Here is a 121,896-nt window from a genome sequence, read left to right as displayed (position 1 = left end):
ACAGCTGAAGAGAGAGTTGGGGACGACATGCAGCAAAGGGCAGAGGTCGTATTGGAATCCAGGGCCACTACGACGAGGACTGCCTCCATACATGAAGTCGCAACAAAACCACGAGGCTATCTGGTGCCCAAAATTCAGGATTTCTTAAGTCAACACCAAAGAGAAAAACAAGTCAAGTAGATGGAATTAAGTGTACAAAACAAATAAAAATAACTACAGATGCTTGTCTTGGCTGAAACAATGCCCTTGTGATTCTTGATAAAAAAAATTATCTTTAAATTTTTATTTTTATTTTTCAGAACTTTTGTTTTGACCAATTTTATAAGTTAAATAGGAAATGGTTTTCCCTATTAAGTGTCTAGTTGTTAAAACACCAATTGTACTTTCTTAAATCCAAAATTTTGCTTTTTCAAATGACTTCTGTTGTCAAATCAAAAGTCAACAGAAGACTTTTCCTTTACTATGAAAAGAAAAACATAACGCACAATATCCTCGGGTGTAAAAAAAAAAAAAAAAAGGAACCAGCAGATGCTTGACTGAAACAAATAATTAGCGAGCGTGGTGACATTTCTTTCTTCCAGTTGTGTAACAGGAAGAGGACATGTGCTTATCATTTCTCTTTTGGAAAGTCAGACCTCATCACCTCATTTTGCTTAAACTCTATTTAAAAACATCTAGAAGTTCTGGGTTGAATTAATAACCCTTCGATGCCCGTCTTATGTTTTGTTGTTTTCTTTAAGGTAAATCAAACTGCAGCAGTCGGGTTAGAAAATGAAACCATTTATTTAACACGACTGTATCAGCCGACCCGCCCACACACAAAGCATCGAGTCACAATCACTCACTTTCAGTATATACAGATAGGCACAATCACATTCGGCTTTAAAGCCAGCCACAGCAACTACTGGAGGTCCAGATCCCGGGGTTAGAGGTTTGGTCACCGCCACCGAGCCCAGCAGGAGAAAATTCAGCCGGGCTTAAGAGAGTCCTCTGATCTGCGGTCAGTTTTTTTTTTTTTTTTAACTTCCTCAGTCAAGTTTAAAGGACTGGGTTTTGGGCTGGTGACTGATCTGGTATCAGAAAACCAGACCCTTTAGTCTCCCTCTGAATCCACCGACTCTGTTCCTGAAGTGTCTCACTGCAAATCGAGACCGGTGACTGCAGCAGAGTCAAGTGCACAAAATAACTGGAACGTAGCTCTTAGGATAAAAGAAAACTGATGAGGATCCTGCAAAGACGACATGTTTGAACATTTTGAGACAAGTCTCACGTTCACAGATTTTTGTAACTTAACATCTGGCGAGTATTCCTTAAAATATAAGCCGAAGACACACTGCTTAGTGTTCAAATGTAGCTTTACAGCGTGGTATAAACGTGGTCAAGAAAAGGCCGTAAAAAAAATCAAATAAAAAAAAAAATATGAACACCTTTTTTTACTTGATGACACATCTTAATTTTTATTGAAACAATCCTGAAGAAACTTCAAATAAAAGTAAAAAAATAAAAAAGGAAATAAACGATGAACACTGGAAGAAAAAAAAAAAAAGGATTTGAGTTTGTGAAAATAAAAGTATTCAGACTTCAACCAACTAACTTTTGCAGTGCATGGACTCAAAAAGAGCTTGGAGGAAGAATAAAGCGCTTAATAACCAAACGCTCATGTTCAAACTAAATCTGTCTTGACTTGGAGGAAAAAAACACAGGGTCAAAAAAGCAGAAGGGGAAAAACAGTCTGAATGATCTGTGTCCCTCACGTTTCACAGGTTCTCAAACGATACCTTCTCAAAGACAAGGCGAGGGGTGCAGGGCTGCAGCGGCTTTTGCAATGAATGATGGGTGAGAAGGAAGTGGGAGCCATGATAATCCCATTGTGACATAAGGGGGGGGGGACACAGTCAAAGTAATAAAAAAAATTAAATAAATAACCAGTCTTTAAAAAAAAAAAAAAAAAAAAAAAAAGAAGGCTTGTCAGGAGGCAGGTTTTCAAGATGAAAGTTTCACTGAGAGTTTTTCTGTCAACCAAACTATGCAGTGTCGTCTGTGTTGATTCATCACCATGTTCCAGAGATATTTACACGTCCAAGCAACCCAATCTGGGCTTAGTATGCTCTTAATGCTACATTGCATGGATGAGGGTTCCCCGTGTCTTACAAAGAAACGCAGCATGTCAGCATGAGGTTGCCTTTTAACCCCTGCACCACGGCGAGGGAGGCCCGTCAGAGTCCGTTCCTCTTTTGCAGTCCTGAATCCTGCTGAGCTGAAAGGTCCTCTGTGGTGCAAAGGTTTCGCCTGAGAGCAGTACTGATGGAGGAAGAGCGAAATGAGTGCAGTGCGGGTAAATGTGTGAAACAGAAGGCTACCCAGACGTGAGAGGAGGAGGAGGAGGCTGATGGAGTTAAGGTTGCACGGTTGCAAAGTCAGAAACTCCACCTTCGTGAGGGGGGAAAGTGCAACAAAAAGACACCAGGGGGCAACATTTCTCAAACTGAAGGGTGACTTTGAACATTAGGGACTTTTAAACCATCAACACAAATTAATGTAACTTTAGAGTACTCAATAAAACATAACTTCCAGGGTCAGACACACATCGTTCAGTAACCTCATCTCATTCCTGTCCATGTAAAGATCTATTCTGTCACATGGTTAAAGCAGGTAAATGTCTTCTTCTGCCCTCACAAATTAAACCATGTGTAAAAGCAACAGTGCAGTGCGTAGCCTGGTAATACAAGTGCTAAAAACTGTGATGCAAAAGGCAAAAAAATATATATATTTTGTCTGGTCAAAGGATAACGAGTATGACCTGTGATTCAACCAGAGCCGGCTGGAGATCAAACCCAAAAGGAAAATCATATTTGCTTCACGTGGCCGTTTAAAACTGACAGGAAAACCAACAATTTATGACATATAGGCATTTAGAACAGACTTTATTTCCCGTTCTTTTCTATGATAAATGGAGTGAACCCCCCGTGTCTGCAGCAGTTCTTAATTCAGCAAAGAGAAACAACACCAGGCACAGATAACGATACATGAGCAGAACAGAGTTATTGTTCTGGCTGCGGAAATTTAATGATTTTAACCTTCCCCGTGTTACATCCTGGTAGTCCTGCCTTTAAGCAACCGCACAGTACATTTGGCCAAAATTCTAGCTGAGGGGGGGTAGGAAAAAAAAAAGAACAGGTGTGTGGGTGTGCATGACTTTAAAATCTGAAATTTATCAAAATTATTTCGTACAAATCCAAACTTTGCGACCATCTGAGGAGGAGGAATGGTTGTCAGTCAAGTATCATTGGACATAACCATATCATTGGCATTTTTAAAGATCATACAAGTTGAAAAATAGAAATCAAACTAGCACTTCTAGTTGCTAAATTTAGCACAGCTGTGGATGATGGCTCGACTTCAACCAGCTCTGTTTCTATTTTTAGGAAGCTGAACTTCTGCCTGCATCAAAGATGACATTCTAACCTCCTGAGTGTCATTTCCTGCTCACAACTTTGTAAAACCATCATCCTCCTCCTCCTCCTCCTCCTCCTCCTCGTAGCCTCCAGGTGGATGCAGAAATGTTTGTTAAAGCATGATTTCATAATTTCAAACTCCTCGTCGGAGCACGATGAAAGAACGATGCCCTCAGAACTGTTGGTGCACAACTGTACGTCTAACGTTCTCCATGTATCTCGATGATGAGCGTCAATGTAGTCTGCCATCTACCTGATTTTACTTTGAACACATCACACCTCCTTTATCCCCAACTCCTCATCCTCTGTTTAAACTTAGGTCACATCTTTCTCCTCCTCTACTTGAGCAGTTTGAGCTGCTCTTCAGCGCCATTTTCTTCATCCTCTACTCGTTTAAGTTCCCTGTGTTGGACGCTCCTCACCAGGAGGACACAGCCAGTCAGCGAGGAGGGGAGATGGGAGCAGATGTTACGTCAGGGGACGGGGCAGCACATACTCTATTAGCTATCCTCCTCTTTAGTTTCTGTTTAGTTTCTAAAAATAAAAAAAAAGTCAAAGCTTCTGCTACTCTCCCCCGACTGCATCACCCCGGTCCTCTTCCTCCTCGTCTTCCTCCAGGTGTTGCTTGTCTGTGTAAACGTCCCTGACCAGGAGGACTCTGGTGAGGAGGCTCTCCAGGATCCGTCGCTCCAGCGGCGTGGAGCTGAACCACTGTGGATCTTCAGGACTGTAGGCTGGATCGGGCTGAACGTAGAAGACATCCAAACGCTCCTGCAGCAACGCAGGGCTGGAGCGAGGAGAGAGAATGACGGAGGTAAGGGAGCAGAGATTAAAGGAAAGACGAGGAGTAAAAGAAGGGGAAGGGGGATAGAGAGAGAAGAGTCAATCCATCGTTCATAACTTCAACACAACTGAGACTGCTTTACGTTAAGTCCTCATATTTAAATAATCAACACTGTGGTTCAGGATGTGAACAGCAATAAGTTATAATCACAGGACTTGACAAAGGATTAAAGAGACAACAAGCAGCCTTTGAATAGGGGACGCAAAATGGAGCAACTGACTAAAAAAAAATGCACTCCAATGATGAAATATTCAAAAAAAATAGCTGACTGCGATATCAATAAATCTGCCTTATGACCAGTGAAGACATCAAACCCACCACTTGGATCTGTAGAGCTCATACAGGTGACACTCGTGTTTCTTAACCGGGCAGCGCATGGTGGAGCCTCCCGAGTCGTCATCTCGCTCAGAGTCCTGATCCCCGTCCTCCGACTTCCGCTTCCTCTTCCTCGACTCTGTTTGCACTTGAAAAGCAGACGACGAAATCATCATTAACATTTTTAAAAACTAGTTAGGGTAGTTATGTTTCAAGGTGTGTAATTTTAAAATCAATTAAACACAGTTATATTCAGACTAGTCTTAAATTAAGAAAACCGTCATACTTTAACTATTTAAACCGGCTTAACATGGGGAAAAAAATGCAAGTCAAACTTTTAAGACTTGCATTTTTTTTAAATCAAGAGATGATATATCCTTACTAGCTCTTCACTCGTTATTTAAAATATTCACAAGTGCAACAACGAAAAACACATTTTTGAAATAAATAAATACAATTATAGTATCACAAATGTATTTTAACAACAGCTTAAATTTTAGTCTACCTTCCCTCAGCTCTAGAAAACATCTGGCCTGTTAGTGTCCTCATATTACAAAAAGTGCAATCACAAAAAAATCAGGATGTGAACAGCAGAAGAGTTCTAATCATCGGACACCGCTGCTCATAAAGAGCAACACAACAGATCAACCTCTCTAAGACTCAAATCAACATTTTCTCTGTCATAAGTACTCCCTGTCATGACGGGTAAATAAAGGGAGACACCAAAAGTACACTTAGTTATGCCAATTTCATTAAGTTTTTTTGTATTGTGCATGCTGAGTGTTGCTAACGTTAGCAGTGGTATTAGCACCAGCCTTTTGGTCCTCTCCACAGGTTTATGTCTCCCTTCCTGTGTTCCACATTGCTCCGGTTGATACACCTGTTTGACCTCACACAGCCTACATAGAAACTAAATCTCCATTTCCTGCATCTATATAACTGCAAACTGCTCAGCGCTCAAGTTGCATCCGTCCACTGTGCTGGTTTACATCCGGGCTGTAGGTCAGGGGAGAGCAGGCTCATTAAGTGGAGCTACAGCCCCATCTTGTGGCAGGAGACTGCATTACAGCTTAGGCACAACTTTTAACTTGCATTGTGTGCCTTAATATAAATATTATTAATAAGTCTAACAGCCTCGTAATTCTTGCGTTGACTGGCAATGGTGACAATGTTTAGTTTTTTTGATGGACCAATTGCACACATCCTCACTTAGAGGGACAACAGTGTCCCGTTCCGTGCATTTTACCGGTCTTACCATTGTGATCCTGAGAGATGGAAGGCACGCGGATGCAGACGGTGGTCTCCTTGGTGACAGGATGGACGGTGTCGGGGCCGTAGACATTGGCAAAGGAGAGGCGGAGGTGCTGCTCCACGGTGCGCAGGCCGAAATATTTGGTGTTCAGGTAAACCAGAGAGCGCAGCAGAGCGGAAGGACTCTGCTCCCCGAGCTGCCGGCTGCTCCACAGACTCTGCTCCTCCACGCGTCCCCACAACGAGCCTGGAGGAGAACAGAATGCATTTAAAATACAAGATCTCAAAACTCACTTTACAGCATCCTGTAAGGTTATATGTAGAGTTCAGTAATATTCATTTCCTTTGCCTCCCATTTCGGGTCATCTTTCTGCAAACTTTTAAGACTTCTTAAATTGCAGTGTCTACCTGCTCATTGTGTTTGAGCTCTAGAAAACATCTGACGCATTAGTGTCCTCATATTACAAAAAGTGCAATCACAAAAAAATCAGGATGTGAACAGCAGAAGAGTTCTAATCATCGGACACCGCTGCTCATAATAAAGAGCAACACAACAGATTTACTTCTCTAGAGCCTCAAACCAACAGCTGTATCTGCTGTTCTCTGTCAAAAGTATTCCTTGTCATGATTATGACAAGGAATATTTACAAAAATATGATTACATTGCAGAAAGCGATGATGTTTGTGTGTACTGTGCATGTGTTGGATGGAAAAAGAAGATTCAGTAACAAAACAAGTCGCGTGCCGATAGTCTCTGGGCAGATTAAAGTGGCAGCTTTTACAGTGACTTGGAGCATTGTGCCCAGGTGCTCTCAGTCAGGCTGCAACCACACCTACTAATTACATGTACCTGCACCAACACAAGAGAAGAGAAGGCACCACCTAACAGGCCACAGGGCCATCACATAATAAAGAGCAACACAACAGATGAACTGTTCTAAACCAACAACTGGATTTTCCTCATTTTCTTGGGCGTCGTGATCTTTCTTGAAGGATTATTTGAGTTTCAACTCAACATGTCTGTTCACCTTGCAGTTCTGAAAGCTGCACTGTACTAAGAACAAATGTGACCTCTACATTTCTTTTCTCTTCATGCTATGACTTGCATTTTTGTTCTTTTCATTTTTTTATACAGCTACCTATTTTTTCTACTCATTGAATACATTTGAAGTAACTTTATTTAAAACCATAAAACATTATTTCATATAGAATAGTGCGGAGGGTCTTTTCACTCACCATCAGGGAGCACACTGGGCTGCCAGTCCTTCAGGACTTTGTTGAGCTCGTCTCCAAACGTCTGGTAACACGGGTCACTGAACAGGTCATCCTCCCGGCCTTTGGCATGAAGATGCTATGAACCAAGAAAAACGCAGATTTAAAAAAATAAAAATAAAAAAAATAAAAGGGTCAAAGGAATAAAATCAAAACTGCAGTCTGTGTTTGCTTAAAACTTGAGTGTCCTCATATTAAAATGATCATCACTGTTTTTCAGGATGTGAACAGCAAATGATTATAATCACTGGACACAAATCTCTGCGTTCACATTTCATAAAACATCTGAACACTAATAGTCTACTCATTTAAAAGAAGGAAAAAGATTTTTAAAAGCTTGTTAAACGACATTTTTAGAGAAGCAGGTAGAAGAAAAGAAAAGCAGGCCCTGAAAAGCCACAAGACATTACCGAGAGTTTTAAGTCAAAACACTTAATTTAACTTTAAATTAAAAAATGAAATCTTAAACTTGAGTTAATTCTCACAATCACAAAATCAATCTTACATTTTTCAGCCAGAAGAATCCAAATCCTGAAAATTTGAGACAATGCAGGACTCTTTTCTGCAGCCATGCTGCTGCTGCTACTGCTCACATGTGAGAGCAGGAGGGAAAGAGCGTGCACTAGTCATTTATGTCCTACTGGAAACAACACCCCTACATTTAGTTCCTACCTCCAAAGTGACTACAGAGGAAGCGGGACAGAAAGGTCAATTGGCAGTGATTGTTTTAATCTTCACTTAAATGTGAATCTAATGTCATATTCTGATAGTAAATCAGATTTTTGATTGTGAGAATAACCAAACATGCATTGTTTTTGATTTTAACTTTAGGTTTCACATTTGTGTTTTTAAAGTATTTTATTTATTGTAAGCGTTTTTTTAAACAGATGGAGGAGGCGGGATGGTGGGACAAATCGGCTTAGATTAAAGGATCGTTATTAGAGGGTTTGTGTGTTGAGCCCTTTCTCCATTCTGGGTTTTGAAAATATATACTAAAAAAGGGGGTTCCGTCTTTCAGGGCATAAATATATGACATAAAACATTTATTAAAACTGTTCTTTTTATGGTTAAATATCTTTTTGGGCATTTCTGCTTGTGAAAGAGAGAGCTCCAGAGGGACAGGAAGCGTGGGGAAAAGTGACTCTTGATGACGAGCAGCTGAGTTAAGTGTCCATCACAGTTTTCAAAGAAGCACTCCTGAAAGTTTCCACCCTGACCCTGAAAACGTCCTCAGTTGCTGATGCTGCTTTCAACCACGCACATAATTCTTAAAGACTTCCTGGCATTCCCAGTTAGAGCTGCATGTCTGAATGCAAACACCATATAAACCTGGAAGTTACCATCCAAGCCCCCTTATACATTTTCCGAGTCTTTTTTATGACCCCCTTTCTGTCTAAGTTGGCAGATTAAGCGACAGAGTCAGAGTCAGTTTTTTGCTAAATAAATCATTGCTACCTGTTATTGGACGTATTCACAGTATGAAAGAAAGAGTGGAGAAGAACATACTGGTGAGAGGAAAAGAGCATGCAGCAGTTTCATGAGGTGCACAAAGATTGCGCCATTAGCGCACCGGCTGCAGGACATTATCGTCATCACCCTGCCCATTCGCTCGCTTGAATTTACCTGAATACTAACGCTATGAGAACAATTTGTCTGTCAGCATTCACACATGCAGCTCACCCTGAAGACTTTGGGAACTTTCGAGGGTTTTAGTGCACATGTGGAAACAGCCCAGTTTGAAGTGTTATGTTTTGCTATCGGCTTATTGGAACTTGCCTTATTGAATTCCCCCCCCCCCCAGGAGAAGTAAAGTATTTTTTTTTAATTGAACTGGTGTTGTGGGGTTCGATTCCCTGGCTTGGTACCAACCTGCTGGATCCCCAGACAGAGGTAGAGGATGCTGTCTGGAGAGTAGCGCTCCCCACTGGGCCTGCAGACCTCCCTAACAAACCGGGACAGAGCCACATTCAGCTCCTCTGAACTCAGCGACAAAAGATTACTTTTAGACCGAGCTGCGGGACACGGAAACAGACACAGACTGCTGTTAAAATCAAGTTCTAAATTATTCTAAAAGCAACATTTTATTTACAGAAGTGGGTGTATGTAACATGACTACTCAGACAGGGCAGTAACTTCACGATGAATTGTAGCGTACCTGTTTTGGAGTGATCCTTTGCTTTGGCGTTGTGTGATTTGTCAGGAGCAGACATCGCCCAGCGTTTCCAGGCGTAGATGCCGTAGCGAGCTTTAAGAGGCAGCGACCGTCCTTCTGAGGGTTTTCCTGATGGATTCGACGAAGAGGACGAAGCCGGATTTGAGCTCTCCTCCTCTACTGCCTGCCTCTTGTTCCCCTGCAACACAAACACAAGGATTACTACAGAGTCAATACATTTACACCAAAACAAGTGGTTACAAGAGTGTCACTCTTCCAGAGTAGAGAATGTAACGGGTTACACTTCAGTCTGATGAGAAAACAAAATATATAAATCAGTAAAAAGGCTAATTTATAAAGTTAAACAAATCTACTTGACAGAAACATATCACAATTTTGAAAAACAAAAAAAAAAAACATTATTAATCCCGAGGGGAAGTTCTGCTTTTACACTGTTATTGAGAGAAATGCTTCAGACACACATTGATTAAAATGATTGGGTCAGATGTGACCGGAGTATTTAATTTAAAAAGTTAAATTGTTCTGCATGTGGTTGACAGATTGGAGGGAGACAATGGGAGAGAGAGGGAGTGAGTGTTATCAAATAGTCAATGTCGTCACCTTTTTGTTTTAGTTTAATGGTTTAATAATGTCCATGCACTTTAATGTGCCTCTGCCAGATATGTGACCAAGTGTTTATTGAATGGTAGACTCTGTGTCTACCATTCAATAAACACTTGGTCACATATCTGACAGAGGAGGAAGAAGGCAGAAGAAGGACAAACAGGCAGAGAGAAATATTTTGTTACTGGGGGTTATTGCCACTTTCTATGGTTCTGTGCAGTGATGGCATTGGGTTAATTCTGTTCATAACCTTTGATGTGCCTTTGTGAAAATGTGCAAATGTGAAACAAAAATAAATGTTTGTATTTTACTACATTAATTCATTTTTTTTTTCTTCAAATCTTTTTAAAAATCCGGCCCTCTTCAATTTCCTGGTTTTAAAATCTGGCCCTTTTGAATTTGTAATTGAATAGCCCTGTTCTACCCCATCACACTTAGTTGACCAGGACATATTTAGTAATTGTAACATGTGTCGATGTGTTGTATCTGTGCGTGCATTACTAGTCTTCGTGGCTGCGGTCGAGGTACAGACTCCTCCGGCTCCTCCTTCTCCTCTGCCAGAACAGGAGGTAGAGAGAAACCCATGTCCTCGTCCATTCCCTCCAGGACTGGAGCAGGATCTGAGGCTGAGAGGGGAACGGAAAATGTTGAATTCATTTAATTTTTCTTTGTAAAATGATATTTAATTAAAACCTTTGTGCCACCTACAGCGGTGACAACGACGAGGCTTAGAGAAATAGATATTCACATCTTGGATCCAACAGAGGCCATGATCTCAAGCTCAAGGGTGAGCAGACTCAGCACAGCTAAAGTCTGTGATATATATTGAGAAGACAATAAATTGATTCCTATTCCTGGCCTGCTTACTGGCTATACACTCCTCCTCTGGACAGTACACCGGACCTTTAAACCTCTGCTCCGACAGTAGTGATGACAACAGGGCCAGAAATAACCAGAGGGAAGAATTTTCATCTCAATTACTGAACTGATCCTTTGAAAACAAACCGCTGCAGTCAGTCAGATGTTATATAAGAGCTGCATGAAATGTATTCACACAGAAGGGAAGAAAGGGACTTGGGGACCAACTCGCATGTTCAAATTCAGCAGCATTTCTTCATTATTCAACAGGTCTATTTCTCCAGGTAGTAGATGTTTACCTTGAGGGAAGTCGGCCTCCAGGTCTAAGTCCGGCTCATACTTGTTGTCGTCGTCGTCATCCTCCTCCTCCTCCTCCTCCTCCTCCTCTTCTTCTTCTTCTTCTTCTTCTTCTTCTTTTTTCTCCTCCTTTTTCACCTTCTCCTTTTTCTCTTTTTCTTCCTCCGAGCTGCTGCTGCTGCTGCTGCTGCTGGAAGACTCGCCTTCTCCTCTCTCTCTCTTCACCTTCACCAGCTTCACATCTGAAACACAGCCCGGTCAGTGTCATCATTTGCTGCAAGTTTTCTTCAAACTAAAGTGAGGTGAGCTTTGTGTTAAGATTGGTGAATTTGTAAATACAACATGGTTTTTTGTAAAGAAACAACAGAGGTCTGCTCCACTGCACCAGGATGAAAGCACACATCGAAGAAACTGATATCTCAAAAAAAGTAACCGTCACATACTGTAAACTGAATTTCCCCTTGCAGGATTGATAAAGTGTATATTCTATCTTCTTCCTCTTTATACAGGAAGTGTACCTGGTTTTTGGTCCTCCATGATCATCTCAGCCATAGAGATCAGGCCGGCCTCCACAGAGTCAGACGCCACCTTGTTTTTCAGGTCGTTGATGGTCTGGACGATCTGCTCTGCCCCCTGCAGGGTGGTAGGCAGAAACACAGGCACAGGAACCTGGACGGGAAAGATTGGGAAAATGGTAAATGACCTCGAGCTTGATCCGCGCTTTTCTCGTCTTCTGACTACTGAAAGCACACTGAAATTAATTCTTGCTTTATACCTTATATGAGCTAAGAATCATCTCTTACCGGTACAGGCAGAGCGACTGGAGTGGGGGTGACCTGGGAATACATATTCATGGGCATGGGGATGAAGACAGGCACAGGTATGGGTACAGGGACGTACTCCCTCTTCACACCATCATCTACATCTGTGAAAATAAAATACACAGAGGTCATCTGCCAGAGCCTGTTTTGGGAATTTATTATGAAACACCTTTGATTGCCTTAAATCCCGAGCATTTGAACAACCTGAGTGTTATGCAGGTGTTAAGATCTTCTCCAGCAATTATGGAGGTAGTTTTAGATCATTCTTAAGGGCTCAATGTAAAGAACAATCTTCTGCAGCTACACTGTTTCTTTTTATCGGGCTAACTGAACCACCAAAACAAATTTAATGCATCCGTCTGCAGTCCTCCTCTTAGTAAGATTATCCACTATACCTGTCTGTAAAAGTTTGCTCTGCATGTGTGGTTTGCAGTAAGTAGCTTTGGTCCTCGTGAGTGGCTTGCAGAGCACCGCCTTATTCTTGACGTCTCTCATCAGACCTCCGCCTGCGTACGGCGAAGTAGCCTGAGTCGCCGTCTGCAACGCGGCACAGAGAACACATCTGTTATTATACGGAAACACATAATGGGACTGTAGCAGTCCATTACCCCACAACATAAACATTACACAGACTCTCACCTTTCCCACTCAACATGTACCATACACTCTTCTCAATTCTCTCTTCTCCCTCTCATTACCACCTTACAAAAGCACCATCTCTCCTTCCCCTTCTCTCTCTCTCTTCGTTTTCTTCTTGTATCCTCGTTCATGTTTGTCATATTGTTTTCTAATTTCTTTGCTGCTTGTAGTCTGTCACTTAATGTCTCAGTATTTTTTTTTATTGTCTTTGCTGTCCTCCTACTCTATGTTTTTTTTGCATTGTTCTGTTTGTATCGTCTAGCACTTGCACTGATTTTTTCCGAATTGCACCATAAAAAATAAAATAAAATAATAATGATGATTCTGCAAAGAAAATGTCTACACATTTCAGGTTAGAAGGTGCTTAAACTGATGGCTTATGTGCAAGAGTAACAAAAAAAGGAACTAAGAATCAACACGTTCCATAATTTCAAATCAAACAAAAAAACTTTTCCATTTTCTTACTCACCCCGAGTTTTGCCTCTTGCATTTGATACCCTGTGAAGATGGAAAAGAAATACATCAAACCTTTAATTTGCATGAAGTATTGTTATGTGACACATAAAAAGTCATGCACAAATTGAATTGCTTCAATTTATCTTTTAAATGTTTTAAATACCACTTTTTATTACTTCACTGTTTTGTATCGTTACATCTAAAATTGTGTTTTGAGGCAGGTTTATAGATGGGCAGAGGAATGCAATGACCGAGCAGTAAAACACTCGAGCATTGCTCTAAAAGACACACTAATGGAGGAAAATAAAGAAATGTAAAAAAAAAAAGAAAAACAGATAAATATACAAAAGTGTGAATTAAGTGCAAAGTGCAGCCTGTGTGTAGGTGTGTGCGTCATGTATAGAACTCATTTTAACTGCACCAAATGAAAAACACAAAAAACACACAGTTTGTACCTATGGTTGTGTTCTCGGGGCCTTTTTGTGTGACCATGATGGGCTCGTTCTGCTGGCAGTAGAACTTCAGCAGACACTCCTGGTCACAGAATTGCTTCATCTCCGCTCTCCACATCACAGACTCTGTCAGGTTCCCCTGCACCTTACAGCAGTCGCATCTCGCCGCCTAGTGGCCACAAGAGGAATCGTTTCAGAACATTCATTTAACAGATCCTTAGCTGTTTTATTCAAATATAAAAAGTATGACAACAGACCTTGTGGTACCAGTCGTGGAACTTCTTGGCACACGTCTCGCTGCAAAAGTCCCGCGTCATGCCGCCGAGCTGCTTAGTCACACCTCTCTTACAGAGCTGGTTACAGTGGTTACAGCTGACACACTTCAGACCCAGCCGCCTGATGAAATCCTGCTTAAATAACAGCTTACAACCTGAGAAATAATCCAACCAAGAAACAGGTGAGTAGAATCATAAAGAAGGAGGAAAGATGAAAAAGTAAAAATGATATACTGTATAAAAAAGGATTGAAGGGATTTCATCTTGAAGCAACAAATAAAATCATAACAAACAAGAAATATTCTTCTAATATCAAGGCGCAACGAAAACCTCAAGACAACACCCATCGTGGGATGTAATCATTCTTTAAAAGACTACTTCAAAGCTTTCAAGGAATTGGCTGAGATTTATCAAGAGTCCTTCAGACGAGATGAGAGGGTGAGAGATGAGTACCTTCGCTGCAGAAGGGTTTCTTGACCCCGGAGAACTTAACCGTCTCATGAAGCGTCTTCTCCTCTTGGCAGTACTCGCAGAACGTCACGATGCAGTGGAGCTTCTTGTAGTCCTCACAGCACGCCTTACTACAGAACTGGTAGGCTTTATCCTGACACAGACAGATACATATAGATGCATGTAAAACCACAATTCTGGTTTTGAAAGTCTTAAATAATGCATGGAGAAGTAAGAAAACTGCAGGTTGATGCTACAGCGGTAGACTGCTACATTTTCAGCATGAGTATTTCTGACATTGATTTTGTCAATTAAATTAAATTAAATTAAATTAAATTAAATTAATTGGCCCTAATTCGTGTAAAATCTCTGCTTCAAAATAATCAAACCGTTTGGAAATGATCTATGGTTTGTGTTTGCGCTCTGATTTAGGCCCTGGCAGCAACCATAAACCCATTTACAGAGCGCTTCTCCCCAGCACTCTTTGTTGCTAGGTAACTAAATTTAACTTCTGCTTCCCTCAGTAGTGACAGTTTGGTCGGTTTAATTTGCTTTAAATGTTGAACATTTTCCTTTATTTAAGTAAATATCAACATGAAATCAATGTAAATGAATCTGACAGTGGCAGCTGCTCAAGAAGTCAGATTACTTTCTCCGCTTCCATTGTTGATGACAAAGCTAACATCAGAAGTCCGGCCCCTTCTTGAATTTGATTGGTCAGAGCGGGAGAAGTGACATTGACGAGCGCAGTGCTATTCTAATGAGTCAAGCTGCTGTCAACTGGGAGGGCTGTAAGTGAAGTGTCAAACACAGCTGATGCCAAGAGCATCTTTGCACTTAGATGCTGAGAGGTGAAAATGCTGAGTTGCATTGGTGTTGTATCCCCCCAAAAAAGAGCAAAACAAATGTAAAGAAAATTAAATGGTCTTAATATGAGGGAAGAACTCCAGCCTTAAACATTCTTATGAACTCTAAAAGATGAAAGAAAAGAAAACCTTGTCAGGATGTTCTCACCTCCCACTCCAGGATTTCAGGCTTCAGGCTGAACGCTCCTCTGCAGTAGTTACATTTCAGCTGGACGGTGTTGTTTGTGGTGGAGTTGGGCGACTGTCCATTTGTGGCTGTTTGAAATGTAGCATTCTGTGAGAAGAAAACGTCACAAAAATATTTAGATTTTTTTTTATGATGTGCAGTTGAGTGCAAAAAATTACACTCAATGACTTCAATAAAAAGGGACATTTTGAGGCCCTACAATGGTGGTGGCCATGTTGAAAAAAGCACCTCAACCTAAATTTCCGACAACCTAGTAATCTGCATGAGATTAGTATGCATGTTTGCTTATTTACAGCAGTATGCAGCCTCACCTACACAGCCGCTGAGATACGGCAGATACAGAAACTAATCTTCCTTCAATTAGCTGAATTTAAGAAATAAAAATGAACCGATTCTTTTTGGAAGTTTTTTTCACTGGTGGACATGCATGTCTTTCGGTTATGTTCTGGTTTCCTGATTCATGTCTTCTGGTTTTGAACAGCAGGAGACTCCTCACCTGGAACTTGGTGACACATTGCGAGCTGCAGAAGTTGAGGATGTTTCCCTCTGGCAGCGTGGCCTGGTACTGCGGTAATGAGTTCCTCTTGCAGAAGTGACATGTGGGCTCTGTGTCTGCACACACAACGACAATCGAACATTAACACTCACCGACAATACATTTGATACACTTTTCTTTCTTTCGCCTTCCTTTTTATTGGCACATGTTGTTACAGTCTATTTGGTGTTTAGTATCAATGGAATAAATACTCATGATCTTCAGTGGAACATTATAGAAACAGGAGCGCCATAACCATAATGTTTCTTTTCATAGCTTTTACAGATACTAAGACGCTAAGACTTTTAAGAACATTAAGTATTTGAGTTCAAATAGTTTTCTTCAGAAAATGAAGCAAATACAAAATGAAGTGACTGGTCTCGGTTAGTCTGGTCTTGACTACAACACTAGAGTGCAAAACCGAGACATTTAGGGATCAAGATCGAGGTGAATTATAAAAAGGTAACTTTTTTTAATCGTTGATTTTACAAACGTATGGTGGTTTATGAAGTATTTTTCACCCTTCTGCTGCTTAGTTGACACGTTCATTGAAGAGTGTACATACCAATGAATTAAAAAAAAAAAAAACCTTAACACATCCAGAGAGAGAAATAATTTCATCCTGAGAACAAACCAAAGGTTACCCAGACATCGCAATCATAAATTCTAATTATTTTTCTGCTCCTGCCCACACATAGACCTTAGAAAATAACCTTACTCTGCGGATATGTCGAGGTCTTACTAAAAACATTCAGTAACGTTTCTGATGGACAAAGGAGAACAAAAGTGTACATCTCTGGAAAGTCTCTAGCTCTGTTTGGTGTTCTGAAGTCTGGTTACTCACTAATGATGGTGGTTGGTGCCAGCTTGGCCTTGTTCATGCAGTTGACGGAGCAGTATGAGCACATGACGCCACCCGCTCCGATGCTGTGGAGCACCTCGCCTGTCTTTATTAGCGTTTTACAAGTGTTGCAGCTCGCTAGTTTACTGTTGACCTGGGAGGGACAGAGAGCAAAACATCACAATAAGACAACAAGCAACTCAATGTGACAAAGAGACGTGGCTATAGCTTCATGGTTAAAAATTTAAATGCTTTGAAGTTGGATAATTTTAATCGGCTCACATATTGATGTTTTAAAGAGATTGCTCATTACTGGACACAGACAGTGTGAATATAAAACACAAGCTTCACCTAACAGTCTGCCTTCTGTTTGAGTTTCCAGGTTTTTTTCTCTCCAATTATTACCGAAATGTTCTATAAGCTGCTGTTGCCAAGCAACAAATACAATTCACCCCTCTAATAACTGGCCAATATTGAATTACAACTCAATTTAGTTGTAAGTTATTCAGTAAAAACAGAATTACTTGAATTTGAGATCGAGAAGAGTGCAAACACTGAGCTGAACGACATGAACGCTCTAAAGTCAACATAGAAAAAATGACTGAAGTTCTTGCTGTCAAAGCAGAGCTGTGATTTCTAACAGATATGGTTGAATGAAATTAAACGAGGCTCCATTCAGGTTCATTTCCCAACCCTGTGTCCTGTGTTTGGGTCTAAAGTACCTGCTTGAACTCCCTGATGCAGTTGTGGCAGCAGAAGCGTTTTTGTTGGCCGTCGACCAGCAGGAAGTGGTTGGCTGACGCTCTGCTGGGCAGGTAGTCTCCGCATTGCTCGCAGCAGTTCATGATCAACCCGTTGGCTCTGCGGTAAACGTTGAAACAAGTGTCGCTGCAGATCTTGTGGGTCACGGTCTTAAAGCTGACCTCGTGTCGGATCTGTAGGCAGAGAAATGCAGAGAGAGTCTTATAAACTAGACCGATATATCTTTCTTTAACGCATATTTGCCCGTTAAGTTTAGAGCAGCTTTGTGATGCAAGTTCACTTTTCTCTAGAGGAACTCCAGCTGAGCATCCGGGCAAACACATTCAGTTCTGATTAAAATGCTTTAAAGGCAAGCAGTGGATGTTAGAAAAAAGAAAGTAAAATTGACATAAAAACCAACTAAAAAAATTGATTTGTTATTTCATAAATCATTTTTTATTTTTAAAGAAAATACTTCCTCTGATTATGGAGAACATGAGAACAGTGAACAGTGAGGTCTCAGAAGGAAGAAGAGAGATAAATATTAAACGAGTGTGAGCTGAACAGGACACAGACAGAGAGGGAGGGCGCGAGACCGAGGAAATGTAATGCTGTCAAAGGAAATTATTATTAATGGATAAGAATCAAAGACAGAAAATTTAAAATAATGATGAGAATATATACATGAATGAAACAGGACCTACAAACACTGAAGCCAGCGGAGTGAAGCCTCAGACTCACAGTCATTACATTTTATTACACTGAAAGGAATGACTTGTTCTGCTGTCTGAAATAAAGTTGCAGGTTCTGTGTCGTGGTTAAGAATGACCACATCAAACAGACTGACCTCTGTGAGCTTGCCGCAGACGGTACATTTGGTTTTGATGCCCGACTTCGGTGGGTTTTGCTTATTCTCGTACGCGCCGAGGCATCCCGTGCTGCAGAACTCCTGGAACGACTCGCTGGAGTCCACCTGGGCCACGATGGTACCCTTCATGTTTGTGATGTCTCTAAAAAGGCACAAAAACATGACAAAGAAAAGATTAACATCTGCAGAAAATATAAACACATAAAGACATTCTTGTTTTCGTTATTGTGTTTCGGACTTACCTTCAGCTATAGTTCAGATATTAGGTTAAATAATTAGGTATTTTTTATGATTTAGGTAGTGTTGTAGTACTCAAGATCTGTCTTGGTCTCGAGATCACTTTTTGAAGGTCTTGTTTGGGTCTAGACAGACTCCGGATTTTACATTAGGACCACCACTCATAGGCTATTTTTCCACGTCAGTGAGTTGAAAGGAAAACGCCTCTTTCTAAAAGAACCAATAACTTCATTCATTATTTTGATTTTTATCCCCCACATCCGCAACCTTCCTGGTGCTATGGTCTAAGTGAGTGACACGCCCCCTGCACACAAAATGATGATTTTTTTCATTGATATATATTGTCCTAGTCTTATCTCGGCCTCGCCCTGCCTTGGTCTTGGTCTTGATCTGGTCTCGATCCCTAAATGTCTTGGTCTTGACTTGGTCTCGGAGCAGTCTGGCCTCAGGTATGTCATGGTCTCGGTTAGTGCGGCCTTGACTACAACACTACATTTAGATTATTATCCTAAAACAACAAGACTTTGTCCAGCCCTCTGCAAGCCCCCAAAAAATCCCCCATTTTTCTATTTGGAAAACAGCACGTGATATCAAAAAGTATGCCTTATCTAAACGTAGATTGCAAATGAGGGATATCAGGATATCAAAACTGACATGGCTTGTAATGCAGGCCTAACATGGGTTAAAAATCATCTCATAATTGGGGAAGAAAACAAACTCAAAACTCACTGTTAAGAAATATTTGTTCCAGACTTGGTTCGTTGTTAAACTCCTATGTGTTTTGTATACAACCGTAAATTACAGCGATGGTTCGAGCATCTTTCAGGGGAGACTCACTTTTTGCACATGGTGCAGCTCTTCTTGGGGGCGGGTTTGTGTGAGAAGGCAGAGAGGCAGGTGGTGGAGCAGAACAGGTGCGTTGATCCTTTACGCTGGTAGGCTGTTTGTCCTTTCTTCAGAGGCTTTTTACAGTTAGCGCAGGTCACCTGGGATAAAACAAACACAGACGATTTAACTGCCGGGAAGTTCAACAATAGAAATAAGCATATCTATGAATTCACTTTATAAGCTGCAATAAATATCTGTCAGAACAACTCTAACAGCAAAAATGATAAAATTCAAATGTCTATTGTTTAACCCCCAGTTGTGAATCACCTTGACTGTCCTTGGCTGTGGCTGCGAGCCTGAGGAGGATGTCGTCGAGGAAGACTGGCCCGCAGGTTTAGGGAGGGAGGTGGCTGGTGACGGAGAGTCGACCCCCGTCTGTTTCTGGTTGCGGGGGACCGAAGCCGACTGAGAGATCCACGAGTCTGAAGGACAAGAAACAAAAGACGTTAGCAGGTTGGACTCTGTAAATCCAGAGTCCACAAGTTTGAAATCGGGCTGCTTCATGCACTTCAGTAGAAGCTTCACAGATGTTCTTCATCTCATATGTGCACAATCTAAAAGAGCTGACAAGAATATTCAGATCGTCCTGCCAGAGAGAGCAGAGCTCACACAGATGTAAACATAATGAGACTGACACAGTAAATCAACCTGATGTTGAAACGCTTTGCAAAAAAAACAAAAAAAAACCTTCATGATTCTGGTCAAAAAAAAAGGTTGATAGATACGTTAGCCTTCAGGGCTAGACTGTTTACAGTTGCTTGGCAACCCCATCAGCTGCTTCGTCTCCTTGAAACCCTCTCCGTAATTGGATATCGTTGTCCTGCTTAGAGAGATCTGATGTAATCATCCATATTTAAATCCTGAATAACCAAAATGTTTTACATTTTCGGCAGCCCCGACGTGTCTGCAAGCGATTCACAAATCTACTTAAAGACTGGATCCGAAAAGCTCTCACATTACTCCATAATCTGGGTCAAATGCTTCAACTGACCAAGGTCACTGACCTGCTTTTTAATTTTGCACATCTAGGGGCTGAATCGGGGACACTCTTAAAGTCCGAGAACAGCACTACTCTTAGTAATGAAATTTCAGCTGAGAGTCAATCCTTATTAGTAAACATCTGTGGCCTTAGGGCTGAATGAGAGCAAAATCTTTGGAATAACTTAATGAGAGGAATATGCTCTTCAAAACACAGACGGCAAGTACAGTTGTTCACAATGGACATGTTTGATTTCAAAAGCGTGTTGTTGAATCTGTTTCATAATTTATTCAACAATAAATGTGCTTCTTAACTTCAGGAGATTATTCATATTTTCAACTAAAAGTCGATGGAAAGTTAAAGGAAGCACTGTCTAAACTGCACATACATTGGCAACATTAAGGAAGAAAGAAACATTGCAAATAAATTTGTTGGTTTTTTTGGACAATGTGAGGGGTTTGCCTTTCAATTTAAAAAAAAATTGAAGTTCAAAAATGACCCATATTTGGCTCCTTAGACACATGGCAGCGTTAAAGGAAGAATGTGCATCTTCTTGATCGAGTAGATGTCACCCTTGAGCTCCAGCATGAAACCAAAACAAACTGCTGTTTGGCGACACCTCCGCCATAATTAAGCCGCCGCTCTCCTCCAGCGACACACCTCTAACCCCTCTCCACTTGCCTTTCCACTAAGGAGTTATGAATTAGAAGACAACATAATTACGATAAGCACCTTTAAGTGCAAGCAGCAGACAAAATTGCTCGAGCTGCAGTTGTCTGTGTCCTGCATTGTTGTGTAAGCAGTCTAATGTTAGTGCACTTTGTTAACTCGTAGCTTCATATTGCACATAAATTGACACAGAATGACCGTGATCTGAAGACAGTTAAATCACATCCAAATAATCAGTGAGCATGTTATTCTTCTTTTCTCTAGTCCTTGACTGAAACAGCTTTTATACACAGGGCTGTCTCGTCCATGTAAACACGGCTTTGACAACAACACAGCTGGCTGGACTCACGCTTCCCACTCACTGTAGACAGTCATGACTCAGAGAGACGTTTACACAGGATATACGGGATCTCTGCTGTATTTGTGTAAAATGTTGCACATTCTTCCTTTAATCACCAGCCAATTCTTTTACAGTGGACTGGTTATGGTCAGTTTTTGATTTTATTCAGTTTTTGTATTAAGTAGTAACCTTTTTTTTCCAATCCTATATCCACTATTCTTTACACTCTTGTACCTGATTTATTGTATTGATGACATAGAAAAGCTGTCTCTCCAGAGAAAACATAACTGCAACACCAAGAATTTGAACCAAAACTCAGCACACATATTTCACTAGAAACTAGAGACACTGAAGGCAGTTTGGGCAAAAGATGAAAGAGTTTGAAGGCTTAGCAGTCATCAAAACATGACGAAGTAATCCACCAATCCAATCCAAGTACGCTTGCACACGTTTGATTAGCCAATCATGTGTTTTGGTGTATGACTCTGCATTGTTTGAAGCAAAAGTTAGGCCAGTTTTGCCAATTTTTGGTAAAACAGTGTATTGGCTGATTCTGAAATACATTTAGAGTTGTATATTATTCATATATTTTCACATACATTTATTAATCTGTTTTATTAAGTGGCCTGAATGTTTGATGATGTTTCACTTTAAAGCTTTGCTGAAAATATTCCTGAAACTTAATGCAGATAAAGCTTCTGAATTAAATAAGTTGAGGTGGTCCTTAACTCCAAATTCTAAATTAATGTTTTAGCTTAACAGACACAAGAGTGACAGCTAAAGGAAAAAGCAGAAACATGTTGATTTCTACCACTCGCATGATAGTGTTGGCTAACTTCAGGTCAAAGTAAATGTATGTGTAAGCAAAGCAGCCTCTAATTTCATATTGGAACATGTCAAGCTAATTGACTTTTGGCTTAAATTCATCACCTGCTCTATTGTGCGTCCCTGTGTCTCCATTCTGTACCAGCTGGCCCATGGGACCTGAGCCCCGCCCAGGGTTGAAGGAGGCCGTCAGTCGACCAGGTGGGGTGTCTGGATTCAGGCTGAACGCGCTGCTGATCTGGAGACCGTTTTCCTCTGCATGGCTTTCACCTTCCTGGTAGAACAAAAGACTTGAGTTAGCTTCTCCTAATTGAAAATACGTCAGAAAAGAAGATGGTGTCACATGCTGTGCAGTGTGTTGAATCTGCAATAAATCTAAAGTATTCTAACCAGAAGCAGCCCGCATGTATGAACAAAAAGGAGCATGAAAAAATCCGCTCGTTGCAGTGTCTTAACAGAGATAACATTAGACACTGTGCCAGGACGAAAACCAGCTACACCAAAGATCACACCTGCATTCAAGAATGTCTACTACACAAGAAGAACCACATTTCCTGGAACTCGGCCTCCATGCTATGAAAACCTTCAAAGCAGCCAATCAGCTATAAGTCACAGCTTCTCTAGGTGTTTTCACACATGCACAAAACTCCTGAACATTTACAGAATTTCTCGGATCCAGCTGCAACGGTCTAAAGTCTTCACCCGGAAAAATTACTATTACGACTCTTATACGATTGGTGGGCTCGTTGAGTACAAAACAGCTTCACACTCTTTCCAGCTCACGAGTATGTTCATCTTTGCTCTTTCATCAATACTTCCAATTAAACATAGCATTGATATAAAGGCAAAAAAAAAACGTCATGTGTTGTCTCCTGACTCACACAGCCCTCCTCCACCCCCCGTCTGACAGGGAACGCTTAATGCTGTGACAGACATGTGAATAAGCAACCCATTAAAAACTGAATTAACCCAATAATAGGTGCCTAGGATTTCCAGTTTATTGAGGTGGTTTCAAAACAGGTATCATTATGGTTTGACTGTTACTCATACAACTCAAGTATACATAAAACCAGTTCATCTGATTCTCACCAATGTGACAGCCGCCTCCCCGCTCTGAAGTGATGTCACCGATGTTATCATCAGGTTCAGGTCTCCTTGGTCATCTTCGGGATGTGGTGGAGTGTTTACTGTAAAGACTGTGGCGCTTTCTTCCTGGCTACTGGAGCCCAATGTGGTGACGCTGGCAATCCTGATCTCTGAATCCGGCTCGGTGCTGCTGAGTGCAACCGGCGAGTGTGCGGTGGAGGAGCCTCCAGGGTGTGCTGGCGAGGAGGAGGAAGTGTCCTTCTGCTCAGAGTCCTCCTCGTCGTCAATGACAATGGGCTCTGCTTCTGTGGTTGGAGGTTTAGGCGCTGCTGCTGCTGCTGCTGTGGTTATGCTGGAAGACGCAGGGGACCGGGGGGTCTTGGAAGCCGTAGACATGTCTGCAGTCGGCTCGGGACTGTCTGTGCTTGGTGTGTCGTTTGGAAGGGTTGTGGCAGAAGGCTTGGGGGCTTCCTCCCCTACTAGAACCACATCATCATCATCATCATTGTCCTCTGTGCCACCCTCCTTTGTTGCTCCATCTTCTGTTAGCATGGAAACCGCCTCCCCAGCCTCTTCTGAGGGGGGCGTGCTCTCTTGCTGGGGAGAGGGAGTTGCACCCATGGGCTCCACATGCTCCCCTGCCTCTTCTGCTACGGCAGGGCTTGGTTCTGACTCCCCGTCCATCGCTAAGGCAACCACCTGGCAGCACAAAGAAAAGAGGACAATAAGGTGAGAGCCAGCAGCAGCAGTGATTGGTTTCAGGATGCCTGACAGCTGTTCAGGTAGAGCAGGTGTCCCCAGAGAGCCACCCCCCTTCCCCCACCCCCCACCATCACCACCACCACATAGCCTCCTTCTGCCTAGTGATGACTCATTGTTAGCTACAACCTTTTCAGTGTCAGTGTCTTCATTGGCTGAAATGTGGTGGACATACAGAACAGTCAGCATTATAACAAATATTTAGGGTTTTAATCTTGTAAGTATATAATATTAAAGGTTATATTTAGTGGAGATAACGACTGATCCTTTAAAACACCCATCTTGTTTTCAACCAAGCTTGCCCTACATATGAGCCTTTCATTTTTAACTACAACAACACAGAAGCAAAGGGAAAGCTTTTAATGGTTGAGACCTATTACGGAATCAGCTATTCCATCAAGACCCTTTTTGTGTGAACATTTTCCAAATTGATTGCAATATTGCTTTCAAGAAGCAGTATATTGAAAAGCGGGGAGGTGCTGTGCTCCATAGTCAACCCTTTCTGGTGTCATTTCAACTAGAAAATGTGACCTGAAAGTTGACAGCCGCAGCTAAATAGATGCAACAGTAGAGAGTAGACGATGTTTCCATGGCGTATGAACGTTGAATCTAAAGAGCTGCTACCAGCCTGCACAGCAACGGAGGGAGTAACTTTGCTCCTCCCCCTCCTTCTTCTTCTTCTAGGCCCTGTCACGTCTCTTCCACTCATCCTCCTCTTCCCGTTCTCTGCATCTCCTCACTCGACCACCCAGCATCGCACTCCTCCTCTTACCTGCCGCCTCTCAAGTCCCCCTACCTCTGTGTGCCACTCTGCACAGCTTCTCTCTTGTTGCCCCCAGCAACTGGTGAAGCTACACCTTGGTTGCCATGGTTATGGTAAGGCCCAACACCACCACCACAGGGACTTGTTCTCTGTGCTCTACATCTGGGTGCTGATGAGTTTTCCGGCTCAATATGAACAGGGTTTAATTAACAAGATGCATGATGCTGAATTAGTAAAAAGCCAACTCAAAAATGTGTTTAATACTTTAGCATCTCTATGAATCCATAGAAGAAGAAAATACAAATCACATGGGTTGTCGGCTGATTTGGTGGCACACTCGGCATCAAATATTATCCAGAGCACTTTTGGGGATCTCTGCACTCACTAGTGTTGATCTGTTTCTGTCAAAATCTCTTTTTCATGTCACACAGCAGTGAGGGGAGCCGTGAGCCTCACATCACTGCTGACAGCTGCAGCACGCACGCACGCACGCACGCACGCACGCACGCACGCTGCAGACAATGATCTTTGTAGCTTCATGTTCTTCACCCCAACAGGCACCATAAACAGGAAGAGCCTGAGAACACATGACTGCAGCCTTTAGAGCTCTAACAGAGATCAGTCTACACTACAGGAGGAAGCCAGGTCGTATCCTTGACATCATCACGGCGGCCATCTTGAACTCTGCTATGTAAGGTAAAGCGAATAAAACCGCTTCACGACACCATTCCTCACCTCGCGTTCCTCAATAACTTTTAAAAAGGGGTCAAAAGTGGGGCACTGATGACCTAGCGGTGAGGTCGCTCCCCATGTCAGAGGGGAGAGTCCTTCAAGTTGGCAGCACGGATTTGAGTCCAGTCTGTGGCTCCTTTCACGCGTCATTCCCCTCGCCCTCTCTCTTTCTCTACTCTATCCTGTCCAAGATGAAGGACTAAAAGCCCCCAAAAATAAATCTTATTGTAAGAATAGCTGGTATTTTTAATCCGGTAAAACCGATGAGTAAGCAGTTATGTACAGAGACAAGCCTAGCTGGTGGAAGCTCGGCTCACAGCCCCCAAAGTTATGTTAGGCAGAGAAACACCAATTATTTCTGTAAAACCACTCTATAGGTTTACCAGTTTCAATTACAGGTAATTTAATTAACCTTCATGTACTACCACTGAAGGAGGCTGAACCTATTGATCAAGCTGATGTTGTAAACAGCAGCTCAGCTCGCAGCCCCCTTTTCACATATTGTCCACCGAAGAGCGCAGGACGGAGACTCCTTTTGAAATGACACTACAGAAGGTTTCTTTTGTCATCTAGTTTTGTGTCTATTTTTGTTGTCGCTACAGAGGTGTGATGTCTACCAGGAAAACTAAGGTGGGGGGGGGGGGGGGGGGGGGGGCGCTCATTGCATTTAAAGAGACACACACACCAAAACGGAGCACTCTGAGAGAGCTGGTTTATACAGGGTCACTAACCTCCTCTGGTGCTTGATTCATGTTATATTTTGACCAAAGCACAGCACAGATGTTTCATTTAGACCACAGGGGACTGTTTGAAAAGGGGATAATATGTCCTCTTTAACCAGACAACCGTTTTTTCACAGAGGACTTTACATCAACGACGAGCTAAGTGTCAGATATAAGGTGCAACTTGTGCCTATTTGGTGTCAGCATGCATACTGTACTTATGTCTTTTAAATCTTAGTAAAGAAAACATCTCATAAATGTCAGTTTAGCTTGGGTGAAGGCTCATTAAAGCCTGTGTCTTCCAATAAAAACAATGCATCATGAATACACCATACATAAGGCAAGTAGCAAGTATGATGACTTCTTCTCTGTAACACACTGAAGCTGAGAAGGGAAGAGCTGCTCACAGAGACCATGTGACAGGAAGTACTAGTCAAAACAGCATGACATTCAAGATCAATAAGTTGTTCTCTACTGTTAAAAAAAAACAAAAAAACAGAACAGGATTGCTAACAGTTCTCTAGAGCTTGTGTTACCCAGGCTGGTGTTTTAGAGTAGATATCCTCCTAACCTAACGTCTTATGAGAGCAGGGTTATAACACATCTGCCCGATGTCTGTGGGGTTAACTGGTGTCAAAAATACTAAAAGAGGACCCACAGGCCCGCTTCTTCATATGCAACACCTCCCCAAAGCAAAACTGAGCTGCACATTACAGCCTTTATGTCCTGATATTACTCCAACAGAGAGAATCTATGTGCAAGGAAACTCAGCGGTGCTAGGGGGGGGGGGGGAATAGCCTGGTCCAGACTCACTTCAGACTGCAATGCAGAGCTATGAGCATGCCTGCATTCACGTGGAGGAAGGAGGGAAACGAGGCTCCGGCTTTAATGAGCTCTGACATGCAACCTTGTCTCCCAACGTGAACACCAGGTGGACAGAGAGGTGGGCTGGGGGGAGGGGAGGGGAGGGGAGGGGAGGGGGGGGTTGAGGTGAGACTGCCTCCATGCAATAAAACACTTAAAATCAACGGCTGCGCCACACCACCACCTCCATAGGTGCTCCTCTACCTGTCTGTTTGCGCATGAAGCCGTTTGCGCCAGTTGCGCAGATAACACCAGACAACTCACAAATTCAAATCAAACGCCTGAGATTATTATATAAGGCTTATGTCACTGAGAAGTGATGCGTAATGCGCAGCCACCACAGCTTCTCTCCCCCCCCCCACCACAAGCCAGCTGATGGCCCAAAATGCAGTCCATTCCGGTTACCTGGCAGCAAAATGCAAAACTACACCCGGGACTATTCTGAGCCCCACACAGCTGATGAGCTCTCCTCTGAAATGTTAGGAAATCGGCACACAAGGACAGCCTGTAACACGCTTTCAGGGGTCGCTGAAGTCCCCCCCCACCCCCCTGGTCGTGCCCTTGATTATCAACACCGGATAGAGGATCAGATCCATAGCGAGCACCAAATCCGGTCAAGGCATCCGGCTACAACGGGGATATAACTCGACCTGATCCTAGCTTCCTTGTCTGCGCACATCTATCCCCCCCCCCCTCCTCTCCAAGCAGAAATATAAAAGCAAACTTGGCTCTAGATGACAGATCCAAAAGTTCAATTAAGCCCAATAAACGGAAAAAGCACTACCTGAGCAGCGCAACTCTTCCATAAATAACCCAGGTGAAAATGGGGGTGGGGGGGGGGAGAGAGAGAGGGGGGGGGTAGGTAGGTTGGCTACCAAGTTGGGATCCAGGAGAAACGTGGTTCAGGGTGTTCCGTTCCCACCCCTGCCCTTCCTGGCGCAAACAGCCATTGGATTAGCGGGCGGATCGAGGGGAGGAGAGCAGACACACACAGACTGCGCCATTGTGAAACACCAACCACCCCGAAATGATCACAACTCTCATGCACATCAAATGATTCAAGTACAGGAGGAGATGTTGCACCGTGTGACACTCAAAAAAAACACACATCCTACCCGCACATCTGCCACCCCCCCTCCCCTCCCTCCCTATGCAGTTTATAATTTCCAGTCGGACAAGTGCCAGTGCCACCAAAAACAGACCAAGGTTCCGCACAAAAAAGCCCGATTTTTATGATACCTGTGACGCCGTGGTTTTAATTGGAAAGTTACCCTGCACGGAGTCCACCCTTGCTGGCGCAATCAGTGGCATGTACACCCGGCTGCCGCTAGGGGCGCCCTCTCTCTCTCTAGGTATCACATGAACTACCTTCATTTGTGTCATGCGGTGGTAAACAACCAGGCGCAAAGACAAATTACCGCATCGCGTTTACAAGAGTCTCCTTGGAGTTGCCGTGACCCCTAGGCCAGGTAGTAACTCAACATTTCACAGGGAGATATAGTTGCCCCCCCCCCCCCCCCACACACTCCCCCCTCCTCCCCCGGTGGAAAACAGCCTGCCGTCCGCCATTAGGGAGCAAACTGAACAATACTGGAGACTAGAGGCGGCAGCAGCCACAGCACACACACAGCAAAGGGAGCAAATCTGTTCAATTTAACTGTTTATTGTTCCCTTTAATGTGTGTCCTCGCCCCCGAGTGAGTGCTCAGAGAGTCCCTGGACTTCCGGCTGATGTCCCGCACAAGTTTCCTAAAACTTTGACCAATTAGGCGTCAATGTGGAACATGTAAAACGGCGGAGAAATATGCTTACCGGAGTAGAGCTCGAAACGGTGTAGCGCCACTTTTGTGCCTTGACATTAATCCCAGGGTGCGCGTGCGCACAACGTAGAACTTTCCACTTTCCGTCCAAAGATCGTCTATTGTGGTGACGACTCACTACGCGCGATTGGCGTCTCGCGTGACGTAGCAAACACGCAACGTTGTGGGTGGTGGGGGGGTGTCCAATGGATACCTTTACCTTTCGGGGGGGATTACGTCTGGGTGAATACAAAGAAACGCATTTAGTTAAAACGTTGCTTGGCCAATACGAGAATCACCACTTGATTGCAAAGGCAATTATTGATTTCAGGTCTGATTTAAGCATTTAAGTGATGTCAAGTAGAAGCAGGGGTGCTGCCAGGAACTCTGTGCTCCATGAATACATATCTCTCATTTAGCAACACTAAAGCTGTCTGAAGGCTACTGTTTTGCAAAAGAAAAAAAGGGGAAATACAATTGTTGTTATGATCACAAAAGTTTAGAATTATATATGTAAAAAAAAAAAAAAAAACATTTTTTGGGGCCCTGATCAGTCAAGGGCCCTTAGAAACGTCCTAACTGTTCTCCCCCTTTACGGCGTCCCTGAGTAAGAAGTATTTAGTTTCTGTCTACCTGTGGGGGCAATAATATACATAGATGCTTCTTAATTCACAAGAAGTTCAAGATAAATATCTGGCTAACTGTGATCTCAAATGCCCAACTACACTGCAGCTGCATTTTTAACAATCAGAATAATCAGAAAGCAAAGACATTCATTCTGCAATGGAGCAAGGGGTCGATAAATGATGGTTGAAACCTTTCTTTGTTACCTCAAAACTGTTTCCAGCTTTTGCAACAAGAATGGTTTCCATCGTATGAACACAAATACCCTTATATACACGGTGGTGTGGTTATGCCTAAATCTGATTTTTTTTTGCTAAGTACATTTAAACATACCAGGAATTTGACTTGGTGACAAAAGAAGTGGATATACTCAAAATGTTTGTTTTTTTTAAATGGCCCATCCAGTAGAGGATAAATGGCCTCTGTTATAAATAGTGACATATAAAACTACACCTTAAATGTGGCTGTCATCTACAAAATTACACATTAAGTATTTAATTTCACTTGATTATATGTTACAATTAGGTCTAAAATGTAATGCTCTAAATTGTTTAAAAGGTTTATTAGTTTGTTTCTGAAGGCAACTAGCAACCCCACTCTTGGTGGCTTGGTTCCCACGTTCCCCACTTTAGAAACCACTGGCCTAGAGCACAGCTATTCCTCATTAAAAACATACAAACAAGTATATAAATAGTACATTTAAAAGCTAAATCAAGCACTGCACTCAGCACAAACATCACATTTAGAGGAGATCATTAAAAATATAGTTTACATGAATCAATACATTTAATATATTAAACTTTAAAATAAATTCTGTAAAACATTGTCAAACACAGGACATGTAGTTAAAGCATAAGGTTAAGATAAACAAAAACTACAAACACCTATGTGGATAGTGTATTGCATGTAATGTGCACTGTAATAAACTTAATAAAAAAAAGGTCCGAAAATCTCTGCACTGTTCCTTTAAGCAGGAAGCCCCTCCTACTACGTGTGTATGCTCACGTTTAAAGTAACTGGAATTAGAGGCAGAGTGAGACCTCTTTCGTTTATGTTCCTCTTCGACAACATCCATTCGTATTTCTCTTTTTTTCCCTCCGTCGCGCATGCGCAGGAAGAGCAATCAGTGGTGGCATGGTTGGCAATTAAATTGCTCCATTAAGCTGCTTTACCTTACCCGATGCATATCACACCTCCAGTGTAAACTGACTCCCAATGAGCCGCAAAACATGATATACTTTGATCTGGTTCTGTTGGAGAGACTACAACAAGCTGTTTTGAAGTACACAGCTCAGGTCCAATCAGGGGCAGGGATCCGGGTTGAGAGAGTTCATGCACTCAGCATGATCTGTCCGTGCAACAACGAGTTTCCTCACGTAATTGCATCCAAGTAAACATGAGGGGGAACCAAACGGACGCAGAAATAAAAGTTAATCCAACATTACTGCAATAAGAAAACAGAAGAAGTAAGAAACAGGATATAAATGGTGTCAAAGGAACCAAACTGAAATGCATGTGCAGTAAAATCAATCCACACTCACTTCTAAGTACACCAAGATAAAGAACAATCATATATACCAACATCAAAGATTAGGTGGCGATAATATCCCCTTCATGAGCGCAAATTAAAGTCGAATGAAGTCATGATCACGTTTTTAATATGGCGGATCAGGTGCGTTCAAGTGACTTAAAAACCAACTGTGAAAGGTGCAGAAGGAACTCACGTCATGCAGATAATGAAACACATCTCCGCATCACCTCAAACACCCCTTAAATGATCAGATTAAGTGGATAAAAAGCAGAAGCAGAGAATGTGGAATAGTTTGCATTCGCTAAATCAGCCCGAGAAAGTAAGCTATAAAGCAGCCGGGTTGCCAGGTTTGATGTCGATGGTTTTTTTTTTTTTTTTTGGTAATCAGAATTTATTGCATTTCTCTGTTTCATCTCGTTCAAATTCCACTGAAATAGATTAAAACGTGATCAGGATTAAAGCAGAAAGGGATTAAGACGGATTCCTAATCACCAAACTGGTAGCCTTTATGTAATTAGAATGTCTAAGAGGCGTTTGGGGACCTCCGTTAATTTTCATGTTGCCTTCCAATGCAATGACGTCCTCGACTCTTTTGGCTCTTTACACGTAACATGCGCACCTTTCAACGGATATGTCAGCATTTATCTTAAACCTAGCGCAACTGGTGGCAAATGTGACACATGCGATGCTATTGTGTTTAAATTAGGCTATACACCTTTGCAGTAGGGGGAAAGCAACCTAATAGGATACATCGACTACTCGTTAAAATCTCGGGTTAAAAGTTGATCCACTGTGGGTCAAAATACTAAATCTATCCCAGAAGCCAACAAACGCACCCCACATGACTGTTGTTTGACTCAGTAGCCAAAATTACTGAGTCCAAAACCATAAAATTGAGCTATAAAGTTGAGTGTCCAAAAGGGGGATTTGGCGACATAGACTATGTGTTGCTCATAGACTGTAAATAAATCAAGTCAAATAAGCATCGGCTTTATAAGTTTACTTACTTTTGGATGAGCTAACTTGGATCCACTCGATCCAACATTAACCATAATTAAATATTATAGCCTTTCCGCCCCTTGTGAGCCGTCTTTCCTTGTGAATTTAATAAACCCCACAACTCTAATTTAAAATATTAAACCCGCTGCTAGACGACTCTATGGTTGTTTTTCTAACCCTTTAACCCTTTGAATGAGCTGTTGTTGATTTGCTCATGTTGAAATGTCCATTTTCCCTGCAGCTCTCTCTGGTTTGTGTTTTGAATGTCATAATAAGTCTATACAGAAAAACTGAGGAAACAGAAGTTATTAAGTCCTTGAATGTCACAAATTCTGAGTCTTGACTGGTGTGCAGCTCGGTATTATCGTTTGTTTCCCCCCCATGTGCACCTTTCTCACCTTGTTTCTTAAAGCTGCAGTACCTTTCCTCCAGCAGTTCCTTGATTTATTTACCTGACCCCCTCAGGCTTTACAGAGCCTTTAAAAGATGAGCGTCCACTCAGCACCTCAGCAGCATTGACTGTAAATATTACTGCTCAGCAGTCCGGGGTTTCATGTTGTCTTTAAGTCTGATGGTTTAAAAAAAAGAATATTGATACTCCTCCCACTTTGTTTCTTTCCCATGCATCCAGGAACAATTGTCACTCTCGCTCTTTCTCTCCCACTCTGTAGTAGTAGAAGTAGAAGTTCAAACTACTGTAGTAATAGCAAATGGTGGGTTGCCAGGTTGTGTTTTAAGCATTGTTGTTCAACTCTTCACCAGGGAAATGTCTTGTATCGGTCCTCTGAGAGCTTCTGCTGTCACTGTGTTGACCTTTCTGATGAAATATTCACATCCTTAACATCCAAATTCATTCACTGAAGTAAACAAGTAAGAATCCACACGAGTCATCCTGCAGAATAATTATGCAAAAGTTTTGAAATTATACTAACACTGAATTTAATCCAACATAAGAGGTTCATTTGAATTTAGACACTGATTTATTTTTGAGAGTATTGATAGGTAAAAGGGGCAAAATGATTTTAAAAATGCTTCATCTCAGTACTTAACAGAGGACAGCTTGACATTTGGGTTGAACAAGGAGGATTTTTATTTGGATAGAGGTTGGAGGTAAATGGAGTTTACATGATTGTATGGATGCATATTCTACAAAACGGCCCTCTTCATGTACAAAGGAGGAGGAGGACTTTACAAATGTTCTTTTTCCTTTTCCTTTGCACCATTTGTATCTGTCAACATTGTCTTTGGATTCTGTCGGGCACTGCTGTTATTCATAAATACTTTTTTAAACCTAAACATTTCCACTGAATCTTGGGGCTCAGTCTGTAGGGATTGGTCTGGGAGGCTGGAGATTTTCGCTGGTTCAAGCCCCGGTGTGGACCAAACATGGAAGTTGGTCTGGAAGCTGGAGAGGTGCCAGGGCACTTCCTGAGTACTGCAGAAGTGCTCTTGAGCAAGGCACAGCTCTGGTGCGCTGCCTGTGTTGCAGTTTGTGGCAGCCCCACTCTGACATCTCTCCACTAATTCATGTCCAGAGAACTAAGAGTGGAAATAAATATGTAGACAGTTTTATCGTAGAGACACACAGTGACATTTTTGAGCCTCTAAACAAACAGCATGGGGCTCACACTTCCTCACCATAGACTGTAAGTTCCTCACACTTACTTCACAGTGTTTACCTGCAGGAACATTCAAGGTTTAATTATATTCAGAGTGCTTTGAACTAGAGAGTCTTCAGGCAAACCAGGAGACCTGTGGCATCTTCAACAAGTGATCGGGACTGAAAGTGTTTTGAAAAAACTATCAGCAGACAAAGAGAGAAAACAGACTAATGTATCGGCATGAACGCCCTGTTTTTTCTGGACTATATGTCTGTTTATATACCGTAAGATTCATCTCAACTAAAAGTCTAATTTCTGCTGACCAGTTTTGAATGCATGCTAAAAGATGACGTAGTTCTTAGTTGATGCGTTCTTCCTGCCAGGGAACCACTGATATCCGTTCATTTCCAGGTCATTTAAAAATCAATCGGGTAAAATCGTTGTGGGTTGGTGATTCACTGTTGTTCCAGCTTCATTATCAATGCACCGGAAAGTAGTGTGAAGTCCATATTGATTTTAAAAAAGACCCTCAGAATGATAACTAAAGTCAACGGCCAATGAGGAACCCTGTAACCAGGTGAGTCATGCAAACAAAAATTTGGGTTAGGGGGCGGAGGTTAAGTTAGAGTGGGGTCAAAAGGGGGGAATTATCAAACGTTCTACATTTTGAAACATTTATTATCAAAGCAAAATGGGTTCCATCTTTAAGGGATAGTTTGGAAATATGATATATGGCACACGTAGAAGAATGTGTCTGACTTTAAATATTATTAATCATGACTACATATTATACCAGAGTGAATGGACATGACGAGCCTGACTGAACATTTTTCCCAGAGTTCACTGATACATCCTGTTCAGCACAAAGAGGGGATAGTGTGTTGCACCAAGGACTGATTTTTTTAAATTTATATAATTGTTTTTTAGGTGAACAATCGCAATTTTGTCTTATCATTTTCAGCCACACTGATTGGGTCTGATCACAATCCCAGTCATCACTTATCTAAAACACTAATGGTACGCTAGTATTCAAAAATCTGAATCGAAACTCTTTTCCTCTCTCTGACATGTTTGGTAAAAGACTGAAATTAAAACCATCTGAAGCCGTTTAATGGCCAAGGAGTTTCACAGGTGTTGGGTTACATATCTGGAGAGTCTTTATGCCTGATCACACTAAACTGAGCTTTACTTCTATGAACACCAGGTAAGACATATTGGAACAACATAGTGAAACAACATAGTGAGATCGAAGTACTTAGAAATATAACTCAAGAAAAAAATAAATATCAGATAAATGTTTGCACAAGACTGAACACACCAGGAACCTTCAAGTTTGTATCTGCTTATCAAAACCACATGACCGATTTCATTTTCATGCAAACATACAGCACATGCCTCCAAATGTTCTCGGGCTGCTCCAGCTGTTGTAGCTCTTGAAATCTATTGATTGAAAGTAAAAAAAAAAAACGTAGGTCACATTTGCATGTGCCTTTTAGCTGTTGCTTATAAAGTCATTTAAACAGTCAAAAATAGTACAACTGGGCATACTTCTTTACTTTCACATTTTAGTCAGAACTGAAAGACAAACTTAAAACTTGTGGGTGTCGAGGCAGCACGAAGAGTCAAGTTTCCTCGATCCAACCAAAGGACATATCGCTGCCCCAAGCCGAGTTCTCGGGCGAAGACGCAGGCATGTTCACACAAACATTTTTCATTAGACGCTCAGGTCTTACTGTAGAAGAACTGCTTTATTATTTTTCTGCAGGTATACCATTCAAACCCAGATGGACAAGATGTCAGCGCAGCATTCAGCAAAAAAAGAGAAAGCCTGAGCTCTCCAGCAATCAGTCTAGATCCTTGACCCTGACCCTCACTAGCAGGAGGGTAGATAACTAAGACGACAAACTGAAGCCCTTGAAAGTGAAGGAAACAGATTTTTATTGTACACACTAAATAACTTAACTCAATCCTGTATTTGCAACAAAAAGAAAAGAAAAGAAAAAGGGCAACAAAACATAACCAGTCATCAGATGACACTTTATAACTGTATCTTTGTCCGCATATATCTATATATAGTATGTGAATATTTACAGACCCAAAAATATAAAATCACTTTTTCTTCATTCATAAAAACATTGTCTATGCAATCACATCCTCCTATTGTATGAACATCCATATTAGAGAGTACACTCCTGTTTACACTCCTGGTGTGAGATCGTCAGGTCACATGTGGACAGCACTAAATACCCGCCACATATTGTGATGGATCTCTTATTTTTGGGACGCATCTGCCCGCCTTCCTAATGTAGTGTTATGGAATCATGTTCAGAAGCTTCTCCAACAAGAACATGACCCCATGATGGCCAGTGAGGTTTTTTGTCGACCGCTTGGCAAAGATTGAAAACAAAACAGTGTCTATCCTGGTGATTTGGTTAACATTAACTTCTCTACCGGCTTCTGATTGGGTGATGTAGAAATGTAGTTTCTCACTTGTTGTCATTGGAGAATCAACAGATTTACCTTAACAGCATATCACAGCTTCTAAGGTTGTCAACATTTTTGACACCACGGGTTATGAAATGATATATTTTCTGTTCCTGTAATTATCGACAGTGTTGAAAAAGTACCAAAGCTTTAAAAAAATACACAAATCTTCAGTCATATCTGAACTCAAATCTGTTTCAAGAGAAAGAGACAGTGTGCAGGAGTTTGACTTGTAATTTTGTAAATAACAACAAGGAGTTACCCAATACTGGATGCCTCAGACTTCTATTTAAGTTTCAGTGCTAGCTAAACAGGTATGTTTAGGACAGTCTATTATAAAATCGGGTGTTACCAAACACAGCACGAGTGGGAAAGCGATACATTGGTCCAAGAAAAATGCTTAAAAATTGGGAAAAAAAAGGAGAGATGGAAAACCGTTCTGCATCTTCTTCAAAAGCACCCCTAAAAATCTACACATTGATGTACAAGCTAGGTTTGCAAACACACAAACACACAGACACACGTCTATCATGTCCACACTGACAGAAGGTGGAGCTAGGAGAAAAGGCACGACCCAGGAGGGTTTCTGAAAGGAGAGGAGGGAGTTTCTGACCGCCACATTGTAACAGGAAGCTGTGTAGTAGTGTTGGTGTCAATATAAAAATGGACGGGCTGCTTGAGGGTTTACTTCGAGGTTTAATCAACCACACAAGACTGCAAGGCATTTGTTGATCACGGAGGAGCTGCAGTCTGGATGTCATCGATGAGCTTCAGTCTTCTCCGAGGTCTGGCTTTTAAATCTCAATGTTGTTTGGGAAGCCAACAAAACGTTTCCTCTCTTTGAAGACAACAAGCCTTGCAGTGTGTTTCAGCTAATGCTTAGTATGTGTATGTGTGTGTGTGTGTGTGTGTGGGGTGTGTTGTCATTAAGGCCAGGCTCGGTGTGACTTGTTGACATAATCAGAGGAGGCATCATTGCAGCTGAACTCTGTATGCACAGATGAGGAGTTTGACCTGAAGAAAGAACATTTTACACTGTTAAAATACACTTTTGTTAACGGTCACACATCATCCTCCAATTCAACCAGTTTAAATAAGTCTCAGAGCTCCCGGAAACATGTCTGTGAAGTTTCTTGTTCTAAATCCACTCTGATCCTGTATTTGATCATGCCTACAAACCCCTCTATTCCAGCCCTGCTCAGAACAGGCTGTTTTTGTGTCTGTACCTTTAAATGTAAATGAGCTGTGTCTGACCACGCCCCCTCTCTGGAAGGACTTTAGTGTCTTGGGCTTTCTCGCTCCATGCCCTATTGTTTACGGTGAGAAGGCAGACTCAGAGGGCAGAACAAACACCTAGCTGTGGGAGTGTCACCCATCTGGGGGAGGGGTTACTGCCCTTTGTGATGTCACAAAGGTTAAATCTCCAAAATTTGAGCACAAATTTTCTGAAAAGTGAAGCAGGCAAAAGTTGGAGAGGATGGACTTTTCTCATCATTGGTGGTTTGTAGACGGACTATATTAGTGTAAGTAAAACATGGTGAAGTATATATTGCATAATAAGTGACCTTTAAAATAATGGCTATATTAGCTGCTGAGAAATGTTACGTATTTGATGAGTACATTCTTTTGTTTGAAATATGCTGATTAAAAAATGAAGGCTCTAAAATAAACGGCCGCTTATTTTCTGTTTTCTTCCATGAAAAGAGCAAATATTTTCTGTGTATCTGAAGTGTTAAAGACGTGTTTCCTCCGAAGTGTGATAGAGCTCCATTGTTTTTCAAATTCTATTAAAAAGAATGGCCACACTGTTGCATTCAAGGCATTTTCCTTTACTACCATGAAAACACACACACACACACACACACACACACACACACACACACACACACACACACACACACACACACACACACACACACACACACACACACACACACACACACACACACACACACACACACACACACACACACACACACACACACACACACACACACACACACACACAGTTGGTTTGGACTAGATTCTACAAACATTGACTCACTTGTTTCGTCTGAACGTGTATTAATCTACTCTGAAAATAGTCCCAGACAAATGCCCTTCACTGCTGCTGCAGACAGCCACAAATTCAATTTGATATTTGTTTATAAAAAGGAACGGGTAACAGAGAGAGAGTGAGGACTTTTTGGAAACAATAGGAGACATGTTTGCACATTGTTGGTTTCGTCTTTTCATGTCTTTTGGAAAATAGAAAGCTTTGGAATAATGCCATCCCATTCATACACATTCACACGCCGCTGACGAAGCAGCGGGAGCAACTTGGGGGTTAAGTGTCTTTCCCAAGGACACATGTAGCTGCAGGAGCTGGGGATTGAACCCCCGACCTTCCTGTTGAGAGACGACCGACTCTACCAACTGAGCCGCAGCCGTCCATCATCTACTGTGACTGTCAGAAGCAAATACAAATCCTGACACTAACACACAAATTGTGCTGCTAAACATGTGAACTGAAGGATCATTTTAACCTCCTTTTAAACTTCAAACACAGCTTTTAGTCCTACTTTATAAAATGGTGAGCACGTGTGTGTGTGTGTGTGTGTGTGTGTGTGTACCTTGGCTGTTGGTGCCTCTGCTAGACGAATGAAGAGTCTGTTGATGCCTGGCACCGGACTGAAGGAGTAGATAAAGTGACTATCCTGTATGTTTGAAGACAAAAATAAAGACATATATCATCACTTATAATATATAACAGAATGAAATACATCAAATAACCAGTTAGACACAGGTTTATGTGTATTGCTTGTGCAGGTAAAATTTGCAGCCTGTGAAGAAATGTCAAGCTCCTCCTTAAAGCTAATGATCACTCAGCGTACATGTGTTAAATATCTACTGCAATCATTGTCACTGTTAGAAGAATTCAAATGGGGTACGGCATAATAGATTGTTTGAACATATTTATGTATTAATATCCATTATTCTTGATCTCATTTTTTTTTGTTCTGTTAAACCCATTTAGCCTTCAGCTATATGATATGTAGCAGTGCTGTGTGCGTTGTTTTTCATAAGATCTAACCAGGAAGATGGGCAGCTGGAACTTGTCGTTGAGCACCACGGCGTGAACGCTGCAGGGTCCGCAGAGCCGGGCTGTTATTTCATTCAAGAAGTTAGCGTGGAAGATGAAGAGGAGGATCCCCGAGCCTGTAGTAGAAGAGAGGGACAGAGGTCATGTGCATCAAAAGGAAAGAAGAATGCCTCGGACTTCTATTTTTGTTGCAGCGGTATCAAAACAGTTAGCTCTACCTCTTAGTACACAGTCTATGATAAAATAAGGTTCAACCAAACGCAGCATGAGAGAAAAAGCAATACATATAAATAAACCACAAAAAAATCTACACATCTATAAGCTAGGTTTGCAAACACACACACACACACACACACATGCTTCTATCATGTCCACACTGACAGAAGGTGGAGTGAGGAGAAAAGGCGCGACCAAGGAGGCTTTCTGAAAGGAGAGGAGGGAGTTTCCGACCGCCACATTCTACCAGGAAGCTGAGTAGCGTTGGTGGCAACATAAAAATGGACGGGATGCCGCAAACATTTTCATTATAGTCTTGTATAGCAGATCGCGTTGCTTCGTTCTCCACTTCTGCGTCGTCTTTTATACGTCATGCCTTGCCTAACGAGCCCCCCCCCCCACCCCTGAAACCCCTCCTGTCTGACAGGGATAGTCTCCCACTGTGAGGTGCATGTGTGAACAAGCGAGCCAGGAGGATTTCAGGGGCAGTCTGCCTAATATTTTCTAAACATTGTCTGGAGTGAAGATGTGGAAGCAGCTTATGAGGTTTCTTGGAATGTTTTTATAATCAACACACCCTCCATCGATTCATCCCCTCCCAGATAAAAAACTTGGATGGACCACTAACAAAGTGATCTCTGTGATTATGTTCTGTATCTAAAAATACAACCAGCTGATGACTTGCAGTGTGAAAGTTCTTACCTTCTGGTTGTGGCTGTGTTTTGAAGCCGAACTCCATGGTGAAGTCGGGTCCCTCACAAAGCCTGTGGCAGGCAAGAGGAAAAACCGGCTCCAGCAGCACCAGACGAGACTCAAAGTACGCTCGGATCGTGTCCTCGGCCACACTGGACAGCCTGAGAGACAGAAAGATGGGCAGAGAAGAAGAACAGTGTTGAGAATTAAATCAGATTTAAATGTTTCTATCATTCTTTTTTTAATAATTGTTAATCTGAAAAAGTGCTTTAAGCAACAACATGTAACTTCTCCACCTTAAAATAACTGTTTCAAAGTCGATAATAGTCTCTCTCCCATGTCACAGATCGCCCCGGTTACTGGCTTATAACACTATGTAAGTTTTGCAGCGACCGTGGGTCTCTCGCGAGAAGTGTGTACGGCTTTAAGGCACTAACCGGTTAGCCCGCCTCTGTACTGTTTGATGAATAGCTGAGGCTAAGAGAGGTAAGAAGACAATGATGGATGATGCAAAGAAGAGAAAGAGAGAAAGTTGCCGAGTGCACATCCCTGCAGATACTTTACATAACAGATTGTATGTAAGCTGTATTGTTCTCGGTGTCATTGTTGTTTCATGTTTAGCAGCTTTACCAGGTGCAGGAAGTCATCTAACTCAAGTTATGTCTCATGTATTTGTTTTCTTCCTATCTTTAATTGTTTCCTCTCAAAAGCCTGCTGTGGACAGGTGTTGAAAACTAGCATGTATGCTAAAACACTTAAACAATGCATCTGGTTCGTCCAATGTATCTGTGATGTCCATACCAAATAAAGTCTCTCTATCTATCTGGACTCTAGCAGAGTCGATATTTGCACAAAGTCTTTTACTGTACCTTGTCAGTCAACGTGGGTCTTAAGTTTCTAACAAAACCCCTCATCTTATCAACAAATGCACGCTGTCTGTGACGGGAGGGCCGTGTCAGCACTGTGTGCACATTATGACAGCTCAGACGTTCTGATTTACTACATAACGTTGCTCGAGGTACTGAAGTTCAGATTTTTTTTTTTTAGAAACAACACACATCAACATCAATAAAGTAGTTTAATATCTGTCAGTCAAACACATCTGTGACTGTGTCTGCTCTTCTCCGTCAGTGTTTAAGCCGTAGTTACAACTCACATGCTGATGTGGTCCTTGATGAAGTCGAACACCATCAGGTTGTTGCTGAGTTTGGCGAAGTACATGGCTGTGTTCTTGTGTTTGGACAGGATGTTGCAGTCGGCGCCGTATTCCAGCAGGAGGCGCACTACGTCAGCGTTCCCTCTTTTGCACGCCTAAAGTTAAATACAACAAACATTTACCAACGCAGCCTTAGTCCCATGTACAGATCTTAACACTTAAAATGTCTTTACCTTCATCAGTGCCGTTTCCCCACCTACATTCTGTGCGTTGACATATGAGCCGGCCTCCAGCAGGATAGCAACAGTAGTCAAGAAATTCTAACAGAGGACAGATACACAAGGTGTGAGAATTAAAAAAAATTAAATACTTTGTCCATCATCACAGTAACAACTGCAAACCCTCTTTTCATATTTGGTGTGAGAGGCTGCTGTGTTACCTTTTCTGCAGCGTGCATCAGGGCTGTGGTGCCGTTCTTCTGTCGTCCATTCACCTTCACTCCCTTCTTGATCAGCAACCTGAGGATGTCGTCCTGACCCCCTGCTGCTGCCAGCATGCTCAGAGACATACCACTCACATCCTGTTGACAAACAGACACAAACAAAGCCAGTGTCACAGTCGAAGGTTGTAAAATAAGGGACTTCAAAATGACATGCTGGGGGCTGTTTGGCTGCAGTACAGCCAAGAAGGGCTCTCAGTGGAACTGAAACCACACACTTCACCACAGGTTTTTTTTTAAATTCTGCTAGTTTCTTAAACCGCAGAAGTCACATTGGTCTTTTTCTGCAATCACATTGACATCATGGTTTTACATGAAGGACACATTATATCTGTTTATGATTGAAGGATTCAGAAACAAATGTCGGAACAGTTTTCCATTAGTTAGTGAAAATAAATGGTAATCTCAAACAATGTGTTGAAGTAACTGGCTGAAGAGAACCAAATTATTGACCACAAAAGCCAAATCAGTTTGTCTTTTTGACCAACCTTTGCAGAGTTTCAAGAGCTGCTCTCCTTGATAGGTTGTCATTTTACTGCAGGGCTCACATATGGATAACCATCCATTAAATTCATGTTTACAGTCAACCTAATGATGCAGATTTATCTACCTTGCCTGTCTGAACACTTTGGATACATCTGTGAGAACGGGGTAAACTCCATACTATGGTCTCAATCTGATACCAGTTTAGAATGGAGGATCTTCTTGCCTTGAGGTGAACGTGCTAATCACTGTCCACTGCAGAACCCTGGTGTTTTAATAAACGAGGCACCAAGAGGTTGAATCCTACTGATGTTTGTTTACACTGAACTTCTCTCTAGCACCACTGAGATCTATATTATATTTTTTGTTTATATACCAGTAATAAAGCCATGACACACATTATTGTACCAGTCATACATCTCTATGGAATTTAATTATCTTACCTTTTCTTTAGTGCCACTGTCAGGTCTTAATTTCAATTAGCCCTCTACTTTTGCTCATGGCCCAAAAACAAAAAGTATGGATGTATCCTACAGTGTTGAATAATTCAAATTCATGCAGAAGGGATTTAAACCTGCAATCTTTCGAATGGGCATCAGGAGGGAACTTCAAATGCTGCAGAAACATGTAGCAATGCCTTGAGTTTGGCATTTTGACTTTTGCCATCTTGGATTATTATTATCATTATTTTAGCTAGAACTAGACTACATTTGACACCAAGGTCAAAGTGCAGAGGTTGATCTAGACAAGTGCAAATATAATCTATGAAACCCAGCATTCTAATGCACTTTAAACCTTTAAAAAGTAAAAAAAAAACAAAAAAAAAAAACATTCCTGATGTCTTCATGACAATAGAATCTTCAAGTTTTAAGCCAAGAAGCAATTTATTGTACAAGCAGAAGTGTCTTACAATTCTTAGTAAGAAGGATAAACTGAAGGCAACATGATCACAACAGGATGAAGAGTAACAAGGATTGTGTGCTTATACAACAGCAATGAATGAAAGAGATCTACTGTACAGGGAAAAAAAAGCTGCTGTGCGACGCCAAAGAGCAAATGTAGTGTATAAAAGATTGTTTATTTCTAGACCTTTGACTGATTACAAATGCTTAACTTGGTTGTAACACTGACTACAGTTTAAACTGCAACCCAGAAATATCCATCTTAAAAGGAAGGAAGTGACAAAGGGAAACTTTTCTATTGTCTCCGTGAAAAGGTTAGCATAGGAAAACTCACCTGGGTTTGCAGCCCTGCTCACACGCAGGGTTTATTTAGAAGGGTTTGTTTCATTTATGTTAGATACTAAAGGCTTTGGTATGAAATGGAGAAACACTGGTTACTCTACAAAGGTTCAATACAGCTGCTACAGAGGATGACACCAAATCTTCTGTCCATAAAAATAACCCAAGTAGAGCAAGGGAGAACTCTTAACCACAGAGATAAAATTTGTTATAAAATGGAGCTATATAAATAAAGATTGATTAACCAAAACTTCCAATCCATTGGGTCACAACATCAAAACAAAAAAGTGGTAGCGTCTACAGTCATTCAACTCAACCAAACAACAGTTGGTCCACAAAACATTTTTATAACCACTGTAAAATGAACACTGTATAAGCACCTATTTTCTTAAAAAAAATACAATCCATTTGGTAAACCAGGACTACTGTTTTAAAATGTGACCAGCTGCTAATGGTGCAGGTTGAACCCTTTCTTAAGAATCCAGTATAAACACTCAACAAGGTTTGTATCACCAATACAACCCTACATTTGCACTTCAAATGAAATGTTTAATTTTCAGATATCTTCATCTTCAGTTATAAGTTATCACAGTAGAAAATAATCTGGATTTGATCAACATTTTACCCATGGGGCAGAAACCAAAAGTAGCTTCTTTAGGCCGATGCTTTAAGTCTGGTTCAACAAAGAGCTCACCAATCGCTGTCCATTTCTTAAGACTAGAAGTGTAAACCAATGTCACTTTCACTTTTAGGAATCATGACGAGTAGTACAATTTACTTGTGAAAAAAAATCAGCACAAAAAGTGGTTGTGCTCACAACATCATGGTTGTAGTTAATATGCTATGTGTTTGACAAATTTGAAATAAAAACTATCGACAGATAAAATGTGAAACAGCAAATAATCAACATAATAAGGCAACTGAATCTAGGAGGCTGGATATAATTGTCCAACACTCCAGATGATAAAAATTAAAGTGATACTAATGCAATATGTTTTTTTAACATAAGAGACAGAGTACATATAATACAATAAAGTACTAAAATATTCTACACACTTGCTGTATAGAGATAAAAAAAAAATACAACTTAACCTTTCGGTAGCTTGTAAACACACATGAAAATACAAATATATGCAGATAATGAACATTTATCAAACAGGATCCTCAACAGAAAAATAGGTTTCTAAGGTTAAGGAAAGAGGTATATAAACAGAGCTCCTAATTCTCTGATATCAGAAGGGAAGTATGCCATTACTGCTGCAGGCTATCAGGGGCTGTCTACTCTATAGGCTACTGGCTAAAGCAGAACATAGTACACTTGGGCCAGGCATTTGGGAATTATGAAAATCAAGTCAAAGCACATCTTTAACGTAGCACTGGATACAAGGATTTGCAGGTAGGCTTTCTCTTTTTTTTTTTCTTGTATTCAAATTAGTAAAAATGCTACTGAAAACAGCACAGGCAGAAATATTGATGTCCAAGTCAGTTTTGAAGTAGAGTAAAAGTCCCTCTAGAAATGTACAGTCTACCTTTGCTTAGTACAGGGTGGAAAATGCCTGGATCACAGTGGATGGAAGGTTCCAAGCAATTGTCACCATTTTTAGAAATACTGTGTTTGAAACTGCAAATTTCCTTTTGGAAGCCATATTGGTAACTGTCCACCACCAATGAATCTTGGGGAATCAAGGCAAAATGTGGTTTGACAATATCTAAATGATCACACATCTAAGAGATAACCTTCAATGAACTGACAAATGGTTTCATGTCTGACTGTGTTGCATACTCTATGCGACATAAGCACATTACACATGATTATCTGACTGGCTGGAGAAAAACCTACATTACAAACATCCTTGGTTCAATCTACTTAGTGTATATTCATGCAACAGTTCAACAATAGCTTGGTCGTCAACCTTGATTTTAATAATTTAGAAACTTTTGTGACTAAAAGGATAAAAGGGCAGTCTGTTATTGTTTTAGATCCATATGGATACAGAGAACATGGTTCACAGACCACACATTTGATAGCAATTCACATTTTCTGAATTTCTAAGACCCATATAAATGTGTATGGTATAGCCACAGTCCCTACACAACTAAGGTATCACCTCTTATTGTTTGTAACAAGTCCATTACAAATATTTACAATGAAAGATAAACAGGACCATCCCACTCTGCATTTTGATTTTGATTTTGAGTCTCTGGTTCGGGTCCTACACTTTGTTTGGAGGCAACTGGATGTCCTCTTCTTTTCAAGGACTGAATTGAGTTATGTACATAGTATTTGACTTCCCTCCATGTTCTTGTGTTCAAGGCTGGTTCTGCAGCTAAGCATGCATCGCAATCCTTTTTGCCTGGAACTTTCACCAGTTTACAAAAGTCTCCAAACTGACGCCTCACTGCCGCCTGTTCCTCCTCACTCCACAACCGCTTATTTCTCTTCTGAGGCTTAACAGCTGGAGTGCCTCGTTTACCTGCAGTGGACTTTCCCGTGCTGTCCTGCACCACTGGTATTCTGTCAGGAGCATTGGGTCTATGGATGGTTGGGACAACCTGTGCAGTTGTAGGAGCCCTAGGTTGGGTTGTGAGGTAAGTTGGTGTACTTGGATGGTTCAGAGCTGTAAAGGAAGAAACGATAGGCCTATTTCTATCAGTCAATGTTGAGAATGCAGGGATCATTTGTGCACTTGCTGTGTTTAATGACGTATAAGAAGGACTCATTGAGGTACTTGGGGCATTGAGGGTGCTATAATTAGGAATCAGAGGTAAATTTGTAGTGTCTTGTGTCGTATACACAGATGGGGGTGGCATATTTGTGTTATTCTGTACATAAGAGGGAGACATTGGCATGATCATGCTCTCTGATGTGTATGCCGGAGACATTAATGGGTTTGTAGTGTTGTGTGGGGTGAATGTAGGAACCACTTGTGTATCAGTAGCATTCAATGGTGTGAAAGAAGAAATCAATTGTTGACTCGAATGGACCAAATTTGTACTAGTAGAACACAAAGATGCATAACTCTGAGTCAAGTCTTGTGAGTACAGTGTTGTTGAGTCTCTCAAGTTGGTTGGTGACGACATCGTCATACAACAGTCTGAACTTTCTCTTATATGATCTGGATTCACTGTTGTCATAGTACAAATGTTTGTGTCTTCCAAATCTGTTTTTGGTGTTTGGCCTCCAGCTTTTGGACTCTCATTTATATTTCCTTCAGACCTATTTCTCCTCCTTACGGTCTGTAGTGTGTTGTGCACATAGTTTTTGACATCTGTCCAAGACCTTCCACAAAGATCTGGTTCAGCAGCTATGCAAGCATTGCACTCCTTTTTGCCCGGAACCTTCATTGTTGTGATGAATTCACTCAAGTAACTCTTCACTGCTGCCTGCTCCTTCTCACTCCAAGGTCTTCTCTTCAAAGCAGGCTTTTGTGCCGTTCCTAAGAAGATAGAAAGAAGAGTAGAGTCCTCTTTTACTCCTGAGAAGAGTAGAAGTAAAAGATTCACGATTATAAAACAGAAAGAAATCTTAATCAAATTAAAACTGCAGTATGCAGTCAACCTTTAAAGTCAAACCCACATTTCTACTACAGAGTTGGACAGTTCATACTTGAGCTTGGAAAAAGTCAGATTTTGTTTTGTGTCTTTGCTCAAAACTGAATGAGTAAGTTGACCTTGAGTACTTTTTTCCAACAGCTATTATGAAGGTCAAAAGAATTTATTATCAATTCCTAAAAAGGATCACGAGAGGTTAGAACATCCTCTGTTCAATTACAACCTGCATATGGAGACTTCATGATTCAGGTAAAGGTTTCTAGAACAGAAAGTTTGTGAAACCGCCATAGAGACTGTAATTAACAGCGGATATTTCACATGAAACTTGTGTAATAGACCAAAGCAGACCCAGGTACTCACCATCTGTTGTAGTGCTTGGCTGACTTGATGGCAGTGTTCGATCCAGCTTGAGAAGCTGTTTGCTTACTTCCTCCAGCTGTGATGCATCATCTGAGAGCCTGTAACACTCCTGGCTGCTCCTATTGACCAGCATGGCCACTTGATCCAATTCACTTTCACTGAGGCTCATAAGCTGCCAGCAACTGGCTATTTGTTCTCTTAATGATGAGGACAGGAGTGCTTCTGGGTTTTTAACTCCACATTCCATTGCAGCCCTTCGAAAACAATCCAATCCTCTGATAAAGGATGGACCTTCAGTCCGTGCAAACAGGTATGGGTTGGTTTTTGCCACACCAGCTTGTTCTCGATTTGCAATGATTAATTCGATTGATGAAACCATCCTTTCAGTGAGCAGAACCAGCATGTTCCTACCAGACTGACCCTCTAGCTCCAACCTTGTAAAACTGGCACCAAGCTCCAGCTCCAATTTTGTGCTTCTTCTAATTTGATCTGCAGAGGGAACAAATGCGTCCCTACTCTTTCTGTGAGTGTAAGTTAGCAAGGGAATTCTGCCAATATTCCCTACCCTTCCTCTGTTAAACAGACATACATCTGCTAGAGTAGCCTCACTGAGCTTTTTCCACGTTGACAAACTAGGACTGTCTGTCAGCTCCCTCCTGGCTTCGTCTTCTTCCCCTGTGATAAACCTGTGGAGTTTTATCAAATCTTCTGTAACTGTTGAATTATCTACTTCCACCTTCTTGACTTCTTGCTTTAGTGATAATGCAAGAGCTTTGCGAGAGAAACAGCCGTTCCATTTTGTATCAAGAAGCTGTATGAACTTTTTCACCTCACTTTCAGTTTCACTGTCCTCTGTCATTCGACTTTCCCCAAAAGCTATCTCTGCAGCTCGTTTTAAGGAATAGCCGATCTTTGAGACAAGGGAAACTGTTTTAAACTTACTAGAACTGGGGTCAAAACCACTCGCTTTTTTGGCTCCTTCAATGGCTAATTCAAATCTGGATGGTTGACATATTTCATGCAAGTACTTCACGCTCTGGTCAAGCTCAATTACAGCTTGCAAAAATCTGCCAAGTTCCCTCATCTTTTGGGCAATATAAGCAAACTGAGACTTGTCATGGTCATACTTAGCAGACAAAGCATTGCCATATTTACAAATAAGAGGGTCATTTCGGATAAGCCTTGAGATGTCATCTTGATGCATGATGTGGATGATTTCCTCACAACCTCCAGTCAAAAATTCTGACATTGGAAGCAGCCTGGAGGCAGCGCTGTGGACACTGCTTCTTTTTGTGTTTTCAGAGGATTTCTGATCTCCCTTTCTGGCCTTACATGATCTTTCATGTCTCCATAAATCTGTTTTGCGATAAAAAGCAAAGCAGTGCTGGCAAGGCAGGTAATCACGGACGGATACGCCAGGATTTTTGACCTGTTTCTTTGTAACAATTTCCCCCTCACCACTTTTGAGAACTTTGCAATTATGTTCGTAATCTCCTTTATTACGAATTTGGTCGAGCAAAGTCTGTCTGACTTTGGAACCTCTGGGAAAGTGTATTGCATGGGACACATCAGTTTCGTCCGCATGTTTTCTTTCCAAATGCTTTGCAATCTGAGTGAAAGCCTGTTTGCAATATAAACAGAAGTGCTTCTTGCAGGGCTCTTTTTTCTCCTCATTCTCTGTGCTGGTGTTAGTTTCAAGAACTTTCTTACAGGTCCTTGAACTGGATCGTGTTGGTTGTTTCCTCTCCACAGTTTGCCTGCGACGTCTTAACGGTGTTTTGGCAATGACCTTTGTGTCCGACTCATTTAGACCTTGATCTGAACCATCAGACTGACCTTCTAACACATCCTCAGTCTCATCACTTGAGTCATTCGCTTCCTCACTTGAGCTTTGTTCTGCAGATACTTCTTTTTGCTCTCTTCTCCTTGTCAGTATCCTTCCATCAGGTGAGGTTTGATTTGAATGATCGGTGTTGAAACCTACTTTACTTGATAAACCACCCTCTGAGTTGTCTGACATCTCGGATTCCTGTGCATCCCTCTGGTCATCCTTTTCTTGATCATCCTGCTTAGTAGCTGAATTACAACCAGTGTCTTTGAATTCAGTTCCATCCTCCCCAGCATTATGTATATTTTCATGATCTCTTATTGTCCCTTGTTCAGAGTTTGTATTAGAAGTAGAGCTGTTTATATTTTCGCCAGCTATAAGACAATCCAAATCTTGTGGAAAATTCACTTTTACTTCTGTAGTGCCCTCTTCATTTCTTGCAATGTCAAGGTTAGAAGTCAACCTATAAGGGTCACTCGAACTTCTCTCTTCAATCAAGCTCCTCTCTGCTTCAAATGACCTCGTCTCACCCATAGTACAGGCCTGTAAAAGAACAAGTATATGTAAGACTTAACGCCAAATCAGAAGCCATGAATAATTTGAAAAACTTCAAAATCAGACCTCTTAGGAAAATAATGTAAGGGGAGAAACAAAAACAAAAGTTGGTTGGAATTTTGGTTATCAAATGATGGTGATAGGTCGAAATAATTTTTTGGTTTTGTTGTCTTTCAAAAAAAAAAAAAACGTCTGTTTTACGCATCAGCACCTTGGCAATGCCCCACCCAGATCCAGGCTCATTCAAACAGAAGTCAATGTGATGGCCACACATCACTACCGACATCGGTAACAAAAAACCTCTGACACCTCTCAAATCTCCAGTACAAAGACCACATGTGACCCATTTGATAACAATTAATGGCTTTATTGGATCAAGCAGTGTTTTGACATCGTAAATGTCCAACCAAGTAAATGTAATCATGAGGTGTTGGATGAAGTGCTACATGGAGGGTACAGAATATGAACTGATGCTACACCTACATGCATGGCTTTAAATCAAGACAAAATTTTGGCTTAGCAAGTTAGCATAGCAAAGTTTTCACATTTAAATCTATGAAACTCATGAGTTAATATAACACGTCTTTCAATGTGGCTACATACATAATAGAGTCCAGGACAAGGCAAGGTACAGATGCAAAACAGGGGAACACTTTTATGGTGTTCAGCGATTCAATTACCAACATTATGTTTTTTGTAAGTAGATTTAATTTATCCTTAAATATTAATGGAAATATAAAGAAAAAATGGCTTTCTGATAGTTACTGGTGCATGCTGGTTTTTACATGTGTTATGTTTATGATGGTGATACATGTTCCAAACATTATGTACCTGCTTCAAAGGGGTCATCTTGTCCTATCACTTCTTGTGTTCAGTGTCTTCTTTATTTGGTTGCTCTCTGCAAGGACAGATAACACCAAGGTCTCTATTGTGCACAAATTATAATGACATTGAAATGACAATTGCATGAAAAGGTAACAATTGTACAATAACATGTAAATTAAAGAAGCAATCTCAAACCATGCCATGGTTGATACAACAATCTAGCTAAGGTCAAGCATGAGTACTGGTAAATAGAGACGAGAGCATTTAACGTCATGCAGGCAACAACAGAAAGAATCAGAAAGATCTCATGACAGAGATCGGTGGAGTTTACCATAGCTTTTTAAATATTCTGCCTATATTAAAGCAATACTGGTCAGGTTTACAGTAAGCAACACTCTTTACGTATCTCATTAGATTATATGAACCATCAACCATTAAAACTTCATTTGAACCACACATTGTTTGGCTTGATAAATTACAAACAAAACTGACGGTAGTATAAATGAGCAACACGATCACGTCACTTAAGACATTTTTATTTGCATGTAAAAGTTAAAGCATGTGATGCTCTTACCTGCATTTGGTGCCTTGCAGTCATTCAAAACGTCTCGAAGCGTTGAATTAACAGTAGACATGAAGCAGGGAAGTCATTGTGTAGATCTTGTAGAGGCAGATTTCTTGATGCAGTTTTTTTTAATCTATAATTTTTCTTTATGGTTAATAATTTAGAGAGCATCCACACATGATGAAAGTGAGTGATCTCGACTGCTTGATCTGGTCATAGGAAGTCATTTGCTGTTTTTCATTCCTGCCTTTTTAATTCAGGTTTCCTAAGACACTGTAAATATGTTTCAGAAAGTCAAATCATAAAAAATAAGTTTGCATCCAAGAACCTGAAGGGTTAGGGGGTTCGAATTTTTACACTTAAATATCTAAACTAATTAAAAATGCATTAAACCTTTGTTCTATATTTTGTTGTTGTTGAGTACTTAAATTACCTTTCATATTTTTAACAGTTTTCAAAACCAGAGAAATTCTGTTTGGCCCGTGTATTACTTGGTGGCAACATATTTATCGTTGCCATGGAAACACTAAATGTTACATCAAAGTACGCTGCATAAGAAGCTGCCGTACTGTTGCTGTATGTGTTGCTGTGATAAAAACGTCTCGTAAATTATACTCGTATACATATTATCTTCCTCAGGTCGGTTTCGCCCGTTCGTCTTCACTACGGTCAACTCGGAGGTCATTTTCAACGGAGGTGGGGATGGAGTAGCAGAGAGAATCGCTCCCATTATTCCCTTCAAGCCTCGGCGTCATGTCTTGTTATTGTTGTGATTGAGAGTCAACTGGCGGCTGAATTTACATACTGTGTGTTAAAATAAGTCTCAAGTTGATAAATTCCACTGAGGACAAATACGTTTCCTAGAACCTTTATCTTTGTTTTACTATTTTAAACAATCCTGCTTCTCCTTCATTGAAGTGTAGTGTAATTTTAACGCTATGTCAGCTAATGCTTTTAATGCAGAAGACCTGGCTGGGCAAGAGTTCAACAGTATAAGGGTGTTTTCTTTCAGACACAGCACAGTTACACTGATCATGAACAACCATCACACGTCAGCACAAACACTCCAACACATACACACTGGGACAACCAAGGTGTGAGCAGTAAAGCCTGTAATGCGTATCTTTCTTGGAATTGAGGGCTGGGGAAGTCCTTCAGAACCGAAAGCAAGCATCATTGAAAATGTGGCAAGTTCTCAAAACATGATGGTTCGCTTGGCTATAAGGTTTTATAAAAGATTTAAGGGTGGGGGGCGGGGGGTTAAAAATGTTTTTTGCACATACCTCTTGGTCTAGATTGTAGTCTTCTTTGGAATTAAGTGCCAATTTTACTGCCATGTAATCTCCACTTTTCACAGCATCACGCAGCTCACCTGACAGGAACAAAACACAGCTAGATTTAGTTTGAAGGTAGAGTAGTAAATATTACAATTGTTACAATCCAAAATAATGTACAAGCTAGTGTAAAAAGGAAATGATATAATCTCTTAAAAAATACTCAAAATCAAATAATGTACGTTAGGGAGGGCAGATGGGCTAGAGGTTAGGTGGCACCCCATTTAGTAGGCTATAGCCCTCGAGGTGGGCGGCCCAGGTTCAAGTCCGGCCTGTGGCTCCTTTCCCCAGTCTATTTCCTGTGTTTCCTACTCTATTCACTGTCCTATCAAATGAAGGCAAAAAACCCTAAAAAAAATACAATTATGTCATGATTTAATCTATAAAAAAAAAAAACCTGGTGGATTACACATTAAAACAATGTATTCTAAATGAACAATAAATTGCCTTACCCTCTCAATCCCTAAAACAGAAGTTAAATGAAAGGCAGCCGACAGAAAGTCAGAGGACCTTGGCGTGTAATGGGTCAAGAGAATTTCTATTGTAAAGTTGAATTGATGATACAGCTCTGCTGCAGAAACAAACGATTGCAGCTGGTTTGTTTGTGCTTCTTCTACCTCTGCACTCCTCCCTGACTCTGCTATATAGCCTATAGGTCGAGTACCTCAGCACTGCCTGTACCAGCCTGTACCTCCTCTCCTCCTGAGCCAAAAGCTGAAGAAGCGTTGCAACACTCTGCATCCCCCCCCCCCCCCCCCCCCAAAAAAAATATTATGTTTTTTTTTCTCAAACAGTGTCTCACCACATACCCATAAGGTCCTCTTTTCAGATGACAATTTAACACACTGTGACATTAGATCTAATTATAACAAAACTGGCACATTTATTCACAAATAAAACAAATTCACCAACCTATCAGCATGCCACAAATTCAGCTACATTTACATATACATGAAAATATCATTATAATTATATCTTACAACTAGTATCATAACAACAGTTTAGCACTACTTTTTCAAACACATTTTTTATTGGAGACCCATTCAATTTCTCTTGGATCCCCATAAATCACCACCTCTGGGTCCTGGGGACATCCTCCATTGAAACCTATCAACATCCCTGCTTTAGAAGAAGCTAAAGAACCTGAAACTGTCATTTCATGGGGACTTGAAATAAATATCCAAGGAGATTCACTTTGAAAAACAGCGAGCGAGTGCTTAGAAAACTGCTGTTTTGATTTACAAGTTGGAATGCCAAAATTGGTGATTTAAAATACTTCTATCAGGGTTACCAACCAAATATCCTCGTGACTATCCTTGACCAAGTTGGAAAGTTACCTTTTAACTTCTTGAACACTTCTTCATAGCAGTAGACAGTAGTCTGCTAAATGTCTGAGGGGTAAAGGAGTAAATGCTAAACTCACTAGGAGATAGCGGGGGACCAGACAGGATCTCATCTTCCCCATTTAGGTGCTTCTGGAAGTCGTCCAGTGTCATCCAGTCCAGGTTGAGGTCCATTCCTAGACTCAAGGTTGCATGGCTCTTGTCTGTACAAAACACATTGCAGAGTGACACATCATTAGTTTGCAAGATGAAACAGTCACAACTGCAATTCAAAACACTTTTTTATTCTCTGAGAAGCTTGATAACGTTACTGTATGTTTCAGATATCAGCTTCTGTTTGTATTTTAACTGTGATAAGAAGTCAAGTTTTGCATTAAATAACAAAGTTGAAAAACATTGCTGAGACAAATGTACAGTTTGACAATTTAAAAAAATATATATTTGGAAGTAGCAAATGTCAGCATATGCTCAGAGGCAAGATCAGAAAAATACCAGATTTGTCAGCGCCCTCTGCTGGGTCCTGGATGTCCTGATTGTCATCACATGCCATGAAGAGTCTTGGCTCGCTGTCCTCTCTCCTCTTCCGCCTGTCGTCTGTTGACGTTCTCCTGTCCCAGCTGGGCCGCTGCACCTCATCTTGCTTCTCTCTCTTGTCCCGGGGTTCTTCTCCTGGTCTTGGCTTTGCTGAAGGTTCATCTTCCTTCTCATCGCTGTCCAGGCTGAAGCCGTGACTCTGGCCAGGTTTTGGGGCTAAAGGGGGGGGGAGAGACCAGACGCCATACTTCCTGTCAGAAACACCCTAGAAGGTCTTTTTCATCCTCCATCCCAACTGCCAATCAAAACGCAGCTGCCATTCCAGCTCCATGAGGACTTGTTTTCTCACTGGGGATAATGGGAGCACTGTTTGCATGTTCAAACAAAAGTTTTAAATTGGTTTGTTAGCAGCTGATGAGCTCACAGCTGTTAGAGAGACTATTTATTGCTTTAGTGGCTCTCACAACACCCGACAGATCCACATATGGATGTTTTATGTTCAGTTATGTTTCCACAACTAAGATCGTAAGCCAGTTGTTTGAGTGAAAATAAAAGATAAAAGGAAAGAAGAACACACAGAAAAGCTACTGCTTTGGCACTAGACTGAACACGTAATCTTTGGGCTAAAAACAGCAGACTTCACAGATGATTCAATGCTTCCTCAATTCAAGATCACAGATTATTGTAATGTTTATACAGAAATTACTGTGATGCTTCTGCAAGGAGTTGTTCTTCTTTTAGAATCTGTAAGAGACTGAATTATTGCACAAAAACAGTCTATATAACATAATCAATTAATATAATTTAATTTCTTATTTTCTTCCGATTTTGTATTCACTTTTCTTTCCCCTGGTGAGAGGTTACTTTAGGGATGTCGTGGCAGCTTACATGACCAAACTAAGAACATCAATGTCTGTGTCAAATGTGTACCATCTGATTGCTTGGTCTTCTCCGTCTTCTCAGGATCTGGTTTCTGAGCTGGAGACTCTTTGGTCGGCTTAGAGAGCTTCTCAATCTTTCCGATTAGCTGTTGTTAGAAAGAAAAAGAACAAGTGTAAAAACCTTGAGTTCAATATCTGAGCAGCAGGATCCATCAAAAGGACACTTAAGGTCTTCTCCATGTACAATCATTATGACTGTATACTAACAGCTTCCCGTCTCTGGCCTGTTCCCCTCTTCCTTTGACAAACTGAAGAGGCAAAATATTACTCTGCAGATGTGCAGCTGTGACTCTTTATACAGAATGTAATAAATTACTCTTCACTGTAGGCTCTGGGTGCAAGCCAGTAATGACAAAAACAATCATATCAAGTAAATGCCAAATGTCCCAAATCAACATGGACTACAACTTCCCTCTATAGAGGAGAGTAGATTGGGATGATTTCTGCACCCTGGATTCTATTTTGGGGAAATTTGCATATTTCAAAATGTTAAACAAAGCCTAATAAATGGTACAGGGTCAGTCACATTCAATTATAATTTCCAGGAAATTGCAAACCTAGAAAACAAAAACCTTGCTGTGTAATTCTAGCTCATAGGTGACAATGAATGCAAGACAAATGTGATTCAAGAACCTTTAAGTTCTATTTTGATGTCTTGGGAATACAAGAGTAACACTGTTTAGCCAGTCAGGTGTAGTAATTACATGAAAAAAGCATGCTGTTATGTTGAGAGAAGCCTTCTTCTTGTTGACACACAGGAGCAGGAGTGTGATTAATGTTAATGACATCAGCTCAGAGCTGTTATGTTTCTGCACAAAGCACCAGTAATCCTAAGAAGGGTGTAATCTTAACCGTAAACCAAGCAAATATGTCAGCAGAGTGTGCACAGGACACAAAAAAAAAAACGAGCAGACTTTCTACTCGGTCAACCAAATAAATACTTTCAGCAAGTTAAGTCAACATGGTAATATACATACATATAGCGCTAATGCTGTACCTTGGTGGGTTTGCTGATGCTTTTTTCTGGGGTGGGCTGATGTACTGGCTGCCTTCGGGGGGCACGGTCCTTGGCCTCGCAGTTTAACAGGAACTTCTCAAACAGGTTAGTGGAGCCTGTCGCATCCTTCTGTCCCAAAACCTCCTCTTTAGCCACCTCTTCCTCCTTACCTTTAGCGCTGCTAGCTGCTGTGACGGAGGACGAGGAGGACGATGAGGAGGTGGAGGAAGACGGGACTTTGGGCGGCACAGGTGTGCTCTCCTGCCCTTTGCTCTTAGCTTTCCTGTGTAAAGTGGAGCTGTCACTGGAGTCCGAGTGAGGGGCAGCCTCCTCCTTGCTTTTAGAGGTGAGACTCTTGAGTTTTTGGAGGCTGCTTTCTTTTAGTGGAGTGTCTGGCTTTTTGCCCTTTTTGTCTTGGATTATGTCCTTAATGCCCTGCAGCTTCACTTCCCACTTCCCCTTCTTTTGCTTGACCTTGTCCTCCAAACGGGCCCTTTCGGCTGATTTTGCCCCTGCGTCTGCTGAAGCACTGTCGTCCACCTGAGACTCTGAAGGGCCGTCACTTAGGTCGTCCTCTAGAGGTGCAGCAGCCTCGTCTTCTGAGGTTTCAATCTTCCTTTCCTTCTTTCCTTTCTTCTTCTTTCCCTCCTCTGCCTTTTCCTTCTTGTGCTTTCCTCCATCTTTTCCCTTTTCCTTCTTGTGTTTTTTCGGGGGAACGGGCTCATTGTCCTCCTCGTCAGAGTCAACCACTCGCTTTTTCATATCGGTCTTTTTCTCCCTGGGAGGAGAGGATGGAGTCGGTGCTCTCTCTTCTTCGTCTGTCTCTGGTGCCGGTAGAGGCCTGAAATCCTCCTTCTGTTTCTCTTTTTTCTTTTTCTTCTTTTCCTTCGGAAGTGGCTCCTCCTCATCTTCCTTTAGCTTCATCTTTTTCTTCTTGACGGGTGCCACGCTGGGTCGATCTTTGTCACTGTCACTCTCAGAGTCTGCATCAAAGACGTCACTCTTTGTTGGCAGCAGCTTCTAACAGAAGAACAGTAAAAGAAATAAGCCATTTTAGAATGATGCATTGTCTTTTTCCCAGAAGTTTTAGACCTAGGGTAGATAGCACATTCCTATCAGTGCGGTTGGCTGATGTACAGGTGGCTGTAACACGGCAGGATTTGTAGCAATGTACAAACGAAGACTTTGAAAGAAAATGACAAACGTTTTGAGGAATGAAATTATAAACGATAATGCGAGTATTTTAAGTCTGATTACCAATTCCTGCAACGTCTTCAAGAGTAGACAGCATTTATTTTTGATTTACTGAACTGTTAACCTGATCATTTGCCATTTTTTTAAACAAGACTAAGGAGAAAAGTCAGCACGTTAAAAAGTGTTCATCTGGGCAGAGCAGCAGAGTACAGATCAACAATGGACGCCTTTCAGCACAAGGCCTTCATCATTTAGCGTGCTGACTTTTCTGTCTCTCTTTAGCCTTGTTGAGGTTTTGCACCTGAAAAACTGTATTACGGTTGAGTGTGCTCCTTTTTTGTTTTGCTGGTTTGCTCTTTTAAACAAGGCAGCAGCAAACACATGGACCCCTATACATCAGATGATGGTACAGATGTCTTCAACCTTACCAGAGTGTTAACAGAAACTAAAATGATGGTACATTAGAGGTTATTCCTATAATACAGACATTCAAATAGCCACTCTGAACTCACAATGCATGTCTTTGTGACTATCTTACAGTTTGTTTGTTTGTTTGTTTGTGTAACAGCTAAATAAACAAGTTCTTGAAGGCAGAGACATCTGATTTCTAATCTTGCTAGGTGAAAATTTGGTCCACAGCAGATACTTACTGAATACATTTATATGTTGGACAACTTTCTTTATTCTTTTTGGAAGTGGGGAGTTAGTGGTCTAAATCTCTAAATGTTTTAGACCAATCTGGTTTTAGCCGTGTTCAGAGCTCTCTTTAGGGTAAAAACTTTTTTTAGTACCTACATCAAAAACTTCCAGATGATCAAAACCTTTTACAGACGCCTACATGAATGATAAACTAATTTACATTAAATATAATATATTATTATTAAAATGCAACTGCAACACCAAGTCAATGATCTTTGCAAATTTCTTAAATTAAGGGAACACCAGAGAACATTTCCACCACTGAAAAACAAAGAAAAGGTTTTCTTTAATGTTTGAAGATGAAGCTGCAAATCAGACATTTATTAAGGCTGTAATTCAAGGCAAGAATATTCTTGCAATGTGAAATCATAAAAATTTGAGGACTCTTTGCGAAGCCTGTTTTAATAATTCACCTATGATAAGTGATGAGTTTTAAAGACAAGCAAAGTAAAAGGTTTTTTTTTTTTTACAAGCTGCAATGAGCGAGCGCAACTCTGTAATCCTTCAGTTTTTGTCTGGAGGAGCACAGACTCTGTGGTGTTTTGACAACTGTCACTTCGACTTACCACACTCTTCTTGGCTTCTGCTTCTTTCTTGGCCTTAATTTCAGCCATGGTCTTCTTAAAAGTTAAGAGGACCTCGCGACAATCCTCCAAGTGGGCCTCGGGCTCCCATGTGTCATCGTCTGAGCAGTAGTTCTTCCACCGCACTCTGTACAGCACTTCACCCTTTAAACAGAGACAGAGAGAGAATATGAAACTAGAGCACTTATCCACACTCACCTGACACAGACAGTGGCAGGACACTTCTCTTCGATTTATTTTATTCAATTAATTAAGCCACAGATATAACGTGGAAAACAACAACACAGATCACTTGGCTGACCAACAGCTGGAAAATGTCAACATTCACTGAAGAAGGAAAAAAAATGAAGAAAATGCACATTAAAGACTCATTCTGGACCAGGGCCATATTTTAAGAAACTAAATGGGATAAGGTAGGTAGGCTAATATTTCATTGTGAAATCCAGGGTTTCTGATGTTACAAACCAAACGTCATTTTGCACAACAAAAAACCTCACAACATATATCATCTTTTTTTTTGCAGGCCAGCCCCAGCTGAGTCTAAAAAAAGAGAGTTCAAGCTAAAAAAAAGTAATTACGAGAAAATAAGCAATGCTGAACAAGTGTGACGCAAGGTGGCTTTAACTGTAATGTTAGAAAGTGTCAGTGCACCTTCTACATTGTTCCTACGCTGACTGGAAAGGACTGTCTTTAAGTGGCTTTCTAACTGGGTTCCATCACAATTGCCCAGTGCCTACATATTATTTTAACAGCAATGCAGAAACTAAAGAAAAGTGTTTCAACAGCTGCATCTTCATGTAGACAGTTTACTGCCCTACTGTCTCTGCCTTTACTCCCATTAGTGTTTTGATATTTTACAAGCAGGTGGTAGAAACACTTGAGACTCTTAAGAGAGCCGTCATGACGTAGGGCGAGAAATATGTTCAAGTATTGAAGCCATACTGTGTGAGTAATCTGTGTTTTTTTGTTTTTTAAACAGCTCACTATTTAGCTTTTTATTTCTCCTTTTTTCACCAAGTCTATACCCAGCAATAATGTCTGTGTCTTTGTAATGCTAATTCAAACTATTAAAAAAAAGTTCACATGAACAATGTTTATCCAGCGTGAATTCATGCATCATCAGCCCATGTAAACTAACTTGAAGAATCTTTTAATTTGCAAAAATCTGGTTACTTTAATTGATGTAAACAAACAGCGTCAACGTCAAGAGTTTGTAAAGAAAATGAAAAAGACCTTGCACTCCAAGAACAAAACAAAACACCACACCTTCATCCCACCCCTCCACATACACACATAAGCACCCTCTCCTTATGCACTCATGTGAACGCCTAGTTAACATGTAAGTGTGAAAATGTGGCACCACCTTGCTGTGAGGCGAGTCTTTGTAAACACAATTTAAGTACAGGCTGATTATAAATAACATGCAGATTAATTCTCAATAAATACTTGTGTTCTGTTCAGCAAAACAGTACAAACTATACAGCACACTGTTATTCAGTTGTGTGATGACACTGTGCTCACATTTGAGAAGTCCTGATAAAAACATATAAATGGTTAATAATGAGTGGAGGGCAGCTCAGTAACATGTGCAGCTCTTAAATATTATCTTGGTGGATGTCAACGTAAACTAATAACATAAAGATAATATTTAAAATGATGACTTACTGAAAATCTATTGTGTGGTTTCAAAAAATAAAATAAAAATATAGAGAAAAGTCCTTCATTTTCATCGACACAGACATACTAAGTGACACATTTTATAATTTTTTTTTGGATGAGCTTGCTAACTGCATTAATTAAAACTGTATTCCCTTTTTTGTACAATACTTAATTTGTTGTTGTTTTTTTTAAAGAAGTTTCTATTCCATTTACATACAGCGAAAATAAAAAACTATTAAAAAAAAAAAAAAACTTAATTTAAACTAAGCATTTTCACAAAATAAAAACTAACAAACCAGCATTAAAAACTAAACTGAAATTAAAAATAAAAACTAATGAAAAATCGCTGAAAACCTTTAATAAAGACGGTGGGTGTTACTAAATGTAATGACAGCTGAACCTGCACAGAAATATTAAAGACACATATGTGGGATACTATTCTTGCACAAAAACCGTGACTTTACTTGTGAAACTGAGATGAAAATATAAATTCTACTCAGTATTTAATCAACAAAAAGGTGAAGTACACGGAGGGTTAGTCGTCAGTTGTTAAGACCCGCATTTTACCCTCAAATAATTCAATAAAACTAAGCCAACTGGGCAAGAGTCGCCTTTATGAAAATATGTGCAAGCTTGCAGAGCGTCTGTCCTTGGCCCCAGCAGGGGAGAGGCAAGCGGACATTATGGGAGAAGTTGTACAAAAAACAAAAAAAAAAAACCCGAAGCTGTGCATGGAGGAGGGAGCTATGACACTACAGTGTAGTAACACCAAAATATGTCATTGTTGTGCAACGAAATGCATCAAAATGCACCTGAAATAGACTGGAAAAGAAGTGTGTTGACAGCCGTGTTGTGCCAAGACACCATTGTAGGTGGGCTGTGCGTCGTGAGAGTGGCGTGAAAGCAATGCCCAGGCCATGTTTGCCAAGCAAAGCCAAAGCGGCTAAGTAGCAGCGAGCTAGCTTCTTTTTTTTTTACCTCTTCCACCCGCATGTCAATGATCCTTTCCACTTCGTACTGATCTTCTCCTTCGTCGCTGTCCGCAGGCTCTACCTTGTCGGTCTCCGCCGCCATGGCTGCGGGGTTGGTGCCAAAAAATCAAGCAGTATTTGATTTAGCAACCGTAAAGGCCGCGTTGGCTGTAAGGTAAGAACAGACAGGACGCTAGTGTGCCCAAGTACCTGGCTGTAGTTACTGCACTAGCTCTGCAGCTCAGAGGGTTACAGACAGACCAGCTACCGCCCGCTCTTACAATGACGCGTTCAAGTGCCCGCCTCAAACCTCCGTCTAATTTAACGCTAGTATCTCCAAACAAAACCCAGTCTCATTTAACGCTAGTATTATCCAAATAGCAGTAACATAACATGTTTGTTTGTGTCGGAATTCCTTACCTTTGAAAACTTATATTTGCCCTTCAAAACAGACCTACAAATAATTTACAAAAAGCTAATCAAATAAATACAAAAAAAAAACACAAGTGGATTACTTTAACCTGTTCTGTTTAACACGACTTTTAAGACCGTTTAAAAACTTAACCTTACAGATATATCTCGACTATGTGGCCTCAAAGTTAATTTTGTAAGTCCAATTAACTGTTTTCTTCGACGTTATGGATTCTAGTCACTCTACTCTGTCGTTATTCCAGGTGTCGAAAGTCAAAACTCCGATGTTAGTAAAGGTAGCATACACAAAAAGAGAGGGCAATGAAAACATGGTGGACTGTAAAAGGCAGAGTAAAACCAATAGATACATCTCATAGAAAACATCAGAACATAGTCATAATTTATAAATGGTAATATTAATAATCTCCCTTACACTGTCAGCTTTAAACACATACAGCTAACACAGGATATTAAGTGTTAGGATCCCAAGTGATATTAATGAAATACCTTTTATGGCTGCAATGTATTCCTGATGAAAGCCTTACAAGAGAGCATAGTAGAAATATTTTAAATAAGAAGCATTTTTATATTCAAATCAAGGTGAATGCATTTTGTAAAAGGTCTAATATTTCTGTTTAAAAATTAAGTACGAGCAAAAATATTTTTGGCAGCAGTAAAATGCCGTGAGCAAGTTGCAGATCATCGTGACTAAATGTCTTATTATCTTAAAGTGATTATTATTTTAATATGCATGCTCTTATTCAAAAAGTGGTGACACTATATACAATAACTTTAAACACTAACATTTATTAAAACATAATCACTCAACAATACACCACACATACATATGATGCATTTAAAAACAAGGCCAACGAGCATAACACAAATAAAAGGGAGAGTTTGCTTCACTCCAAAAGAGCTTCAGCTACTAGAAACTAAACAGACTTTCACATAAGAAAGTCCTGTTATCAGTGTGTCGCTGTGATTTGACATTAAAAAAAATAAGAACGTAAAAGCATTTACACATCTTAAAATGTATTTGTCAATTTGCTACACATACAAACGCACAAAGAGGCTGACCCATAATTATGTACTAAAATAAAATAAGAGGCGCATGGAGACCTTTTGTATACTTTAACATGTGCTCTCAAACACAGGTAATACATGAATTTGTATATGTATGATGATATTAGTGTATAACATTCAACCAAGATATATGAAAAACTATCCCAAGTTTCAGCCCTATAACCTGAACTTTGAGTGTTTGAATTAACAGCTGTCTGGTGTAACTGTGGGGGTTGACTGTTCTCTTCCGTCTCAGACACCAAAAATGATTTTGAGGTCAGCCAGGGAGAGTTTGGTGAAGGTGCTTCCTGTTCCTGACAGCACATTCTGGGCCAGCTCCTTCTTTTTCTCCTGCAGTGTGGAAATCTTCTCCTCCACTGTGCCTTCACACACAAACCTGGAACAAAACACACGCACACAAAAACACTTTTGATTAAAACCATATGCATTGTAAACAAGGCATACCACTGTTTGAGTAACTTACAATGGGCGTCATACAAATAAAAGTTTGTAAAGATTGAATTAAACCTCTTAATAAAACCATCCCACTTAAAACAAATCTTCTCACCTTCATATATCACATCTTACTTAAAGTCTGATCCTAGACTGTATTTTGCTGAAGCAGTCAGTCGTTACTTCATTAGTTCCTACTTGTGCTTTTGCAACAATAGTTTCAAGAGTAGCAGTGAATGACACAATGCACACACACACACACACACACACACACACACACAAGTTCATTACCTGTGGATGGTGACATCTTTAGTTTGTCCGACTCTGTAGATCCGGTCGCATGCCTGATCCTCTAAAGCTGGGTTCCTGTCAGAGTATTCAGTGGGGGTTAAAAACTGAACCTTTCTTCTCTTAGCATGCTAAAATTATTTTATTATTTTTTTTTGGGGGGGGGGGGGGGGGGGGGCTTTTTGCCTTTAATGTAGAGGAAGACACTGGATAGTGTGGGTAACACTGAGTAGGGAATGACATGCAGCAAATTACCCAGGGTGCCTGCTTTGAAGATTACATGGCGTCTACATGGGGCGTGCAAAATAACTGCTGAGCTATCTGGTGCCCCAATCACTGTATTCTAACTACTGATGGGTTAGATGATATGTGTTTGTGAGCAATGATTGATTCAATTTAAACACTGTTTTAACTCTTTTTGGAGCAGAACTTAAATGGCATTTTAAGGGAAGTTTAAGTACCGTATTTTCCGCACTATAAGGCGCACTTAAAAGCCTTTAATTTTCTCAAAAAACGACAGTGCGCCTTATAATCCGGAGCGCCTTATATATGGATCAATTGGTTAATTGGTTGATCCATACTGGTTGTACACGGCGCTCAGCGACACTGACTCGGATAATGACGAGAGGGAGCCGGGCATGTTGGATGCCGTACTCGCCCAACTGTTCAATTCGGACACTGAAGAAGAAGAATTCGAGGGATTCGTGGACGGGAATTGAACTGAAAAAGTGAGCTTTACGTGTTATACGTAACTGAACAATGTTGAGTTATGCACTAACGTTTGAATTAGCGGTATCAGACTGTGTTTCTTTTGCGTGTTTACAACTGAACAAGGCTGGGAGATATTGTGAATATGCACATTAACGTTTGAATAATGTTGAGTTATTGTGAATGCACTACGTATAAAACATAGTTTTATACGTATTTATATTTATATATTCACAATATCTCCCAGCCTTGTTCAGTTGTAAACACGTTCTATTCTATGCGCCTTATAATCCGGTGCGCCCTATATATGAAAACAGTTCTAAAATAGGCCATTCATTGAAGGTGCGCCTTATAATCCGGTGCGCCTTATAGTGCGGAAAATACGGTAAAACTGCAGATTAAGCACTTAAAGACACATTTTAAATGCAAGCTGAACTGAGAGTGTTCAAAGCAGTAAGAGGGTCAGCTGCTCTGTAGTAATAGCAATCTTATTTTTAAAACATCTTTAAGCAAAGTTCAGCAGGTCAATTAAAATATATCTAAATGTACTGAACGACAACATGAACCATAAAAAACAGGCTACATCACACACAGGAAAGCAAACACTATCAATCACGGCTTTTTGTTGACGTGTGCGCGTGCGTGTCGCTCACCAGTGCATGTCGATGAGAAAGAGATGATTCCCCCCGATGAGATTGAGCCCAACCCCTCCAGCACAGAGAGAAACCAGCATCACCTTTGGCAGAGAAACATCAATATAAATATGTATATTTGTGTATGTTTAGTCAAAATATATTCAAGGTAACACTGTTAAAGCTAAAGCTCAATTAAAGCTCCTGTGAGGAACTTTTGGTTTGTGTCCATTTTGGCTATGGACAAACCTGTGAAAAGGGAGGCAGTTATACGCACATCACGTAGTAGGTGCAGGGCTGAGGAAGAAGACAGGACCACACACTTGCTTAAATGCCACAAAAAGTTTGCAATCATCACGATCACAACATTTCGAGGCATTTGAGCAAGTGTGTGCGCTTATCTTCTTCCTCTGCAGACAAAACTGGACCCGTTATCTCGATACTGATTTTGTCCAGTACACGTGTTAAATCGTTAATCGTTTTTAACACCAAAGAATCAAATCCTTATTTATTGTAACAGTCAAATGAACAACTATTTGAGAACTTTATCCATGAAAAAACAACAATCCAAAAACTGTTTCTGGATGCTGATCATCGCCTCCCCTCACACCTGCCACGTGGTAGAGGTTTCAGGCATTTATAGGAAATAAATAGAAATAATCCATCTTAAAGCTGAGGGTCTTATTTGCTTTTAAAGCTCATAACAAAGCATGAAAAATATTTTCAGTCTTTTTTATAAGCAGTTAAAACTCCTTACAACAGATTTAAAGAATGGCCTAAAAATCCAATTACTAACTTCTTGAACCACATGTTTAAAATACACAGGTGCTTGTCAATAATGATTGGAAATGGAGCCTGTAGCAGTGATGTTAAAAGATAATTCTAATGCATTCAAAACTCCTTCAATGACAGAAATATTCACTTTATACCGCTGTAACCTTTAAGAAGTGCCAGTCGATTGATTTGAATGAATGCACAGGTTCTTGTCATGTGTTTTGCTCTTTGGGGTGGAGAGTTGTGTGTGAGATTTACCTGTGGTCCTTTCGGGTTAGTGTTAAATTCCTCCACCAGGTCCATGCGACGTTTGGGGTTGACCGTCCCGTCGATGACGCCGTATCTCAGGCCCATCTGCTTCAGGTGAACGGCTACAATGTGGAGCATGCTGGTCCACTGGGATATAATAACGCTGCATAGTAACAGAGAGGAGACAAATGGATTACATGTGTGGGTGTAACATTTAACAGATGCTGGTTGAGCACAGGTGAATTCATTTTTAGTTCTTATCACCTATAAATAAAGAGGAGTGTGAGGATCAGAAGTATAGACAGAGAAGCAGAACTATGCTCAGCAAAATGTGAGCCTCAACATTTCCACTTCCCTCTGCTTTGAAAAAAACTACACGGCAGAGTGGAAAGGGGCGATTGATTGGAAGTTATTTGGCAGACGCTTTCTGTCTGCTGAAAGAATGTGTTTCAACTTTTGCTGACAGAACAAAAAAAAAAATACAGAAACTCAAGAACATTTGAAAAAAAGCTGGAGGAAAAAGTGAGTCTGAGGGTGATTATGAGATTAAAATGTTTTACCTTTTCTGATCAGCGCTCTTCTCCCTGATCGCCTTCAGCTCAGAGACGATGGCAGAAATCTGAAAATAAGAACAGAAGAATCAGTTAATGGCTTGTTGGAAGTTTGACTCAGTAAAATAAAAATGACACAAAAGAAGTTGGGATTTCCCGCACACCGCCTCTAACTTGCAAACAAACATTTATTGGCAACGCTTTGGTTTGCCTGATGATGAAGGTATAGTAACAAAAACTTGCCAATAAATGTTTGTTTGCAAGTTAGAGACAGTGTGTCAAAAAAATAATGATAGTCATCATCTTCATCAAGTATTAAAACTGAACTTGCTTCAAAATCCACTCAAAAAATGGAATGAAAGGCTTCTGTTATTTTGAACTTGAAATTTAGATTTCATAATAATGCTCATAAAATGCACAAAATCTATCCCCCGAGTATTGTTAGGATGTGATGAGTAAGTAAATGTTTGTGGCATGAAGTAAGTGTGCTGTTCACTTCTCGTTGCTGCTTTTTTTTTATTTTTATTGCCCTTCACCTATATGTGATGTGCTGAAGCGTTGCCCACCTTGGAGCTCTCACTGGTTTCCTCAAAAAACTGTGAGGGGAAGCGTGTGCCGTTAAGAGCGACGGTGTCTTTAAGGTCCGGACCCGATGGCGAGGGGCTGGAGGAGAGCGAAAGAGCGTTGAGCTGCTCCTCCAGGGACAAGACGATCCCATCACCCTGCAGCTCCGTCGAGTCAAGAGTCTGAGCGGAGAGGAGGTTAGAAAAAGTGGAAATTAATTCTTCTTCCAGCAGGAAGCTGATGAGCATTTTTAGAGTATGTTAGTGTGCTTTTTTTTAAACCTTCTTTAGGAGTGACAGGTGACAGCAGCACTGTCGCAGGCGCAGCAACAGGGACAAGATGTGGACGGTGCTGGACGCCTGCTGGGGCTGCTGGGAACCGGACAGAGCAGGGTCAGCCTGGGACATGCCGAACTCCTGGGCAACTGCAGAGAGGAGAAACACAGATTTCTATTATTTTATGTCTTTAATATCACTTTTTTTTTTTTATTTGTTGATTTAACAAGTATAATAGCTAGTTACAAACTGCTCAAGAACAAGCTTTATATCTGAGTTTCATCATGTTGTTAAGTTATATTTTCATCAAGCTATGTTTTCTGTTAAATATTGTTGCTTAAATGTTGAGTCACATGCTCAGGATTGAGGCTTAAATGTTATACCATATAATAGAAGTTAAACAAAAGCTGAGGGGGGCCGTTGTTGTAGTGGTTGGTGAGTGCGCCCAATGTGCAGATGTTGTAGTCTCTCCCTCTCTCTGATTTCTGACTCTGTCTCCTTCCACTGCCCTATCCCTCTAAATGGGGGCATAAACAGCCCAAAAATAAACCCAAGGTGATATCTCACCTTTGTCGAAGGGATTGGAGCTGGAAGTACTCCCCTTTTTCAAGTCGTTTCCTTCGTGTCTCTTGAGGTAGTTCTGTAGAGTGGATCTAGAAGAAAAAAAAAGAAAAAGAAAAAAAGTGTCATTAGATAAATATTTTTTTGTTTATCTATTGTTTTCAGGAAGATATCACAGCATGTCATCTCTTTTTTAAAGCTGGGACACGTTTTAAGATTTTTGAGAGGTCTAATTTTTCTCGAGCACTTTTTGATGATTTTAAAGTAAACATCATAAAGACAGAAAAAAAAGCTGTGTGGGCAACATCTAAAGCTGTTGAGACAATGCTAACATCAGACAAAAAAAAAAAAAGTAAAGACACAAAAGGGGACACAATAATGATCTATTGTTTCCTTCATCAAAGAAGATGGTTGAAAGAGAGTTACAGCACAGTTCCTTTACATTTTTAAGAGCCTGATCTTGTAACTGGTGCAGTTTCTAAACTTTCTTGACCCAAGAAAAACATGTGGGGGGGGGGGGGGGGGGGAGTATTTGGGATGTTTTCTTAAAAATCTCTTAAAAAATGAGAAGTTGTTGTGTTACCTGGACTGGGCAAAGACCACATCATAGACAGCCTTTTCATCCTTGGACAGCTTAAGTTGATGGACCTCACAGGTTCGATCAGGAAGAGACACCTGAAATGATGAGACCAGTGAGTGTGTAGATGTTTAAAACCAATCAGATATTTTTAGCACGAGGCTACTGTAACGATAGAAGTCCAGGGAAGCCGCTGTGTGTCCCTACCAGTGGTTTTCCTGTGGTGTCTTTCTGGGCTTTGGTGCGTCGGAGCAGCAGAGTCCTGGTCAGGATGTTGAGTCTCTCTCTGCCTCTGTTGGAGCCGTTGTCTACTTGAGCTTTCCAAAGTTTGTACTCATCAAACGGAGCACAACGCAGAAACCTGACAGACAGAGGCAGAAGCAGAAATGAAACAATCTCATATTTATTACTTCAGACCAGAGACTGTATAAACATGGACGTAGTTTCAGTGGCGTCACACATTGGTTTCTGAAGAGACATTTTGAAGCCCAAAGATGGCGGTTGCCATATTGGAAATGGTGACTCTACCTGACTTGGGCCTTTTTCCCTTTATTAGATAGCACTGGTGAAGAGAGAGTGAGGGATGACATGCAGCAAAAAGGGCAGAGGTCGGATTCAAACCCCCGGCTGCTGTAATGAGGACTATAGCCTCTGTACATGGGGCGCACAACATAACCGCTACCTAACTTTTGATCACACTAAAAACAGGCAAAGAGCTGGAGCTGGTGGTGCAGTGGTTAGGGAGCGCACACCATGTACAGAGGCTCTAGTCCTAAAAGCGGGCGGCCCAGGTTCGAATCCGACCTGTGAAGCCACAGTCATTCCCGCACTCTCTCTCTCTCTCCCTGATTTCTGACTCTATTCACTGTCCTTTCTCTCCAATAAAGCTATAAAAAGCCCAAACACAAATCTTAAAAAAAAGAAAAAAAGAGCTGAGGCGCCTTCAGCCGGCTGGCAAACAAGCTACAACTCGCTCAGCTGTCAGGCAACCAAAGCCAACCACCTCGTTGTGCAAATATCTATGAATAGTTTAAGGGTTTAATACAATCAAAACAGATGGAACAAAGTAATCTCCTGTACACTTTTATTAATAAAGAAACTAGCTATTGATACTGTTTTTTAACCAGGCTGTAGAAATGTTGTGTTTTTGCAGGCAGCTTAAAGTGGACACTCGGAACTGCAATTTTTTCCACTTTCACATTGCCTTCATTTTTAAACACCGGAGGTTGCCGCTTGATTTAAACCAAACAGGAGAAACATTTCACGAGTAAAAACTCTTAAAACTATTGTTTGCACTGTGCTTTTGTCTTACTTGAGCAGTGAGTACATGTCCAGTAGATTGTTCTGGATGGGAGTGCCAGTGACAGCCCAGCGTGCACGAGCCCTCAGCTGACAGACCGCCATGGAGGTTTGCACTTTGGGGTTTTTGATGTTGTGTGCTTCGTCCAGAATCACCCGGGCCCAGGTCACGCGCAGAAGAGGAGCTGAGCGTGACGTCTGAGGGAACAACATGGGATGATGTGAACATAATTCTCAAATTGTTTTGTTATGTATCAGCCGCTTCAATCTTCAGAGAAACTGTGAAAACATCTTACAGGGGGAGTCACTGCTGCACTGATACTACTTACCACAGCTACAGCATCTTTGCTGGGTTTTTCAGCCTCATCTTTCTGGACTGGGATCTCCTTAGAGACCAAACTGTATGTAGTAACCACCACATCATGATCTGCCAGTCTATGGGACGGAGGGAGAAAGCTTCATTAAGATTTCCTGTAAGTGTTTTTCCAGAATATTAACAGCAATTATATTGCATTGCTATCTCCAGTCATGTTAAAAATGTGTAGTTGTGTTCCTGTGTTTTTTTTTTATTTAGCTGTAAATGACAAATAAACAAAGTACAAATCACAAAACCAAGGGAACTTTTATTTGTTCATAGCTATCATAAAAAGATTAGATAAGAAGTAAAGGCAGAGTGTGGACAGAGTAGTGAATGTGTGCATCGTTCCTCACACTTTGGCACTTCTCTCACGGTTGGGGCCGTGGTACAGGTACACAGTCAGCTTGCCCGTCTTCACATGTCTTTCAATCTCCCTCTTCCAGTGATGGACCAGAGAGGCGGGGCAGATGATCAGAGTGCCTTTAGAGACCACGACGCTCGAGTCTGCATGATAAACACACAAACGAATCAAAACTGTCACACAGCATACACTCAAACTAATAATGTACCTCTGGAATTAAAACAAACAAGGTTTACTGTCTGATTAAAATACTAATTATATTGGTGGTAATGACTTCCTTGTTGTTAACCATCAAACAGGCTCCAGTTACCAGACTTTGAAATCCAGCTCTCCGGCTTCTTCTCTTCCTTCTTTTTATCTTCCTCTTTCGCCTTTATCTTCTGGGAAAGTATGAGAGCGATCATTGTCAAAGTTTTCCCCAAACCCATGTCGTCCGCTGTGTCGGAAAAGAGAGAGAGAGAAGACAACAAAACGATTATGTCCTGAAAACTTTAAAGAATACATTCCTGTCTAATGGAAATGCTGAGCTTGATTTTGTTTGGAGAGAAAAATAAAGTTACATTTTTTGAAGAAGAAACTATTTTGTAGAAAGAAAGCACTTCTACCAAATGATGAAATAGCTTGATTTCACTCCCCTGCAGAATCAAAGAACCCTCTGTTTCTCACATTCTCTTTCACGATCACAGATAATGTAGAAAATATTAGTTAACATACCCAGAATTCCTCCACAGGGATTCTGAGCTTCTCTCCAGAGCAGCCAGGCCAAAGCTTTCCTCTGATGGGCGAGGAGCGAAACCTAACCGACCAATCACAAGAGGGCAATGTTATTGACACGAGGCATAATTCCCCATTTCATAGTCAGTGGTCGATTAAAATTCTTCTACTTCCTCCGGAAAATATTAAAATTCCAAAAGTAGGTGGAAACACTCCCAAACATTGGTGAACATTATATTTCAAAACTGTTGCCGTGATTATGTCAGCTTTCAAAACTGTTAACATGTATATCTCCTGTACTCTGTTCTTATTAAAAGTTATTTATATTCTGAATTAGATTTACAAAAGCACTACGTCTACATTTTTGGTGAATCATTTTCAATATTCTAAAAATATCGAAATGCAGATTCCATGAAGCCGTGTCAAAGCCTTTTCAGTTGTGACAGATGGTCTAAGTGAAGGACTGATGACCAACTATAAAAAGTGTGTGACCTTGATGCCCCTCGGGTCCGTCACTTCGGCCTCAGCATCAGGGCAGGACTCTAAGGATTTGTGGAGATGGTCGATGGCTTCGCAGGTGGCATTTTTCACCGCCAGCAGACGGTTGTCGGTCATCCTTCCGCCGTAAAAGGCGTTCGCTGATAGCACAAAGGAATGAGAGAAAAAGGGGTTTGGGAAAAAGAATGACAAATTGAGGAAATGGGTGGGGCGGGGTTGACTGTGTGAAGATATGTGTTTTTGAGAGGAAGAACAGCCTCCTCTTGTCAAAAGTGTGCAGAATAAATACACTCACTTTTAACATTAGGTCTCCAAAAGAAAAGAAAAATGGTATGGTCTAAAAATATCTTAAAGGAACAAAGCCCGAGCAGAAATGTCTTACCTCCATACATCTGGCTGTATCCCTGGCTCAGCTGAAGCCCCAGGGAGCTGCTGGAGGCCTGGTGTTGGGAGGGGCCCGTGGCTGGTGGGGCAGGGAGCAGGATGGTGCCCCCCTTCCTGCTGAATGGATTAGTAGTGATGCTACCTTCACTAGCATCACTGCTGTTACTTGCACCCTGGGAACCTGAAAGTGATTCTGCATTACAGATACAATGGTCAGTAATGGATCCAGAAGAAACTCATATAACTACTTTTCCTACAGGACAGCGGGAGAGTTACCGGGCTGAGACGCAGCGGTGAGGCTCAGAGACTCCAGGGCGTCCTCCAGCTCTTTGACCTGAGTCCTCAACCTCTCCCCTTTGTCTGGCAGAGCGGCCAAGTTCACCGCGGACAGAGTGGCCTGAACAGGAGCGAAACAACGGAGAAGATGGATATCAGATACAGATTAAATGGACACATCGAAAACATCCCCTCAATCAAATGATGAAGAATTCAAGAACGCACCTTTTTCTGTTGGAGTTGAGCAGTGAGCAGACTACGCATGCCTTTGGGCTCTTCCCGTTGACTTTTGACCACAGAGGCTGGGTTAAATCCCGGGTAGGCAGTCAGGGTCTTTTGCACGGCGGAAACAGGAGGAGTTTTCTGAGAAGCAGGTTTCACTGACACCACCACAACATCATCATCATCATCATCATTTTCTTGTTGTTTCTGACTGGGCTCCGATTGTGTTGGGTTCTCAGATGTTGGTTTCCCGGTGGTTTTTGAGTCTGTGAAGGCCTGGGTGCTGATACTGGGTGTAGATTTAGAAGCAGTGTCTTTTACAGAAGGGTTGACTTGTTTCACCACAGATGTTTCTCCATCGGCAGGTTTCTGAAGTGAGCCCTTGTGAGGATCCTGTGTGGTCTGATCTGTTTTCTCAGTATGAACACCCTTTGATTTATCGGCTTGCTCCGTGCTCTTCTCTTTATCCTCGTTTCGCGTCTTATCCGTCGTTTTGTCCACACTGTTAGCATCAGCACAGTGTCTCTCCTCATCTGAAACTCTCTTTTTTAACTTCATCCCTGCTGGAAGTTGAACACCTCTGTAAGAGTCAGACACATTTTGCTTCCTTTCCGCCTCTTCTTTTCTTCCTGTTCTCACACTCTCCTCTTTTTCTTTCTGATCGCTGTCTCTTCCTTTAGCCTTGTGGCTTGACGCACTCTCTTCCTCCTCGCTTCTTTTCTCATTACTTCCACCACCCTGCATCCTTCTCCTCTCAGAGTCCTTATCTGTCCTCTCGGGGGCTTTAAAGGGGTTCCTGGCAGGTGGCAGGCAAGAGGGTTGTAGATGTGTGTCTGATCGAGGGTTTCTATTTTCTTTCTCGGGCTGCAATGATAGAAAACAAGAGAATCAAACTAAATATATTCTGATGATGAAAGGTATTTGAAATAAATAATTAAAAGTAATTATTCTTTATTCTGTAAAGGTGTCCTCTTACCACACTCCAAGGCACGTTTCCACACCACTTCTGGCCTGCCTTTTTACCTATAACACATCGATAGAACAACCTGCAAAAGGACAAAAACTTCAAATTTAGAGGACCAACGAGGGACAGGTATCTTGTTCAAGCACCAACTCTCAAACTCTAATGTTGTTTTGGACCATTACAGAAAGTCAACCTTTGTCCAAGGATTTTAAGTTGCTGTCGTCAGGCCGCAGATTCAGCCTGCCAGCATGCAGGACAACTCATTTGTTTCTGCTGCCATCCCCTTTTTAAACCACTAACTGTGCGTTGTGTTTCTTACCTATTGTATTTATTTACTGTCCTTTCTATGTTGTTTGCTCATTTCAGGCTGTATGTATGCATGCGTGTGTTTTTACTGCTGACTGCGAAACAAATTGCCCTCTCGCAGGGATAATAAAGACAACCTTGAACCCAGCTGCACACCCACCTGTGACTCTGATGCTGTAGATTGTAGGTGAGAGCTTGAAGTTCCACCATTGAATCTTCATGATGGAGGCAGTGGGACGGTGAGATGCTGGGGGGAGATGATAATGTTTAAGCATAGCAAAAAAGGATGTTAAACCCATTTAAATAACCCATGTAGTAATGGCTGTTATGGGTGGATTATAATGGGATGCCAGTATAATAACTAAAATACTTTTACTAAGAGGTACCAGGCATTTATATACTGCTATGTTGGACTGCAGCATTGCATTCCTATAACTTTCGAATTGAAAAACTGTTAGATTTTTGCCAATGAAGAGAATGTATTAATGCATTTTCTGCACTGGTTGCTGTTGATACCTGGCCAGCTGACTGAAATCACAGCCCTGCTTGTCAACGCAGACGTAGAAGCTTTTGCCTTTATTCGGTCCATCTTTCACGCCCGTTTTCAGCAGACACAAGCAGCCTGTTTGGGGATGTAGAGAACAGGATATTTCACTCATAATATTCAATATCATCCCATTAAACGTCAGCAGGGGGAAGCTCCCAAGAAAAGATCATCTAGGTTTCGTTGAGTCAAAGGTAAACGTCACAGTACACGTTAAGAGGAAATGCCTTGTCATGCACAAAACAAACTGCATTTCATGGAATAAAACAAATAGCAACCTCTGGAAACCCAACACAATATCTCACTCTGCATGTCGTAACAATTATTTAACAACATTTAATTTAGTTTGACTTACCGTGGACACCACATAAGACCTTTTCCATTGTACCGTCACACTCTCTCGGCTCCTCAGTTCGAAGGCGAAATGTGGTATTTTCGTATCAACCAATCACAGCTGTCAAAAAACACATCCGGTCTTTCACTATCAGTATAAAATCTGATGTCTTTTGCTATTTAATATGAACAGATATTTCAAGCATACTGAGGTTAAGCGATACAAACGTGTAGTTAAGCAGCTTACCTTCACGAGTACTCAAGTTTACAAAACCGAAAAGTCAACGCTACCACAGTTTTCTTTTAATTCCATGACCTTTATTGTGAAATATATTTGTGAATAGCCGTTGAACCGGATAATATTATACATTTTTACCATTAAAACAATCAAAACTTATCCAAGAGTCAAAACACAACAAGTTCAAATCTAAATAACCTCCGATAGTAAAAATAAATAAATAAATCACGACACTTACTTGGAAAAAAAGTGACACTTTAAACTACGGATGAACTACACTACCCATAATGCAACCCGGTATATTTTTTCGACGTTTTCCTTACTCTCGCGGGCTTTGTTTTGATATGGCGGCAGGCTTCGAAACTTTTCTCTGCGATGTTTTCATAGCGTATGCTTTTTGTTCCAGTCGCACCGCTCTTCACCTATGTCACAGGTAAAATCTCGTGTTTCTTTTTTTTTTTTTTATTAATGTTGTGAGCTTGTCTGTCACGTCACTACGTTTTAATTGCTGCATTTAAAAACTTTTTTTTTTTTTTTAATGCGACGTAATCACGTATCACCAAAAGAGCCAAAGCCTTTTAAACTTACTGACATGCAAAGCTGTTAGTTTATCTGCATTATTTAATAGTCTAGCTTCATATTATGAACGTGTCACACTGCCAATGATCCCTCATTAACAGTTTTAACCTTTTGTTTTCTTGTTGACTTACTTACAACGTTTAGCGGCTGTTATTGCAATTTAAACTAGTCACTATTTATAGTTGTCTTGGCGTCTTCTAAGTTAGTGCCAGTGTTTATCCACGGTGTGATTAACCCCCTAATTTGTCACCATAATCTGTCGCTCAAATCCCCGGGATTAGCGAGACCTGCAGGAGACAGCGCGGTCATCATGTCATCTCCAGCCGGGCTCCAGCACTCGCAGGCAGACTTCCTGGCCAGGTGGATGCCAAGTAGCACTAGAGCCGGGGTGATCCTTAACCCCCGCCCGGACTTGTCTGGCTCCATGCGCCACATCTCTGCCGTGGGATCTCCTCCTCCTCCTCCTCTTGAGCCGGACGATTCGTTTGCCTCCGACTTCGCTCCTCTGCCAGCCTCGGCAGACAGCAGCTGTGTCGGTGTGGATGGATCTGCACGGTCAGCTGGTGGACAGAGAACTGGGGCTGACGGGCCAGTGAACGGTCTGTCGCCTGGGCCTCAGAGGAACACAAATGGAGAGTCGGACTGTTTGGATGAGATGGCAAATACATCACAAGATTTGCCCCTAAGGATGAAGCTAGAACAGGTAAAGACATTCAGGATTCTTTCAGGGCTGGGATTTATGTTCCCTGCCTGTTTAAAAAAAAAAAAAAAACATACATGCTTTCTTGATATTTTAACTAAAGTTGCACAAATTGAATGCTGAAATCAACACTTCAAGATATCTAAATGTCTTCCCTGTGTCATCAGTGATTAACAGCTATTCCCACTGTGATTATGATGAAATATACATCGACTTTACAGCCTAACTACTGATTTTCCAAACATAAACAGACAAATATCAGAACTTGTCTCAAACAAATGGAAGTGGAGCAGACACCACATATCTCTAACGAGGGTTGATTTTGAGTTTTTTGGCACTTTGTGTGGAGCTCTGCGTTGGTTACGTCACTGCTTCCTGGTTACTTGATAATCCCCTCCTCGCTCGCACACTGTCCAACACAGACTCATCACTTCTACCGGCTAATATTAGTACAGTTCGCCTCAGTCCAAACAACAAGGACTCAAATAGTGGCAGAGGTGTATGCGTGCAATACAGTAAGCACCTAGCAATTAGCATGTTGGAAAACACTGAGATGGAATTACTGACAGTGTGAGGTGAGGTAAATGCACTGTGACAGTTCTGTGAAACAACGGCCAGGGGGCTAGTTAAGTATTTTAAAGCCCCCCCTGAAGACATTTTGTATTAGAGTGTTAGCCAGTCACGCACCAATCTGACTCTTCAGTTACTATGGAGGTACCTGGGCTCCTGTTAATGGCCAATCCTGAGTGATGCCATACCACTCTCTGATTGGTTGGTTTACTAGTTGATCATAACATTTTGCAGTTCTGTCCCCACGTCTTTAAGCATTTGTTGTGCGGAAAATGCAAAGTTGTCATCAAATATGAAGCTAACACTTTATATCCTTGGAGGCTGACCTACAAGATGTGCCATTTGTACTGGAACTGGCCTGGCACCATTCGAGTTCCAGCACCATGCAAATACGCCCGCAAATGCAAATATCCTTCACAAAGAGCCAGCGATCCAGCTTTCAGACAAGCTCTTCTTCCTTTGAGGTTAAACCCTCAGTACTTACCATGTGGCACATGTGGAAGTTTTATGTGTATACGTTGCATCAAAGCAATAATTGAAAAACAAAAAAGTGTTTTAATTTTAGGTTTGTTGTGAAAAAAAAGAAATGGTCATGTTTTAATTTATCGAGCTGCTGACGCATGACGTTGTGCACACACTCACACAGAATTAATCACAGAGTTAAATTAAATAGATTGGCCCCATTTTATCCAATTCAATCCAGCTATTTGGGGACAGATATCAGAATCCAATAATTACTACAAAATGTTTCCGACATGGCGGATGATCGTTTAATTTTGTCTGTTTGTGCAGTTGAGAAAATGGCAGCAGCAAATGCAGGAGCAGCTAAAAGCCCATCAGTTGGAGGAGCTGCTTCGCCTGCAGGAGGAGCAGCAGAGGCTGCTGGGGATAATGAACGGATCCCCGGACTGCACAGAAGGTACAAAAAAAATAAATGAAACCACCATCGCTGTGTGGATGTGTATTTTTGTTTGCCCTGCTTCCCCACAATTGTAGTTTTTTGTGTGTACAGTATCATTTCCTTCTTACACTTTGTGAGGTGACTGAAGCCTGTCATTACACAGGGACCCCGTACAACCCCACTTTACAGTGCCGTAGAGCTCAACAGGGCGCCACCTGTGGACAGGAACCAGAGCTGTCATCAGCAGGGAGACACATGGAGCCACAAAGAGGTCAACACTATGAAGAGGTGGACAGTGAGGAAGAGGGTGAGAATATTCAATTCTAAGATTACATGAGAATATGTCGAGTTTTTGTATTTTGAGTACAGCAGCCAGCACAAGCCTGACCTTAACTGTCGTCAGATTGCTGACATTGTTGTGAAGCTAAATCCTTGCGGGTGTCTCCTACAGGATCATGGAACTCCAGAGAAGATGATGAGGAACAGAGTGTGGATTTAAGCCAATTTCATGAGCACGATGACACCTTAATACAGAGGAAAGGCGTTTTTTTGAATGAAAAAACCTCAGTAAAAGAAGATACAGCATTTCATGAAAGGTAAATTCAATATTCTGATATTCCTTATCCAGTTTAACAAGAAGACTCTCGTGATGAGACCAGCTGATCCGATCATGCAGCAGAGGCTGAATGAGTGACTTTTGGACAAATTGTCTAATACATACATTCAACTTGTTTGTTTCTCTTTGTCTTTAGACCTATACAGCCCGGTATCGGGGGTCAGAAGAAGACATTTGAGGAGTTGTTGGAGGAGCAGCTGAGGCTGGAGGAGCAGAGGCTGAAATCTGCCCAGCAACAGCAGGTGAGAGGATGTAACATGTGTCTCACCAATTTTTAGAGTAAAGTTCTTAAAATAGCCAATGTTGTTATTAAGTATTATCATATATGATGCATACATTTATCCAGACTGATTATCATTATGACATTGATAATTGATTGGCGGGGGGTAAACTCGCCCACTCACCCCTTCGCGCCGTTATCAGCCGCAACACGATACAGTTTTTGCCCCACACACACAAGTTGGCAGCAGCAGCTGCTGTGACTGTCCTCCTGTTGTCGGCACCGGGAGAGCAACGTCTGGCACTCAGTCCACTACACTTGGCTCCCCACAGTTCGCCGAGTCGGACGAGGCTTTTATAGGTTTGGTGATGTAGGCATTCACGCCACACAGCCGTTAGACTTTTTCGAATGGAAGGGCAGACACTTTGCGAATTTCAATACTTTGTACTCAAATGTCGAGATTTGGACTTGAATTGATCCATAACACTAGTTAATACTCAAATACAGAGGTTTATAGTTGAAAAAAGTGGTTTTAGGGTTTAGTTACTCTTTAAGTTGTATGCAGTACCTCTCCATATTATTGCATCAGATGCTTCATGATCTTAGTCTTCGGAGCTTCAGATAATTTAGTCTTTTAATCCCCAAACCCTTCAAATTGTACTTTCTTCCCATTGTGTATCATTGCCTCTTCAGGGTCGAGTAGGATCTGAAGCTGCACAGGCCCCTCCCAAGAGAGCCTTTCTGAAGCGAGGCGAGGGGCTCTCGAGATTTACCAACAATTGCAAACCAAAAACAGCGGTGAAAAATGACCCCAGACCACAACCACAGGCCAGAGTTCTCCCCCGCAGCAACTCTGAACCTACAGCTTTACAGAGAGGGGTCTCTAATGGTGTGCAGCGGTTTCCTGTCCAGCGTAAAACTGCCACACTCAACAAGGAGAACCGACTGAAAGGTGTCAGCCCCCCACCTCAGGATACCAAGTTTGAAAGTAAGACAGCCTGGACCAAGGTTTTGGGTAGTCATCAAAGACAGAACACAGATGCAGCACAATCTATTCAAAGTGACCCCGAGGGTAAAGGAACCAAACTACCTCAACTGGAGCAAGTAAAGGCGCAGAATAACAAAAAAGAGGGTCTGTCATATCAAGCTTTGAGGAACGCTGGTCACAACATGCTGCCGAACCCTGTAACCAAACAGGTGGGCACGATGAGAGGGACAGAGAAAGCTGAAAGTGACGCAGCCAGAGAGAAAAGTTGTGGTTCAAGAGTGGAATCAGCAGGAGGAGAAGTTCCTCGGGATTCGTTTGAGCTGTCGTTCCAGGAGAAGCTCCAGCGCTGGGATTGTGACCTGCAGGTGGAGAACATGGAGCTGGGAGAGTTTGAGCTACTGGAGCAAGCAGCCGAGGAGCTTTCCTTCTCGTCCAACTCCTCCTTTGTCCTGAAGGTGCTTTATTTAACTCCGTTTCTCTGTTTTCTTATCTAATATTCATTCATTCTTACACTTTTGTTTTGCCTGATTGCATGACATGTCTTTGAAGCCTCTTCCAAGTGTTGCTTTTTCTATACCACTTTGGTTTCTACTAGAAAGTAAGCAATGCCCTTATGAAGCAGCAATAGACATATTTTCAGAGTTACACTTGAGCAAATTTGTACTTGTATGTGAACAGGGTTTATGGCACTCTATAGAGCTGAGTAGCATCTATCTGTGACTTATTTTGCTTTTTTTATGCGGCAACTTTAAGGCTTTGAATTTCTCGCTAAGTCGTGGTTGTTTTTGTTTATCCATGAGGATGACAGAAACTTCAGTTTGGACCAGAATTGTGCAAATTGTTTCAAATGAAACCAATTTTTCAGTTTTGACAAACTTGATTGTGTGGATTTTGTTCCCCTGTTTTTTTTTTTTGACTGTAAAGCGATGTGATTTTAAAGACCTTGTTCTTTATTCCCAGGTCCTTCAGATGGACCAGCTGCAGGCTGCCAGGAGTCTCCCCCCACGACGGCTCTCCTCCACCCCCATCAAGTCCCCTCCCAAAGTATCACCTCGGAGATGCACTAGTGTTAGCAGCAGTGCTGGTGTGGTAGTCCGAAGCGGTACCGTGAACCCAGAAGTGTTTATGATGAAGATCAGAGACAATACACTCATGAACAGAGTGAGCGTTGAGGAAAAGACGGAACTGGACGCTGGACGGGAAGACAACCACGAGATCTCAGATGTTTCATCCTGTGGCCGCTCTGAGTTTGAGTACCAGGAAGTAGCAGGCAAACCTCCTGCATTTCCCAGCACCCTTAGCTTCCCTGCACAGTCTAACCTGCCGTACGACAAGCATTCATATCAGGACGAGGAGAGCTGCAGAGACTCAGCGTCTGATGTGACACAGGTCGATGATGCTGAGAGTGACAGCTTCCTCAGCAATGCGGACGAGTCCACTCTGTTAGAGGACAAAGACGGGCAGCAGGGTCGAGTCGTGTTTGACGACAATGACACCTGGAACGACCTGGAGCACACCGCAGTCTGCTCAGCCAATGACGGCAGACTAAGTCCAGTTACCAAGGCAACAGTGAATACAGTTTCACCTCCAGAGCGGACTCTGCAGAGGAAGGTGGCAGTGAGTGAAGTTGTGGAGGTGGATAAAGGTGCAGTTATCAGGTCAGCCAATCAGGAGCCTCCCCCTGCCTCCCAGCTCATGACTCGGCTGTTCCCCTCGCTGAAGCCAAAGACCCAGAATGCACCGCTCCCTCCTCCACCTCCTTCTGCTGCTTCCGAGTCGAAAAAGGCAGAGGAGGACACAGGTGAGACAAACCATTGTTGTCTATTAAAAATCATAACCTGTCTCACTTCACTGAAGACAGATAGAGATAGAGATAGAGATAGAGATTCTTTATTGATCCTGAGGGAAATTCATGCATCCATTGCAGCTTAAAATACATACATCTAATCCCCCTGGTTAAACATGTTTCACAAAGGAAACAAATATATGTTATGATGTAGGTGTAAATGTTTCTGAAATTGCTGTTATCTGAGAATAAATAGAATTTTAGTATAGATTTATAACCTCTTCCAAATTGTTGCATTGATAGGACAAATATTAGCAATTTGAGCATCAGAATCAGTCACAACAAACAGATAATTATTGGTCTTGAAATTCAAAATCAGTTCACCTGAGAGAGCAGGCTTCCTCGTTTGACATGTGTTTTTTTTTTTTACTTTATTTTTAAAATGTGTAAATGCGTTTGTGTCCTTTTCCCCCAGGCCAGCAGGTGCAGTCCAGACAGCTGAGGGAGAGACTGGTGGAGCTGGAGATCGAGATCGAGAGATTTAAGAAGGAGAACTCTGCGCTGACCAAACTCAGACAAGAGAACGAGAAAGACCAGGAAAATCTCAGGTGATCCATTCTTTCTCCACTTAATAACCTCGAACACCCCTAAATGAAACAGAAGTTTCCAGTCCGATATATTCTTGTGTTTACCTGTTTTATGCTTTGACTGTCTCTGATTATATTTAGCGCTATGCTTCTGTACACATTGGACTTGTGGCTTTATTGTGATGTGGAGATTTTTCCATATTGTATCAATGATCAAATAGAAATGTTCTGGAATTGTTGAGGCAATCTTCTTTACACTGTACTTCATTAAACTCTACATTTATTTGCTTACCCGATTCCATTTCAATGAACAATGTTGGTTCCTCCTAATCTATGTACCGGTAAGTAAAGTCCACTTCGTTTTTGTTTTTTATGTAGGAAAGAGCGTCTGGAGTTTGAGAAGACCAAGGTGGAGGAGCTGGCCAAGTTTGAGGAGCACAAGAGAGAGGAGAACAGAAAGCTGCAGAAGGAGCGCAAACTTTTTGAGAAGCACGCGCTGGCTGCCAGAGCGATCCCCGACAAGAAGGAACGAGAAGAAATCCAGGTGAAGAAACCATCTCTTTATAGCGCCTATTCATAACAAACGATATCGCAAGAAAGACACTTTACAAAAAGAGCAAGACTAGACTGTACTCTTTGTTACAGTATCTACAAAGACCCAACATTAATCCACCATGAGCACTCGGCAGCATTTAGCAAAGTCACAGTGGCGAGGAAGAACTTCCTTTAAGAGGCAGAAACCTCGAGCAGAACCAGACTCATGATGAACAGCCGTCTGCCGACATTGTTGGGGTTAGAAAGTGGGATAGAGGGAGATGCAGAAAGAAGGATGGAGACTAACAGAGCAACAACAACAATGAAGAAGATAGATTTATAGCTGCAATGATAGTAACAATGGTTACAGTATGTGTGGTATATGAGCAGGAACAACATGTATGATAATAAACTGATCAGAAGCAAAAACACTGATACACTTGGTGTTATTTGGTGCAGATCTTGTACCATATTTAAAAATAAATAAAAATAAAAGTCAACAACTGTTACTGTCTTTTATAGACTTTGGTTAAGGATCAAATTTGTGATATCAACTCCAGAGTCGATGATATTTCAGTGTCGTTTTAAAGCTTCTTTCTGCTGCCCCCAAGTGGTAAGAAAAAGTAGCTATTTAAGATAAAAGATAGAGATTGGAGTAATCAAGTCAGTTAATTTCTCAATACACAGTCGTTAATGTACTCAATGTGGAGCCAGATAATGACACGCTGACTTGATGTCACCAATTTGGAGCAACAAAGTGTCTGTGCATGGGGCACAACCTACCCGCTAGGCCATCTGGTGCCCTGAATATGACTAATTGAAACAATGACAAGGGTAACAGTCCAACAAGTCACATTGCAGTCGAAGAAGCTGTGACCCTAAAGAACCTTGCACTGTGAAACCCCGGTGTAGTAAAGAGGAATCTTAAAATAGGTGGAACTTCCCTTTAATCCGTCCTCGTCCTCCCTGCCAGGTGTTGAGGCAGCAGCTGATCTCCCTGCAGGAGGAGCTGAGGGGGAGGGAGAGCCGCTGGGCCTCCACACACGGCCGACTGCGACAGCAAATCGACTCCCTGAACAAAGATAACGACTCTCTCCGGGATGAGGTAATCACCTGTTGACCCCCTTTACACCTGTAATATGTATCTGGATGTATATGATCTGAATATGGGAAAAAAAGTTCAACGCCTGTTAAAGACAAGTCTGCCAGATATCATACGTGTTATCATGAGGTTTTAATGACGTCTTTATTTTGAATGCTAACCGCTAAAAGACTATCCCTCCCATACACTTGTATTTTAAAGTCGTCCAATAATCAGAATTCTATACGTTATCTTGTGCAAATGAAGCAGTGTTAATCGTTCCACTTTCCCCCAATTATCATAATGTGCCATCATTATTTATTATTTACCAGTAATTCACTGTTAATGTGTGATCACTGTTTATTATGTATTTTGACTCTGTGACTGGTATTCTGTGTAACGTGGGCGCCCCCTGCTGGAGCCTCTGCAGACTTGATATGTAATAAGTTCTGCTAAAATGTGTAATGTATCCATGTGGTATGTTTGTGAGAATCTTCAGATTTAATATCAAACAATTACTGCATGTGATGTTGTTGATTTGCTGTAGATTAATTTTGTTTCACTGTGTTACACTGTGTTTCCTAAATGATAGCTTCTTGTTCATCTCCATGGCAACTATATAACCCACAGTGTTAAGAACAGTGTTTAAGCTTTTCACTACTGCGACAAGATGAACTAGAATACCCATTTACAGGACGTCAGGGGCTCCATACTTTTGTGAGACCTTCTCTTTCTTTTATTTAAGGTGCGCATGTTGGAAAAGCTCCGCTTCACCGCCTTGAAGAAAAGCCCGGTCAATGCAGAGAAGGACAAGGGCTGTAACGACGGTCCTAAGATGTTTGACAGCAACGTTTCATCTGTGCCCAAAGGAGTGAAATTCGCTGTAAGCATGTTTAAAACGACGTTGTGTTGTCTGTGTATATGGTTAGGCTGCGAGGAGGTAATAATGCCTTCTCTGTCTGTGTGCTCAGAGTCCTCTCGACTCCAGAGGAAGCAGCAGCATCAGTCCTCCACAGAGCAGTACGGCTGCAGCTCCTGGAAAGACCTGCAGAGAGAGCAGTCAGGCTGCTGCAGGTCAGTGTTTTAAATCACAAGATTATTATTTATTACACTGAAATATCTTCCCTTTTCTCTCAGATTAAGATGTGTGGGTTTTGGAGCTGCAGGTTTTTGTAATAGAGATGCTTCCTTCAAACACATTCGGATCCATCACTTATTTTTTTAATCCACATTTCATTTATCAGGACTTATAGATACAAAGGTTTTTTTTTTAGCTCCACAAGTAACCATGGTTGTCGTGTTTATCGTTTGCAGCGATGAAGAGCAGCCTGAGAAAACCATCAATACCAGCATCCTCTTCGTCATCATTCTCTTCGTCATCATTGCCCGGCCGGAGGAAAGAAGAGAGGCCAACGCCAGCTCCCTGCAAGAGCCAGGAGAAGCTGCGACATCAAGAAAAATCAAACACCTCTCCGGTAAGAGACGTCCTGTTAAATCCTTCCAACAAGTCTATGCATTGTACATGTACTTAATTTAATGACAAATACCAAAAGAAAGGCAGGTAGTGTAAAATTGTTACAGCCCTGCTTTTCCATTTTTACCTCCTTACCTGCTTTGAGCTTCTCCAGACAGGCTGCTCTACATCAGAGGTTAGTCACTGAACTGATGTTGAATATTTCTTTTCATCGTAGGACACAGAATTCCTGCCAGAAGAACCCGAGTCCAGTGAGATGAAAGAGCCAGAATCAGCTCGAGAGGTTATCACACACCCTGATGGGAAGGTGGGTGAATGTCACTTTGAATATGAGCACATGTTTGATATCTTTACTACTCGGTGTCTTGATTACAGCTTTTGTAAAATGGCTCGCGTAGATGTGGAGCTTCCATTAAAAAGTGAAATACCAAAGATGAGATGAAGTGGTTTACCCCTGAATTGTAAAGTTGCTAATCAAGTTCTTGTTTTGCTCCTCGCAGATTGAGAAAGTTCTGGCGAGTGGAGATCGTCTCATTTCTTTCCCCAACGGGACGAAGAAGGAGGTTTCAGCCGACGGGCTGACGGTCAAAGTTACCTTCTTCAACGGAGACACTAAACAGGTCACAGCCGACCAGAGAGTGGTGAGACGTTTACCTTAAGTCACTTCAAACTCATCCGGCTTCAACTCTTCAACTGTTGTGGTGTTTGTCGTTTCTTGCTGCTGTGGTGGTGCCGTGTTCAATATCCACAAACACCTTCTCTGCTCACACTCAAAACAAATACATATCTGGTGTAAAAAATAAGATTCAGCAAATTTATTTTTTGTTAATTCCAAAGCCCAAAATTTTCCATTAGAGGCACCTTTTAGAAATAAGAATGCAGGAGTCTCTGGAAAGAGATGATATTTTTTATGGTGTTTTCACAAACTCTTACCAAGGTTTTTGGAGTTGGCTGCATGTGTGAACAGCAACAGCTGAGTTTTCCTCCCTGGATTTATCAGACATTTTCCTGCCAGCCTCCGTGTTACACAATAAAGGTGCCGGGGGCAGACGGGCAGTTTAACTCCTTATTCAATAAGCTCTCTAAAGTACAGGAGGCGGTATCCTCTTGCTTAGGTTTTCCACGATTTAGATAAATGGAAACCTAATTTACCGGAAGTTAACTCGAATTAACAGCCATAAGAAGCACTGTTCTCACCTGACTGGTTACTCTCTTTTCATGGCTCTGCTCCTCATGCTCAGATCTACTACTACGCTGAAACACAGACTACACACGTCACCTACCCAGACGGTATCGAGGTCCTGCACTTCCCCAACAACCAGACAGGTGAGTGATCAGTAGGAAGTCAAATTACCTGTTTAACTCGGGTTTATTTTCACCCCTCTCACAGAAACTGTTCTGAAATGTTCTGACACTGAACTGTTCTTTATGCGTTACATTAACGCCCACTGGACTTTAAATTTATTTTCTTTACATGCACTCTAAGATTTTTTCTCATAGTCCACTACACAGCTCCTACATTGCACCTTTTTACTGAGTTCTGCTTTATTTCCTTGTTAATTGTTTAGCACCAACACACCAAGTCGTCTTGCTTGAATGTGTAAATGTACTTGACAATAAAACCTGATTCTGATTCTGAAAACAGCATGGCACTGATTATTCTGTTGTAATACATTTTAACATTGCCTGTTTTAAATTCCACTCCAGAAAAGCATTTCCCGGATGGCCGCAAAGAAATCACCTTCCCAGATCAGACAATCAAAAACCTTTTCCCCAACGGTCGAGAGGAGAGCGTGCTGACAGACGGGACCATCATCCAAGTCAACCCGTGAGTTTCATTAATGATTTCAAGTTTCTACCACTTCTACCTGAATGAACACTAAACTGGCTGTGTGAATGTGTGCTGCCTCTCTCAGCGACGGCACCAAGGAGATCCACTTCAACACGGGCCAGAGGGAGATCCACACGGCCGACTACAAGAGGAGAGAGTACCCTGACGGCACGGTGAAGACCGTCTACACAGACGGCAGGCAGGAGACCAGCTACCCGACCGGACGACTCAGGATCAAAGACAAAGACGGGAACGTCATCGTGGACAACAGGGTGTAGGCGCTAAAGAATACTTGAACTGCTTCAACATTTTCTCAGACCTGAAGGATACTCACTTTGTTAACGGGAACTCAACAGAGCACCTCAAGTGTTTCAGTGATGAAGAGCATGATCTCCTACCAGACTTCATTCACAGTCCTGTTAACCTTAATATTTGAATGAGAGCTTGTTTACATTTTCAGTAAAGGCCTGAGAATAACGAGACGCTGGACACAAACTGTTGCCTGTGCTTGCAGATTTAAGCTGCTTCATAACGCTGTTTTTAAGTGTTTGTTTACATTCCTTTGACTCTGTAAAAATGTGAAATACATATTTATTTTCTTAGCTGACTGTAAATGTTTTGTAAAATAAATGTTACCTTTTTATTGGGATTCATTGATTTTTCAATAATTGTTAACAGCAAAGGAACTCCAGGTATTTATTCTCAAAGAAACCCGCAGACACGTCAGCCAGCATTGGAAGATTTAATCTCACCTTCACACAAACAAGTCGTCTCACACGAGTCAAAAGACCAGAAAAAACTAAGTGCAAAGTCAACGCGGCTCACTCAAACACAACAGCCAAACTTCAAAGTAAATCTCTGTTATTACAGGAACATAGTGAAAGTAAAGGTTGACATAATATGTGGGACAGTTAAAAACTTAAAACGGCAACAAAATGAAGATATGAACAAAACAGCACGACTCTGCTCTGCTTTCAGGCGAGTTCAACCAGTCCCCTGCTCACCAGAGACAGATGCACCAGCTCTTCCTCCTCATTGTACAGAAGCACTGTGAGCTCTGGTTCCTGCGCCTGAACAGACAAGAAGAAGGGCACAGGAAGGCATCAAGACCCTCGATGTAAAACAGTCACGTCTAAGCTAGAAGTTCAAGATGCAGAACTTTGAATTTAAATTTAAATAGGAACGATGAACTTTAACAGGCAACGTCAAGGGAGGTAGCCTCTACATGAGGCACACAATCTGACAACTGAGCTAAACCGGCGCCCTGTACATAACTAGTTCTACATATTTCAGATCAAGTAACAACACAGAGTCAGGGAAACATAATGATGACTCCTTACCACAACAGAGGCTGTGATGTTGCTGTGTAACAGGTCCATCATGGCCATCGTAGCCTTCACGCTCCAGCCGGGGCTGTAGGGCAGCATGCCTTCCTCCAGCTTGACATTTGGAGCCTTGAAGCCGGCAACTTTGACCTTGAGCGCCCTTGACGGAAAGCCCAGCAGCTCTGCCGGCATCTGACGCAGCCTGTTGGGAAGTGACAGAATCTCTGATAAAAACCTAGCAGATTAACAACACCTCCACCTGATGCCAGAGTCCAGAGGCTTCAGAGATCGATGAGATCCAAACCAACAAGTTCAGAGTACATTTATGGAAATAATCTCCTTTACTTTTACGATTTATTTTTATGATAATGATGAAGGTGACTCCAGGATGCTAGGTTTAGGTAAGTGTATATAAAAGTAACTCAGTCTAAGTCTAGTATCTGAATACTCCTGCTGTGAGAGAAGTTCATACCTGCTCAGGGGCAGAGTGTCGTCAGAGCCGAAGTCGACGTGCTGGACCAGGATCTTGACGGGCTCCACGCTGGTGATCCTGATCAGCTTTGCTCTGTAGTACTGCCCGTCACTGTACTCTGCCAGACACGGGCTGCCTGCACAAAACAAAACAGTCATAAAGTCAGTTCATATTTTCGGTTTTGTCTACCACTAAACATCTACTCAAACGTTTGACCATCCGTTAAAAAAAAAACACCTCTCTTTAATTTCTTATATCTGTTTAAGAACTATAAATTCAACGAACAACAGATACATGAACCCCAATTTAATACAATCAAGTTATACTAGTTTGGTGAATACTCTTTTCTATTCTATTATTTCAGGTAAAAATTTAATATTTAATCTTTTGAAATGCGTTTATTCTCCCCTCCCCATCTCATGATCATGTTACCGTGAGGGAAGCTGCTGAGTCGAGGCAGACCGTTGATGTCCTCATTGATTCTGGTCAGAGCCTCATCCAGAGTCTCTCCGTCCACTTCCACATCGCCACTTCCCTCCAAAGGCCACAGGAACAGCTGATCGACAGACAGAGAGACAGAGATGATGTTATTAGGAGTACCAACAATATGAATAATGACTTGAGCTCAAATGTCCCAGTAATCTGATTCTGATGATCCATGCAGCTTTAAAGGAATTTCAGGGGGGAAAACAAGACTCTAGAGTGTATAGGACCTCATCATTCATACTTTAGTATATTGGACAATACTGATCCATCTTCTGGACATTATCCTGAAATCATGACTTTATTTCAATTATAGCATCGACGCCACTCCTTCATTTGAATTTATAATCTTATACTTGATGGATGCAAGTTGTTCAGTAGATCATAGTAACCTCATTTGGGGTCCACAGGTGCATCACTCTGACTTTGAAGTGCTCTCCTTCCTGCGGCAGTTGTGGGTACATGAAGGGCCCTAGCATCGGCTCCTCTGGGTCCCGCAGACCCTGAACAAAAACATCGATATCAGTCTTAAGGTTACTCAACCCTAAAATGTCTGTATGCCTGTAAAAGTCCGGGGTTGACTGTTCAATGCTGGAAAAGTCGTTGAAACACGTCGTCTGATTTCACGGCTCCGTCTTTCAGTGATGACAGTTTTATTTCTTATCTTTCTTTAGCAATAAAATACCCGAATGGTTCCTTTTGAGGTGATTCTTTGTGTCTTACCCAAAAATCCAGTGAAGTAAAAGTAGGAAAAGACGAAAAGGTTTGATACAAAGTGAGTCGCTGATTTAGAACAATACCTCAGTGTCGATGTCCCAATCGTCCAGGAGAGGAGGAGGAATTATCATGCCACGTCCCTGCAGAGAAACACACTCCTTATTGATGACGTTTGGTCAGATTTTCTTAGTTTCAGGAAAACAACACACTTCGATGGAACACAAACCTTCTGTGCTGGAACTGGGCGCTCCATGGAGGCGTGTTCGTGGTGACACATGATCTGGCTGAGGCTCATCCCGTCTAGGAAGATCTCAACCGCTAGTGGCCCCCTCGGGTCAGACGGCAGCTCCTAACAGATAGAAACACTCCTTTACACATTGGGTATTTTACTTGATGTTTTTATTCTATTGATAGTTAACGTATTCAGGTGTGAAACTGTAAAAAGGTTAAGTATTTTATTCTACCATGACTTGCACGTCCACACAACGGTTCAGCAACAACTCCTTCAGCAAGGCCACAGCGTCGAGGTGCCACCGACTACCAACCTGAAGAGACAGAGAGATGAGAGTGATCATTGAATTCTTCTTAAATAAGAGTAAACATTTTGTGATATCAATAAAGAGGGTATCAAACTTTGGGGAGCGTAAGCCCCAGAAGCTGAAGCTGACTGCTCTGAAAGTCTTCTAAATGAACCTTCACGCCAAGACTTTGTTTCACTCTCTCTTTGTCCAGAATATTTAGGCGCTAGCTGATCCTCTTGACACACTTACAGGGTTTATGCTGTGCAGCTGGCAGGGCATACAGAGCTGAGGAACATCGTCACACAGCAGCATCGGGTACACATGGACCACCGGGATGTTCTCCACCAGACCGTAATCCACGTATTGTACCTTTGATATTGATAACACACACACACACACACACACACACACACACACACAAACACAAACAGAGAACGATTTACTCTTCAGACTTACAGATATGTTCCACCACATCAGCAGAAAGAGCTTTTGGTTTGCTTCAGGCAGCGAACAAAATGTTAAAGTTGTATCATATCATGTAAACCAGGAGAAAGAGGCTAAAGGCTCCTCGATGATAAAATATTGAATCTGTTTATAAAGTGGAAACAGGAAGTTCTCACATCACAGATGATGAACAAAGATGAATTTAAATGGGTCGTATAGGTCAAACATAGAACTAAAGTTGACAGGTTCTGAACATATTGAGGTACTGCTGCTGTATCTACATCTATTTCTGTTGATCTATAAATCTAATCCCAATAATCGCACTGTTTATAACTACCAACCAATCTCTATCTCCATATTTTCATATATCCATCAATCAAATGTTGGTAATTAAAGTCTACTCAATAGAAGAAATCAGAAATAATGATGAGTAATAAATAAAAAAAAAAAGATATCAACATGTTTTGAAAAGAAAATGTATGGACGGATATTTGTTGAATCTATTTAAAAAGTTCTTGAAAGCTCCGTCCAAAGTTACTGGGAGAGGATTGGTTTTTGTGTGTTTTTGTGTGTGTGTGTGTTCCTGACCTTAACGTGTCCCCCCAGCACCTCCAGCAGCTGTCCTCGATACCACAACATGTCCGATCCGATGACGGCACAGCCCAGCACCGACTTCCAGGTGTAGGGCTTCTGTCTGGGCAAAGTCTTCATGCTCTTCTGAATCCTCTCCCTGAGCGGCTCCAGCTGACACTCTGAACCCAACAGTACACACACACACACACACACACACACACACACACACAAACACACACACAGTTTGGACAGAATACACTGTTATTTCATCTGCCATTCCCCCTCTCTAAAATTAAAATAAGATGGCTGATAAAGATGCGTCTTTTTGAATGCTTTAGGTGGCTAGGCAGCTAAGTTTGACTTTTACTGACGATAATTATGTGAAATTATTTTGAGCAAAGAATGTCTTCGTTTGGTTTCCACATTAGGGTCGTGGGTCAAATTGGTTGCACTTTAATTGTTAAGCGGTGGATGCTGCTTGAGTTTGAGTAAAGCGTGTTGTAAGCACAATTACAATCAAGAGTTATTGAACAAACAGGTGTGCTCTGATTTGTACCTGCATTCTGCGTTCTGGCGTAAATGATGCCGTCCTCTCCGATGGCAGAAACACTAGTCTGGATGTGACCGAGGCATGGCAGCTCCGGGGGCTGGTACAACTGAGTTTTCACCTGTACACACACACACACACATAAAGAATACAACCTGAGCTATGGATAATTACTGCACACATTTTCACAAACACTTTTAGTTTATTCAACAAAAAGTATTTTTGAAAGTGATTTACAAAAATATAGAAGTGAGTAAAACAATAAAGAAGATAAAATCAGCTTCAAGAGATAAAACAGGTGAATGAAATGACTCTGTAGCATTACTTTCAGGGCAACATACTTTTAAGTCCTACATTTAGTTTTCATAGCTGGTACTGGCAAAACAGAAAAGTCTTTATTAATTACATTCCCAGAAAATGGTTCATTAAAACTTGAACACCACCTCTCTGTACAAAGTTTTCACTCTGGGGACAGAAAGCAGACCTTGATCTGAGAGGTCTGACAATTAAAAATGTGTTACAGATTGGTGGTTACGGATTGGTTTTTATTTTTACTTTCGCACCCAACAAAATGTATTACTAGACAAGATGCAGAACCGTTTGCATTTGTTGTCGTATTTACAGAGAGTGTGATGTCATCACCTTCTCAGCAGACATGATGATCCGGGGGGCAGGTTTTGGGTGGGTCGGACCGCTGACCAGGGAGGACTGATCAGGGATAGGAAGAAGGCTGCAAGCTGATGGTGTGTTTTTTTTGTCTCCATCAGGACCACCAGTTTGTTTCACGCTCACTGGAGACGGCGCATCAGCCTCTTGTGGCTTTTGATCTTCAGCGTCTCTGCAAGAAAACAGATTCACACTTCAGATAATGGAGTGTACTTCAAGGCTTTGCCTTTGTGTAGGTAGGACGGTGGATAGAGAAGGAAAACAGGAAAGAGAGGGGGGGGAATGATGTGCGGGCAAGGAGCCGCAGGTCGGACTTGAACCCGGGCAGTCCACTTGGAGGACTACAGATGTACATGGGGCACATCAGCCCCCTGCCCCAGAAGAAAATGTAATTAGAAAACAAATGGTATTGGCTCAAAGAATGGCTTGTTGAAAATGAAGAATTAAGGCTCTAAAATCCTTACTAATAAAACAAGTTGTTTCAGAAATTTGATACTACTTCAGGGAAAACACAACACTGAAAGAATTCAGTTCAAATTTCGAACAACATAAGAAAACGTTAGAAGCAGCCCAATAAGGTGGTTGTGAAGAAAAATTACATTTAGACGGTATAGACAGGCTGCTTATGTCATTTAAGATCTGTGAATTAAAAGAAACAAGACACAACCAGACCTGGGTTTCCTCTCCCGCAGGGCGAGCCCCTCACTGGCCAGAAAGTCTGCAATGCTGACAAACTGTCCCATCCTATTGGAGCAGAACAGAATGACGGGCTGTGGACGCTCATCCGTCAGCTCCTAGAAGACAAGAGAAGGAACTAGGTCATCACAGCAACAAAGAAAAGAGTCGCATAGAGGAGAGGGAGGAATATAAAGAGGTGGAGTAACTGAAGTAAGGCATCTACTTTGAGAAACTATACATCATAAAAAATGCATTCGGATCATTTAGAATGAGGCAGAAATATCAGCAGGTAGAGAGGACCTTGATGGTCATAACAGCCGAGGCTCCGGTCAGGTAGTAGGAGATTAAATCGCAGGCTGTAGCGGTCCAGGTGGATCGGCCCCCTGCTGGCCTGAAAGAGAGAAAGGGGAGTGAGGAAAAAGTCAAAGACATAAAAGAGTGAATAATAAAAGAGTGAAAAAGAAGAAAGAGTTTCATACATGCATACACTGTTTAAACAATTAGTGTGAACACCTTTTAAGGACATTGTTTATTATCAGCACTGCCACATACAGACAACAGAAGAACAACAATTCAATATTAATGAAGAGACTAAATATGGATTAGGATATGCCATATTCAATAAAAAAAAACAATCAAACATACTGAACATTTTAACTTTCCAATTTTCAAAATAAAACCCTGATATTGTCAAACCACAAATCTGGTCGTTGCTCTAAGTTTGTGTCTTTTATACATGCTGTATGTATGTGTGTTAGTGTACGACTGAAGACGTGTGTGTGTGTGTGTGTGTGTGTGTGTGTGTGTGTGTGTGTGTGTGTGTGTGTGTGTGTGAGAGAGACTGTGACTGCTTTTAGGAAAGCAAAACAAGATCTGCACATCGAGAAGCTCCCGTCTGAAGGATTTATTCTGAGGTAGAGCATGTTGGAGCTTCTAGGTGTGCAGATCTTGTTTTTCTCTCCTTACCTTTTTGTTGTTTTTATGATCCGCCACCCTCTGAGGGATGTGCGTGTCTTTTTATTTTATTTCATCATTGTCACAGTTTTTACCTGATGTCGGTCAGCGTGCACTCCAGCGCCAGAGAACCGATCAAGTACGATGGCAGCGTCCGCAGGTTGCTGGCGTGGACCTTGACCTTGTTTCCATGGTCACAGCGCAGAACCTGGTACCAGCCGGCCGAGAGATGGGGAGAGACAGCAAACATTTTAAAACATCACCTATAAGGGAAGTAATCTGTCTGTCTTTATGCCTGTTTTTTCACATATCTGGACAAATAATGTCCAATACACCAGAAACAAAATCAAACAAACAACTTTACATTTCATGTGCTGGCATTGAATGGCTGAAAAGTTGATATGTAGAAAAGCAAATTCTACTTTTTGGAGCAAAGGTTTTTATTACCTCTGCAATCTTGCTGGATGTGATGTCAGAGCAGATCTGCCCTCTCTCCCAAACCCCGTTAATCTGAGCAGCACAGTACACGTCTGCCTTCCACACCGCATCATCGTCGGACTCCATGAGCGCACACTCCTTCCTTACCAGCTCACACATCCTGTAAAAAAAACAAACAAGAAATAATCAAAGTTTTTAATTTGCTTCAAACATCTTGAAGCCAGGAGAATATGCTCTTGTTACTTTAAATGTTTAAGAGTAAGTAAAAAAGATTAGTTTTTTAGATTAGATTTTTTGTTGAAATGACCCCCTTCATATTTAGCTAATTGTTTTAGAATTAAAACAAACACGTAGGGATGTGTGTAACAATATTACAGCAAAAATATTAGCCAAGCAAACTTAACAAAGTGTGTAGATCTGCATCAAATAATCAGCATCATAACTTTTTCTGTTATCTCAGGAAGAACAGGGAAAAATTAAAATCATAAATTCTCCAGTCCAAGAAGACACTCAAATCTAATTTCCCCCGCTAACGCTTCTAAAAAAATAAAATAAAATGAAGTATAGATGTTCAAAAATACGAGGCAGAATAAGTAGATTAAAGTACTTAAGATGCTGGAAACTGCAAACTTTTCCTTTGGTTGGTAGTTGTTTTAGTTGAAGTAGGAGGAGTTAGTGTTCAAAGCATATACTGTGTACTTCACTACAAGCGTGTACCTTCAGGATATGTAAACCGTTGTGTCCTACTGACCTTTTGAGCTGAGAGTCGTACTGGGTGAGCTGGACGTAGAAACTGCTCGGTGAACTGACATGGCTCACTCTGACTTTCAGATCTTTGAGGTTGGCAGGAAGCTTCAGCTGAGGCTCAAACTCCACCGGCTCCACATTCTGTTCTCCGCTGGTATTCTGGTCCGGGGTACTAACGCCCTCTGGAGCCGCATCAAGCTCAAGTGGAGGGTCCCAAATGGCGGAGTCATCACCCGCAGGCCTGGAGTTCTCTGACTTAGGTCTGCAAAGAGGCAGAAGAGGAATAAGAGGCGACAGTGAATAGAGAACAAGAGGTGAAATGACGACAACGTGCAATGAAGAAGAGGAGAAATGAAAAGCGAGGGAGAGGGAGAGTAGAGAGTTTTAGATAAAATAATAGTACAATAAGAAAGTACACAAAGCCAAACTAGGAATTGTTTTTCCTAAAGCATGACTCTGACTATTTGTAGATGACATTACTGATGAGAAGATAACTGTTCCTTGCTCTGCCTTCTCATATCGGACTGCAAAATTACATGTGTTCTTAATACCACCATACATATAAAGATCAACATATATAATAGTGGCTTTTTTTCCTCAGCACTTGTAGAGGCCATTCTTACTCCTCTTTGAAGCAGACGAGCTCGTCTTGGACCAGCAGCTCGGCTATGTTAGCGAGTGGCCCGTTCAGACCGCTCTCAAACAGTTTGACTGGCAGAGGCTTCGACTTAAGGACCGGTCCTACAGGGATGAAGAGAGGGAAAAAATAAACCCAGAGAACAAAAAAGGGAATTTGATTAATTTGAATTTGAAGAAGAAAAAAAGAAGCTCAGAGTTTGATAAACCTGCAGTCACATGCAAACACTACCTGTGGCAACAATAGTGACCAGTTTCTGATGAGCCAGGCTGATGAATCTGTCGGTGCAGGCTTCAGTCCAGCTCTCTCCATCCACAGGTCTCACATCTGACAAACAGCACTGTATAGCCTGGACAGCAAAAGAGACTTCCAACTGACTAAACCAAACTAAATTCAAACGCACATCAGGGTCAACTTCTATACGTTTCTAGTAAAAACAAACAATATCGATACCTGTCTCGATAGAACAGCATCACAAATACAAATACTAGGCAGCCAGTATTGGGTATTGCTGTACAAAAATAAATCAAATTTTGCGCAACGGGATTATTAGAAAACTTTTTTCTCTATGATAACATGCAAGAAAACTGCTCTCATTAATAAGCGCAGGTGTTAGGGATGTAATGATACCAGAGTTTCCTGTTTAACTGTTTAGATATGGCAACAAAAATACAAGTCCTAGTTACCTTATATTAGGTTTTTTTTTTTTTTAATTACCCAAAAAATCTTCCCAGTGTATTTGTGCAATTTAGAGACGGCTCTCATGAGCACCGTGGACCTCATGCTGGTTTGTGTGGCCTATGTGCAGAGGCTGTAGTCCTCGAAGCGGGCGGCCGAGGTTCAGGTTCGATCAGTGGCTCCTTTCCTGCATGTCATTCTCCACTCTCTCTCTCTCTCTCTCTCTCTCCCTGATTTCCAACTCTATCCACTGTCCCGTCTCTCCAATGAAGGCACAAAACGTTTTGAAATTGCATGGCCAGAGATCGGCATGACTAAAGAACTTCTTTCTTTTAAAGCTACGGTACTCTCCCATACAATAAATCCTAAAAAAATTGATTTATATTGTTTGAATACACATAGTATCAAAGCGTATCAAAGTATCAGACATTAGGAAAACTGTGACGCAGACACAAATCATATCAGTGAAATGTAGAAATAATTTAGATTTATGTCAAAGGAACTTCTTAGGGTTACATTAGGCAGTAGTTGTAATGTAACTTAACTTATTAATAAAGTTGAAAATTTCTTAAGGAAACAGTAAAGTTACTGATGTTGGCCGTTTTTTTGTGTCACCGAACTTCTCTCAGAAATTAACAGCCAGTCTGCACCACAAAGCGGCTTGATTAAAGAAAAGCGTGATCTCATCATTACAGGAAACTCACAGCAGGTGTCAAGAGTGAAAAGTATCGGTCACAAGATGATTTACTCACCATTGAAGGAAGTGCAAAGAACTCGTCCTTGATCTTCCTCAAATCACTGACAGATAAGATTGTCTTATTGCCAAAGTCCACATAGCGCACCTCCACTTTTCTTCCCCCAGGAAGACCTAGATCAAACACACACACACAAAATATTACTTCAGAGTATTCAGCTACTTTACTTAAGTCACTATATGTACAAGCAACTTATATCAATCTAAAGTTATAAATTATAGGAGCAGACTATGATGAGCTGGAGCTTATTTGACTGAGGGAGCAGCTTTGCACCCACGCTCTGCTTAAAAAACTTTGACATTACACTATTAGTATTGTTCTGAAAATAAGAAATACGTACATGTAAAATATACATGTTTGTAACAGTGACACACTCATTGACACACCCTCACCTACGACTTGAGCTCTGTACCACCGCTTGTCCTCAAAGCGGGCGACATACGCCTGTTCTATCACAGGGCAGTAGACTTTGAGGTCATCTTCTTCACTCACTGTTGACGCGTTGTAACACTCCTGGAGCTTCGCTGACAGCAAAAAGAACTCCATGTTGTCAGCCTGGTGGAGAAGTGGGGAGGTTAAATTACAGTCGAGACAGAAAAACAAAACAAAAATAAATGTAAAAACACAGAGGTAGTGTCTTAAATATCAGCCTGGGACATCATCAACATGCTGACCTTTAGACACTACCACATTTTCCCTTCTTAGCACACACAGTTTTATTTCTTTTGTTAACCTATAATTATCCCTGGCATCTGAGCCTTGTTTGTCCAAAGTGCATGTCTGTCTCTTTATGTGCGTATTCACCAGCTGGATGTAGAAGTCAGCAGGGCTGTTGATGTGAGACACCACAGCATTGACCTCTTTGTTGACCTTGGGATACACAGGAGGGTAGTACGATAGGGGCTTCCTGCCCAGAGACACTGGAGAATAAAACCTATGTGCAAAATATAAAAACAGCCAAAGTAAGGACCACTTCATGATTGGGCTTTGTTATTACAGAGTATCTGTTTTCATCAATTCAATGCTCTTCACTATCCGATTACATCTGGTGAATATTTAACATTTTTCTGTTAACTCTCAGAGACTCGCGTTCACCTGGCCACTTCAATGAAGACGAGGTACTCTCTGATAGAGATTGGCACATCACTCGACTGGTCCATGGGAGCTTTTCTTAAGTCCACCAGTAAAGAGTCTCTGTCCAGACTCAAAGGACGCATTTCCACTGCCGCAGAGCCAACCACAGAGCGGAATTCCACCTGTGCCTTCTCAGTCCAGCCCTTTGACTAGAAAAACACACAGACGCTCAGTAAAAACACAGTTTATACACACACACACACCTCTACCTACTTCTGTTGCAAAACATTAATTAACATTTTAAAATGCAACCCTACTTCACAAAAACAAAAATATGTTGTTTCCTTTAATGTAAAAAAATAACAACAGTAATTCTATCAAAAAGGAAACCTTTGACTCCGACCTTCTGATTATTTGTCTAAAAAATCAAGAAGGTTAAAATTAGCAAACAATTATTTTCTGCTTTGCACACCCTTCAACGGGTTGCCCTGCCCGCTGAGGAAGAGAATCTCAGGCAAAATGAAAAGTATTTTTGTCTACCTTAAAAAAATAGCATTGTGTTTTCTTTTATTTTCTGTTATCCAGTTTAGTACAAGGACATATTTTGAATATTGAATTAATGTTTGGAGAGATAGTAACCTGTTTAAGAAACAGTAGCACCACAGGACTTTTCCATAAAGTAGCAGATGTGTTAAAAACCAGTCACATATTATGCAAAATGTTTTTCTTAGTCCATCTACAAACCCCCCAATTATGAGAAAAGTCCATCCTCTCCGTCTTTTAGACTTAGACTTTCTTATTGTCATTCAAACTTGTACTTTACAGTGCAGATAAGAACGAAATTTCGTTGCATTTGCCTGCTCCACTTTTCAGAAAGTGTGTGCTCAAACAGGCCGTTTGGAGATTTTTCCTTCATGACATCACAAAGGGTAGTAACCCCTCCCCCAGGTGGTTGACACTCCCAAAGCTAGGTGTTTGTTCTGCCCTGAGTCTGCCTTCTCACCGTAAACAATAGGGCATGGAGCAAGAAACCCAGAGCCACACAAGCCCCTTCCAGAGAGGGGTGTGGTCACATTTAAAGGTACAGACACAAAAACAGCCTGTTCTGAGCAGGGCTGAAATAGAGGGGTTTATAGGCATGATCAAATATAGAATCAGAGTGGATTTAGAACAAGAAACTTCACATGCATGTTTTGGGGAACTCTGAGACTGATTGAAACTGGTTGATGAGGAGAAGAATATGTGACTTTAAACCTAACTTTGAAACACTTTTGCTTATTTGTTTTCTAAATGATATGATTGAGTTGTAAAATCTGGTTTCTGTGTTGGTTTCATCGCTGAGATATCCGTCTTAAAATAACATCACACAGATCATTTATGCTGCAATGTTTCTTTTATTTTCTGAAATGCTGTGTTTGAAGCGCAACAATACTGTTTTGAAAATAATAACAAATACAGTATTTTAGAAAAGTAGATCATAATCTATTTAAAAGTTCAGTGGTCTTACCAAGTCATATGGGACCAGGTCTTTGAATGAGCACCTGATGGCCTGAGGAGCAAACTGACCCAGCTCTGCTTGCCCAAACTCACACACCTTCCTCAGATGGTTGTTGACTGCCTTTAGTGACGACTCAGAGGATCCCTCTTCACTGGGGAAAAAAAGAACAAAGGGTGTTTTACAGCCTCTTTACAGCACTCCACTGACAAACACGCTGTAAATGAAGAAAAGGGCAGCAAAAAGAAAATGAGTCAAAATATTGTGTGTACCTCTGTATGGTGAAGCTTCTGGTTTGGCCACCATCAATAAAGAAGACTCTGATGCTGGCCAGTTGGGACACTGGGCAGACTTTAACAGACTCGGCACATCCGCTCTGTGTGAGTGCGACCACACTGGCCCGACACCAGAGTCCCTCCCTCTGCTTCACAAAGATCAGGGAGCCTGAAGAGCAGGAGAGAAAAAAAATAACTCCACTCCACTCACAGAGGATTGTTGGTATGTACTGATAAATATTGAGTCTCTAACCACCACTATTGATTAAAGGATGTTCCAAATTCTCCTTATTTCTCCATCACATGGAGGCCACACACTCACACATACCAGTCTCCACTCTGTCACGGGAAGTGAAGCGACAACTCTCCCTGCTGCAGAAGTGGTTAATCCTCCTGGAGAGCAACTCGCTCTCCCTCTTCTCAGCCACGTAGCGGACATAGAAGTGACTTGGGTTCAAAATGTGGGAGACCACAACCCACTGGGTGACTAGGACGGTAAAACAGGAAAAGGAAGAGAGGGGGAGGAAATGTTGGTGTCAAATATAAGTACCAATTAAGAGAATAGTTAGGAGTAGGGAGGAGAGAAGGGAAGAAAAGAAAAAAGGAATCATAGGGTTGGTAGGAAAGGTGCCAAGGGCATAAATGAGGGAAGAGCAAAGCAGGTTAGGGGAGGAGAAAAAGGATGAAGTGAGAAAGGAGGCAGAGGGGGAGAAAACATGCACAGGCTAAAGAAAATCTAATTTGGTGAAGGTTTCCGGGTTCAATAAAAGACAAGTTTATGAAAAGAAGGAGCTTGACATACGAGGAATATGAGGATGAACGGGGTAAGAGTAAGAAGAAAAGAAGAGAGGGAGACAGAGGTAAGAGTTTTCAGAGTTTTGAGAGTTTATAGATTGTTGTTTTTCTTGTTTTACATTGTTAGTTATAGAAACATTCAACTACAGGACTTGTGTTAAATTTCTCCCCACCATTTCTCTTATTGCCGGTAATCTGATTCAGATTTTTCCTTCTATTTTGGATTCTCCATTTGTCATTAGCCAGTTCAGGGCCAGTGGGTGGGTGAGCTGCACACAGATAGAAAGCATTTAAAAGAGATATTTCATTTCTTTTCAATCTTCAAAAAAAGTCAAACAGGGCGCCAAGAAGGAGCACGCACACACACACACACACACACACACACACACACACACACACACACACACACACACACACACACACACACACACACACACACACACACACACACACACACACACACACACACACACACACACACACACACACACACACACACACACACACACACACACCATGCCCTTTTCCCTCGTCTATAATCTCCTCCACGATCACGTCTGGACTTCTGAGGTCTGAGGGGGAGCTGCGGTTGGAGAGGTTCACTCTCTGACGAGGTCTCTGGCTTGAAGAGAACGCTAGTGGCAATGAGCATTTGGCTCTCGGACTCCCCTGGTCCTGTTTTTGTGGCCTGAGGGGCTTGTTGTGTCTGGGTGAGATATTGTTACTGTTCCCAGTCTCTGCATGCTGCAAGGAGGACTTCCTGTTGGAGTTTGCAGGCTGGTCGCCTTTTGGTGGAAACCTAGACAAGCTGAGAAAAAGAAGCATAAGGACTTTTTTTTTTTTCAAAAGACGTATGACACGTGCCATAAACTGTACATGAAGAATGTCTTTTAGATATATGTACACTTATTATTTAGATGTAAAAGAAAGACGAAAGAAAAACTAAAGAAAAACCTGCAGTAGGCAGCAGTGGCAATTCGAAGACGAAGAAATCAAAAAATGCAGCAGCACTATTTTCTGTCATCATGAATAAAAACAAGTGTGTTTTCTTATAGAGCCAATAAGACTCACCGTTTTGGATAACTTGTATCCATTTTCAGAGACAACACCAGGTTCTGGTTTAGACTCTCTGGCTGGAAAATATAGCTTGAAAACAAACATAAGCACAAATCAAAACCATTAGTGTGAATCACAGCTTGACACTCAGGTTTGTAAGGCTCTTCTACTTCATGCATCTCTAGTACAAAAAAAATAAATCACAGCATGCACACGTTTCTTTTTCTGTCTCCCTAAGGCATGATGTCCACCTCGCGTTGGTTTTTTCTGAGAGCCAACATCTTTTTTCAATTGTTTTCTACGAGGAGAGAGATTCACTGCAACAGGCGGCTGCCCGGAAAAAAAAAGCAAAGCACCAGGGTCATTTTTTTACGAGCGCTCTGCCATTTTTGTGCGGCCCCTCCAAACTTTTCAATTGAAAATATTTAACTGTTCAGACAGGCGCTGTTGACGTCGCAAGGGCTCTTTTCCAAATTATATTCCCCGTAGTTTTTCCCCCTAAGGATCGTGTCTTGCACCAATATCCTCTTTGCTCCATGGAGTAAATACAATCCAAAATATAAAACATGCAATAAAAAGCAACGCAGTGTCGCATACAGCGGCCGTCCAGCGCTTGTCTTTTCAACACACTAACGCTTCATTGATGTAACGCACTTGCTGCTGTTATGACAAACCTCAGTCCAGAGCCCATAGTAATGCATTCCATATCAAATAACTGCTTGTCCACAGGAGCCTGCAACGTCTCCAAAACCTATCAAGCACACACACACACACACACTTTTCACACACAATTCAACAGAAATTGGATTTACATACAATATTCTATTAAATAGATTCTGACTGTGCATTGTACTCTGGATGAATGAATTTCCTACCTTATCCAGGGTGCAGTATTTCACAAGGAAGGGAACTCTGCGTACTTCTCGGGCCATCTGCATAGCGATCCCCAGAGACCTGATCCTCTCCTGGACACAGCACAGCTCTGCTTGGCTGTTAGAGAACCGCGCCTCCAGTTTCGACAGCTGATTCAACTGCACATCCTTCCTGTTGACAACAAAGAAATACAATCGTAAAAATATTTGTCACTTTTTATACTTCCAACACCTTCAATCAAACAGGACACTTGCTTTAGGGTAGTTTTCAAGTGAATAAAACTGTTAGTGCTTGTCGATTCATATGAGGTGATTTGTAGCACGTGGACCAGAACTGTTTGTTTCCCATAAAATACATTTACAGTAAGAGGCAGTTTTCAAACTCAAGCAAGGTGATTTCTCTTTTTCAGAGAATATTTGTTAGTGTGCAGGACAGGATAAATAAGGGTGGTTTCACACTAGGGACCAGGACCCAGATCAGAGTATGCTTGCCTCAAAGTCTGGTTCGTTTGATCAGTGTGTGAAAACGCCCTAAAAGACATGACAGTCTTTGTTCACAGAGAGTGCAAAACATTCATACAAAAGTTGCCCACAGTAGTTTAATAATGTTGAAGTGTGTATAGCCATACCACTTTTGAACAGCATGTATAGCCTTGTCTGCTGCTTGCTTTATCTCAATCTCTAGACGAGCTCTGTCACTTTTTACTTGTTCTTCCAGACCGGTCTTCAGGGTCTGTCGATGAAACATAGAACACATTTTGAGCCGTGATTACTTTTTATGAAACTGAGGATGTTTTTCTTCTTTTTTCACAAAGGAATAAATCATTTAAAGATTGATGTTTTAAAAGGTGTGTGCAGGAGTTGGCGTCTAGCGGTTTTTTTACCTCATGGATGTTTTCTAGAAGAGCGTGATTTTCTGCTCCCTGTACCAACGCCTCGTCCACAGCCCTCTCAGTCTTCACAACATCCACTGGCTGAATAATCAAATTACACATTTTGAGCAATCTGATCAAAGTATAATTTTAGCTTTTTTAACCGCTTGAGACTAATTGAATATAAGTATTAACTTTTGTGGCTTTACAACTCTCATTACCCCCCACAACCCCTGTGATACACAAAGCATACCTGCACCACGTCCTTGGACACTAACTTGTTCCTTCTGCGATACTTGAATTTCTCACAGCGATCGCTTCAAGGGATTACAAACAAAAGTAAACACTATTTTTTTCTTTTACATCACTTTGAAAAATATAACAAGGAGGACTTCAAATTAGGTCAGTGTGACACTCAAAAACAAACTTTACCTTTTCAACTTGTTCATTTTGGCAGTGTAGATGAGGCCTATGATCCGGCTATCTTCTGGCATAGCGTTCACTCCGCCTTCAGGGAGGTTCGATTCAACCTGAAAAGTGAGATGGTTTGTTCCATTTAGTTCCAACAAATTCAACATTTGCAGCCTTGATTTGAATGTAAATCACAAATGTTTCCCTCTCCAGCTGGAGGAGTGAGATCACAGATGATTTACCTCACAGTCTGGACAGCTAATGGTACTGTCACATTCAATGGACAGCAGACAAGATGTGCAGTAGATGTGGCCACATAGAAGCACACGAGGGAGGTTGCCGTCGACTTCATCCTCTAAAAAAATAAAGAAAAAGTACATAATGGACAGGGAGGAATAATGCATTGCATTTATTCCTGTTTAATCTATGCGTGCAAAACCATAGGCAGGTACATTTCTAGATTATGTTGTCCCATTGCCTCCTTGTTTATTTTAAAAGCACAAGGCAATCCCACACTATGGAAAGCACTGAAAGCATAAGGATTCAAACAAGTAAAGAATTATCATTGCTGTCATTTTGTCCGACTTTGTACGAAGATGTTTGGGAATCATTTGAAAATGTTCTTGTAAAAATAATTATCAAGATTTGTATATCTAAACCTAGCTGTATGACTTTCACCTGTGACAATTCAATGTGTTTTAAGAAATAATGTAATCAATAAAACACAAAATCGATTCAAGTACCGGTACATAAATTTGGTACGAACCAGTTCAAACTAGTCGTTAGGCATTATGATTCAGTTGATCTGCTAATTTACCTAGCTACAAAAAATACAATTGTTTTATATTTGAGTAAATGTTTTGTAACATTAAGAAATGCATTTTTCAATAAATCAAAATGTACAATATGTATTGAGTTGGCCTGATCAGTTTGGACTGATTCAAATAGGGGCATGAACTTCATGGAAAAGGCAATTTCATGGCAGATCAATGACAATATAATATTCAGATGTTCCTAAATAACATGCTGTTGGTCTGCTCTGTCACAGACCGTAAGGCGCTACAGCGGGTGGCAAAAACTGCCCAGCGCATCACAAGGTGTCCACTTCCTGCCATTGAGGACGTCCAAAGAAAACGCTGTCTGCGGCGAGCTCATGGCATCCTTAAAGACTCCTCCCACCCTGCCCACAGACTGTTTACCTTCCTGCCCTCCGGTAGGCGCTTCAGAAGCCTCCGGACCAGAACCAGCAGACTGAGGAACAGCTTTTTTCCCCAGAGCTGTCTCTCTACTGAACTCTACCCCCCCCCCCCGAACTCTTAACTCTGTCTCTCTCTCTCTCTCTCCCTCCCGAACTCCGCCCCCCTGCTGACCCCCCTTACCCTGCACATCACCTCTCACCCATCATCCCCCCACCACTCCTCCTGGTCACACACACACATCTCTCATCCACCTGTATTATTGTATTATAGTTTGTTCATATCACCTCAATAAGTTATCGACCTGTAAAATTTGTCCATATTCTGTATATTATCTGTAAACTAGTATAGCATGCTCACTGCACCTCAATTTGTATATTATAATCTGAAGAATACACTTATATTTATAGCATTTATTTATATTTATAGCATCCCATTAATCCAGCCATATATACCCAATAATTCACTTTTTAGTCTACATCTGTAAATTTAGTAATTACTGTACATAGCACAGACTCTTGCACTTTCTGCTTATTGCACTTCTGGTGAGATGCCAAACCTCATTTCGTTACTCTATACTTGTATCTGTGTAATGACAATAAAGTTGAATCTCATCTCATAAATGTGAGTCTGATCAGTGTCTGTTATCGCTCCCTCTTTGTCTCTAGTATTTTAAAAATGCATCAGACATGAATCAAATAACCAATCAAGAGTAGCGTCTCTTTGAGGAGAATGTTTGGGTTGCTTGGCAACAGTCAAGCTTCAAACTAGCATTTAGCATTCCATAGTTTAACAAAGGTGCAACCCATCGAGATGTACTACCATGACGTTCTGTCCAGTTCAGGGACTGGAGCATATTTGATAAGGCCTTTTTGTCTATCAAGAAATACTTTCTCTAAATTCTTAAATGAAGGTTGTATTATAGAGCATTAAAAATATGCGTCCCCTTCTGCGAGTAGTGGTGTCGTAAATAGATTCTGAACTGGGAGCATAATTTGATGGGATAAAAATGTCCATCGAGAAACAAAATCTTCGATAATAACAAAGTACAAAACTTGCTCCCAACAGTGAGTAGTGAAGTCATTTTGTTCTCCTGGGGTTATTCATAGGGGACGCAGATAGCCTCTGCCAATCTATCGTGATATGGTAGCAATTTCCTACAAGGCAGCAAACTTCACTTCTTAAAAACTGAATTGGTCTGAGATAATGATGTGTTCAGGGTGTGCTCGGTGCGTTCTAAGGCGCATTCACAGGCTTCAATTCAGAATATGGTAACTTCCACCAATTTCCAACACTATGGCCCTTTCCCGAATTGTCACAGTTCAGTAGGCAGTCCGTACTATTCAGTAGGGAGTTTCAGTATACTGAACCTTCGTGGTCATTCAGTATGCATTTTTTTGGGTCCACCTCAGTGTACTGAACATTTCAGTATGGATACTAACTTCCGGGTTTCATGCAGTATGGATCGGATGCGTGCTTTCAGGAAATTAATTGTATTTTACCACCCACAATGCTGTGCGAAATTAAACGTAAATCGTCACGTCACGTCCGCCTCCAAATCAAAACAAACGAGCGTGGATTAATTGAATCAATTTTTAATCTAGAGTTAAAGTCCCGACTGAAATCACTACTTTTAATTAACAACAGAAAATATAACAAATGTCTGCATTATTATAAAACCTTTCCCCCTCTATTTAAATAATGATTTCACTATTTAAATGTCTTTATTGGTTTATTTTACTTTATATTCTGTATATTACTGTCTTTCATTTGTACTTTCCTTTATGAAGGCTACTGTATGTTATTTAGTTATTTAATTTGCCTTTTACTTGATTTACATTGTGATATTGTTTTTTTTTGTTTACCTGACTGTATATGTGCATTACTCTTCTTGAATAAAGCTAAACAAAATTAATTAATTACTCTTCTTGAATAAAGCTAAACAAAATAAATTAATTACTCTTCTTGAATAAAGCTAAACAAAACATTTATTTTATTTAACATTTTTATTTTATTTATTTAACATTTTTATTTAACATTTATTTAACAAAGCTAAACAAAATAAATGAATTACTTTTCTTAAACAAAGCTAAACAAAATAAATTTAAAAAATACAGCACGGATAGTAGGTACTGACTACTGACAGATTGAGAAGGTACTTGGCAATTTAATTCACTTATCTTAGTTAGTTTATATGGACAACACTTGAAGGTTGTAGTTCAACATATAAATGAGCCAAAAGTCGATCTCCAACGCTTGAATGACTACAAGTTTTTGACCTTGAACGTCCCTTTTTTTTTTTTTCAGTCGAGCCCGCTTTGTTTCCGCTCAATATGGTGTCAAAGTCATTCAACTCGACGACACTGTGCGCCATGTACTTAAGTTTTCTCCACCAATGTTTTTATATTCTTTATTTTCATTTTATTTTATGGTTTTCACCTTCGCAAACTCCCGTTTCCTACCCGTTCGGACACCAAATGAACGCACAGTCACGGATGAACAGTTTTGATTTACAGCTTTCGCTTTACGTAACAATCCCAGAAGAAAATCATAACGTCCGGGAAATATTGTAAAGGTAATGAGTTGTAAATTAACATCTTTTATATAAATACATTATTTCTGGGTCTGCCTGATACATTCGTTAATTCACCCGGACAGCTAGCTGCTGACACTGGTTTGCTACCTAGCGCACAAGTCCGCTCCTGACTCCGCTCACACACGGTTTAATCAAAGTTAAACTTCTTAGATATGACATGTAAAGATCCTACCAGGCAGAGCGTATGCCTCTCCACATAACCCACATATCGCGGCGCTGGGGTTGTCGCCTCTGTCCATTATTTTTGTCTTTAGAAAAATACTTTTTTGCGTGGTTTCAAAGAACCAGAGGATCGCTCGGTCGGTCGGTCTGTTTGTTGTCTTTGTCACGTGATTAACTTGCGTGATGCATTCACGGCCCAGGAGGAATAATCAAAGATGATCTAAGATCTAATCATGTTTCGATTAATAACTGGCTTTCTGTTTTTCTGTTCAGCCTTTAAAATATTTGGTCTGATGAGTTGTGTCTTGCCTTATTGTCATGTTTTTATTATTCAAATTTGCCCTGCGTCTTGAGGCTTTTTAAATGCAATTTTTCTAACAATAAATCTAAGTTTAACAGATCTAAGTACTTACTTTTTTGAGCCAATAAACGAAGCCATTATTTGTTAATCTATAAAGGCTACATTAATATGTAAAACCAACCCTGTTCTTATTTGTTTTTCTAACCACATTGCCTCTGCAGTTTGAATTAATAAATAAATGTCTTTATTGTCAATGCACACTGCACCACAAAATGTTCTGTGCTTCTCTAATACACAAAAAAAACAATATAAATAATAACATTCATCACATTAGACAGAAGATTAAAACTTTTTATATTCCACGCAAACGGTTGTGAGTGGTTAGTTAATATCGACTCTAAAGATGTAGTAAAATAAATGCAGTAATACATGGAAGGAAAAACATTTTAAAAAACTAGCGAACTAACACTATGACTTTGATTGTCCTCTTGTCATTTGTTTACTAAGAAATATTCTGCTTCAACCTCAGTTTCATAGACTAGATAAACACTAAAGCAGGGGTGGGAAACTGGCGGCCCCCATCAACCCTCAACGTGGCCCTCAGGTCAATTTTTACATATCAATTAATTGGAAACATGAAGAAAATGTGACAAAATCTGCCATGAAATCATGAAAACCAGAAATATATCCATAATAATATTTGATCACTGGTATATGTTGAGTTAAATTTGAGACATAATTGACTGTAATCATTTTTGTATCCCACAATTTGGCCCTCTGGCAGTGAGAATTAAATGAATGTGGCCCTTGCTGTGAACAAAGTTGCCCATCCCTGCACTAAAGTATTGATGAACATGTTCTTGAGACCTTATGATACAGTCTCCTCTGGGAACACCTGGTGGCGCCAAAGACTGAGGCAAAGAGGCTGACACACAGGTGTTCAGTTAGCTGATGGGTTCACAAAGCTCAGGTGGAAAATACCTCCACAGGCTGTTCAAAAGTGCAACTAGACTCCGTTTTTAGATAGATATTATTATAAACAGTCTGTAATGAATAAAAATGCTCATTTGGCATTATAATTCACCCTACAGAACATCTCCACTTGTTGGAAATATCCAGTTTGTCTTTGGCTCTATGGGTTAGTTATAACAGGAGATGGTGTATTGATATTTGGTCGATTTACACATGCATGGAAAACCTATTTAGTATCAATGTGTTTAATATGTCTAAGTGTTTTTACTATAAAATTAAGCTAAATCAAAGAGTGCTTGCATCATTAGAACCATTTTTAAATCAGTTTTGTGTTTTCTTTTTGTACGTTCCTTATTGTTTTCTTGTTTTAAAATGTGTAATTTCTGTCATTAATCACTGTTTACATTTCTCTTGTATTTTGCTTTGTGTGATAGATTTCTTTTGTTTCCATTTGAACCAATCATGTTGCTCCTAACAGCAGCATGTCGCTTCTCTCCTCCATCTGAGCGCAGCTGCCAGCAGCACCCCGCCTGAGGACAATGGCCAGCCACCCTTCGAAGCAGCAGTAACCAGGAGTGACAGCTAATGGAGGGCAGAGAGGCACAGACATCAGATGGTGAAGTCAAATCATCTTGCATGCAACACGGCCAAAACTTTAACCTTCAGACAACGTTAATCCAAATCCCTGGAGGGTCTGGACCAAAGTGCAGCACATCAGGAGGGGTATTTCTTTTTACAGATGCAACCCTGAAGGAGAATTTGAAATACATGAGATTTAACAGTACACCCCCCACCTCTCTAGTAGTGTCCAAATGAATAAAGCACCTGGTGTTGATCTAAACTGAAGGTAAACAACCTTGGTGTGAGGTGTCTAAACACCCTCAGGTATAAGGTTCACCTGTCTGTTAATGGGAGGCACGAAAGCAACCAAGATCAGTTCACACATAAGCCCAAAGCACTTTCTACACTTCAAATATAAGACAATAGACAATGACTAATGTTGCCCATAACTGTCATATAGATCTAAAAAAACCACATATACGCCTTCAAAATACATGAAAAAAGCCTCTAATGAGTCCTCTATTTGTAAAAATAGATGCAAAATACCAACATAAAACTCAACAGGGTATTTAAAAGATTTGATATTTGATATTAAGAATGGTCATGTCTGAAAAAAATAACTTATAAATCCAAATCTATATCCAATTCTCCATCTTTATTTGGTGCTAAATTTGTATTATTGGATGTAATAAAGAGACTCCAAGTAACCAACCAAATGAGTGGATGTCAAACATGAATTTCCATAACGTTAACTGTGTATGTTATGAAGTGTAATATGGATGGTATTAGGAATATTTTCTGTGAAATTTATAAAAGTAAATAAGCATAATCTTTACTTCATCACAGGCCAGGTGGCAACATATAGCACGTGTAAAAGATCTTCAATAGAAAACATGATTTTATAACTACTTCTAGATTAAGAAATTGCAAAATAAATGTTTTATTTCCTTCTCTGTGAACAGTTTTGGTAAACTCTGGTCAAACAAAAGAATATTTCCTCCCTGAATTCCTGCAGATAGAGCGAGTGTGGAGTTATGCATGAATATCATTAGGGCACTGAAGGAATCTGGCCATCGGTCTTCAAGGGGGCAGGATGATCATAGACTGACTGGAATGGGGGCAGGGTGTGTATATATGTGTGTTTTTGTGAGTGTGTATGTACCAGGGTTGGGGGTAGCTGATGTGTTTACTATGGGTAATGAACCAATCAGCGGGCCGCCCAGGGGGGATATGGGGGTGCCAGTTAGTGGAATGGGGGTTGCCCCCCCATCTTTCCTCTTCCAGAATGTGGGTCACTTCCCATCCTCAGGGGATTTCCCTTGTATTTCCGAGGAATAATACCCCTCCTTCACCCCACCCCCCACCCCCCCAAAACCCTTATCAAATCATTTACTCGTTAATGATGCTCCTAATTAAGCTGTGTAGTCTTGTTAGCTCTCTCCTGATGTCTTTGTTTGCATAATTGTTATCATTCAGCTGTTTCCTGAATCAATTATTGTGAGTTATGTCTTGTGACAAGAAATGATGACGTGTGTTTTTAAGGATTAACTTAAAAAAAACCTTCCTATGATTTCCACCCACTGGTCAGAGTATAACCTTAGAGTAAGAGTTATTCATGTATCAGATTGATATGCTGTTTAGCCCCTGAACACAAACACACATCCACAGACACATAGCAATAATAGGATAAATCACTTTTGATTTAAACAAAATTAAAAAGAGGATCTGAGGAAACTGTCATGAATGTCTTTTACAGTGAAGAAACTCTAGAAAAACAGTGAGACATACATTTTTAACTCTAATGTGATTATACCATGGCATATATAACCAAACTGCAACCTCTGGTGTTGAGAAAATAGCAAAAGTATAAAAAAAAACTGCATTTACCTTGAGCGTCCACTAGAGGCTGGCCCTAAACCCCCCAAAAAGGCACATTCAAATTCCCATTTTGACAGCAGAAACAAACATGTTGACAGATGGTGAAAAAATTAATTTCAAAGGGTGCTGGTGGCGCAGTGGTCAGTGCGTGCGCCCCATGTATGGAGGCTATAGTCTTCCAAGCGAGCGGTCCAGGTTTGAATCCAGCCTGTGGCTCCTTACCCGCATGTCATTCCCCACTCTCTCTCCCTGATTTCTGACTCTATCCACTGTCCTATCTCTCAATTAAAGGCACAAAAAGACCAAAAATGAATCTTTAAAAAAATAAAAACAATAAATCGATTTTGATCTGAATAGTTCATGTCTTGTCAGCACACTGGATTGGGTGTTGGATTTTTCTTTATAACTCTTCTGTCTTGACATTCTGAAAGATCATGGTTATGCATAATTCGGGGGTTTGACTGATGTGACTGCAAGTGGGAGCATTGTAGCTGTTTGTCAGGACCGCCTCAGCTCCACCTCTTTGCCTGTTACTAAGTTGAAAGTCGAAAGTTAGGTTAAGACAGCATTTTCAATACGGCAACCGGCATCACCTGGCTTCAAAAACTTCAACCACAGTTTTTTGTACAAAAAACAATAAAATGTTGACAAAAAAGATAAATATATGACACTCAACTTAATTTTTTTGCATGGTTGTTTCAGACACACGGACCTGCACCATGGGTTTTAATGTCGTCTTTCTAAGTGTCTCCTATTGGACATTTGTCAGAATCAATGAAGTTGTTTCATGTAAGGTCTAGACCAGAAGTTCATTACCACTTCACCACTGATGCTACTTCAGCAATAAGGTGCCCCTTATTGTCCTTTACATTTTTGAAGAAGCCCCTCTGACCCATTGACTTTGTGCACATGGTGTGAAAACATCCTCTTCCTGCTTTTCAGGTTGGGTTGTGACATTGTGAATTAAAGTTAAAAAAAAAAAAAACACAAGGAAAGGTCATGCACGAACCTGGAGACTCGTGGATTGGCTTTAAGTGGTCGGCGAACCCCCAGGCGACTTGATCGCAGCGGGAATGGTAAATGACAGTCCCTTTAAACTTTCCTTTATCTCATTGTCTGGTCAAAGAAAGACCTGCTATCATACAAAAAGGAGTCATGGTCCATGAGTGAGAGATATGTTTAGCCCTTAAAAATAGCTAGCTGTAAGTCAATCTCATTATTATAATTAATGCCCAGGCCCATTAGAATTATCATGTCTCTGAAGTCAGACTCCTTGTTTCATTGGTAGATATCTTTCTGTGAGTAGAGGTTATAATTAGATCCAGGTCAGCTGACACAGACAGACACAGGACTGCTCTTTTTAAAATGTGAAGTGACCACATCGATACACATGATGCACAAAGATGTTCAGTTCGGGGGAGGGGAATGTTCCATATTTGTTCACTCTAAATGGACCCATTATACAGAATGGTTACTGAGTTCCAGTTGACAGCCTTGGGCACTTTGTAAGGGCTAGGGGCCCTTTCAGCAGCATCCTTTTAGGTCTGGAGCCGTCTAGTGTAGTGACAGGATTGGAGAGTCGGGTGGAACGAAGTCAAATTAAAACCTATGCCACTGTTTTGTGGCATAGGTGTGTGTGAATGTGCGTTTGTGAAACGACTCGCCATTAAAGACTGATTTAGGAATTATGAATAAAGTTGCTTATTGACAAATTTATCTTGGGTTGCCAATGTGTTTGTTGCAGGGAGGGGCTGCATCAATTTATTACATCATGCAAAGCGGCACAATTATTAGATTATAAAAATTACCTATCTTGCTTTTTCCTTGTCTTTTGTCTTCATTCTCTCGTTTCAGCAGGACGTTACGAGGGGAGATTGTTTTTTCTTCATACATGCTGCTTCAATGATTTGTGTATTGTTTAAGTATCTTTTTTGGCTTTAGTGATTATTTAGATTGGACAGTGGATAGAGACGGAAAACAGTGAGAGAAAGAGAGCGCGGGGACTGACATGCGGGAAAGGAGTCGGGTCAGATTTGAACCGGGTGTCGCCCACTTTGAGGACTACAGCCTCCGTACACGGTGCGTGTGCCCAAACCACTCAGCCACCAGCACTCTGAACACTTGGGATTTCTTATAAGCATTTTTGTCTGATGACTATGAATAGAACTTAAAAGCTGGCTTAACGAACCTGATGATGTGTAACAAAGGTAGTATTTGTTTCAGGACTGTTGCATTTCCTTTTCAGAAGGAGGTTTCTCAGTGGACATCAAAGTCTTTGGTTTTAATCCTCCAGCAAACCGGTGCCAGTGGCATACATTTCACCTAAAAAGAGGGCACTAGGCCACAGCGGCTCCAACAATTCCTCATTAAAAACAATCCAAAGTCATGGATACTGCTTGTGAACCCTTCATACTCTCAGTCACCCGCCTTCCCCTCCTTTCTCACACTCGCACCTACTCACACATACATTCACTTGCACTCATTCACACATACACTTGGTCATGCCTCCTTGCACCCTCACCCCCTCCTCCCTTTGATTCACAGGACTAGAAGCTGGAGGTGGCGGTGAGGGACGAGGTACCAGTCGTTGGGACTAACTGGAAAAGCTGGCGTGTTTTTAAGACCAGCCATGTCGCCTCTGTGACCTAAAAGCTGTCGAACATCACACAGAGCCACATCAAGGGAAAGGATCGAGAAAGGCTGGGAGAGAGCAAGAGATCAGACCAATCAGGCAGCTCGTTAGCCCGACTAGTTAATCGCTCTGTCGCTGAGCATTTCATAACCTGTCCATCCTTAACACAATCAGCTCACCACCACAGTCACTCGGCCTTGTACATCAGAATGTCTTTGGGAAAGCTGGTTGTTTTGTTGTGCAAGTCGGAGTAGTTGGGTCTAAAAGGGGGCGGAGCCTGTGTGATATATATATATTTTTTTTTTGGGGGGGGGGGGGTTAATAGTAAGCCCTGAGCAGTCTCTGTTGCAATTATCTCACTTTGCTGCACTCACAGAATGCTTGACCTGCTTCTCAGCATCGATATGGCACATTTCTCAGGGCGAGGCGGGGGTCGACTCAGAGGGTTCCAATCTACATGGGAGTGTGTGTGTGTGTGTGTGTGTGTGTGTGTGTGAAAGACAGATACTTCTGACGGTGTGTGTGAGAGAGAGCATATACAAGTGTGATAGTGTGTGTTTTCTTCACCTGTCATCTGTCTTGTGGTGGGACTGAGTTAGGCTGTGAGAGCCCCGGTCTTCCTGGGTGGGCGATAGGAGGGGTGAAGAGGTTGGAAAGGAGGCAAAGTCGGTGTTGGCTGATTTACCTTATCACAAGACCAAATACAAAAAAAAAAAAAACAACACAGACACACAATTCTCATTCATCCCATCCATCCATCTATCGAGGTTTTAAGACTTCTGTCTTCCTCAGAAATGTCTTGAAGCACTGGAACCCAAAATGACTTGCATGGTTAGATACCACCAAGGATGAACTTTTTGGACTTTGTGTGAACTCATAAGAGTACCAGAGCGATTGAAAAATAATTGTAAAAGTCTAGCCTCTAAATCCTAGAGGCTATTCATTTTTATTGGCAAAAGTTACTTGTAACCAGATTCTGCCAAAGATAGAATGCTGAGTTACAGAGCACCTTAAGCCTGGCTCACACTGTGCAATTTTTCCCTGATTGTATAAAAGTCGGGGTGGCATGTCAGCTCACACTGTACGACTGAATCGTTTACGACACCCGACCAGACCTTGTGATTGACGTGCTCGCACTGTACGAGTGAAACCGTGACGGAGCGTTGGCAATTTTAAATTCTAAATATGAAACATGTTTGAAATAAGTCGGAGCGTCCCCGACGATCGCCGGGCAGATCGGGGACGTTAAGATTGGATCTTTGTACCGCTCACACTGCAAGATAATCTCGGTAGATAATCGGGTCCGAGCAGCCTTGACTTGGGAGCGACCCTGCGATTGTCGGGAAGGAAGAATCGGAATTGTTGTTTTTCCAAGAATACACAGAGACATTACTTTCAGAGCGTCATCTGTTCCTTCCTAATTTATTCTAATCTTAATTTAAGCTTCATGTATTTTTGGAAATTTTGTGATCAGATCCATGTCTCCTGCCTGCTATGTATAACTAAGCTAATTACTAGCAAATGTGAACTAAAGATAGACTTAAACAATATACCAAAACATTAAAGCAGGACATTTGATGTTCACTTTAAGACATGAAGGAAAAAAAATCTCCCCTTGTAACTTCTTCCTTAGTGGAGCAGGATGTCTTTTTCCTTTAAGGCCTCGAAATCCAACTGACGATGACACAAACTGCTGACACATTTCTTTGTGCCAAGAGGTGACATCTGTCAGGAGTCATGATTCACCTTCCACCATCAGGTCTTTGGCATTCACAGAGTTCCCGCTCTCCAACCTTTATTATTCCTGCATCAATCAGATGGAGGAACAGCTGCTCGGGTGACGCCACTTGAATTTTAAGCCGAAAATCAGCTGCAAAAGAAAGAGCCAGAATCAGGTCTGTGTGGAGGACCATGGGCTGAAGTACCACTGTGTCGATTTGCAAAAATGTGACTTTGTTTCCACACTTTATTTACAGGCATACAACAAGTTTATATTGAGAAACTCTCAGACATCAGAGGGTTTAGAAAACAAGCTGGAAAACACTGCTGTAGCAAAAAGGTCTGAACTAAATTGTTTGGCCACCATGACCCGATAATGGAAGTGGAAAAAAAAAAGACAAATAAATGGATGGATGGTTGGATGGAGGGCTGGAGGGTTTTCACGCCCTGCAACCATTGTTGTGGAGTTTCTTCCTATTGCGGAGTTGTCTGTTTTTTTTGTCATATTGCCAAATGTCAAGCAAAGTAGCACTTAAACTCTGTTGAATATCTGCAGCAACTGTTGCTTTCAAAATTTTGACATATTTTCAAGAATAAATTAGTAACAAAGAGCCACATACATCAGAATCCCTGAATCATCAGGTCCACCTATCCCCTTCTTAGGGCAGGAGCTGTCAGAGGACACACACCTGGGCTTGTTGGCGGGAATCCTTTCTTTCCTGTAAAAAGTGTTGAGCTGCTTCAAAGCGCTGCCTGGAAATAAATTTAAAAAAAACCTGAGAAGTTCAAAAGACGGGGATTTTAAACACAATATTTGTTTACTGAGTTCTGCTTTCCTGTGAAACTGAAAACCGAAGACTCTGTTACTCATCATACTGTTGTTTTAAATAGCTTTGGATTTACAGTAAACACTCACTCTTACTGTACTGCAACACACACACACACACACACCTCTCACACACTCACACACACACCTGCAGAAGCGGGAGTGTGTTCGTCTCAGCCAGGACTGAACAGACAAATGAAAGGAAAGTTGGCATTGCACTCAAGCAGCAAGTCCAAGTTGGCTCAAGATTACCATTAAAGCTGCGTCTTTTCTGGCCTCCATCTCGGCACCTTGAAATATATTGTATGTGTGCAGGGGGAACTGTGACGGCTTCTAGGTACTGATCCTTCATGTTCACACATTAATAACTTCATCACTTAATCAACTTGTGGTTTGAAGCCTGCTTTCTGGTTTAATACATTAAACACTAAAAGTTTATTGATTTAAGTTTGTTTTTTTGTGGCAGTCTAAGTCAATCTTTTTTCTCTTTTTTAAAAGATTTATTTTTGGGCTTTTTATGCCTTTATTTTAAGGATAGGAAAGTGGATAGAGTCCAAAACCCTGGGAGAAAGAGAGGGGGGAACGACTTGTGGGAAAGGAGCCACAGGTCGTATTTGAACGGGGGCATCTGCTCTCCAGGGTTAAAAGGCCGTTCAGGTAGGATATGGTTTGTGCTATGTGCCACCATCAAACCCATTCATTGTCTATGTGTTGCGCGCTGCCAGACTGTATGTGCCCTGCCGATCTCGTTCCGTGAAGTCACCGTCGACGTGCTTGTGAAGCGGTTGTTGTAGAGCTGCAGCAGCTACCGGATGAGCCTAAGATTTACCCAAATCATGCCGTTCCCTGAGTAATTCATGATCACACGCCCTCTACTTCTTTGCTGCCCATCTTCTCGTTGTCAGCAGAAGAAAGATCAAAGCTTTCTTCTGAAAAGTGGACAGAGTGGACAGTGCATCCAAAAAGTAGCTAGTTTCCCGACTATTGTTAAAGCCACCTAGCAACGTACGCTGTAGCCTTTTGCTCGTGTGCACCCCCCTTCTGCCCTACCCCACAGCAAGCACATCGCACACTGCGTCCTGCCTTTAGGCCCTTAAGGCCTCCGTACATGGGGCATGCACACTAACCACTAGGCTCCCCGCACCCCAGTCTAAGTCCATTTCTAATAAAGATACTGTTTTTGATGTCTCACAAAATGACAAATGAATCAGTATCTCAATCTCTCAGTATTTCATAACACGTGGCATCAGAATTCTGACTATCAATTTAGGATCTTAAAGGGACTGCTGCTTCAGCACTGGTTGATGCTTTGACTTGAATTAAAACTAGAAATTATACAACAACAAAAAAAAAACATATTTTAAAAATGAGTGGTACAGATGAGTGATGGAGGTAGAAGCCTTTTGAAGCTATGATTCACACCAGGATTTCATTACACTGTACGGATGTGATGAGGCTCAGAAGTCTGCAGAGTGACATGAGACTGTATGAAGCCACAAGTCCAATCTCATGTCCTTGTTTGGGTCATGTGACTCAGGTCTGTCTGCAAGTCTAGAGTTCTATATAAATTGTTCCTTAAACTTCTTAATGAGTGTAATCACCCCAGATACGTAAAGAAGGGCCCCCTGCTGGCCTTGTAACATGCACGCTTGAGTTGATATCACACGACCGCCGCGCCACCAGTGCAATCCTCATGCATGTTATTAAGCTAATTCATCCTCTTTTTCTGCTCACCAGTATGTTTTTTTTGCAATCATTCATTGATACTGTGAATACATCCAAATGCATGTAGCATTCATATAAACTAGAATAAAACAACATTATAGTATCTCCTTTATGTCACGTCTTGCCTCTTGAGACCATCATCCAACAGGGAGAACTTCACGCTGTTAGCGACATGTGTGAACAAGCAACTCAGAAAGATTTCATGGGCAGGTTGTCCTGAAATTCTTAAGAAAGTTCCAGGAGTTCTCGTGTGAAAACAGCGAGATGACCCACTGAACTTGTAGACAATGTCTTGAGTCATAGGAAGTGTTGATTCTGTATAATAGGGATGTTAATGATTAATCAGGGCCTTAAAGGAAGAAGCCGTATGGAGAAAATGAAGCGGTCAGCAGAGTTTTTTCTGCAGCACATGACTCAGCCCTGATCATAGATCAGACTATGTTCATCTGTCTAAATAAAAATGACTAGGCCTTACATATGTTATGGTGAGTAGAGTATTTACAATCCTACAATTCACTTAGCAGATGCTTTTATCCAAAACGTCGTACATCAGAGAGTAAGTACAACACAAGGAAGGATCTGGCAACAAAAGCGAACAACGTCAGTAAGAGCAAACGATCAGCTTTGAGTCCGATTGGACACACAGGTGCTGACAGGAAGTGACCAGAGGCAAAGCACAACATCGACGGCCTTTCTTGAGAACTCTAATCAGTATAGAAACCATCTTATAAGTCGTCGTCGTCAAACAAAAACCATCGTCATTACCATCATCATATTTTATGAGCTCCAAACTCACTCCTGAACGTGTAGAAATGCTAATACGCCGACAAACCAGAAGAATGAAGTGTGTTGTGCTGCTCGATTGGCATTGTTTTATTAGCAGCGGCGTTAAAGAAGGACAGTAATACATTTAAAAGAAAGAGAATCTTGTTGTTTTATTAGTTCAAACTGATTGTTTTTAATGAATTAATGTTTCAAGTAACTACTCTGCTGCTTAAATGCTTTCAATAAAACATAAACTGAGAAAAAGTCGCGCATTTTGTAGCTCATTAATTATGAATGATTAATCGATAACTGATGGTTAAGGTGTTAAGAAAAAATGACTAAAATTGGCAACCCTACTGTATAACATGTATTTCATTGTCTCCTGGAAGGTTTGACTCATAACCAACTTGTAATTCTTGGCACTGTGCTGACATAAGAAACAAAGGCGACAGAGGTGTTTCTAAATCATTTTGGAGAGCATAAATACAGTAACATTGTCACGTCTATATTACTGGAACACTGCTGTTCTCTGTTGTCAGCTCTCCTCCTCTCTCACCCCCCCCGCCCTCTTTGTTGGCAGACACTGAGTCTCTATTATCAGCCCTCTCACTGTGTGTCACTGTGGACAATGACAGCAATGCCATCAGCTGCCAAAAACCACAGCCATGATTATACCTCTGACAGAGAGCCGGGGCCGCCCTCTTGTCAGTCACATCCTCGGTAAACCGCGACAGTGACCGTGGAGGAACACCTGGGTGAATGTCTTGTCAGAGGTGATGAAAGGCTAATGTGGCGGTAAAAAAGTGGCGCAGCGCCACAAACACACTCATGACCCTGTAATCTGGGGAAGCTGCAGGGGAAACGGCTGACAGAATGACTTCCTGAAATGTTAGATTTGTAGTTACACAATCATAAATAGTGTTGTCTCCTCACTCGGGGCCAACATTGTGTAACACAGCAACAAAAGTCAGTCAAAAAAATATAACATGGCTTTGCTGTTGTGAGAAATATGCAACAATCAAATATGTAAGGTTCCGTTTTTAACAGAGTTAGAAAGTTAGAAAGCGACTGAAGTTACATTTTTTTTATTTTTATGAACTCTCTTTCAAGTCCACGCTTAGACCAGAGGAGTTGCTCACAATAGAAACAAATGAATGCCTAGCATGTGAGGCATCACAGGGCCATTTGTAGCGAAAATATTTGTCCTAAGCCCGGATCAGATATCCTAATTAATCATGACAGCTGGTTTTTCTTTCCATGGCTTTTGACTTTAACCTGCAACACAACTGCTGGGTCAGACGACAAAGCATTTTAGTTTGATTGACACCATTGGACACTCGTGAAAACACTTAACAACTAAGCGAGAAACAGTTAAGTTAAGTGTCAATAAGTGTTTTATTGTCTTCTATACATCCTTGGATATAATTATCAGTGTTTCTCCAGCCTTGGCTTCATCTCTCATCCCTTTATCTGCTGTTGCCGCCCTCACATTTCCCTCTGAAGGACCCTTTGCATTTCTTCTCCTTTCTCGTCTATCATCATCTTTTTCCCTTTTTCCTCTTGATTTCTCAAGGCTCTTATTTGACCTCCTTGCCCCCTCTGTCTGATTCTCCCCTCCAAGTGCCGCTCTCTGCCAGTCACGTTTCATATGTTCTCATAAATGGGCCTTCATCACCCACTGGCTCTGGCGTAATCACTAACACGGCTAACATGACTCCCGCAGACGTCCCTTCGTGTTAATTTCAGAGTGTACTGCTTTGGTTGCCAGCTTCAGGCTCTGCACTTGTTTTTCCTGCGTTGACATGAGCTACATTAGCGCTGAGGCACATTGCTCTGCAGCGTGACGGCAGCGCACATGCATACATGGTCCAGCATGTGTGTACTTGTATGTTTGACTCAGAGGGATGGATGTCACTTCAATGAAAAGATCAACAGCAGGATACGCGCCGTGGTAAACAGACACTTCTGTCTGTTTGATAAAAAGCCTGTCAGCTCACCCTTCTTCCTAACACACTGACATTGTGCTGAAGGTGTGTTGCTTCACAGGATGTCGTTACATGAAAAGAGGAGGACCTGGAGAAACGTGTGACCTGTGAAATAAACACTTAACTCGACTTTTGGAAGGTCAAATAGATTTTCAATATATCCATAAAACTCTTTAACTTCTCCGGTTGCATCAAATACTTCTCCCCCGC

General features: G+C 41.3%; 5 protein-coding genes and 1 long non-coding RNA gene across 8 annotated transcripts; 1 reads left to right on the top strand and 5 right to left on the bottom strand.

Moving 5' to 3' along the window:
* Positions 1-764: 764 nt before the first annotated feature.
* Positions 765-29,024, bottom strand: zmym2 (zinc finger, MYM-type 2). Of its 2 annotated transcripts, XM_020631985.3 has the most exons (25): positions 28,875-29,020; positions 23,227-23,922; positions 22,243-22,411; positions 19,592-19,746; positions 19,274-19,422; positions 18,179-18,341; positions 17,313-17,525; positions 16,594-16,744; positions 15,711-15,826; positions 15,176-15,301; positions 14,165-14,315; positions 13,694-13,866; positions 13,440-13,605; positions 12,998-13,026; positions 12,285-12,426; positions 11,872-11,993; positions 11,587-11,737; positions 11,071-11,310; positions 10,415-10,539; positions 9,293-9,488; positions 9,007-9,149; positions 7,102-7,216; positions 5,870-6,112; positions 4,618-4,762; positions 765-4,242 (listed from the first exon to the last, which is right to left on the bottom strand). In XM_020631985.3, exons 2-25 carry the CDS (start codon positions 23,905-23,907, stop codon positions 4,020-4,022), a joined length of 4,287 nt encoding a protein of 1,428 aa, XP_020487641.3. In that variant the 5' UTR covers positions 23,908-23,922; positions 28,875-29,020; the 3' UTR covers positions 765-4,019. The 2 variants fall into 2 exon arrangements, 1 of the variants encoding a protein (XP_020487641.3); XR_010667617.1 differs by lacking the exons at positions 765-4,242; positions 4,618-4,762; positions 9,007-9,149 and having other exon boundaries at positions 5,974-6,112; positions 28,875-29,024.
* Positions 29,025-35,530: 6,506 nt separating this feature from the next.
* Positions 35,531-61,668, bottom strand: mphosph8 (M-phase phosphoprotein 8). Of its 2 annotated transcripts, none has more exons than XM_020631968.3 (14): positions 61,419-61,668; positions 58,764-58,925; positions 56,305-57,321; positions 55,297-55,393; positions 54,325-54,582; positions 53,913-54,035; positions 52,439-52,527; positions 41,687-41,827; positions 41,481-41,567; positions 41,248-41,402; positions 40,101-40,252; positions 39,174-39,298; positions 38,713-38,796; positions 35,531-37,114 (listed from the first exon to the last, which is right to left on the bottom strand). In XM_020631968.3, the coding sequence occupies exons 1-14, from the start codon at positions 61,512-61,514 to the stop codon at positions 37,073-37,075; spliced, it is 2,628 nt and encodes an 875-aa protein (XP_020487624.1). In that variant the 5' UTR covers positions 61,515-61,668; the 3' UTR covers positions 35,531-37,072. The 2 variants fall into 2 exon arrangements, with proteins under 2 accessions (XP_020487624.1, XP_020487623.1); XM_020631967.3 differs by having other exon boundaries at positions 56,305-57,324; positions 61,419-61,667.
* LOC109982648 (uncharacterized) lies at positions 43,089-49,805 on the bottom strand. The gene is made up of 2 exons (XR_010667612.1): positions 47,383-49,805; positions 43,089-46,946 (listed from the first exon to the last, which is right to left on the bottom strand). It is a non-coding gene; the product is annotated as an uncharacterized lncRNA (long non-coding RNA).
* A 941-nt stretch (positions 61,669-62,609) lies between the features above and the next one.
* Positions 62,610-74,899, bottom strand: ttf2 (transcription termination factor, RNA polymerase II). The gene is made up of 23 exons (XM_029277012.2): positions 74,801-74,899; positions 74,418-74,523; positions 74,062-74,148; positions 73,608-73,677; positions 72,635-73,495; positions 72,410-72,530; positions 72,132-72,326; positions 71,744-71,889; positions 71,252-71,333; positions 70,848-70,973; positions 70,530-70,680; positions 70,148-70,253; positions 69,832-70,016; positions 68,727-68,880; positions 68,526-68,617; positions 67,949-68,034; positions 67,388-67,530; positions 67,109-67,288; positions 66,552-66,610; positions 66,001-66,154; positions 64,990-65,072; positions 63,632-63,706; positions 62,610-63,284 (listed from the first exon to the last, which is right to left on the bottom strand). Exons 1-23 carry the CDS (start codon positions 74,826-74,828, stop codon positions 63,140-63,142), a joined length of 3,435 nt encoding a protein of 1,144 aa, XP_029132845.2. The 5' UTR covers positions 74,829-74,899; the 3' UTR covers positions 62,610-63,139.
* Positions 74,900-75,274: 375 nt separating this feature from the next.
* Positions 75,275-87,532, top strand: cenpj (centromere protein J). The gene is made up of 19 exons (XM_020632006.3): positions 75,275-75,449; positions 75,877-76,298; positions 77,658-77,784; positions 77,930-78,073; positions 78,218-78,362; positions 78,519-78,624; positions 79,296-80,045; positions 80,551-81,391; positions 81,852-81,984; positions 82,342-82,507; positions 83,471-83,602; positions 84,324-84,461; positions 84,550-84,652; positions 84,893-85,053; positions 85,270-85,359; positions 85,553-85,693; positions 86,294-86,378; positions 86,760-86,880; positions 86,969-87,532. The coding sequence occupies exons 1-19, from the start codon at positions 75,407-75,409 to the stop codon at positions 87,159-87,161; spliced, it is 4,041 nt and encodes a 1,346-aa protein (XP_020487662.2). The 5' UTR covers positions 75,275-75,406; the 3' UTR covers positions 87,162-87,532.
* A 79-nt stretch (positions 87,533-87,611) lies between these two features.
* On the bottom strand, positions 87,612-108,460 carry rnf17 (ring finger protein 17). The gene is made up of 37 exons (XM_065962194.1): positions 108,333-108,460; positions 104,611-104,723; positions 104,390-104,487; positions 104,211-104,274; positions 103,970-104,059; positions 103,715-103,818; positions 103,089-103,257; positions 102,888-102,964; positions 102,229-102,303; positions 101,673-101,965; positions 101,331-101,426; positions 100,691-100,849; positions 100,360-100,531; positions 100,100-100,241; positions 98,614-98,801; positions 98,323-98,452; positions 97,911-98,073; positions 97,516-97,631; positions 96,317-96,434; positions 96,072-96,189; positions 95,453-95,710; positions 94,711-94,861; positions 94,359-94,471; positions 93,610-93,700; positions 93,304-93,425; positions 92,608-92,803; positions 91,975-92,086; positions 91,434-91,597; positions 90,651-90,770; positions 90,345-90,425; positions 90,107-90,229; positions 89,964-90,020; positions 89,556-89,666; positions 89,113-89,236; positions 88,681-88,816; positions 88,224-88,410; positions 87,612-87,953 (listed from the first exon to the last, which is right to left on the bottom strand). The coding sequence occupies exons 1-37, from the start codon at positions 108,397-108,399 to the stop codon at positions 87,858-87,860; spliced, it is 4,794 nt and encodes a 1,597-aa protein (XP_065818266.1). The 5' UTR covers positions 108,400-108,460; the 3' UTR covers positions 87,612-87,857.
* Positions 108,461-121,896: the final 13,436 nt, after the last annotated feature.

This window comes from Labrus bergylta, chromosome 13 (assembly GCF_963930695.1).
Source record: "Labrus bergylta chromosome 13, fLabBer1.1, whole genome shotgun sequence".
Taxonomy (NCBI): Eukaryota; Metazoa; Chordata; class Actinopteri; order Labriformes; family Labridae; genus Labrus; species Labrus bergylta.
Note: the sequence above shows the minus strand (reverse complement) of the source record. Positions and strands in the feature narration are given on the sequence as shown.

Excerpts from the sequence above, each read along its gene's own strand:
- zmym2 (XM_020631985.3), bottom strand. The coding sequence starts at position 23,907 with ATGGACGGGGAGTCAGAACCAAGCCCTGCCGTAGCAGAAGAGGCAGGG. Across the intron at positions 13,867-14,164 it reads GAAACCCTTCTGCAGCGAAG|GTTGTAAGCTGTTATTTAAG; the intron begins GTACTCATCTCT and ends ATTATTTCTCAG. Across the intron at positions 11,311-11,586 it reads CATGGAGGACCAAAAACCAG|ATGTGAAGCTGGTGAAGGTG; the intron begins GTACACTTCCTG and ends GCTGTGTTTCAG.
- mphosph8 (XM_020631967.3), bottom strand. The coding sequence starts at position 61,514 with ATGGCGGCGGAGACCGACAAGGTAGAGCCTGCGGACAGCGACGAAGGA. Across the intron at positions 58,926-61,418 it reads TTGACATGCGGGTGGAAGAG|GGTGAAGTGCTGTACAGAGT; the intron begins GTAAAAAAAAAA and ends CTCTGTTTAAAG. Across the intron at positions 54,036-54,324 it reads AGAGGGCGCTGACAAATCTG|ACAAGAGCCATGCAACCTTG; the intron begins GTATTTTTCTGA and ends TGTTTTGTACAG.
- ttf2 (XM_029277012.2), bottom strand. The coding sequence starts at position 74,828 with ATGGAAAAGGTCTTATGTGGTGTCCACG. Across the intron at positions 67,531-67,948 it reads CTCCAATCCCTTCGACAAAG|TTGCCCAGGAGTTCGGCATG; the intron begins GTGAGATATCAC and ends TCCTCTCTGCAG. Across the intron at positions 66,611-67,108 it reads AAACCAGTGAGAGCTCCAAG|ATTTCTGCCATCGTCTCTGA; the intron begins GTGGGCAACGCT and ends TCTTATTTTCAG.
- cenpj (XM_020632006.3), top strand. The coding sequence starts at position 75,407 with ATGCTTTTTGTTCCAGTCGCACCGCTCTTCACCTATGTCACAG. Across the intron at positions 81,392-81,851 it reads AAAGGCAGAGGAGGACACAG|GCCAGCAGGTGCAGTCCAGA; the intron begins GTGAGACAAACC and ends CTTTTCCCCCAG. Across the intron at positions 86,379-86,759 it reads CTTCCCCAACAACCAGACAG|AAAAGCATTTCCCGGATGGC; the intron begins GTGAGTGATCAG and ends ATTCCACTCCAG.
- rnf17 (XM_065962194.1), bottom strand. The coding sequence starts at position 108,399 with ATGGACAGAGGCGACAACCCCAGCGCCGCGATATGTGGGTTATGTGGA. Across the intron at positions 104,060-104,210 it reads TGTCCAAGGACGTGGTGCAG|CCAGTGGATGTTGTGAAGAC; the intron begins GTATGCTTTGTG and ends TTGATTATTCAG. Across the intron at positions 95,711-96,071 it reads CTCGTCTGCTTCAAAGAGGA|ACCTAAGTCAGAGAACTCCA; the intron begins GTAAGAATGGCC and ends GCCTCTTTGCAG.